General features: G+C 46.8%; 4 protein-coding genes and 1 pseudogene across 8 annotated transcripts; 2 read left to right on the top strand and 3 right to left on the bottom strand.

Moving 5' to 3' along the window:
* Positions 1-18,616: 18,616 nt before the first annotated feature.
* Positions 18,617-31,060, top strand: GRP (gastrin releasing peptide). Of its 3 annotated transcripts, XM_032310840.1 has the most exons (4): positions 18,617-18,864; positions 23,904-24,124; positions 24,223-24,225; positions 30,697-31,060. In XM_032310840.1, the coding sequence occupies exons 1-4, from the start codon at positions 18,726-18,728 to the stop codon at positions 30,748-30,750; spliced, it is 417 nt and encodes a 138-aa protein (XP_032166731.1). In that variant the 5' UTR covers positions 18,617-18,725; the 3' UTR covers positions 30,751-31,060. The 3 variants fall into 3 exon arrangements, with proteins under 3 accessions (XP_032166731.1, XP_032166730.1, XP_032166729.1); XM_032310839.1 differs by lacking the exon at positions 24,223-24,225 and having other exon boundaries at positions 23,904-24,146; positions 30,718-31,060; XM_032310838.1 differs by lacking the exon at positions 24,223-24,225 and having other exon boundaries at positions 23,904-24,146.
* An 18,846-nt stretch (positions 31,061-49,906) lies between these two features.
* LOC116572580 lies at positions 49,907-50,114 on the top strand (annotated as a pseudogene).
* Positions 50,115-57,172: 7,058 nt separating this feature from the next.
* RAX (retina and anterior neural fold homeobox) lies at positions 57,173-62,582 on the bottom strand. The gene is made up of 3 exons (XM_032311268.1): positions 62,186-62,582; positions 61,623-61,876; positions 57,173-58,091 (listed from the first exon to the last, which is right to left on the bottom strand). The coding sequence occupies exons 1-3, from the start codon at positions 62,472-62,474 to the stop codon at positions 57,594-57,596; spliced, it is 1,041 nt and encodes a 346-aa protein (XP_032167159.1). The 5' UTR covers positions 62,475-62,582; the 3' UTR covers positions 57,173-57,593.
* Positions 62,583-77,248: 14,666 nt separating this feature from the next.
* Positions 77,249-100,509, bottom strand: CPLX4 (complexin 4). Of its 2 annotated transcripts, XM_032311473.1 has the most exons (4): positions 100,260-100,509; positions 98,700-98,837; positions 92,365-92,452; positions 77,249-77,740 (listed from the first exon to the last, which is right to left on the bottom strand). In XM_032311473.1, the coding sequence occupies exons 1-4, from the start codon at positions 100,337-100,339 to the stop codon at positions 77,513-77,515; spliced, it is 534 nt and encodes a 177-aa protein (XP_032167364.1). In that variant the 5' UTR covers positions 100,340-100,509; the 3' UTR covers positions 77,249-77,512. The 2 variants fall into 2 exon arrangements, with proteins under 2 accessions (XP_032167364.1, XP_032167365.1); XM_032311474.1 differs by lacking the exon at positions 100,260-100,509 and having other exon boundaries at positions 98,700-99,151.
* Positions 100,510-101,973: 1,464 nt separating this feature from the next.
* LMAN1 (lectin, mannose binding 1) lies at positions 101,974-127,809 on the bottom strand. 2 transcript variants are annotated; one of them, XM_032310216.1, is made up of 14 exons: positions 127,526-127,809; positions 123,878-124,032; positions 123,647-123,754; positions 122,569-122,630; positions 121,457-121,556; positions 119,164-119,287; positions 117,539-117,597; positions 116,960-117,092; positions 115,370-115,563; positions 115,176-115,246; positions 109,794-109,947; positions 105,578-105,699; positions 105,231-105,293; positions 102,781-103,647 (listed from the first exon to the last, which is right to left on the bottom strand). In XM_032310216.1, exons 1-13 carry the CDS (start codon positions 127,761-127,763, stop codon positions 105,257-105,259), a joined length of 1,557 nt encoding a protein of 518 aa, XP_032166107.1. In that variant the 5' UTR covers positions 127,764-127,809; the 3' UTR covers positions 102,781-103,647; positions 105,231-105,256. The 2 variants fall into 2 exon arrangements, with proteins under 2 accessions (XP_032166106.1, XP_032166107.1); XM_032310215.1 differs by having other exon boundaries at positions 101,974-105,293.
* Positions 127,810-141,607: the final 13,798 nt, after the last annotated feature.

Genomic DNA, 141,607 nt, shown 5'->3' with positions numbered 1-141,607 from the left:
TCACGTGCCACAGATCAGGAAACGGGCTCAGCAAATTGGAGAACTGAGGTGCAAACCCAGATCCTGAGATTCTGTGTCCGTCCTTTCCACTGTGCCGAGATGCCCCTCCACGATCCACAATCCCATCAACATCAAGAACAGGTCCCACCCTAATCAATCTGGACTTCAGTATCGTAATTGTTGATACATAGCCCCAAATGGCCTTAACTTTTTTTTTTTTTAAATTTGACAGAGATCGCAGAGAGGCAGGCAGAGAGAGAGGAGGAAGCAGGCTCCCCGCTGAGCAGAGAGCCCGATGTGGGGCTCAATCCCAGGACCCTGAGATCATGACCTGAGCCGAAGGCAGAGGCTTAACCCACTGAGCCACCCAGGTGCCCTGGCCTTAACTTCTTTAGCAGCCGCATGACACTCCTGTGGTGTCTGAGCTGGGTCCTGTCAGTGGCCCCCAAACCTCTGTCTGTTTGACAGATACACCCGTGACGTCATAGTCTCCCTGCACGAGTTTACACCGCTCCTTGTAAATTTTCTGCTTCCCTCCATCCCACTGAACCCCATCCCAAGCTCTCGCCTGGGGGGTGTTTTGAACTCCCGCCGCGTCGTCTCATACAGTGGCGACTTCTGTTAGCGCCAGGTGACGAGCACCTTGACAGCCCCTGTTGGCTCTCATCAGGGAGTCCTCGATGCCACTGGGGAAAACACAAGGCTGAGCATGGAGCCCAAGGAAAGATGATGGCAGGGGACGGAAGTCAGTGTGTGTCCAGATGTCTCCGCGGCACCATGACTGGGACAGCATGAGCCCCAGCCCCCTGGGGACAGAGCCCCTCTGTACAGGGGGGGAGGGGCAGAAATTGATGGGTTTCAGAGGAATGAGACACACAAAGACCCTCCTAACAGGAAACTGTTCTCCTAATTTATGACGGACCTGCTTGTCACCACAGTGAAGGTCACTCAGCGCCAATGTTTTCCCCCACCTTTGCCTCATTGGTGGGATTCCAGTTTGGAAAAACCCCTTGGTAGCTGCCTGTCTCTGGAGCATCCCCTCAACTGGGGGAGGCCCCCTCGCACCCCCGGCTTGCCTCTCCCTAACCGCTTAGCACCCTCTCCTTTTCTGGTACTGTTTCTCCCGAACAGATGGTGTTTATCGACAGGAAAGACATGGAAGTTACTGAGCTGAAAGGCGGGTAATCAGTACCCCCGAAACCCGCCCTCTGAAGACGCCCATCAGAAGAGGGGTTCTCACAGATGCAGCCACTGAAGGAGCTCAGAGCAGGCCACCCCTGCACTCACCGCCTGGCCCGGGCTGTGTTGGGGGATAGGCAGATGATTGATGGTGCATCCCTGACTTGGGGGCATAAGAAGGTGCATTTCCTCTGGGTTTTTGTCCTTCAGACTCCAGGGCTATGTGTGTGCAGGTCTTCTAGTCATGCGCAGAGCCCTGCTTTTCCCTGGGCTGTGCTCCGTCCCTCTGCTAGAGGCTATTTATTGAGCTCCTGCTTGTTTCCCGAACGCTCAGCTTGTTGTGGGGGCCCCAGAGAAATGCCAGAGTTCTTGGGCTGATGAGCAGGCTGGGCGGCCAGGGTGGCCTGCCCTTTGAGAAACATCCTGGGAGAAGGTGGAAATAAGATAGGAGGCAGAGAGGGAGTGGGGCGGGCAGTGAGTTTGTGTGTGTCCCGGGAACTGCAGGAAAGATCCGGAAACGTGGAATCACATGCCCATGCACTGACAAGTGTACATTGGGCAGCGGGGAATCTGGGGGTGCAAGGGAGGGAGGTTTGGGTTGAAGATGAGGGAAGAGTCTGATTTCTGAACCAGCTTGGGAGGGGTAGCCAGGATGGAGGGGTGTGGCCGTGAATAGGGAGTGTAGGGGGCAGGGGGCTCCCCCTGGCTGCTGACAGGGATCATGGAAAAGGCCACAGCCTCCTCCATATCTCAGGACAAGGGGTTCCTAGTCACAGGCAGGCCTCCTAGTGGGCCAGGGGCCTCTCTGTGGCCTGGCAAGGCACGGGACTTAGGGGCTCCGCCTCCAAAGCTTAGCCAGTAACAGGTTCGGAAACAAACCTCTCTCTACGCCCCCCTTTTCTTCCCCATGGAAAGGTAATGTCTCTTTCGGCCAATGCTTAAAATGTCTGTAGCAAAGATAACTAGTTTTAATACAATAATTTGGGGTAAGGCCTCAAATGTAGCAGGTGTTTCTGACAAGGACAACCTCACATGGCATCTAGAAGGACAGGCTGAAGGTTTCACGGAGGCCTGGGATCCCTCCCAGCTCTGCTGTTCGCTTCTTAGGTGATTTCTGTCACTCTCTGGACCTCCTCTTCTTCGTCTGCAAACTGGGGACTAGAGTTGACACTTTCCTCACAGGATTCTTGCAGGAATTCAAGGAGCCAGTGCACTTTTTGAGCGGTTATGTTTGTTAACCACCAACAAAGGGCCACTGTTGAGGCCACCCATGCAATTGCGTGGAAATTGATCAACAGGTAAGCGACAGGGTCTCTATTTATATAAAAGGACAAAGAGAACTCAGAGGACACCAAGGGACTTAGAGAGGAGGAAGGGGAAATTAGCAAAGACCGCCAAGGGGGGCAGCTGAAGGCAGAGGCATGCACGGGTCCCCCATCCTGCCCAGAGGCACTCGGGGTTCCCTTGAGCACACTCAGAGAGGGGTATAAACCTGTTGTCAGTTCCCGAAGCAGGTGGCCGGGCTTCTGATCATTTCTGTGGATATTTCACTTGGGTAAAGAAAACTCATTCCCAGGGCAACTGCTGATTAAATATGTTCCAGGTGGAGACTTGGTCTCTGCCCTCAAGCCATATACAGTCTGAGTGTGGAGGTCAAGCACCAGTGCAGCCAGGAGAAGCTTGGAGGGTTGAACTGGGGTGAAGGCAACAGCCCCAGGGCTGGGACAGCCAGGGACCACCAGGAGGAGAGGCATTTCCTGCTGAGCCTTGAAGAGTGGGGTCAGTGTAACCAGAGCAAATGGAAAGGGCATCCCTGCCGGGCAGGACAGCAAAACTAAGGGGGAGTCTGGGTAGCAGTGCAGAGACTTGCTTCCCTGGACGAAGGGCATATGTGCCGCCCCCACGGGGGATGCTAGGGACATGTGGGTCCCAGCTGAACCTGGGGAAGGTTCTGATGAGGTCAGGCTCTAAGGTGGGGGGAGACACACTGATTTTCTGAGGGGCGAGGAAAGGAATTGAGAGGGCAGAAGGCTGGGAAGATCGAAGCGCAGCCCCCCGGGGCTGAGATCCCGCCGCAAGGACAAGCAGGATGGGCTTGGGCAACAGGCAGGCTGTGGCAGGGGTCCTGCCAGGTGAAAGCCGGCGCTTGAGCTAGGGAAGGCGACACTGCGGAAGGGCCAAGTGGGGTGGGAGGGTTCCTGAGGGCTCTGTAAAGTAATAACAAATCCTACTGCTAAGAAAAAATATAATTGAATCAACTCCCTATAAAGGTTACAAACTTCCAGGAAATCCGAGAGCAAGTCTACACGTGGAAAAAAACCAAAACAAGGTTGGGAGCTGGTGTGTTGTCTGACTCTGTTTTCTAGCCGTCTTCCTTGCGTCGAGCACGTGTGGACCACTGTGTCGTTAGCGTGTGTTCAGTGCACACGGGTCCTGGCCTTTGGAAGTCACTGTTGCCACCAGGTTGTTAAGCAGAATCATGATAGATAAGTGGCAGTTTTTATTTTTGGTTTTTGTCATTTCCACACGGAACTATTTGAATGACAGAGCAATGAAATTGCCAGCATGAAACCCTTTAATGTCTTCCTGTCCCCAAGCTCATTCCTCCCGGTCATTTTGCCCGAGGCTGGAAAAAAACAGTAAAGCATCTTCCTTCTAACTCGAGGGGGACAGGCCCTGGTATTCATACTTTTAAGTCAATTAAAATCGGTTTATCTGGCTTCTTCAGACTATAGGAAAGCTAAAAGGTCATGATTTATCTTGGCTCCAATTAAAGAATTTCCCCATGACCAACTCTACTGCTAATTCAACCTGTTCCTTTAGGAAATTTAAGCCTCCAGTAAAAAATAAAAAGTCAACCGCAAGGAGACTTAGAGTCTGAGCTGTGATTAAATTTACGCCTCAATTCAAAAATTATGGAAGGTAACTGGGAGCCCCTCCAGCGAAGCTGAAGCCGGGTTTATACCCCCCCACTCCACTCATCAGGATTAACAGTTAATTTTAATTCAAACTCAGTGCAGTTGGGACCCTCGAGAGGGCCTCTCCCCGCACACTAATTTCGCAGCCGTCAGCCAGCTGTTTTACCCGAGAAGTTCGCAGATGGTGACGGGCCACATAGTTCAGGCAGAAGTGACAGAAGCGAAGGTCCCAGGGACACAACCCTATTTACAGATGTCCTCTGAGAATTTGGAAGTGACCAGAAAATTCTAGATGTGCGCATATTCAGAGAGGCCTGTTCCATTCTTAGGACTCTATCGCTGGGAAATACTCATACAGGCATTTGAAGATCGTGTATGGAGGTGTTTGTCGCAACGTTGTTCCCAACAGCAGGAAGTGGCCAGTAACATAACTGACCACCAACGGGAACAGGTTAAATATATGATAGATTCTTCACACGCAGGGCGAACCGTCTGGCCGAAGAAGAAGGTAGATTGATGTGTGGTGACAGGAAAACACCCTTGGCCAACTGTCCAGTGAATCAAAGCCAGCTTCAGAATGGAATGTGATCTCAGCCAGAAGAATAGTAACATCGACGTACCCCATGGCAGGTGGGAACATGCTGTCTGCAGTCCAAGCGGCCTCGGTTTGGATTCTAGCTCTGCTGTGTACCAGCCAGCCGCCATGCCGCGAGAAGGGGGCCTGGTTTTCCTTGTTGGCAGAAATGGGGATCTTTTTTCTATTTTTTAAGATTTTATTTATTTACTTGACAGAGAGATAGAGCAGAAGTAGGCAGAGCAGCAGACAGAGAGAGAGGGAGAAGCAGGCTCTCTGCTGAGCGAGAGCTCGACACAGGGCTCGATTCCAGGACCCTGGAATCATGACCTGAGCTGAAGGCAGCCACTTAACCAAATGAACCACCCAGATGCCCCCAAAATGGGGATCTTAAGAGTGCCTGCTTTGTGGACACTCAAAAGTCTTTCGGATATATTATCAAGCTCTTAGTAATGAACAGCTCTGGGGGGCTAGACTCAGAGAGAAGCGGGATTTGAATTTTTACTATAGGAACTTCTAGACCAATTTATATCTTTTGGAAGAATGTTGAAACAGACCTGTAAAGAAAATGTTCTCTCTGAACTACAGGCCGTCTGTCTGTTAACAGATGACAGCTCCTGCCACGCCCTCCGTAGACTGAGGATTAATGCGGAGTGGAGATATTTACCGACGCCAGATGTCTGAGATGCTCCACGTAGGGGACAGAGGCCTTGGTCCACAAGAAAGTCAGGCCCATGGAGAAGCACAAAATTCTCAGCACAGATGACTCTGTCCAGCCCCCCACACTATGAGGCTTGACCAAACTTCTAGCGTGGTTTCTATCAGCCCAGAACTGAGTCCTTAGGATGACCCTAGACTTCTTAAAATGCCTATCTAAGAAAGCTCGACACTGTCAAGAGAATTTACTGTTCGTTCCATCTAAAACCCCGACAACAGATCCTAGGCGTCTTTTTTCGTAGAGCAGTTACTTTAGAAAAATTGCAATTATAAATCTTTTCTTGGCGCCTTTAAAACGTACATCTTCTGCCACCCAGAAATGTTTCCTCGAGGATCTGGGAGCCACCTCGATGGAACGCAGACACTGAGGGTGATGGCTCTCTTGACTCCCAGTCTGGTGGGAAAGTAGGAGCCCCACTCTGGTGGGTGCCCTGTTCGAGTTTGCAGACTGTCTCCGGTCCTCACAATAGGAGAAGCCAGTCTCTCCTCTGCCTAAGAACCTCTACCTAGCAAACGCAGGTGGCCTGATCACCCTGACCCACACCCCCACACCTGGCATGTCTTGCGGTAATTTTCCTCGAGCACAAGCCAGTGTTTAAATGTTCTCCCACCTTCCATCTCAGTGGAGCAGAGCTCGGTTCTGTGGCAAAGGCTCTCCCCTACTGCTGTCCCTTTCACAGCTGCCTGCCTCGGTTTCTCTTTGACACCACTGGCGGGGGGGGGCTTGGTCCAGTGGAAAGCCCTGACCTTGGAGAAGGGAGGCTTTGGGATTTACCCTAATAGAATTTGCTAAATCTCTACCTCCCAGTAAACACAGGAGGAAGAAGGAGGTAACGGTGGCTCACTATGCAAAAGCCAACTGAACTGTGCAAAAGATTACTTTCCCCACGTGAGCATCGGAATAGCTCCTTTCCTGAGTACTCTGCAGAGTCCTGGGAAATGGGCTAAGTTCTCCACATACAGCCTTTCATAAATCCTTAGAGCACCTCTATGAGGTAGGTGCCATTATTTTCTTGGAATTGAACCCTCAGGAAGATTCTGGAATATGCTCAAGGTCACAGAGCTCATCAGTTGCAAACCCAGAGGCCAGACTCAGTGTCCCTGTCTCCACAGGCGTTTGCAGGGCTCAGATAAAAAGCCTGGTGGCACGCCCATGAAGTACAGCTGAAACTCACTCTTTATTCCGGGAAGTGTCCTCTCCATGGGGAGTAGCTCTGTCTTCCTATATGCAATCTCAAAATGGCCTTACTAGGAGCACCTGGGTGGCTCAGTGGGTTAAGCCTCTGCCTTCGGCTCAGGTCATGATCCCAGAGTCCTGGGATCGAGCCGCACATCGGGCTCTCTGCTCTGCAGGGAGCCTGCTTCCTCCTCTCTCTCTGCCTGCCTCTCTGCCTACTTGTGATCTCTGTCAGATAAATAAATTAAAAAAAAAATGGCCTTACTAAAATGATAGGCCACCATACACATCTCTGTGGTCAACGTTCAGCCTTATTCCCTCAAAACTGGGTTTCAGTTTTGAAATGAGGGGTCATCAGACAGAGCGTAGAAGCCTGCCTTCTTTTTCTCATAGAACCTACTCTTCTCCCAAGTGCCCTCTCTTGAGTCTCACTCCCCAGCTAGGACATCAGCAACCTGCGGGGAGGGGTTTTGTCTCTTCGATTAACTTCTATATCCACAGTGTCTATGAATGTGCTTGGCCCATAGTTGGCCCCCAGTATAAATATATGTCCAAAAAAGGGAAAAAGGAAGGGGGAGGGAGAAATAATGGAAGGGAACCGAAATGGGATTTAGAAATAGACTATCTCAAATTTAATACTCACCCCCACCTAAACTTAATGATGAGGGGCCGTGGTCCAGACAGGTAAGGGACTGGGCACAACGGGGAGCAGGTCTCTACTCCTCAGCCAGATCGGTGGTGGTGATGGCGGAAGACAGGACCAGCTTTAAGAATAGCCTAGGGACGCCTGGGTGGCTCAGTGGGTTAAGGCCTCTGCCTCCAGCTTGGGTCATGATCCTGGGCTCCTGGGATCGAGCCCTGCATCGGGCTCTTTGCTCAGTGGGGGGCCTGCTTGCTCCTCTCTCTCTACCTGCCTCTCTGCCTACTTGTGATCTGTCAAATAAATAAATAAAATCTTAAAAAAAAAAAAAAAAGAATAGCCTAGATGTTTGGATTTCTCACCCTCAGCACTGTTGACATTTTGGGCCAGAAACGTCTTTGTTGTGGACTGTCCTATGCATTGAAGATGATTAGCCACACCACTGGCCCCCTACCTACTTGATGGGGGTAACACTGCCCCCCACTCCCCACTTCTGAGTTGGGACAGCCACAAAGTCTCTAGGCTGTGCTAGATATCCTGGGGGCAGGGGTGAGGGAAGGCAGGAATGGGTGTGGGGGGCAAAACTGGCCCAGGTTAGGAACCACTGCATTAGAAGGTAATGGAATGATTGGCTGCTTAACTAGGTAAGAAGTGGTCATTAAACCTAGTGCTTCTGTTTAGGAAGTGGGGGACATTTCAGGCTTTTCAGGGGACTCAAAGCCATTGCATACTCACTGTGAAGAGAAGAGGAACCTTGGGATCTGGTCTGGTTCCAAACTCCAGCAGCAGAGGAATATTCGTCAACACGATGACTCAGGAGATGGATGCCTGCCATTCCAGGTAAGAATTAAGAAATTTAATAAGAAAATTGATCTGTCCGGTGAAGGAGAAGCTAATGAGCAACAAGCCAGGCAGACTCAAAAGCCTCAAATTCTTCTCCCTAATCCGGCACAGTCATTTCTGAACAAAATTAAGGACTTGAAACCCCACAGGGGAATTCAGTGGAAATCATTTAAATATTTATCTGATGTGGAACCTCTGACCCAGGCAATTCATAGAGCAATTAAAGAAGGAGGGCCTGGAAGATCTGACGGAACCCAGTTTTGAGTTTTGCTGAGAAACGGTCAGTACAAATAATAACGAGTGGCATCTTAAATTAGATCTAAGTGTGAGCCAGAATCAAGGATCCCATAGGCCTCGGTACAGGAAACTGTACTATCCAATATACAGCGCTCATTGACAGCCCAGAGGAGAAAGTAAATCTGACTTTAGATTTAGATTAAATTTGCAGATAATACAAAATGCGTGACAAGTGGCAAATGCCGCAGATAAATTAGAGTCAAAATTACCAAAGGAACTAGACATTTGAGAACCCTGCTCAGAGCTAAATAAGATGGCATTGCATGAGAAAAGGGAAAAGCATTTGACTGTTGGGTTTGATTACCTTTGACGGTCTGAGTAATCAGCAGGCACCGGGGAGGGGTAGGGGGCTGCTGGAGAAGCAGAAAGAAACTTGGCCTTCCTCCAACAAACCTTGGAAGGTTGGCTTAATAACTTAGCATATTGTGTTTGAAGGAGATTTATTTTGCTGCAGGGGAAGTGGGAAGTGGCAGATACAGACCTGCTGTCCCTGTGATCCTAGGTCAGGGGTACAGAGTTTTGCTAAAGACAAGTGGAACTCTGGGGTCCGGACCCTCATCTGTTAGATGGTGATTCAGTGCTTTGAAGCCATCATCCTGTCTCCAACATCATCTCCATCATCGTCTCCATCATCGTCAGCACCAGCACCAACAATGACACCTACTGAGATCCTACAGATAGCCCAGACTCTGTTAGAAGAAATTTATTTAGCTTAAAAAAAAAAAAATCTATGACAAAGGCTGGTGAACACCTATGGATACTAGAAAACATGTTTTCACACACTTATGCTGAAGAAAAAAGCAACAGAATATAGAACAGGAAGCTAAAGATCAGTATAATGGAAAAGATTTCTCTTTTCCTGATAACACAGAATAATATAAAAAGCTTATAGAGGACCCTTATCATGATGAACACTGAAAAATGTCTAGAATTGTTGACTCATTATACTGTTCACTTAGAGTGCTGCATGTTAGTTCGACTTCAGTAAAGAATGTAAAATGCTTAAGTCATTTTTTTTTTTTAGGTTTTTGTTTTTGTTTTTTAATCCTCACAGCAATCCTTCCGAATGGGGAAACCAAGATACAGAGAGATGAAATATTTTGGCCAAGGTCACACAGTGAATGGTGGGGAAGGTATTAGCAACCCATATTCCTTGCGGAACAAACTGCAGCAAGAAGAAATCAGGGAGAAAACCTAGAACATTTCCAGCAAATTTGAGAAAAGAATTCAATTCTGAATGTAGGCAAATTCTATTTGTTGGCACTAGTCCAAGAAACATGACATTTGCCCCTAGTACGGTCCTACCTCTTTTTTTCCAAATCTACCTGTATTGCTGACAGATTTATTGGTCTGTAAGAAAAAACTTACTCACAGTAGCTTAGACAAATGGGGGTTTATTTGTCACATGTAACAAGAAGACAGAGGTGGACAGATGCTAGCAATGATCTCCCATTTTGGCAACGTCAGGGCTGACGTGTCTGTATTTCTGCGCCTTTCTGTCATGGCTGCAAGATGGCTGCCAGAGCTGAGTGGAATGTCTATGTTCAAGGGAGGAGGAAGGTGGAAGGTGGGTGCCATCTGTTACCAGTTCCTCTATTAGGAGGGCAAAAGCTTTCCCATGGCCACAGGCTGACTTCTGCTTAGGTTCCATTGGCCAAAATGGGTCCCGTGCCCACTCCTGCCCCAAAGGAGACTGGGGAAGTGGGAAAGGACTGTTAGGATTGAGTTGAAAAAGCCGGGCTCCACTGAGGGAGGCTGGGCCCTGGGAGTAGCAAGCAAGAAAGAAGTGGCTACTGGGAAGTGACTCGATGTATCTACAACAGGCTCCTTCCCTCCTTCTCTCTTCCCTTCAGCCAAGGAACTGGGTTCGCACAGGGCCTTGATCTGAGTAGCTGACACGCTCTAGCTAAAGTGTGAGTCACTAGGGAGCTGAGATGCGCCTGTTCACAACAGTTCACAGTAGTTCATTTTCAATAGGGTGTCTTCAAAGGAACTCAAATCATAAATCTGTAGCAACAGATTCTGGAAAGCCATCCCTTTGCAGAGGCAAACATCGATGGAGGAGTTTAAATGTTCACTCGGGTGAAGTTCTGGTAGGCATTTTTTTCTGGGCAGTAAATAGAATCAGGGGTATACCAAACATGGAGTTAGGACTGATCGATCACCCAAACAGGGAGGATTGGCTTTTGAATCAGGAGAAGATGCTGGGCAGCTTTTTAGAGCGTTGAATTCATAGTTACCTTATGATTAAGCAATTCCACTCCCAGGTGCTTACCCCAGAAATGAAGACAAATGTTACACAAAGATATAAATGTGCATAGCGGCTTCATTTATTATAGCCAAAAACAAAGCACAAAGCAAAACAAAACAACTCCCTCACCCAGGAATTAGAAACAGACCAAATATCTGTCAACTGGTGAACAAGGAAACAAACTGAAACACAGTCACAAGATAGAAGACAATTTATCAGAAGAAGGGAGCAAACACTCCAAAGCATTACTATAAATGATAGACACCTGTCACAAAAGACTACAGATTGTGGAATGCCATTTATATGAAATCCTAGAAAAGACAAACTGATCTGTAGTAATAGAAAGCATATCAGTGATTTATCGAAGCTGGGAGTACGTTCAGGGGGGATGGGAAAGGTATTGATTGAGGTGGTTGCACACATTTGTCAAAATTCAACAAAGCATATCCTTAAAACAGGTGCCTTGTATGTCACTATGTCAATGATATGTCAATAAAGTTGGTTTGTGTTTTGAAAAATCCTATCCATGTCTCCATCTTCATGTTTTCTGTTTCTTTTTCTTTCCGTTGTTTCTAGCCAAGTTACTTTGGAAATTTCCAACTTTGATGGAACTCCAGGAAAAGCGGTATTTGCCCAATGCCTACAGGAGATGGAGAGCCTTCGAGATTGCTGTGACATTCAGGGTAGTTGCCCAAATTTCACAACAGAAAGAGACAGTATGATAGTTAATTTTATGTGTCAACTTGGCTGGGCCTCAATACTTAGATATTTGGTAAAATGTTTTAGGAGATATTTCTGTGAATGTACTTTTTAGATAAGATGAACATTTAAATCAGTAGCCTTGGGGGAAAACAGATTGCCCTCTATAATATGGATGGGTCTTACCTAACTTGTTGAAGGCCTTATAGAAAAAGACTGACCTCTCCCACGCGAGAAGGAATTCTGCCTACCGTCTACATTTGGATTCTGCAACTTGGCCCTGTCTCCAGCCTGCTGGCCTAGCCCATCAGATTTTAGACTTGGAAGTCTCCACTACTGTTTGAGTTCATTCTTTAAAACCTTTCAATAGATAGATGGATAGATAAGTGGGTCAATCTGTATGGATTCATACATACACACATTCTCTTGGTTTGTCTCCGGGGAGAACCATGACTAATGGAGACAGGTAAAAATTGGATGGGAATTATGTAAAGCTCTAGGCTCTTGGTATACAGGTTGGTGCACCAGGGTCAACCAATGAAGAGCTGTGATTGCCCCATACCGCCAGGGTTCTGATGCCAGCTGCTTGACCATGGGCACATGTCTACATTTTCTGAGATACTCCCTCCCCGAGAAAGGGAAAAATAAAATCATGTACTTATTAATAAGGGTGAAATGAGATATCGATACAAAGCAATTCTCACTTTGTCATAAATACTATGACTACAAGAGGGTCACATAGAGTTAAGCCTCCTGACTTCCGGGGCAGGCACTATTCTTTTCACTGCCTCTGGAAACCTATGGAAGTGTCCCCTCCTTTGTCTTAGATGACAGCCAAACTGACCCCACGTTGAACCTTAAGAGGATGAACACTTGTTTCTGAACTTGAATTAGAGTTCTGATTCTGGCGAAAAGGATTGTCACATTATTGTATTAGGTGCTACGATCGATCATTTTTAAGCAGCTGCCACCTAATTCATTTGAGCTGATGTTATTCTCCTCATCCCTGTGGTCAGGAGGCTTCAAGAAATGCCATGCATGCCGCAGGACACTACTCTTCCGAGGGACCCACACCTTCTCCTGCATTCCCAGGAGGCCATGCTGGGAGGCTCCATGTGTGCACTTGACCCAGCAGGCACCCTTGTTCCCATCGTAATGTGATATATTGGTCTGAATACCTGGGTGCTGCTGTGTTAGGCGCCATCCAGAAGGAGCATAAGAGAGATGAATTGATGTACCTTGATTTGATAAGCCAAATCAGATTAAACTAATAGCATTTCAGAGACAATCCTGAATAATATTTTCCTTAGGAACGCACTACCAAACTCAGTTGCAACTTTGTCTGGCTAGAGTTGAGAGGCCATGGCCGGGAGAAGAGGCGGGTGACGATTTAGAGATAATTGTACTTCTGCCAGAGTCTAGGAAGTGCTGGGCATCAGAGAAATCATTTAATTCTTCTGGGCCTCAGTGTTCACATTTATAAAATGGGATATCCTTGGGCATCTGGGAAGGTCACAGGAGTGAAGGTACAGACTACCAGGCACAATGCCCAGAGCATAATAGCTGCTCACTAAACGTTAGCTGTTAGGTACATTATTATCTCCTCAGGGGAGCTAAATAGCCTGGGGCATTAGGTTAGGCACTGAACAGGGAAATTATGCTATCTTGAAACTCACAATGTAAGATAAAAATTAGCCTGCCCTGGGGTCCCTGGGTGGCTCAGTCAGTTGGGCGTCTGCTTTTGGTTCAGGTCCTAATCATGGAGTCCTGGGATCCAGTCCCAACCTGGGCTCCCTGCTTGGTGGGGAGTCTGCTTCTCCCTCCCTCCCTCCCCGCAGCCCATGTGTATACACTCTCTCCTTCTCAAATAAATAGAATTTTTTAAAAAATCAGCTTGCCCTAATTATATTTCTCCATCATTAATTAAAATAAATAAGCTGTTGCCAGTTGATAAACACAACATGACCTCACTCAATCCTCTTAACACCAACTCAATTTATAGACGAAGAGATAAGGATGTGGCTGGCCTGAGGTCACATAGTTGCTCCCGCGTGGCCGAGGCCCGATTAGAACCCACGCACATGCGGCACACAAGTACGCTGTTCCCGGCCTTTTCCCTTCCAGGACATCTTCTTTTGCTCCGTCCCAGGCCTGGAAATCTCGGTGCATCTCAGTGCGGCAGGACCTGCCCTCCAGTCCTTCACAGACACCAACGTGTAAATGACCCGTCACAGCCAGCAGAGCCCCTCAGCCTGAAGCAGGGACTCCCAACCTGGGCAATGATGGGCCACGATAGAGATGGGCCCTGTGTCTTAAAAATGTACATTTACACTTGAAGAAGCTGAGAAGATTAACAGGAAGTCAATGTTCCACTGATTTAAGCTGGCATTACATTGATCCTGTGTGGTAATACCACTTACTTCAACATGATTGGAAATTTCTCATGGACAGTTCCTTAGGTCTTTGATGAGTGAAAATGGGAAATCTAAGCAATATGGTGTTTTGCAATAAAAAGCCCACCAAAGCCTGAGTTCCATGGGAGAAATTAATTTTAAAATTGTCCACAGCAATGAAATGTCTGGAAGTCACTGATCTAAAAGGAAAAGCACAAATCATGGAATAGCAGGCACAAGACAGTGTATACCAGAGCATCTGGGGAGAAGGGTCATGGTGTAGGGGACATTAGGTGCCCATCTGCTCATGCCTTCTTTTCAAGGAACACTGCCCTGCCCCCAGCCCCATGGAGTGGACACTGCTACATACGTGCCCCTGTGTTCTTAACCCCTGATGAGGGTTGATGGCACATTCTGGACTCATTCTTCTATGAGCTGTGCGGCTGGGTAAACATAATGAGCTGAGTGGATCATGTTTCTCCCTTGGAAATCAGGAATTAGGAAACTGAGAGATGGAGGCAGTTTCCAGCAGACGTAGGACGCAGGAGGCCACATGAGAAGTAGTCTCCTATAGCAGGTGCTGGGGGAGACAACTCTCAGCACGTGGATGTTGTGTGGGAATGGAAACCCATGAGTGGGCAGGGAAGCCAGTCCAGAGTGTGGAGAATGGAGCAGGTGTGGACAAGAGGAAATAGTTCATGGGCAGTGACTCAAAGGGAGACCGAGGCCAATCCTAGCTCCTATAAGACTCGGATGTATACTTCATCCCCTGTGGAGTAGAGAACCTGCTGGGGGTAATAGCCATGGAATTTCCTGGAAAATGCCACATGGGAGTAGAGAGAATAAGGGCACGTGGAGGTGTGGCCCTGGAAGTCTCCCACAGGAATGCCAAGTTAAAAATGAATGAACGCCATTCTGTTGGCCAGATTATTTTGCTGGATATCACTTTTTGTCTCTCTTTTCCCTCTTTTCTCTGTACTGTGATGAACTGTGGAGGGCCGGTCTCATTACTGCTTCCTGCCTCCACCCTCCCACCACTGTCTCTTCTGGGAAAGAGCTCCCGTGCCCTAGACTTTGGGCATGGCCATGTGACTTGCTTTGGCCAATGGCATAAGAGGTAGGCAACAAGGGGTAAGTTCTAAGTCTAGGCATTAAGAGAGCTCGCATGTTATATCTCTGCCATCGTCAGGAGAAGAGAGAGCTCTGGCCAGCCCAGTGGTTTCAGCAGGGGGAGAGAAACCTGGAGCAGACTTCAACCCAACCTAGGTCAGGAGTCAAGAACCAGCAGAGCTGACATGAGAGCCGCTCATGTCAGAGCTGACATGAGGGCCACCCTAGCCCATCCTCACACACATGAAAAATTAATGTCACTGAAATGTGGTGCCCCTCTGTCACATAAAACTTTTGTGAACGTAGCAAAATGGTAAGATCCATTTAGAAAGATTAGATTAAGTGTTCCTAATTTCCCACAGTGATAATAGAGTCTAGCACCCCATGGAGCCTAAAGGGTGCTGGCTACAGGAGACCACAAGAGGCTCCCTAAGGGATATAGATCTTTGGGATAGAGGGACCTGGGCTACAGGTCCGGTCTTTCCTGTCTATGAAGAGATTTCCCTCTGTGCCAGCCTTGTAGAAGTCCATCTTACTTTATTAAATACAATTGGTAAGACTCTCCTTGTGCCTGAGGTACACTAGGCTGGTTTTGGTAGCTGTCCACAGAGGGATAATCTGAGCCAGACACCTGACTATCAAGGCCACAACTCCCAGTCTCTCTTACGCTTACCCGTGGCCTTGTGGCTGCCTTGCTTACTAATGAAATACGAGAGGAAGAGGTAAGTGCTACATTTGCCCGTGTATTAAGAGAGGCGGCATGCCTCCTCACTTTCCCCTTCTAAGTCCAGGACTAGAACAGTCCTAATGAAGTGTGGTCCCCCATCAGCTGCTCATCCTTGGACCTTTTTTTGCTCTTCTACACCGTGCTATAGAACTTGTGCCAGAATGCAAAACAGCTAGCTTAACAGACACTTTCTTTTTCCCATAGTAAGATGTTCTCGATGAGGGGAACAGGGCATTGATTTCCATTTTGGTACATGCCCCTTATCTCCTTGTGGAAGAGCCCTTTGAGGAGAGGCACATTAGGGAATGGCAGAGGCACAGGTTGGAATGAAGCTGGGTTCTGGAATATCCATGTGGCTGGAACAGCTACTTTCCGACTGAGAACATCTGCCCTGGACATTAACAAGCAAGAGACACAGATGGGTCTGTGTTTGAACGTGGCATCGCATCGTGAGACTTCTTTCTCAGAGGAGTTTAGCTTTCCCCTAAGTCAGTGGGGTTAATCATCTCTACCTGGCAGGGCTGTGCGAAGATTTTAAAAGGTATAGACAAGGGGCACCTGGGTGACTCAGACCATTAAGGGTCTGCCTCTGGCTCAGGCCATGATCTCAGGGTCTTGGGATCAAGTCCGGCCTTGGGCTCCATGCTCAGCGGGGAGCCTGCTTCTCCTCTCCTTCTGTCTGCTGTTCCTCCTCCTCTCCCTCTCTCTCTCTCTCTGTCTGACAAATAAAATTTTAAAAATCCTCAAAAATAAATAAAAAGTAAAAGGCATGGAAGAGTTTATTCGGGTACGATCTCTTTGGGCTCTTCAATACTGGCTGAATCAAACATGCTATGGTTTCTTTCTCTAGCTGGTAACCCTCTGTCGACCTTTCTGGTGGGGAGTTTGGACTCAGGCTCCTGTATCTGCAGGTCAACGCATCGATTCCCGTCTATGGAGTCTCTTCTCGGGGCCGAGGACTGGGCTAGGCACTGTGGACGCAGCCCTGAGCAAGACTGACACAGTCACTGCCCTTATGGGGTGCCAAAGCAAGTCACAGGTCCACCCCAAGACCGGGTACAGACAGCCGGTGTGCTGGGATGCTTACAGGAAGATCAGGAGTGGATACAGGGGCCCAGGTATTTCTCGACCTCCAAGAGACCCAAGCAACAGTGATTTGCCTGAATTAGCAGATGTGTTGCCCCTGTGGTACAACTCTTCCCACACTTTAATGTACTTATAGTGGTTTTTACAAGGTCTCACAGGGGCAAAGCATCCTTTAAAGATCCTAAAATAATCTTGATTAAACAAAGAGAAGGAACATTTTTCAACAACTTAATCTGTGAAGATGAAGGTTGAATGCTCCTCCAAAGACCCAAGATCATAGAAAGCATTGAGACCTGACCCTTTCTCAGGTCCATTGTTCAGGCATCAGATACATATTGAACATGACTGTGATCTAGGTTCTCTACAGGAACACAGCAGGACAAGACCAATAGAAGTTCATGGCCAGGGGCGCCTGGGTGGCTCAGTGGTTTAAGCCTCTGCCTTCAGCTCAGGGCATGATCTCAGGGTCCTGGGATCGAGCCCGGCGTTGGGCTCTCTGCTTGGCGGGGAGCCTGCTCCCCCTCCTCTCTCTCTGCCTGCTGCTCTGCCTACTTGTGATCTCTGTCTGACAAATAAATAAATAAAATCTTAAAAAAAAAAAAAAGTTCATGGCCAAGTGAGAAGCAGTAAATCTATGGACAATCCCCTGACAATGGAGCGTCTGCTTACTGACGGGATGGGTGCAGAGGCTGGAAACCCAGGCCACATGGAGTCAAGGCCAAGTGTGGACTTTTCTTCCTGATGGTCATTTGGGCGGTTCCCTCAGGAGATCAGTACTGCACTTCTGTGGCTAATAACGAGATCTTGAAATTAGCAATTTTTAGTACCTTAGAGCTAGACATACTCTTCCAAGCCCAAGGACAGTTACTCGTGCAATGTGCCCATGGAACCATCTCAGAATGGCACAAATGTAGTGAATCACCAGCTATGCAGGGAAAAATGTAGAATTTCAGCTTCTACAGTATCAACACCGGAGCTGACAAGGAACACCAGGGACCCATCAGGGACCTATCAGGGACCCGCCAGGGAGACAGGTCACCAGCCCTGTAGGAGCACGCAAACACGCCCCCAGCACTGCCTAAACGTGGGCAACAGCATCCCCCAGCTTGTTTATCGTTGTATTGCTATGATGCCCACCCCCTTCGTGTCCGCATTGGGAACCTCGGGAGTTGGGCCCTTGACCATTCTTCACACCTGAGAACAGACGGAGCAGAGGGAAGCTGAGCGGCTCTAGAGACGTGTGTGAGTAGCAGTTTAGGGACGGTGTGAGCTTTCTGGTAGACGCCGCCTAGGGAAATCTGCACAAAAGCAGCTTCTTCGTGGAAGCAATATGCTTAGGAAAGGGGCCAGGTGTATAATAAAATCCTTGTTAGTTCTGTTCACACAACATATCCTCCCCGCCACGACCAGCATCTCATCAGACCAGTGGCCAAGGGCATCTCCGAAGTGCCCTTTCAGGGGTGGGATGAGGGTATGAGTGGTGGTGGTGAGAAGGCGGGGCGGGGGGGGCGGTTCTGTGTGTAAGAGGGACCTGGGGGTCTGGACGTCTGTGGGCTGGGACCTTGGGGCCTTGAGGAGGGAGGTGGTCCACCGAGTGAGGAGGGTGTGAGAATGCCAAGTCCCTTGCTATCCTGGTTCCAACCGCCTCCAGCAAAGCCCAGCCTGAGGGCGTCCTTCCTCTGGGAAGGCGGCTCACCCGGCAGAACCCCGGGGTGCAATCGTGCTGGAGCGGAGGCGTCGAGGACCGGCAGAATTCATCCAGCGGGGCCCGGACGGACAGGATTACGAGGGCAGGTCGAGAGGGGCCGTGGGCGCAGCCTTTCCCCCTCCCTCGGTCGGAAGATGGATGATTTTCGGGGATTGCTGTCCCAGCGCCGCAGGGAGACGTCAGAGCGCTCCGGGCGGCGGGAGAAGAGCCCCCCGGCCCGTCCTCCGCCCCCCGCCCCGCCCCGCCCGGGCTGCCTTATAAAGTGCGGGGCTCGTGGAGGCGGCGGCGGCAGCGGCGCGGGCGCAGCGGCGGCGCTCTCCGAGTCCGGGTCCTCGCGCCACTGCTCCGCGGGGACAGCGCGCTCCGCCGGCCTCACCGCGCGCTCCAAGGGCTTCCCGCCGGGACCATGCGCGGCCGCGAGCTCCCTCTGGTCCTGCTGGCGCTGGTCCTCTGCCAGGCGCCCCGGGGGCCGGCCGCCCCGGTGCCGGCGGGCGCGGGGACCGTACTGGACAAGATGTACCCGCGTGGCAACCACTGGGCGGTGGGTGAGTGTCCCGCGCGCTCCAGTCCTCGGCGGGACCCCAGCCCTGGGCCGCCACCTCTGCACTCGGCTCTCCCCAAGCTCCACGCCGCCCCCCGCGCGCCCACCCCCTTGCCGATCCCGGGAGGCCGTCGGTCCCCGAGCAGCCTCAGCCTGCGTCGTGGTCCTTTCCCTCTCGCCTCCCTCTTCGCGCGGGCGCCCGGGCCGGCTCTCCCAACAGGCCGACCTGCCCTCTCAACTACCCCGCGCCTCCTCTTATCCTGAGGGTAGCCTTGTCTCGCACGGTTTTGTCCTTGAACGACGTAGGGAGCCAGGTCCCCGAGCGCGTCCCTGAGCCCCGGGATTCCGACCGCCAGGAGCCGGACGCGGGCTGCGCCCCGGGCGCCGCGCAAAGCCACAGGTGTGGGAGCGCGTCCTGGGGTCCCGGGTTTCTCGGCGAGCGCTCCCGGGATGCCGCCCCTTGTCTGCGGCTCTCCTGACTTCCCTCAGTCCTTCCGCCACGGTGGCGATTTCCTCTCCCCTGCCCTTTGGCCCAGCCCTCCCTCCTTCCCTCTCGCAGGCTCCGGGAGCGGGTCCCCACGCCGACCCCGGCCTCTCCGTCCCCGAGACCCCGCAGTCCTCCGTCTCTCTAGATTGCGGCTTCCCTCTGCCCACACGTGCCGGCCTCCAGGCCGGGCCCCGGAACCCCAGCGGCGGTGGGGAGGGCGGTGGGGCGGCCGGCGGGGCGCAACCCCACAGCTTTCCCGCACCTGGCGGGAGGGCAGCGCCCACCCATCGTCACCCCGGGGCTCTCCCCCGCGCCCAGCATGGCCTCTGTCTGGCGGATGCCAAGCTTCCAGCTGCCTCCGAAGCCTCCCCAGGTAGCCAGTTACCGCGGCCCCAACACTTCCCAGAAGCTGGTCGACCCCAAAGAGATTTAAGGGGTAGTGGTGCTGGTGCGGGTGGTGTTCCTTTCACTGTTCCCTTAGCCAGCTACTCAGAATGGGGGAGGGTGTGTTGGAAAGATCCTTGCTAATCCGAATACCAGCCGAGTCCAGATGGTGTGAGGACCGGGACGCATTCATGGGAAGAGGGGAGGCTGAACGGCCTCAGCTCCTCTGCGTTGCATATCCTCTGCGAGAGAAATCCAGAACTCGGGGTTGCGAACAGGATAGTCTCCATTGCCGCTGGAGGAATCCTTTGCCGAGTCCTGGCGGCCCCAGGGATGAAGGTATTTGTGATCTGTGAGGGGACACTGGGAACACCGAGAGAAGAGGCTCGGTGGTGTGAAGAGGAAAAACCCCGCCCTCAAAGGGAGAAGGATATTTACAAGACATTCCAAAGCCGAACCTGAAATTCATGCTTTGAAAGGACTTCTGGGAATTTAGACCAAGTGGCCATTGTCCACTCTGGCCACCAGCCAGTGGGCTGGAAAGGTGGAATGAAAGTCCCAGATTTCCAACCTCTTTTCTCTCATCCGTATTTTTGAATTAAAAAGGCTTATTAGTAGGCAACCCTTAGAGGCCAAAAGCAGGACCCCTAGAATCTGGGCCCTTAGAATCACGTTTCTGAGGCAACCCCACCCTGATTGCTCTAGTTTCCCAAAGCGCCTGTCCCGGGGTGTTCAGGGGGTCTGGCATTGAAACACCCAGCGTGGTGATGCTTGGGTATTCCTCATCCAAGAGCACACCAACCAGTGGCAACCTCCAATTTTCTTTTCCTATGTGTTCTCGAATACACTCTTTTCCCTTTTTCTCTCTTGGCCGGCTGTGCAGAGTTGATGGAGAACAAGAGGCCGAGGGAGGTGAAGTAGAAAATCACAGTTGGGTCTAAAATAACATGTGATTGAGAAAAAGTTTGCTTTGGAGAGACGTGCTCTCTGTAGGAATCGGAGCGCTCTTAAGCAGGAATGATGTTGTTAGATTTTAAATTTAGCCTTCCGCTCTCCTAAGTAAATGCCTGTCCTCCTCAATCACTGAAGACGTGCAGTTTAGTTTTAATTATATCAAACCAAAGCTACATATTGCTGTCCATGAGGAAGCTGTCAGCACAAATTTGCAGGTTTGTTAAGGGAATTGCTTCTTGCAGCTGAGAGAAGCATGGCGTGGCCGTGGAAAGCAAGTCAACAGATGGAAAACTTAAATTCTTGTCTGGCTTGACGTTTCTGGAAATGTTTTGTTTGTGCAAAATATAGGTATGAAAATACAGGTCAACGCTGCTACTGTTAACTTGCCTCTGCTCCCACGAAATGCTCCTGGTCATGGCTCTAACATTGATGTCACGAATGTCCTGGAAGGTTGAATTCTGGAACACTGATGTTCAGCTGTAGAATGGCTTTCCGTGGGAGTGCTGTCCCAGAAAGGGTGAAATGTGGTGTAGGGATCACTCTAGGAAAATTAGCTCTCAGAAGTGCTGGACACTCTATGTCTTAATGGAGATTTCCCCAAGTTGGGGTGATCTTCACATTTGGAGTTCAAGAAAATTCATTTATGTTTCAAGCCTGCTGTGGTAGTGGTATTTTTATATGATTAAAAGGGGCGGAAGCTTTTATTTCATTAATTAATTTTTTAAAAACTTCTGGGCAAGGTTTTATTTTTATCAAGGGCCTGTCTTTTGTCTATGCTGAGATCTCTATCACTATGATACGGACACATAACAAACGATGATGGGAGAAGTGGAAGTGGGCATCCGCGTTGCCATGGAAACGATTATTTGGTGGGTAGTGGCCAGCTCCAAAGTGAAAATGAAATAGGACCCAGGCAGTGTGTTTCTTGGGATGTTAGAGATGATGCACTTTCCTTAATGACCAGGGTTTGGACCTGGGGCTGGGGCGGACCACCACCCACCCACCCACCCAATATGCAGAACTGTATGCTGTCATGAGGAGCTATATTAAATCAATCACAGAATGGAGGGTTACTTCGTCTTCCCGTTTTACAAAAGTCCGCCAAATTATTCAGGCGTGACAAAAAATGGAGTTTTCATTTGTAAAAACATCTCCATTGTCCCTCTGCGTAATTGGCCATAGCATCTTTCTCATTTCTAGTATCCTAACTAGATGACAGCGGTGAGGGAGGGTAGGAGCGACTGAGGTCATTACTGGAGCATCAGGTTCTAATCCTACTTTCCCATTGTCATGATTCAGTTTCCTCGATACAAATAAATCCAAATCCCTCACTGCTTCCTGGAAAGGTGCACCTCATGATCATCACTATGACTAAAAGCCGGGGGATTTCTCAGATATCCGGACACCAACGTGACCAAGCAGATAACGAACGAGCCAGTCCTTCGTGAGTCCGATCCTTCATTTGGGACTGTGTCCTTAGTGAGGTCTTGGAATTGTATGAGATGTCATGTCATAAATGACTTGCCAGGTCCTCACTCACCCTGCAAGGCAGTAAAACCTCATGTTAGGCTCCCCAATGCCCACAGAATAAATTTTTCTGAGTCACATCATGAGTCAGGATACACTGGTATATGACCCCTACTTCTTTTGATAACATCAAGAGACGCTTTTGCAGACCTTACCCTTATTTCCAGATCCCAGAGTGATTCCTACCTGCCTTATATTTTTAGGAAGTTCCAAGACCCTTCCAAACGGTATAACCTAGTAGAGTCCAGTCTGTGAGCTCATTTTAATCCTAGAATCTTTGCTGACACGTGTGTGGCCTTTGGCAAGCCTCATTTGCATTGAACTCCTTGTGGAGTAGATCAAAGGAAACATCCTATAAACACACACCAACAATAAAGTCTCGGGGAAGGCTTCTCTGCCGTTTTAAGTGGTTGAGGTCTGGCAAACATTATCCCCACAAAGTTTGCCTTAAAGACTTCTAATGCCAGACAACATCGGAACCACAAAGAGCTTTCCTTATGAGCTTTAAATTGAACACATCATAGTTTTACTAGTATTAGGAGTCTAAAAATACTGTAAAATCCAATTGCTGAGAGATGGGGAAGAAAAATATGGAGGAAAGTAAATAAGATAACGTGGGTATTATTAGCAAGGGGCTAAGGTGTTAAGAATGCAGACCTTGGACTCCATACCGACTTCTGACCCTGTGGCTAGCCCCACTTGCATACATGGATTTCTCCATTTAATGGCCTGGCCTCCCAATTTTGTTTGTTTGTTTGTTTGTTTGTTTTTTAATTTATTTGACAGACAGAGATCACAAGTAGGCAGAAAGGCAGGCAGAGAGTGGGAGAAGCAGGGTCCCTGCTGAACAGAGAACCCGATGCGGGGCTCGATCCCAGGATCCTGAGATCATGACCTGAGCTGAAGGCAGAGAATTTATCCCACTGAGCCACCCAGGTGCCCCTCACATGGCAACTTTTGTTCATTTTTATGGCAAGTCCTCATCCCTGGAACCATTGGTAGTCTTTCACTGACCCTTTTAGATATCTAGGCGAAAATTCTGCATTTATGTGGCTGAGAAGGGCTGCTCAGAACTTGTTTTCACCTTTTTCTCATTATTTACTCAACAAACGAATTTCTAGGTGACAACTCCTAGATGCAGTCTCTGCCAAAATTCTAAGAAAGTTGAAATGAAAAATTCCATTGGTACATTTGTATTAGAGCCCAGAGGAAACCAACGCCTTTTTTAATCACAACGAAGAAAAGCACCAAAGCTCTTCTTTTCAACAACAATTGAGAAGTGACTCAGGGAGATGTTTAACCTCCATCAACTGGGAGTACAATTGGTGACAGCACTGTCCTTATGGAAGGCTCCTTAGGTTGCCTCTAGTCCGACCTGTTCATTGTAGAGTTGAGAAAACGTAGGACTGGGGATGCTCAGCCCTTGGCCGAGGTCACCAAGCTGGTTAACTGAAGTGCTGGGAGCAAACCTAGGGCTCTTGAGCTGTTGCTGTAGATTGTGTCCAGCTAGTTGCACAGGGAGCAAAAGATGTCCGTCATTTATGAACAAGCATCTGATCATAAAATGCTGCACTTTATTCTGCACTTCGGACGAAGTAATGGAAACCGAATTGGTGTCCTCTGAAACGTCTTGTTGGTTCGGTCCCCTGCGCTCCATGGGTGGTAGTCTGTTCTTGTGTTTGTTTTCACAGGGCACTTAATGGGGAAGAAGAGCACCAGAGAGTCCCCATCTGTTGATGAGGGAGGGAGCCTGGAGCAGCAGCTGCAGGAGCACCTTTGGTGGGAAGAAGCTGCGAGGAATTTGCTGAATCTCCTAGAGGCAAAGGGCACAGGAAGTCATCAGTCACCTCAAAGGGCATCCCTGGGCATTCGCCCGTTGGCTTGGGATTACCAGGATGACAGCAACTTTAACGTCCTAGGTTCAGAACCTAAAGGTATAAGGTACTGGGTGGGAGGGGGCGAAGGGGTGGGGTGGGGTGGGAGGTGGAGGTGTTGGGGGACAGTTGGAAGGAGGTTAATTTCGAACCCAGAAGAATAAAATTGTTTATGGTGCGAACTTTAGAACCATTTAATTAGGCTGACACCAATTCACGCTGAGAAATGAGTAGATACTTCCTGTGTAATTTCCCTTCAACAGAATAGATGGTTTTTCCTCTCAGAGAATCGAAGCGGTGTTGGTTCCAAACCCCAATTAGTTTTATCAGTCATCATGCTTATTAGCGATTATGCATTGGTGGGATTCTCCCAGAATATTTAAGGGAGGCGGGACATTATTTGAGTCAACCCTTATGTTTCATTGTTTGCTTTAAATTTTATTTAAATTTTAATTAGCAAACAGTGCAATATTGCTTTCAGGAGTAGTGATTCATCATTTACATAACACCCAGTGCTCGTCACAGCAAATGCCCTCCTTAATCCCATCCTCCGTCTAGCCTCTCCCCTACCCACCTCCCTTCATCAACCCTCGGTTTGTTCCCTATCATTAGGAGCCTTTTATGGTTGGTTTCTCTCTCTCCTTTCCCCCCATTCCCATATGTTCATCTCTGTGGTTTCTTAAATTCCCCATGTGAGTGAAATCATATGGTATTTGTCTCTGACTAACTTATCTCACTTAGCAGAATAGACTCTAGCTCCATCCACGTGGTTGCAAATAGCAAGATTTCATTCTTTTTGATGGCTGAATAACATTCCACTGTGTGTACCACATCTTCTTTATCTGTTCATCACTTGATGGATGTTTGGGCTCTTCCTGTAGTTGGCCGTTGTTGAGAAGGCTGCTACAAACATCGGGATGCATGTGCCCCTTCAAGTCTGTATTTTTGTATCCTTTAGATAAATACCTAGTAGAGCGATTGCTGGTGGTAGGGTAGCTCTATTTTTTAACTTTTTGAGGAAACTCCATATGGTTTTCCAGGGTGGTTACACCAGTTCACACTCCCACCAATAGTGCAAGAGGGTTCCCATTTCTCCATAGCCTTGCCAACACCTGTTGTTTCTTATGTTGTTAATTTTAACCATTGTGACAAGTGTGAGGTGATATCTCATCGTGGTTTGATTTGTATTTCCCTGCTGCTGAGTGATGTTGAACATCTTTTCATGTGTCTGTTGGCCATCTGGATGTCTTCTTTGGAAAAAGTATCTATTCGTGTCTTCTGTCCATTTCTTAATGGGATTATTTGGGTTTTGGGTGTTCCTTTTGATAAATTATTCATAGGTTTTGGATACTAGCTCTTTATCAGATATGTCATTTGGAAATACCATCTCCCATTCCTAGGCTGCCTTTTAGTTGTGTTGATTGTTTCCTTCACTGTGCAGAAGCTTTTTATCGTGATGACGTCCCAATAGTTCATTTTTGCTTTGCTTTCCCTCGTCTCCAGCAACTTGCCCTGCGTTTGTTTTTCATGAGTAAGGGGCTATTCACATATGCTTTTAGAAGAGAGCACTCTGGGGGTGCCTGGATGGCCCAGTCGGTTAAGCGTCTGCCTTCAGTTCAGGTCATGATCCCGGGTCCTGGGATTGAGTCCTGCCTCGGGCTCCTTGCTCAGTGAGGAGCCTGCTTCTCCCTCTCCCTCTGCTGCTCCCCCCACTTGTGCTCTCTCTCCATCAAATAAATAAATAAAACCTTTTTTTAGAGAGATTTGATTTATTTAATTGTCAGAGAGAGAGCACAAGCAGGGGGAGCAGCAGGCAGAGGGAGAAGCAGGCTCCCTGTTGAGCAAAGAGTCCGATGTAGAACTCGAACCCAGAACCCTGGGATCCTGACCTGAGCTGAAGGCTGACGTTTAACCGACTGAGCCACCAGGTGTCCCTAAATAAATAAAATCTTTAAAAAAATAAAAGAAAGAAAGAAAGAAAAAGAAAAAGCTTGGTGAACATAGCTAATCAACTGATTTGTCCTGTGTATGCTCTGGTAGAAGAGTTATTATGTAGAAGAGAGGAATTAAACTGAAAACGAAGTGATTCTCGTTAACCTTAAAGTATGAAGATGAAATTTATATAAAAAGCAAAAACAATCATCACAATTCTAGTAAGACTAAGGATAGCTACTTTTGTTGAGGGATGACCATAATCCAAGCACCGGGCAAAGCAGTTTACCTTCACCATCTCTGTGCATGCTCACAGCAGTCTTGGAGGAAGATTCAAGAAAATTCGATTACTCTCTCTCTCACACACATAGCTTTTCACTAGTGAGAGCAGAGCAGGAGCCCACGCCAGCTCCGTGGAGAGTCGGCTGCCACGTGAAGCATCTGCTGGGGAATGGAGGTCCTCATGGACAATAACAATACTCTGTTTCACTCACAGAGCTTGGGGAGCTGGCCCGTTCTCTCGTTCCTGGTGATCAGCTCTTCGATTGATGCCCCCTTTGCAGAGGTTCAGGGCTGGTTTTGCCAAGCCTCAGCCGGCTTCTCTGGAGGAGGCTCTGTGTTTCACAGTGCTTTGGTCTGCTGTGGATTGTCTCACGGCACTTTTGTTCTACTGTGGATTTTCGATGCTAAACACAAATGGAAAGTTCTCTTGTTGCATTAAGCCCCTAGGGAGAAGATCTCTAGTAGCCTTCATTCAGAAGGAAAATCTGGATTAAACCCTCCGATGCAGAAACAAGCAGCCACTTTGTACAAAGCCCCGAGCCATTCTCTTGCCCATGCCGGTACTACTGGGGTTACAACCAGCTCCCTTCTTTGTTGGTGGCTTCCTGGGCCCTGAGGGCTCTGGGAATTTGGGGTGGACTTCCCAGCCTCTGGCCTTTTCTTGGTCAGGTGACTTGCTGGCCTTGCTGTGGGGGGATGTCCAAGAGCAACGCCTTCTCCTTTGTCTGAGGGGTAACCCCGGTGGATCGCCACCACAAAATCCCTAACACGGTTTTACAAACACTGAAATGGACTTAGGCTCGCAGCTCATTGCCCTTTGGAGTGAAATTTCAGTATCCACTTTGAGTTGCTTTATTCCCCCAACCCTGGCTCTGCATAACCTTGGAATGTTTTTTTTTTTTTTTTTTTAAATTCAGCTCCTGCAGCACCTGAGTGGCTCAGTTGGTCAAGCAACTGACCCTTGATTTTGGCTCAGATCATGATCTCAGGGTCCTGGGATCGAGCTCCCCATCCAGCTCCCCTCGGGCTCTGTGTTCAGTGGGGGGTCTGTTGAGATTCTCTCTCCCTCTGCCTCTCTCGCTCTCTCAAATAAATAAATATTTTTAAGTTTTTATTTATTTATTTGAGAGAGAGTCAGCGAGCGAGAGAGAGCGCGAGCACACAAGCTAGGGGAGAGGCAGAGGGAGAGAGGGAGAAGCAGGTTCCCTGCTGAGCAGGGACCCACCGCCCCTCCATCCCCCACCCCCATCCCCCCGGTACCAAGGGGCTCAATCCCAGGACTCTGGGATCATAACCTGAGCTGAAGGTAGACCCTTAACTGACTGAGCCACCCGGGCACCCGTAAATCTTTTTGAAGAATAAAGATTCAGCTCCTTCCTTAAAACTCAGAGTGTTCCCGTCATATTCAGAAGACTATTCTGTAAGCTGCGAAGCCAATTATGAAAGGACAGCTCCGTCTGAGTGCTCGTAGCATGGGGTGGATGGAATGGGCAGTCACAGGCAGTGTGTCCTGGGGACAATCTTTATCAGTGTTCATGTGACTCGGCGGGAGAAATGAAGTCATCTTTTTATAATCAGGCCTCGATTCTCTACTGTATCTTTTTATGTTTTGTGTTTTTTCTTCTTATAAGTTTACGAGGCCTATCCCATTCCATTCCTTTTTCTTTTTTTTAAGACTTTATTTGAGAGAAGGCGTGTGAGGTGCGGAGGGACAGAAAGAGCCTGGGAAGGAGATGCCCCGCCGAGCAGGGAGCCCGGTGCGGGGCTCCATCCCACCACCCTGAGATCTTGACCCGAGCTGAAACCAAGAGTTGGATGCCCAACTGGCGGAGTCACCCGGGTACCCCGCATTTCGTTCCACCTTAGTCAAATAATGAACTATTCACTGCACACATTGGTACCATTCTTTAGGATATATTTCCCAGCAATACGAAAAAAGTCAACAGTGAGTGTAGTTGTTGCATAGACCAAGAGTGTATCCCTCTTCTTGCTATGGAAGTTCCGTCTTGGTGAAAGAAAGTTGATAGGCAAATTGAAAACATCTTACAGTTTCCTTATTCACAAAGAGGGAGTACCCGGAGAATGGTTCTATTAGAAACCCATATATCACTCGGCGTTAGAAAGAAGTTTAATAACTTAGCCGAGCATTGCCAGAAGTAGCAGCAGGAATTTTCAAAGGCTGAAGGACTTTTCTTAAAATTAAAAACTATCCACATATGCTCTCCTCTCCCATTTTAGTAATAAAACATGAAGTCCTGTTGCCAAATCTCCCAGAGCTGTAATCAGAAACTCTGAGCATTTTCCTATGTTTTGGTGGCAAAGATATTTACTTAAATTCAGAAAAGATTTGTGCAAATGTGCACTGAATCTGGACTACTGTATCATGGCAAACAAGCTCTGGAACATTATTAGCAATCACAGGCAATCATTTTCAAGGTTAACCTTCATCTTTTAACAGTACCCTTATCACACAAAATTAATGGAACTTTGACCCAATGGTTTCTTTCTTTCTTTCTTTCTTTTTTTAAAAAAAGATTCTATTTAGTTATTTGACAGGCAGAGATCACAAGTAGGCAGAGAGGCAGGCAGAGAGAGGAGAGGAAGCAGGCTCCCCGCGGAGCAGAGAGCCCGATGTGGGGCTCCATCCTGGAACACTGAGATCATGACCTGAGCCAAAGGCAGAGGCTTTAACCCACTGAGCCACCCAGGCGCCCCGACCCAATGGTTTATATCACACGAAATAGTGTTCAAACCAGCGCCAGGGCCTAATCTGTAATCCTAGATACGGCTGTGGATTGTCTTGAGTTTCAGTGAAGGTTGAAGTTGGCCTTCGGATTCCTTTTGTAATTTTGTTATAGACCATGGTTCTTTGCAGCCTTTTTTTTTTTTTTTTTTTTTTTACCGCGGTTACTTGGTGGACAGGAAGTAAGGGGCCCAGGGAGTGCACTGCAGAGGGTGTTATGGAAAGGAAGTAAGTGTGTGAGTTTGTCCTCAATTTTAAGGGATGGCTCCACTGTCCAATCAAATCAGTGCATAGAAAGGTTTTTTTATCTGAATATGTGAAGCTCTCCAAAGGAAGTTCCAAATATAAGAAAAGTAGCAACATATAATTGAGAATAACTAAAAATGCCCTTTTTACCCTAACAGTCACTATGAAGGACCAGAGTGAAGTCACCCCCACCTCAAATATAGCCCCCCCCATAACGGGTCCCTGCCTCCCACCTCTGTGTCCTCTATCTTTCTAGGTTACCAACCCCTTTTTTCCTTGTAGCTTTACTTCCATTCCCTTGAGCCAAACAGCTCAGATTCAGTATTTTGAGCCAATGTGGGGGCTTCACGGATCCTCACCCACCTCTCCCACTGCCCTCCCTTTATGACCAGTGGCTCGTATTGCAAGATGGGCGGAAGCATCTTCAGGCAGGCTGGTGACACTTTGTGGTGCAGCCCGGCACATGGAGGAAAGCAAAACTAATCACTCTGTGTGGGAATTGAACCCCAGGCCCTGGCCTCATTAACACCTGTTCAAAACAGTTGAGCAGGTAATAACTGGCCTGAGACTTTCAGTAATTCCTTTATTAGAAACAAGTGGCGGGTCTGGGCCACTGAGGCACCTGAAGGGGCAGAGAATCTTGGAAGGCATAATAAGGGTAATAAGCTTGAATCTGGTTGAATCTGGTTTTCTCATCTCAGCATATAAAGGGTGCTACATGGGAACAAAGACGTATTTTAACATTACAACTACTCATTCTTTCTTCAGTCCGAATGTGAACAGAAGCCACAGAGCAAGCCACAGTAAATTCAAAATTGGTGGAAATTCGGATTGGCCCCTGTTTCCGGGTTGCACACTACTACCTCTTGGCGTCATGGCTTCGTAATGTGCAATCGTGTGGTTCGTAAACTAGCTCTGATTTGTGCAATGGGGCATTGCCAATGTAAGTGAAGTAGGGATTGAGATTCCATACTCGCTAATAGTCCTCTTGCTCCGCTGACACTTTAGTAACAAATTCCTGACGATCATACATTTAATTTCCAACATTGGTCAAAATAGACCTGAATAGTCATATCAGGAAACAAGTTAAGTTAATATGAACGAAAAGAACCAAACATTCAGTGGCTCTGGAAAGAGAGGAAGTCAGTTTTTCCCTCCCTCCCTCTCTCTCAGGACAGCTGTGAGCTATGGACATGCTCAGAATCACCAAGAGGATTTCTGGAAGCCCAGATCGCTGGGCTCCATCCCCAGAGTTTCCAATTCACTACTCTGGGGTAGACCTAGGAATCTGCCTTTCTAATGAGCTCCCAGGTGATGCCGATGGTTTGTTAGGAATGTATTTGCCTCTAGCAGTAGACTTCAGGATCGCTAACTATGTTTGCTCCCGTCTTTTTAATATTTTTTAAGTTGGCGGACTCTCTGCTCCAGGTCCTCAACGTGCAGGAAGGAACCCCCAGCTGAACTAACCTGGACAGCAACGTCCTCTCTCAACGAAGCAAAGCAAAACCCTTAGGAGACTGTGCTCTACGGGCGTCAGTTCTACTGGATCTTCAACAAGATTTCCTTTGTGCAAAAACACTTAACTATTCTTGTATCCTTCAGCCTTCACTAAATTTATGATTTTAAAGCAGCATCTTCTGTTTTGAATTTGTTAGCTGTGATTAACTGTCTCTAAAGTGTCTTCCAATTAATGCTCTTTACATCCAAGCTCTTTGTCAATTAGATTCCAGTCCCCAACCTCTTACCATTTACAATAAAAAACTTAAGCACATTGTCCAAAGGGCAGGCAGTCCTCTTATTTCAATTCCAAATGAAAGGATGTGGCAGAGGTTAACAAATAGCTTGTAATGAACTTGAGTGCTCGATGATGAAGGCAGGCTGGGTTTTTAACTCTCCCTCCTGAAGGCCACTTACTAAATCCTTGTAGTGACTTGCAGGCTTTCTAGAGGCCTCAACTAGAAGCTCATAGTCCCTTACCTCTACCATCGCATGGGCTAGGCCAAAGAGAGAAGATCACTCGTCACTTAATAATTCCCATTTCTTTAGCCCTTACAATGACCAGGTATTTTGCCAATGTTATCAATGTTCTCCTCCTAATGGGTTTATAAGCCGAGAATGAGCCTTCCTACTTACGAGATGGGAAAGAGCGTTAGAGAGGTCAGTGACTCAGCCAAGGTCACATAGTAGTTGGAACTGGGATTCAAACATCCAAAGTCACCAGATGTTCTGTAACATTTAATATTGTCCATGTTACCTCGTTTTTAACCTCCTTTTCAGTATACTTAAGCCTAGCAAGTAGCGCTCTTTCTTCAAAATCTCACTGCCAGTCTGGGAGGAAAGCGGCCCCCACAGGCAGAGTTAGTCAGCTGCACAACAAAAGAAGATGAATTCAAGAGATTCCCTTCCATTTCCAGAGAACGTGGCCTGGCGGTTGGTATCACTCACTGGTTCCAAATTTATCATGACATTTACACATGAGCAGATTTTAAAGCTTCTCGCCATATGTTTAGATTTCCTTCATTTAGGGAAATCTCATTTGAAACAGTCAAGGGATTTGTCTTGCTCTTGTTTTGATTGTCAAAGAACCACGTAAGATGTCATGTTTTCTTTCTAACTTCTCTCAAAACCCTGTTGACTCACAACTTACACAGAACCAGCCTTGGGGAGATACACAAAATGTGTCAGCAGTGTCCTACCACGCCGACTTCTTCCCCGGGCTCTCCTAGTGTCTTTCCTAACCTGGTCCTGAGCTGTGTCAACTGCCGTGGGCCAGGCAGCTAAAGATCAAGGTGTAAGCCCCCCCCCCCCCGACCACCAGGATTCACCCCTGGTGCAGACGAAAACAGACCTCGAATGGTGACACTTCCGAATGGTGACACTTCCGGCAGGGAGAGTAAGGCAATACTCTCAGAACCGCCCCGCCTAGATGGTCACTCCTTTGCTGATGTCAGAAGAGCAGCAGTGATCTTGTGTTTTCGCTGCAATTATTTTCCCTCTGTGTGTTCGCCCACATCTCCTGACCCTTGCGAGGCTCTTCTGTGCCCAGGCCAAGCCAGCCGCAGAATCCGTTTATTTAAAAGCTAGACTGTTCCCTACTAGAAGAGTTTTCTTGAACCCTCCTCTGCAAGTGCAGGCTTATCACATATCGAAGTGTGTGACGCTTCGACAGGGCAATTTTTAGCTGCAGAGAACAGCAACCTCCTTGGTTTCTTTTAGCAGGAAAGGAAATTTTATGAGAAGGTAGTGGGCAGGGAAGACCAGAGAAATGGACCCGAGGCTAACCTAGCAGGTTGGGTGATCAAAGCCACGCCCCTGACCGGGGAGGAGGAGGTTAGCGCCTGCCCAGGGATTCCTAAAACATTCTGCAGAGCTGCGAGGGTTGGCAGGTTGGCACTCTCTTCTACTGCCTCTGCCGCCACTTGTGTCTGAAGAGCTGCGTCCCTCCTCCCCAGAGCTTCTTCAGCCTTAGCTTACTTCCAAAGTAAGCCAAGTAACATCAGCTCAAAGGAGCTGATGTTCAAATAATATGGTCAGAGACAGATAACATATCCCCTTCTTTTTTCTAAAAAAAAAAAAAAAAAAAAGAATTTTCTCTTTGATTTCTACCCATTCCTCTTGTAGAGGGTACTTAACATCCCGACTGGGATTTTCTGGGAAAGCAGGAGCCTGGTGGCGCTTCCCACAGCACGCAGGCCAGACTTGTGTGCCTAGAGCAAGAAGAGAAGATTGCTTTTAAGAGGTGACAATATTCCAAAGTCCTTGCAGTAAAGCAGGATAACCAGTAGGAAGAATCCAGAAGGAAGAAAGCAATAATCTTCAAATTTGTTCTTTTAAAAACAATCTCTCTGTCTCTTTTTGTTTTAAGTGCTACAGGGTGGATTGCTCAGGGCAATTTGGCAGTCTGTGCTTATGATCCGAGGTTCAGGAACACACGAAGCAGGCATTTCAAGCAGTGTTGTACAGTTTCTAGCCCCACAATGCCTACCTTCCAGTTCCTACGGGGGACATTTGTTCATCACAAAGCGTTTTAACCCAGCTCAGATGTGGAGGGAGGAATCTAAGCAAATTGTAGGATTTACATTATTCATTTCCTCAGCCACAGGCTGCTTCAATCAGACACTGGAAATAGCTCTTCAAGGGAAACCCACCACGGAAAATTATTGCCATTCCCAAAGCAGAAAGACTGTGGTCGTCACGTGCACTGGAAGGGCTCTTGGCTTCACCTCCTGGGGCTTTGTGTTTTCCACTTAATCATTTTCTTAATTAGATCCCGATAAAACACAGAAACATCTCTGTGTTTCTCCCCTGGTTTTCCTTCCATTCTCCTCGGCCCACGTAAGCTATAGAACACATCACCTGATTGACCACGGAGGTGGCTTTAACCACGGGTAGACTGAGAATCTCCAAGGAAAGAATGAGAATGTTCTTGGTCCTCCCACTCTGCCGCTGTAATCATGTCCTGCCCTTGCCCCCACTTCTTCACCAGAGAAGATTCTGGTGGCTCTCACCCAGCTCCACTCCACCCCCAGGGGTGGCCTCTCCTCTCTGGAGAGGGCTGGGCTCTCCCTTCTTGGGGGAACAGATGCCACTCTTCCACACTTCTGCCATGGCCGTGATATGAGGGCACAAAACACATACTGCCTGCTCATTGAAATCTTCTGCCTTTGTCTTTGGTCAGAACTGACCAGTTCTGGCTGCAAAGATATTGGGAAATGTAGTTTTTCCAGCACAGAACATGGCTACCACCTGCCCTTCCGCCACCCCCCACCCCCCACCTAATAGCCGTATTTCTTTCACTGCTAACAAGGAAAAGAAGAGGATATATGTTGGGTAGGCAGGGTTTACCATGTTGGCTATTACAAGATTGAATCCCGGGAAGAAACTGAGCTGGAAATAGTGGGTCTTGACACTGACATGACTGGACGAGTCCTGGACAACAGGTCTCTGGGTTTCACAGGAAGGTGCCCTGTCCCCTGTCTCTCCTGAACGTTGAGTGCCAGGAAACCATCATTTCCAGACAATGCGCTTTCTCTGGGGCCCCACCCGTCCCTCATCTTTGAAAACAAGGGACTGCAATAAACATCAAGTTTTATTGATTGCCTCCCATCTTTATTGCTAAAAGTAAACACAAGATGTGATCCTTGCCAAATACCCATTGGCACAGAAGAACCCCCTTTGTGCTGTTGTCACACCTGTCTTTATACATGGATGCGTGTGTTTGTGTGGATGTGTGGGAAGTGTATTTGCACTCTTCTGCCCACATTCCTTCAGGAACAGAGGGACTTGGTAAACAAACTGGGAAGAAGGGAACCTATAGCCTTGCTATTGTCCGCTCATTTTTGTTTTTTTCAGCTTTACAGAGGTATAATTGACAAATAAAAATTGTGTCTATTTAAGGTGCACAATATGATGTTTTGATATTCATATGCATAGTGAAATGCTTACCAGAGTCAAGCTAGTCAATAAATCCATCACTCTGCATGTTACCTTTTCTTTCTTTTCTTTTTTTTTTCCATACAAAGAGTTAAGATCTCCTCTTAGCAAGTTTCAAGTATACAATACAGTATTATTAGCTATAGTCACCATGCTTAGATCTCCAGCATTTATGCATCCTGCATAACTGAAACCTGGTGCCCTTTGACCAGTATCCCATCCCTCCCCCACCCCTGACAACCAGCATTCTGCTCTGCCTCTTTACAGTTCATTTTCTTTCGATTCTACTCATAAGTGACAGCGCGCAGTTTTTGCCTTTCTGTGTCTGGCTTATATCAATTAGCATGCAGACCTCCACTTTCATCTATGTCATCACCAATGACAGGGTTTCCTTCCTTATAAGCCTGAGTCATATTGGGGCACCTGGGTGGCTCCATTGTTAAGTGTCCACCCTGGACTCAGGTCATGATCCCAGGGTACTGGGATCCAGTCCCATATCTGGCTCCCTGCTCAGTGGAGAGTCTGCTTCTCCCTCTCATGTGCTCTCTCTCACTCTCTCTCACTCACTCTTTCTCAAATAAATAAATAAAATCTTCTTTTAAAAAAAGGCTGAGTAACATTCTACTTTCTCTGCACACTGCGTTTTCTTTCTCCACTCATTCCCCGACAGACATTTAAGTTGTTTGCATATCTTGGCTATCGTGAGCAATGCCACTACCAACATGGAAATGCAGATGATCTCTACAAGATACGGATTCTGTTTCCTTCGGGTGGCCAGAAGTGGGATTGCTGGGACACGCAGGAATTCTTCTGCCCTGTGAGCAGACTCATTAAGCTCATTAATGGTTGCTGAGTGAATGATTCCACCTGACTCCAGATGGAAAAGAGATTTACTGTAGACTTTCAGGAAGGAACATTGCACAGGTAGGATACTGTGGCTGTTAGGAACAGAAAACCCTGAATTCAAATTTGCATAAAAGATAAAAAGAATTCTTTTCTCACAGAGAGGTGGGATTTAAGGTTATTTAATTCAATTTAATTTAGTGACTCAAATATATTCCAAGGAGATGGATTTGTCCATCTCACCTCTCTGCCGCTAGCAGTTCCGATTTGTCCTTCAACTGCCTTCTCTCATGGTCACAGTATGGCTGCTGGTGTTCCGGGTGTCACATCCAGAGACATGATGACATTCAAAGGAAGAAGAGAGGCCATCTCCTTTTAGGCTTCACCTTATGAAAGTGAATCCTAAGGCAAATCCTTCCCCAGAGGTCTCTAATCCTTCGCCTCAGTGACCAGCCGAGTCACATGCTTGCCCTAACTCTGCCACTAGTGAAGGGAATCTGACCACCAGGACCGACTTCCTCTGAGGAGGATTTACCAATGAGTCATGTGGTGGGAGGGGCAGGAACCTAAACACAATCAAGACTCTCAGGGAGGAAGGAGGATGGAGGTTGACTTGGGATGGATTTCCAACAGCGTCTACAACAGGCACGAACTTCACTTCTCGTGACCTCATCCAACCCTGGTTTGATCGGCATGCCAATTTCAAAACTTAGCCACGGCTAGTACAGACGAACTTGCTGGGGTTTGGTCCTTTCTCAGATGCTCATGTAAAGACCTTCCAGTAGTTTTAAGACCATGAGCTCTTCAGAGCAAGCAATAGTCCGTTTCTCCTGCTCAGAGCTCTGATGCTCAGATCTCCGGTAACATGCTGCTCCTGGCTTTTGTCTGGGCCTCCCTCAGCCTTAACTGCTTTCTTCGCCTGGCAAGACAAATGGCCATCCCTGTAGCAACATAATTGCTCCCCTGACTCCACCGCTGAAATAAATAGAAATGAAAAAGGAAATCGGGAGCTTCAAATTGTGGTCCCTCTGCCGGGCGATTTCCCATGATGCCTGAGCTAGCAGCAGACTGAATGGGCAGGCTGGGGGTTGATCTTGAATTAAAAAAAGAAAAAAAAGAAAAATACCCAGACCAGATTGTAGAGAGGGCCCTTTTCTTCCCTTAACTCCTGGGGTTGACTGGAGAAAAAGAAAATGAATAATATAAAAAACAATTTATCTTAGTAGCAGTCAGGAACAGGCAGTCTGCTGGTCGGAGGCTACAGTAGACACACTGTTTGCCTGGACAGGGTCTCAAAAATTAGAATATGTCACACGTGTTTAAAAATCAAGGGATTTCAGGGACGCCTGGGTGGCTCAGTTGGTTAAGCGGCTGCCTTCGGCTCAGGTCATGATCCCAGAGTCCTGGGATCGAGTCCCACATCGGGTTCCTTGCTCGGCGGGGAGCCTGCTTCTCCCTCTGCTTCTGCCTGCCTCTCTGCCTGCCTCTCTGTCTGCCTGTGCTCGCTCGCTCTCTCTCCTTCTGTCTCTGACAAATAAATAAATAAAATAAAAAAAAAATAGATTTCCTTTAAAAAAAAAAAATCAAGGGATTTCACATATCAATCCAGGTTGTAAGCTCTTGCAAAACCTGCTCTCCCTGAAGACAGTCAGTGTCTGGCGCCGCCCCGTGGATGGGGCTCACCTTGTCCACTTTGCCACAGTCCCCATCACACCCTAGTGCCCACCCCTTCCTGCATATTTGTTTACATTACCTGCCTGTCACGGAAGGCACCCAGTTAATGCTCCTGGTTTAACTGTTAGGTGTGATGGGGATAAGGCAGATACTCTGCGCTTGTTCAACAATATTGGAAACAAACCCAAGAGCAGGTCTTCCATGGAATCTGGATGAAGACTGTGGGCTGTACTGCACATACCCCGCATGACCTCTCCCTAATCCTGGGGCACGTCTGTGCGTGTAGGAGAGAGCGAGGCCACGGCTCTCCCAGAGCTAACTAGTCATTACACAGAGATTTTAATGCCACCCATAGACCATTTCACTGTTCTCTGGATGATGAAATTGAGAGAGAGATTGAATTTGTACCTAGCCTTCTGGGGATTCCCGATGACGGAGACAGGTGAAACGTTAAAAGAGGGAAAGATTTGTATGAAGCAAGAAACTCTGTCATATCTTGAAGATGCCAGTGAACGTCTATGTCCAATCTTGACCCTGGTGGAGCAATGGGGGGGGGGGGCGCAACTGGATCCCAGGTGGGGCCCTGGGATCTAGTCCCGCATGGGCCTTCCCTACTTGGTGGCAAGTCTACTTCTGCCTCTGTCCCTCCTCCCCTGCTCGTGCTTGTCTCTTGCTTTCTCTCGATCTCATATAAATAAATAAATAAAATCTTGAAGAAGACGACAACACTTACTACTTTAAAGTTAAAGGACATGTGTTATAGGTATATGAGCCCCGTCAGGGGACAATAAGGTGCCCCTGGTGGCCCTGGCATGTCACCGGAGTGACCCTGAGCCTGCCTCATATCTGGTACTGCTGGGTAAGCATGTGATTTCCAGAGACAAATCAAGGGAAGGAAATCTATGGCATTAACGCGGCTGTTGAGGTGACTGATGGATTTAGTTGTTAGTAGACCTCAACAGGGATCCGACAGTTGGTTTTGCATTTCCTGATGAACCAGAAGGCTGACACCCAAAACGAGCCCTTCATTTTTTAAGAAGTCCAACTGTGAGGTGTAGTATTCCTCTGCTCGTGCCCTCTCGGTGGGTCCAAAATGAACTTCACCATCCTGAATCTCCTTCTGGATGGATGTTGAAATAGTTTTCCTGTGGCCACATGGCCTGAATGGTCTCTCTACGTGTATCCTTGCTGCCTTCCAGTACCCTGAGGGGTCTTTTCCCCCTTTTCATAAGAAATCACGGATTTCTCCCACTTGAAACATGGTCTCTGTTCTCAGGCAGATCAAATGTCTAGAATAATCTTTTTCTCTGCCTGGTCTGGTTACTGCCTCCAACCTCACTTCTCTCCACTTGGGTGTCACTGTCCATGGACTTAGTTCCATGGACTCACCAAGCTCTTTGCTGCTTCAGGGCCTTTGCACATTCGGCTGCCCTCTTGAATTTTCATGTCTTTGTTTAAATGTCATTTCCTCAGAGAACCCATCCCTTTCATCACTACCCCTCCCAAATACGTTAAACTCTTCCTTTTTTAAGTGAAAAACTTGAGATAATTACAGAATCACATGTAGTTGCAAGAATATAGAGCCCTGGGTGGCTCAGTCAGTTGGGTGTCTGCGTTTGGCTCAGGTTATGATCTCTGGGTTCTGGGATCAAGCCCCATGTCAGGCGTCCTGCTTAATAGGGAGTCTGCTTTTCTCTCTCTCTCTCTCCTTCTGCCCCTCCCCCCTGCTCCTTCTCTCTCTCTCAAATACATAAATACAATTTTTAAAAAAAAGAAAAGAAAAGAAAGGGGAACCCAGGGGGCTCAGTGGGTTAAAGCCTCTGCCTTTGGCTTAGGTCATGATCTCAGGGATCATCTCCTGATCATGTCAGGGATCGATCTCCTGGGATCGAGCCCCGCATCGAACTCTCTGCTTAGCGGGGAGCCTACTTCCTCCTCTCTCTCTGCCTGCCTCTCTGCCTACTTGTGATCTCTCTCTGTCAAATAAATAAATAAAATTTAAAAAAAGAAAAAAGTTAAGTGTTGCCTGGGTGGCTCAGTGGGTTAAGTTCTGCCTTCGGCTCAGGTCATGATCTCAGGGTCCTGGGATCAAGCCCTGCATTGGGCTCTCTGCTCAGCAGGGAGTCTACTCCCCCCTCCCCTCCCCCACCGCCTGCCTCTCTGCATCCTTGTGATCTCTCTTTCTGTCCAAAAAAAAAAAAAAATACAGAGATATTTTGTACACTTTGCCCAGTTTCTCTTAAAGGTAATATTTTGCAAAACTGTAGTTCAATATTATAACTAGGATATTTGCATTGAAATAACCCTCTGATTTTGTTCCAATTTCCCAGTTACACTCGTATTGGAATGCATTTGTGCACATGTGCATGCGAATGTGTGCGTGTTTTAGGTTCCATACACTTTTGTTACCCATGTAGGTTCGGGTATCCATTACCACAGTTGACGTAAGGAGCAGTTTCTTTTCTTTTCTTTTCTTTTTTTAGATTTATTTATTTATTTATTTGAGAGAGAGACAGAGCATGAGAGGGGAGAAGGTCAGAGGGAGAAGCAGACTCCCCACGGAGCAGGGAGCCCGATGTAGGATTTGACCCCAGGACTCTGGGATCATGATCTGACCTGAAGGCAGTTGCTTAACCGACCGAGCCCCCCCACCCCCCGCACCCTGGGAGCAGTGTCAACACTGCACAGCCCCTCCTGTTACCTTTCTATAACTCACTCTTCGCCCACCATCACCCCTCCCCTGGCAAGCACTAATCTGTCCTGCAGGTCTCCAATTCGTCATTTCAAAAGTGTTACATAAACGGAGCCATAGAGAACTCAAATCTTTTGGAATTAGCTTTCTTCCTCAGCAGGATTCCGTGGAAATGCACTCACACTGCTGCATCTCTCAGGAGTCCACTCTTTCTCGTGCTAAGTAGTCTTCTGTGGCTTGTGGACCCCAGTCCTGTTTAGCCGCTCACTGTGTCAGGACATCTGGGCAGACTCCACGTTTGAGCTGCTGTGTACTTTCTTGCGCAGGTTTTTGTGTGAATGTTAGTTTCCAAATTCAAGCCTCTCCACTCCCATGGCCGCCCTCAATGTTTTATCTCGTTCCTCAAGTACAACCCAGATTTTTGGGCTAGTGGATCGATCCTGTTCCGGGCCAGATCATCTTGGGGCAGTTATTAGATACTACGCAGCCTTACGTCTCCATACTGCTCCGTGTTCGCAGAGGTATGCATCTGTGCAACTGTAGCAAGTCCCCAGTGTTGTCACTGCTATAGCTTTCATATATTGAAGTTGCGACCCCCAGTGCCTCAGAATGTGACCCTGTTTGGAAATAATGTTAATTTTTAAAATATATTTATTTATTTATTTATTGACAGAGAGAGAGAGAGAGAGAGAGAGAGTGACAGAGAAAGCAGGAACACAAGCAGGGGGAGTGGGAGAGAGAGAAGCAGTCTCCCCACCCAGCAGGGAGCCTGATGCGGGGCTCAATCCCAGGACCCTGGGATCACGACCTGAGCTGAAGGCAGACGCTTAACCGACTGAGTCACCCAGGTGACCCTATTAATTTTTAATGAGTGAACTCAAGATGAAGTCTTACCAGAGTAGGGCTAGCCCATAATCCAATATAACTGTGATTTTATGAAAAGGGGAAATGTGGTTACACACACACACACACACACACACACATACACACGGAGAATGTCTTCTGAAGACTGGGGTTATGTTCTCACAAGCCAAGGAGTTTACCAGCAGCTAGAAAAGAAGCCTGGAAGGGATCCTTCCCTGGAGCCTTCAGAGAGCATCTTATCTCAGACTTTCAGCCTCCAGAAATGTGAGAGAATAAACTTCTGTAGCAACAGAAGCCACCCAGTTTCTGGTGCTAACTAATTCAGGTTGTCTCTCAGGGGAGAGTTGTACAAGTGAAAAGTCCCTAGAAAATCTGCTTTTAGCTATCATGGGGATAGCTAGTTGCATTTCAGAAAATAAAGAATTGTGCTTTAAAAAATCTTTTTGGGGGTGCCTGGATAGCTCTGTGGGTTAAAGCCTCTACCTTCGGCTCAGGTAATGATCCCAGGTCCTGGGATCGAGCCCCACATTGGGCCCTCTGCTCAACAGGGAGCCCGCTTCACACACCACCCCCCTCCCCCACCTGCCTTTCTGCCTACTTGTGATCTCTGTCTGTCAAATAAATAAATAAAATATATATTTTTTTAAGATTTTATTTTTTTGACAGAGATCACAAGTAGATGGAGAGGCAGAGAGAGAGAGAGAGAGAGAGAAAAGCAGGCTCCCTGCTGAGCAGAGAGCCCCATGCGGGACTCGATCCCAGGACCCTGAGATCATGACCTGAGCCGAAGGCAGCGACCCAACCCACTGAGCCACCCAGGTGCCCAATAAATAAAATATTTTTAAAATAAATAAATAAATCAGAAATCTTTTTACACATCAGTATTTAAAATTTGTGATTTTTAAAAAGATTTTTATTTATTTACTTGACAGAGAGAGAGAGAATGATTAGGCAGAGTGGCAGGCAGAGAGAGAGAGAGAGAGAAGCAGACTCTCTGTGAGCAGGGAGCCAGATGTGGGACTCCATCCTAGGACCCTGGGATCATGACCTGAGCTGAAAGCAGCTGCTTAACTGACTGAGCCACCCAGGTGCCCCGAACATTTGTAATTTTTTAAAAAAATATTTTATTTATTTATTTATTTGAGAGAGAGAGAGCAAGAGCCGGGAGAGGGGCAGAGGGAGAGGGAGAGAGAGACTCTCAAGCAGACTTTGTGTTGAGTGTGGAGCCTGACTCGGGGGTTGATTTCACGACGCTCAAGGTCATAACCTGAGCCCAAATCAAGAGTCGGTGGCTTAACAGGTGAGCCATCCACGCGCCCTGAAATGTGTAACTGGGACCCTGATGTGCAAATAACGAATAACCAGACGCCACCTGAAAGCGCTTCTGTTACTCGTAATGGTGTCAGGGGATCAAGACTGAATGACTTCCAAAGCGGTGTCCTTTTGAATTTTGAAGGAGGCAAACTCTTTTTTTTTTTTTTTAAATTTAGAAAATGTGATTGAGTGATACTATACAGCCAATAAAATGCCCAAATCTCAGGCATAGGGTCGGTGAGTGCTCACGGCTCCCCGGGTTGTGTAACCACCGCTCAGAAGGAGATCGCTGGGGTCGAGCTGACTCCTCAGGGCTTATTGTACGGTTCTCCTCAGCCTCCGGTGATCTCTGCTCTTCTCTGCAGTGTGCTGGTTCCTGTTCCGTTACACAGTCCATTACTATCAGAGCTCTCATCTTTATGGGGTGAATTTGTCTCTTTAGCATGATAAATCCCTCCTTTGCTTTTGTCTTTACAGTCTTGCTTCTGAAAGCTTCTCACTGCATGATCTGTTTTCTTTGTTACTTCCCCATGTGTATACAGTTTTCAGATACCTTTGTTTGGGGGGGGTCACTTTTATTTTTTTTTTAAAGATTTTATTTATTTGACAGACAGAGATCACAAGTAGGCAGAGAGGCAGGCAGAGAAGTGGCGGGGGGGGGCAGGCTCCCTGCTGAGCAGAGAGCCCCATGCGGGACCCGATCCCAGGACCCTGGGACCATGACCTGAGCCAAAGCCAGAGGCTTTAACCCACTGAGCCACCCAGGGGCCCACTGGGGGGTTACTTTTAAAAACTAGTCTTCTAGACCATATCCTTAGATATCTGTTTTTATAGGCTTTCCCTACTCAGAACAAGGATCATATTATTTCTTCTCCCTCCTTGCCTTTGCCCCGTCACCCAATGATAGTCAATAGAGTTACCTTTTTTTGTATTTAACTTTTACTATTAAATATACATACACTTCTTATATTTATCATTTTAAGTGATATTATTTGAATTCCAGCACTAGCAAATTTACTCTAGTTCTGATCTTTTTCTTTTTTTTTTTAATTTTTATTTTTTATGGAGATTTTTTTCTTTGTTGAGAAAGTTGAAACTCGGGTACATCAAATAAAACCAATTTCTGGGGGGAAAAAAAAACCCACAATAGAAAGAAAATTAACACTGTCTGGGCCATAGCAGAACCCAGAGAATATATTCTTTTAATTGAAAAATTCTAGGTGTTTCATAATTGAACTTTTGATACAAAAGGACCTATTAAACTTCCAATTCTGATCCTTTTCTTTTTTCCTTTTTTTTTTTTTTGGTCAGTTGCCTCAGTTCTATAATGTGAGTGCGGATAACCACACCACATCCTCCACTTGTTTTGCTGTAGTTCATATACTGCATTTATTTAGTTCTTATCCACGTTTCTTTGGCTGTGGGTTCCTTAGTTATCTCTTGATTACCTGAAATCCATCCTCTAATAGTTATTTTTTTAAGATTTTATTTTTTTTTTTTAAGATTTTATTTATTTGTTTGACAGAGATCACAGGTAGGCAGAGAGGCAGGCGGGGGGCGGGGTGGAAAAACAGGCTCCCCGCTGAGCAGAGAGCCCCATGCAGGGCTTGATCCCACTACCCTGGGATCATGACCTGAGCTGAAGGCAGACGCTTAACCCACTGAGCCACCCAGGCACCCTAAAGATTTTATTTTTAGTAATCTCTACATCCAACGTGGGGCTGGAACTTAGAATTCTGAGATCAAAAGTTGCGAATGCCATCAACTGAGCCAGCCAGGTGTCTCTCTAATAGTTATTTTAATTATTTTTTAAGATTTTATGTACTTACTTGAGGGAAAGAGAGAGCACAGAGGGAGAGGGAGAAGTAGACTCCCTGCTAAGTAGGGAGCCCTATGTGGGACTCAATCCTAGAACCCTGAGATCATGACGTGAGCCAAAGGCAGACACTTAACCAATTTGAGCCAACTATAGCCTCTATTCTCAAAGGAAACTCCATCTGGACACAAAACCCTTTCCTGACTATCTAAAAGGTACTGAATTGTTCTGCACAGCTTCTACGGCAATCTCAGCTACGTGGGGCAGCATTTACACATTTTCTTCTTCAAATCATAACTACCTTCTAGTTTCACTGACATTGGTGTTTGAAGGTCCTGCATCTTTTGCATAATATCCAGATTGAGGAAATGGGAAGATGCAGTTGAAAATACTGTGCTCATCCTGGAAACCTTTGCTATGTGACTCTTTAAAAAAAAAAAAAAAAAAAGATAGATGGGGCACCTGGGTGGCTCAGTCAGTTAAGCGTCTACCTTCGGCTCAGGTCATGATCTCAGGGTCCTGGGATTCTCCCTCTCCCTCTCCCTCTGCCCCTCTCCCCCTACCCCACGCTCATGCTCTCTGCCTCTCTCTTAATCCCACATATGAAACTTAAGAAGTGCCAAAATCTCGGTCACTGGAGGGTGGCCAGAAAGGTCCCTGAGCTTCCAAGTATCTCCCCACAGGATTTCTTATACAGCTGGAGGCACTTGAGTGGCTCAGTCATTAAACACCTGTCTTCAGGTAGGATCTTGTTCTCAGGGTCCTGGGATCAAGCCCTGTGCTGGGTTCCCTGCTGAGCAAGGAGCCTGCTTCTCCCTCTCCCACTCCCCCTGCTTGTGTTCCCTCTCCAACTGTGTGTGTCTCTTTCTGTCAAATAAATAAATAAAAATCTTTTTTTAAAAAAGGATTTCTTATACACCTAAATTCTACCATTAATTTTTTGCATTGGTCCTAGTACCCCCCAGAGGTTATCTCTTAAAATGTATGTATTTCTAAGTGGGATGGTATATTAGGATATTTATGTCACTAATACGTTGTCTAAAACCTAGTGTATCTTCTATAATATGTAATGTCTAGTGGTAGGACTGAATTTATTACCTATTTGCTGTGATTTGAAGAATATCAGGTTGAGGATACAATGTACCAAATATTTTTACTACATAGGCATCCAAAATTCTGCCCTTAGTATAATTCTTTACAGATTTTATTTATTTATTTATTTGACAGAGAGAGAGAGAGAGAGCGCACACATGTGCACAACAGGGGGAGGGGCAGAGGGAGAAGCAGACTCCCTCTGAGCAGGGAGCCTGATGTGAGGCTCAATCCCAGGACCCTGGGATCATGACCTGAGTCAGAGGCAGATGCTTAATGGACTGAGCCACCCAGGTACCCCTACCCTGAGTATAATTTTTAATTAATTAAATTTAAATTAAGAATTGTCTTACTTCAATACAGACAATATTGTTCTATGATCATCAAACTTACTAAGAGATGAAAATTTTATTATCACAACCACTAAAAAGAGAGGATGATTATGTAATGTGATAGAGATACAAAATATTGTGACAATGGAAATCATATTACAGTATAGAAACGTATCAAATTAACATGTTGTACACCTTTTTTTAAAAAATATTTTTTATTTATTTGACACTCAGAGACAGAGAGAGAGAGAGCATGAGCAGAGGGAGAGGGAGAAGCAGGCTCCTCTTGGAACAGGGAGCCCCAGACAGAACTTGACCCTAGGACCTGAGGGTCATGACCTGAGCAAAAGGCAGACGCTCACCAGACTGAGCTACCCAGGCACCCAACATGCTGTACACCTTAAATTTGCACAGTGCTTTATGTCAAATGCATTCAATTAAAAAAACAACAACAAAAAAGGTATTGCCCTACTTCAGGGCTCATTTTTTAAAAAAATGCAAGTATTTCCTCCTGAAAGTTTTAAGAAGTTAAGTCACTCCGGCTTTGAATGAAGTACCTTAGAACCAATTCATTGCTAACTCGAAGTACAGGGTGGTTGGGGTGCGGGGAGGGAGCACACGAGAACAAGAAATCATAGCTTTCCTGGCCTCCCGGTTCCTCTTACGGTGGCTTTAACGGTGTAAGAATCCCCGTGGCTGGGCTGACCTAGCCTGGGTGGGAATCTGAGTGGAGAAGGAGGGGCTCTCCACCCAAGGGGAAGCATGAAGCCATGGACTTGGGAGGAGTCAGAGAGGAAGGCCATTACCTGGCTGAGGACAGGAGCTTCGCATCGCTGGCCATACTGGGAAGTCAGCATTCTCGTAGGAAAGCTCCTAGCGCGCAATCAGCGAGTGAAGTTCTCAAAATGGCCATCAGATGGCAGCCTCGGCCAAATTACTGAAGTAAGTGTATTTGCCGGATGGAATCCTGGCGCCGGGAGGATGGGGGAGAAGTCCCCGGAGGTCTAGCCCTTTTGTGTCCCAGCCCAGGAACTCCAGCCACGCTGAGACCACTCTGCCTGAAGCCCAGATCAAGTCCGTGGCAGAACTAGGGTTCCTGTGACCTCCTAACAAGAAATCCAATCCTCTCTCTATAATGGTAATCTGGAAGGAGTGTTCCTCCCTTCCAAGCAAAATAAAGTATAAAAAAGACAGAGGAGGGCTGTTTGAATATTCACACGGTTCTGTGAGTTTGCGTACAAAGCCTTGCAGGCTAAACCTTGAGCCTCAAGCAAATTTTTGTTAAATGCTAGGGAGTCACATGTATCAAAGACCTGTTTGCTTAAAGAAGGGTGCGGGAGGATCCTGGCCCTTTACCTGATTAAGACATTTGCAAATATCTTCTCCCATTCAGTAGGTTGCCTTTATGTTTTGCTGTTTCCTTTGTTGTGCAAAAGAGTTTTTTAAAATCTCCTTGAAGTCCAATAGTTCATTTTTACTTTTGTTTGCACCCCAATGTTTATAGCAGCAATGCCCACAACAGCCAAAATATGGAAAGAGCCCAGATAGCTATTGACAGATGAATGGATAAAGGTGTGGTGTACACACACACACACACACATGCACACACATATGCACACTGTGGAATATTACTCAGCCATCAAAAATAAATATATCTTGCCATTTACAACGATGTGGTTGGAGTGCGAACCTATTATGGTAAGCAAAAGGGTGCCTGGGTGGCTCAGTCGATTGGGCATCTGTCTTCTGCTTGGGTCATGGTTCTAGAGTTCCAGGATCGAGCCTGTGGTTGGGCTTCCTGCTCAGTGGGGAGTCTGATTCTCCCTCTGACCCTCTGCAGAGGTTCATGCTCTCTCTCTTTCAAATAAATAAATAAAATCTTTTAAAAAATTATGCAAAGTGAAGTAAGTCAGTCAGAGAAAAACAAACACCATATGAGGGAAGGGAAAAAGCAATAAGGTGAAAACAGGGAGGCAAACCCTAAGAGATGCTGAACTCTAGGAAACAAAACTGAGGGTTGCTGGGGGTGGGTGGGTGGGTGCATGAGGGTTTGGCCATGAAGGAGGGCACGTGATGTAATGAGCCCCGCGTGTTCCAGGCAACTGATGAATCACTAAATTCTACTCCTGGAACGGATAACACAGTGTATGTCAACCAAGTTGAATTTAAATAAAGAATTTTTAAAATACAAATAAATATATAAATAAAAAATAAACAGGGATGGGGGAGGACAGAAGAGGGGAATTCACAGATACAAGACAGACTGATCCTAGGGAAGTAAGGCGACTGCGGCCACGGAAACTAAAGAGAGATCGCTGGAGGAGAGGAGCTTTGAATTAGGCTTAGACGCAAGGAGAGGAGAAAAGGCGACAGGCACAGGATGGTCAGTAGTAGGCACCCAGGTGAAAAAGAAGCAGGAATAATCCTACATCTCAGCGGGGCTGGCCCTATGCAAATAGCATGCAGTCTGGGTCCAGCTTCCCTGGGGCCTCTGTCCTTCCTCTTTTTCTGCCTGCTCCTTACAGGACCCCGGAGCCCCTGCCCCAGCTCTCTGAACAATCATTGGCAGAGGAAGTTCTCTCCAACCAAGCCTCCGCACCATACAGTGAATTTAAGCGATTGCTCTTTTCTGGGAGAACTGGCATTTTGGGCCCCTCTGTCATTTTGGATAAAAGGATATTGCCCACGCCGAGTAATAGTATGGAGGGGAACAAGATGCTGTCCGGGTCACTTGTTTAAAGCAGAGTCTCTAACACCAGGAAGGTCAATGGGAAAGGAAATGGGTGTGTGAGGCATGCAGGGTGAGCCTTGAAGGTCAGAAAGGGGAATTGAGATCTGAAACTCAAGCAGGTGGATGTATCACTGTGCCCAGGAGAGGAGGTGCTGAATGGATTCGCTGAATTGCTACCTCTTTATTGACCCTGAAAAGGCTCACCTGGCAAGGGAGTGGCAAACTGAAAATGGTATTTAGGAAAATTATTCCAACACAAGTACCTGAAAAGGATGGAAGGAGCAAGAGCTCAGTGGAAAGATCGTCTTTGGTTTTTTAAACAACTTTGAGAGATAATTCACTTACTCTATGATTCACCCACTTAAGGTGCTCCGTTCAATAGCGTTTAGTATAGTCAACGACATGCAATCACCCATAATCACAGCCCATCTTAGAACATTTTTGTCACCTCAAGAAGAAATCCCATATCCTTTATCTTTTACCCTTTATGTCCCCATCCCCCTGTCCCCCAGCACTAAGCAACTGTGAGTCAATTTTCTGTCTCTATAGATTTCCCTATTCCAGACTTTCATATGAATGTCCATGTATATGGTATGTCGTCTATTGTGACTCGCTTTTTTTACTTGGCAGAATGTCTTCAGAATCCACCCATGCTACAATGTTTATGCACACTTCGTTCCTTTTCATGGCTGAATAATCCCATCACTTGTATATGTCACACTTTATCAGCTCATCTGTTGAGGGACTATTGGGTTGTTTCCATCTGTTGGCCAGTATGAAGAATGCTGTTCCAAATATTCATGTACAAGTTTCTTTGTGGAAATATGTTTTCATTTCTCTTGACCAGAATTGATGGGTCATATGAAACTCCGTATTTTATTATCTGAAGGACCGCCAGATTGCTCTCCAAAGTGGCTGTACCATCTTACATTTCCACCAACACTGTACGAGGGCTCTCATTTCTCTACATTCTCACCAACACTTCTTGCTACTGATTTTTTTATTCTAGCCATCCTAATATGTATGCAGTGGTGTCTCACTGTGGTTTTGTCTCTCGTTTCTCTGATGACTCCTTATATCAAATATTTTTCATATGATTTTCTCTATTGCTTTTCTTTTCTCCATCACATTGATTTCCACTCTGATTTCTCTTTTTTTTTTTTTTAAGATTTATTTATTTATTTTAGAGTTGTTGGGGGCTGGGCAGAGGCAGAGGGAGAGAGAGAATCTGAAGCAGGCTGATGCAGGGCTCGAGCTCATTACCCTGAGATCATGACCTGAGCCAAAATCAAGAGGCAGACACTTAACTGACTGAGCTACCCAGGAGCCCCTTTCACTCTGATTTCAACTATTTTCTTCCTTCTGCTTCCTCCAGGTTTAGTCTAATCTTCTTTTCCTATGGTCTTAAGGTAGAAGGTGAGGTTGTAGATTTCAGATCTTTCTTCTTGTAGGCATTTGCTGTTAAAAATCCTTCTAAGCACTGCTTAAGCTGTATTTCAGAAGTCTGGGTATGTTGCATTTTCCTTCATCTTAAGGCATTTTCTGTGGCAAAAGACATTCCAGAGTTTGGGTAAAGCCATAGGGGTGGGAAAGCTCAGGGCAAGCGCACTAAATGGGGGTGTTTCTCAAGGTTCTGACGTTAGACACCCTCTTCTCCCTCCGCTCCCTCCCCCGAGGCAAACTCCTCTATGCCCACGACTTGTATTATCTTCTGTACACTGATCACACAGCTTGGGTCCTTTCCCTGAGCTCCAAACCCGTACTTGGAATTGTCTACTCAATATCTTCAAACTCATTTGATCAAAATTGAACATAAGAAAAGAAAAGTTGTTCCTCAGCCTTTTGGCTAAGATCAAGTGTAGTACCTGTTCCTATCAGTTTAATATCTGATGCGTCCTGTATCCAAAGACAGGATCTGGGGAGCAGAGAGGTGGAAAGTGACCTTGCTCCGTCCGCTCCACTCCACGCACTGACCTGGCATCGCTCCACGCACCGACCTGGCATTGCAGTCCTTCCAGGAAAGGTGCACCCCCCAAAATCTCCTCATTCAACCTCAAACACGGCCACCTCATCACTACATGAGGCCAGGCTTCCATTTCCCCTCCATTACTGTGATAGCTTTCGAACTGGTCTTCTAGAACCCTCTCTTACCTCCTTCCAAGCTCTTCTCCGTACGACAGGCAGGATGATCTACGAGAAATGATTACGTCACCACCTGTAGCGACACTAGTTAATTTTTGGCCGCCCGGCACCAGAACACTCTTCCCAGGCTGGAGACTTCTCCCCCTTACACGTCTTGCTTGGCTGCCGAGCCTAGCTCCTGATTGTTTGCAGCTACACACAGACTCTATTTCTTTAAATTGTCCTTTGGCTCCTGCCAGCCCAGCAGAGTCCGGGAGCCTCGGACAAGCCCTGCTCCCTCTTCCCTTACAGGCGTGGTGACCTCTCCTTTCCCTCAACTCTTCTCTCTTCTCTCCCATTTTCCCTTCATGGCTCATGAGTGTCACTTCCTCAGGGTGACTTCCGTGACTTCACAGGCTAAGGCAGGTTTCTTTGTTATAAGCTGTTATAGAATGTGGTGCTTTCTCCGGGAATCGCATACCCCTTGTGTTAGTTATTGTTCATCAGTTACTGGGTGCTTCCATGGGGTCAGACACTGAATATGCCAAGAAGGGTCAGACAGTTGCCTGAAAGGATCCTACAGTTTCACTGGGGACCACAGACAACCCTGCGGGTTACGCACTGGAGTAACCCTCAAGTGGACAACAGTGAAATGCTCTTGGGGGTTGGGTAAGGGGTGTCGGCGGCGGGGGCAAGGAACTGACTGCTACAGGAATACTGGCCAGCTGCACAGAGGGATGGTGGCACCTGGGCCAGGTCCTGAAGGAGTCTGTCAGGAGCAGGATGGTGGGAAGTCTTTCTAGGCAGAAGGAACATTTTTGCTCAAACTCACCAAGCAAAAAAGCACATGGCGGACCAGTGAGATGCAGAGTATGCTGGTGTCCATTGAACAGAGGGCGAGGAAAGAAAGAGAGAAGGAGGAAGGTAAGGAAAGAGCAAGAATGTCAGAGACAAGCCTGGGAAGCTGGGTCGGGTCAGGGTCAAAAGAGCCTCAGGTGCCATATTCACCAGGAGCTTGGCTTTGGTCCCATGAGACACAAAGAATTGTTTTAAGCAGAGGAACTGCTTGAGGTGGCTAATTCTCGCTAGAGTGTGAAGGATAGATTGAGGATCGAGTAACAAGCAGATCCACATAGAGGCCATATCTTCATAGCTGGAGAGAGAGAAAGAAAGAGAGAGAGAACTCAATACATGATTGTAAATGAATCAATGAAGAAACAACCATAAGGCAGGAACATATGTGGTAGGCACCATGTGAGAAGGTCTGCACGCCATGGGAAGCCAGGCAGCACTGGGGAGAGATCATAAAGATTTCCGGAACTAGAAAATCAAGAGAGAAAATCAAGGGCAGGTGAATTGAGAGGTGTTCTGAAGTGAAAATCAAGGGCAGGTGAACTGAGAGGTGTTCTGAAGTGAAATGCGGCTAAGTGATGAACTGGGATATAGGTGTTGAAAGAAATGACTGAATCGGGCCTGGGTTTGGCTGACAGCGACAACAGACAGATGTAAAACAGAGCCCAGATAGCAATCGGGAGCTAGTATGGTTCTCCCGTGTCAGGGACTTATCACATACGGTCCCTTTGATCCTGCTACTCAACATTCTCAACACACGGCTTCATGACAAGGTCCCAGATGGGTGCTCCGCCACCAACATCACACCCGCCTCGCAGGCAGTGGGTGGCAGAGAAGGGACAAGAGCAGAGCGAGCTGGGGACTTGTTACAGCTTGGCTTCCTAGAGGGGCTTGCCCATCTATGACATTAGGAAATATTTAATCATATCTAATTGAAAGGGAGGTTGGGAAGTGTCTTTACTCTGGGCAGATAAGATTTGGAAGCTCTATGGCAGAGAGAAGTAAGTGGCAGAAAGGAAATGGAAAAATAACTTGTCTGGGCTCCAAGAATGATTCTTTTACCCATTGGGTGGCTCTGAATGAGGAAAGAGGGAGGAGTTTTAAGGATGTTTATACAAAGCCACCGGGTAAAGATGAGTAAGTTTTGTTTTGAGCGTATCTGTTTTGGGTGGCCTGTGGAACACCAAGTGGAGAAAACCGGTAGGTATTTGAAAACATATATAGAAATGGCCCATTTCCTCTATTTAGGCCATGCACCTCAAGGGTGGAAATAGTTGTTTATCATCACATATTCACGATGCCTTAGAAATTTCCAGAACAGATAAAGGTTGCAGGAAAATTAAGAAGGTGGAAAAAAACCACAAAGGGCTAATTTTTTTTAAAGTACAAATGCACAGAGCATATATAGAACTCAGCTAGGGTCAGCCCTGGAAAGAACTTCCACAGGTGACTTTACAACTCATTCAGAATCTACTGTGAACACACACCCATGTTAAGTACAGAACAGAGGAAAGCTGCTTGGAAAATAGGGTGTTACATTTTGGGTGTATTTCCTGGGGTTGTGAGGGAGGGAAGAGATCTTGGGGATCCAGCTTTGCTGTGTGTGCTGGGGGGTAGGTGGGGCCGTTGGAGGTCAGGACCAGGCAATGGCATAGCTCAGCTGCCCCAAAGATCTCCCCACTCCCAGGCTAGGGGTCGCCGCTGCACCGGCTTTTAAGAAGCCTACCTGCCCAAAGTTGGGTGGAACGTGGCATTCCTCAAGTGTCTTCCAGGGCTGTGAGAAACGTGGCCAAGGATCTAGACGATTTAGTCCCGTTTTAGGAAAGGAGGTTTACAGTGAGCAATTAAGGCACAGTTAAAGAATTAATCACTAATGAGTCATTAGCTCTCCCCACTATTGTACAGTTAACAAGCTGAGGCCCGATTATTAGAGCCAGTTCCCAATTAAGGGGACGACATTGGCCACAAAGCACACCGTCCGCCTCTTGACGGGTTCAGCGCACCCGCGGGGAGCCTCAGGGCCACCCCTTTCCCAGGGGAGTTAGGCCGCGAGCGGAGCCCCGAGGGCGGATCGGTGCGGAGCTCGCGCTGGCTGTGCCGAGAGGAAGGGCCAACTTTTTCATTAATTTTATCTTCCCCAGAAATCTTTTCCTGCCAGCCTCCTGGAGGCTTCAGTTCTAATCGTGTAGTAGGGTTCTGTGGGACAAAAGGAGCACTTGGATGGAGACAGAGAAGGGCCCGCGGCGAGGCTGGGGGGCTGAGGGGCTGGGGAGAATGTGGGAAGGTGGCAGAACCGGGAGGCACGACTTCAAATGTTAAGGTCGCTGGGGCAGCTGAGTCCGGGCTCCTCCAGTCCTCACCATTCACCGCCTGCGGGGCTGACTCGTCCCCCGCAGCGGAGTCGGAGTCCTGGGCTGCCCCAGCTCCAAGAATCCCCTAGCAAAGACTTTCAATTAACCAATGAACTTGGCTGAGAGAGGAGAGAATTAGGATTCCCTATCTCTGCTCTTTGGATTCTGAATTAACTGACGACGGGAGTGGGGGACAGGCAGGGATTGTCTCCCCTGGTTTGACATTTCCTATCTCTCAAACAGGGACTCTCTGTTTAAAATAAGTAAAAACATAGTGGCCACCCTAGGCCAGTTGCTGACCTCTAGTCAAAGCCTGCCCCTCCCAAGGGGTCTCGCCCAGTCCTCCATGGGTCACCCACACCGGTCCCAGTCAACCTCCCGGGCGGCAGAGGGGGTAGCTCAGACCCGCAGAACTGGTTTCAAGAACTGGACACCCAGTCCGGATGAATAGCCTGGACGGGCCTGGGGCCACAGCGTGGGGCCCCAGGACACGGAGCAAGGAGGGTCCTGCGGGGGCTGCGGCCGCCTTGGACACCGTGGCTCCAGAAACGGGTGACCGGGAGAGGCGGGGCCCTCAGTCCCCCAGCGTCCCTGTGGGAGAGAAAAATCGCCACCATAAATCCGAGGGTGGCGCGCAGAGTGATCACGACACTCCCGTGGGCAAGAGACTCTTCCAAAATGGGGAAAACGCGAAAACTGAAACGCCCCCGAGGTTGGGGCCGTGGCCGGGGTGGCATGGCTCCGCGCCTTCGGGATCTCTGGATTAGTCCTTGGTCTCCACCGGGCACCGAACAGCGAGCATCTGCCAGCGTGCACCCGAGGTCCCAGGCCGCGCCCGACTCCGCCCCTCTCTCGGAGTGGCCCAATCCGAGGCGTCCTTTCACGCCCCGCCCCCTTCCCCCCTCCCCCGGCCTGGAGCCCTGCCCTGCGCTGTTCCCAGCCGGGCACCCGGGAGCCCAAACGGAGTGATGCGGCTACAGACTCACCTGCTTTCCTCCCGTGGCAGGCCAGAGCGTATGCCGTCTGCTGGGGTGGAGGCTCCGGAGGCCTCCCTCTTAGACTGACTGAGTCCAGTCAACCTGAATCAGCGCCCGCCAGGAGTCCTAGGGATCTGTGCTTGGACAACAATGTATCTCTTCCCCGAACCCTGTAGAACAATTCCCAACTGGTTCTTGTTCCCCTTCAGTGGACGCTGGAAGCGTCGCCTGAGCGAAGCCCTCAGTCTCATTATGGAAGACTCAAGAACCATTTTTCAAGTGATGCAGGCTTACAGGGGAGACTTCCCCAGAATCCCTGAAAAATTTGTACCTGCCCCAAATCACAACCAGCACAATCTAGTTTTGGAAGCGGGCGCCTCTGCAAACGGCTGAGCTTGGGCAGCATCCCCAAGTGTTTCAGGGTCCTCTGGGGCTTTAAGGTCCTTCAGCACAAGTCATTTTCACCTCCAGCCTGAGTTAACTCCTGGGGCTCTCAGAACTGCTCTTCAGGCAGCCCCTAGGAGTGAGGGGGGGGGGGGCTATGGGGCTGATGGGAGCCCAGGAAAGACCCTTCCACCCACCCCTCAGGATCTCAATTTCCAATGTGGTCTAAAGAGTAGTTCCTGGGAGTTGGAATAGGAGAACTTCTTCAGCAAGTGTTTCTGGAACACTTGCTATAGTGTTTCACAAGCATAGTGCTATGCTTGCGAAAGGGCCAGAGCTTCTGGTCAAAGCTTATTTAAGGCAACTTCCCTGTGCCTCACTTTCCTCATTTATAAAATGAGGCTGATCTTGTCTTCCTGGCATGGTCCTTGTGAGGTTTAAATGAATCAGTAGACATAAGCTGCTCGGAAGAGTGATAACACAGAATAAGCTCTCAGTGATCATTAGTTGTTAGTATTTTGATCATTTTCCAAAGATTTGTCCCTGAAATCCAGGTATGATTCACTCTGTTGGTGTCTAAAGAGATGGTTTAGAATATTCATTCTCAGACTAAGTAGTAAAAGAGGAAAAAGAAGTGATGGTTTGAAACCTGCAGGCAACCAATCATAGGAAGAAAAATGGCATAAAGAGGCAAATGAATAGTCACGGGAATGGAAGAGAAGAAGATGCTGGTGGGGGGCTGGGCAAGGTCACAGGTGGCCAGGACTGTGGAAAGGAGAGGGAAGGCAGAGCAAGTGCCCACCAGTGAACTTGGGAGTTCACTGAATAAATCGTTCCTAGTAAAAGGAGGGCATTAAAGGATGAAAGGATGGGTGAAAGAGGTTAGTCCAAACTGAAAGAAATGCACTTACACATTCATCTTGTTTATCTATTTTTTTCCCCATGCCAACGGCTGGGATCACTTGGCCAATACATCCATTTTCCAACGAACATCCTTGTGAAGGAAAGTACAGGTATTACTTCCTACCTCTTGAGGGTAATAACACATCCAATTAATCCTTACTGACCAGTCTGCTATATGCAGAGCACCACGTTGAGGGGCTAAGGGTACTAACCCCTGATTATAGGATAACCTCTCAGGACCCTCATGGCAAGGCCGGAATTCTGTGATGACACTTCCTCTACCCCAGCCTCAGGATTGTCATCCTTTGCCCAAGTAGGTTTTGGGAACCCAAGAGCAGGACTGGGATATCGTGGGATCGGAGAGGGGGGATCACAGTATGTACTGCCCGGCGTGGGGTCCTTGGTGGTACAGTCAAAGCCCTTACCGTTGACCTCACTGCATCTTTTCCACCTCCCAGGGACACAGGGTTCATATAGACAAGGAAAGGGGTGACTCACTAACACGCTAACGAACGACAGAACAGTGGGGCTGGGGGGATGATGCTAAGGCTCCTTGGCAGCGTCTTTTCCAGCGCACTCAAAGCAAGGAGGCCAGAGGACCTGCGCGGCGGGAATCCAGGTTATGCCAGGGTCTGCCCAGCTTCCAGGACCCGCTGCGGACACCGCGGCTGCTCAGGCTGGGAGTTCCGGGCTTTGCTTCACGGGTGACTCCCCGAGTGCTGCGGGAGCTTCGGAAGCCCGCGGAGACCTCTGGATTCCCTCCTGCCCCAGCGCCGGCGCCAAAGAACAGCCCGTATTGTCCAAGACGCGCCCGCAAGGATGTGCCCGCCGGGTCGCGACGCAGAGCGCTCCAGGACACTGTCCCCGAGCACGGCAGCTAATCTAACGGGCATTGAACAGAACCGCGGGGTTGGGGGGTTAAGGGACAAGTCAGGGAAACGGGAGAGAGGCCTGGGGATCAGAAGAGGAAAAGTCGCTCTGCCTGAGTCTTTGGAGGACTAATGTTACCAGTCCTTGGTAGCAGGGGCTGGCACCGAGCCCGCGACCTGGACAGTGATCCGAGAGGGCCCTTGGGCAGTGGTGGGCAGCAAACAGGGAGGCGGGGCCCCCAGGCTTTCCGGACTTTCAGCTCTCCCCCCGGGGAAGGTGGTATAGACGTTTTCTGTTGGGGTGGATCCTTCGAAGCAGCAGCCGCAGCTTGGCTATTGGGGTGCAGAGGGCCTGGGAACGCTCAGGCAGCTGAGCCTTAGGCGCCAAACACCCCGAACCCCACACGTTCGCTGCTCCCGCACGCGCCAGGGGAGGAGCGCTCGGGTGGAGGGCGCAGCAGCAAAGCGCCCCCCAGGAGGATACGCAAGAGGGGGTCCCAGGTCCTGCGCGGTCCTCTGCTTCCCCTGGCCCACCCCATCCGTCACCGCAGACCCTGGGGTACCCCCGTCCGCCTTCCTTCCCGCCACCGCAGTCCTCGGCGCCCTTCACCGGAGTCAAACAAAAACAAGGCAGTCTTTAATTCTCCTCCCCAACACTTCAACTACGCATACAAACAGTCCCTCAAACTATACTCCTCGGCCTCCCCTTCCTCCCAGTTGTCGTTTTCCGGGGTAGCCACGCCGTCCGGGAGCGGCCGAGGTCAGGCGCGTTGGGTCTCCTGAACCCCGAGGGGCCGGGCCGTCTCTCCCCCTCCAGCAGCAGGGCCGGGGGTCCGTGGAGGTGGAGGGATGGTGGCCAGAGGGTCTCGGCGGGCCGCAAGGTCAGTCCTCCGCGGCGAGCCAGGAGCAGACGCGCGTCCGAGACCCAGGCCTGGCCGCAGCTTCCGGCGGCTCCGGAGGGTGGCCGTGTGGGGAACGCAGGGGGAAAGGGCGCGCGCCTGCGGGTCTGGGTCGATCCCAGGACGGTCGTCGGGCCCGATCGGGTGTCGGGTGCCCCTACAGGGCCTGCCACGGCTTCCCGATGGCCTGGATGTGCTCCTTGGCCTTGAGGCGCAGAGCCGCGATGCTGCTGTTGCGCGGGTCCGCCTCGTCCAGCGGGAACTTGTCCCCGAAGCCGGGCGCGCACGGGTAGGCGGGCGGCGGCGGCCCGAGGGGCTGCAGGCCGGGGCCCAGCGGCGGGGAGTTCAGGAAGGGCGGCGGCGGCGGCGGCGGCGTGTAGCTGGCGGGCAGGCTCTGCGCCGGCGGCCCGAAGCCCGGCAGGCTCTGCAGCGCCGTGGCGCCCCCGCCGGGCAGCGGCGACCCCAGCCACGACTCGAGCGGCAGGGCGCCCCCCGCCGGCCCGCCGCCCCCGCCCGGGCTCGCCCCGAGGGGCGCCAGAGCCGCCGACGGCGGGGAGCGGCTGAACGAGAGGAGGGGCGAGTCTTGCAGCTTCATGGACGACACTTCGAGCTTCTCCTGCCGCCGCCACTTGGCCCGTCGGTTCTGGAACCACACCTGCGGAGGGCAGCACAGCGGCCGTCGGCTGCGGCGGAGGCTCGGGCCGCGCCCCCGCCCTGCTCTCCCCCGGGCAGCCCGGCCGGGACGACTCTGTCACCCCCAGAGAAAACTGGGGCTGGACTCCATCGCACCACCTCCCCACCCCGACGCTCTCCTTCCTTTTCCACCGGGTTTTCTCCTTGTTGCCTCTCCCCTCCTCCCCTCTCCTCTGAGTCTCTGTCTCTTGTCCCACCCCTGTCCCTGGTTACCTCACCCATAGTGTGGCTGCGTCTGTTTCCGACTCCCGACACGGAGTGCGTGCTCAGAAAAATAGGGAAGTTAACCTTGGGGATGGGACCTAGGATTTTGGAAAGCAGATCTCACCAAATTTCGGGGACCTGCTGCTTGGCAGCTCCTCCTGGAACTTCGGTTTAGAAGTTCCTTCCTCCCTGTATTACAGCCCTGCGCTCAGGGCTGGGAGCTTGGCTCAGACTCCCTTGTGCTTTTCTTTTTAAAATGTTTAAAAATACTTTATGGGGCGCCTGGGTGGCTCAGTGGGTTAAACGTCTGCTTTCGACTCAGGTCACGATCCCAGGGTGCTGGGATCTAGTCCCACATGGGGTTCCTTGCTCATGGGGGAGCCTGCTTCTCCCTCTCCTGCTGCTGCTCCCCCTGCTTGTGCTCTCGCTCTTGCTCTATCAAATAAATAAATAATCTTTAAAAAATATTACTTATTTCATAGAGAGTACAAGCAGGGAGAGAGGCGGGCAGCGCGAGAGCGAGAAGCAGACTCCCCACTGAGCAGGGAGCCCGACAGGGGGCTCCATCCAAGGACACTGGGATCGTGACTTGAGCCAAAGGCAGTGAGTGCTTAACCACCCTGAGCCACCCAGGCCTCGGGACTCCCTGAGCTTTACCCACATTTTGTCTGTATTATAAACATAGGTATAAGCAAATACTCTAAGTACCTTAACTAGCAGCACAGGATACTATAATACAGCTATTTCCAGGAATTACTGGTTATGATAACTAGTAGGAAAAAAGTGGGTTAATTTTATCCCAAGCTTTTTTAAGTTGCTACTTTAATAAGGTATCGATTCTTCTTTAATTGCTATCCCTTTAGTATTTCTCGTATTTCTTATAAATGGTTTTCAATGATTACAATAGTTCAATTTTATTATATTTACGTTGACTTTTTAGAGTCGATTATGACATTACTCTAAGACGAGTTCAATTAATTAAATTTTTCCTTTTGCTTTTTTTCCTTTACATATAGAAAGTCTGCACCAAGAATGAAGTCTGATCTCTTTCTTTTTTAAAAATTAAAAAAAAATTTTTTTAATGTATTTATTTGAGAGAGATCACAAGTTGGCAGAGAGTCAGGCAGGGTGGGGGGCAGTCTCCCCAATGAGCAGACAGCCTGATGCGACACTCGATCCCAGGACCCTGAGATCATACCTGGGCCGAAGGCAGAGGCTTAACCCACTGAGCCACCCAGGTGCCCCTCAAAGTCTGATCTCTTAATGATAAAACGTTCATTACTTATTTGGTAAAAGCACAAGAAAAGGTGTAATTAAGGCTTCACTACCAAGTTACTACCCCTGGAAACAGAACAGAGAGAACTGGGTTAGAAAGAACTTTGGCCAAATCGGTGGCTTCAGTGTTATATTAATGGAAAGAATAGAGGAATGGCTGAGACCTTAGAAGGGAGAAGGCAGTTTGGAGTCAGTGGGGGAGGGGACCTGTTAGAAGCACAGAGAAAACAGCCACTCAGCACCTGGGCAGGGCAGGGCAGGGCAAGTGTATATGTAAGGCTAGGATTTGGGGGGAAAAAAGAGAAATGACAGAAAAGTTAAGTACCCCTGTCCCCTGCCCAAGAAGATTCATCTCCATTCCGGAGGCCCTAATTTCCCCAGAAACGTTAGATATTTGGTGATAAAAGAGAAAAGAGAAACAACAGCTTGGGGAGGGCTCCCATCCACTGCTTCCTCCAATTCCCTGCATGTCCCACTCTGGCCCCCCAAATATTGGCTACAGTCTGCCACCCAGTATTCAAAGGCAGAGAGCTGAAGACTGGGACAGTTGGCTCTTAGAAGGCTGTACCAGTCCCCTCCACACAGCTGGAGGCCCATGGGAGACCGCCCCCTCCGGCGGATTACATCATAGCCATGTGTTAAGAACCGCCATATGCTGGGCACTGTGCTGGCCCTGTGGTCACAGAGAAGTCACAGACACTGTTTTCAAGAAGCTGACAACTTAGAGGAGGAGCCAAAATCTGTGAACAAATCAAGAGAGAGGAAGGAAGGTAGGACGAGGAGGTATCCAGTTTGAGGGTAGCCTCGTGCTGGCTGTGTCTGTGGTCTGTAGGGGCCCTGGGAGGTTTTGTCTCTTCCTTGATCCTTCACTCCTGTCCCTTTCTTCCCCCTACCCCAGCCTCTCCCTGAAACAAGCAGGTACTAAAATGTCCGCACCTTCAATGAAACCATCGCAGCTCGACTGCTCCAAATTAAGAGAAATTGAACTGTCCTTGCAAGTTAATCCTGAGTTACATTAGGGAATTATTTTTTTTTAAAACCATGACATTCACTCATTACTTTAAACTCCTAATATAATAAGCAGAAGAGACAAAAGGCAAAAGTTTGTCCTCTTTTAGCTTTAAGGTAAGGCTAAAAGCCCCCAAACATCGGAATATCTTCACTTCCTGGAAATCTAATTCATTAGACACAAAAACCCCACCTTAGTTCCATTGCCTTTCAGAGGCAGCGAAATTTGTTCCCAATGACTCCCTTTCAGGCCTCTGTAAACTCTCCTAATTTGGAAATCCTCCCAGATTTTTCACAGATGACTAGCAAATATTTAAGGCTTTCAAATATTTTAATGATCAGGGATTAAAGATAATTCAGCTTTAATTAAAGCGAAAACCCTTTTACCAAAAAAAAAAAAAAAAAAAAAAAAAGAAGAAGAAGAAGGAAAGAAGGAAGGAAGGAAAGAAAAGAGAAGTCAAGTCCTCTCTGCAGTAGTGAGAAGTTTGGATGGAGGTACACCAAAGAAGCAAAAGTCAGTTTCTTAAATCCACCAAAACCTTCAACCGCAGGCGCCGGCAGAGCCCTTGCAAAAGACTGGGTTTTCATATCTGGACAGGGTGAGTGCAGTTAGCGGCTAGGGTGGCATTTGGGGTCCCAATCCAGGAGGCTGCCTACATCCCCTCTGCACTCACCGCCTCTCGCCCCAATCCTTGGCAGCGGCGTGTAATGAGCTGTCGCCCTTCCTCTCGACAGCCATGCCCTAGTGCTCTCTTTAGGTTCGAAGAGGGAGACCCCCCCACCCCAAAAGAGAGATCCTACTACAAAAATGGAACAGACTGTCCAAAGGGCGGTGGTGGGACACCTGCAAGATCGGCGACGCTCATCTGAGGCTCTGGGTGAGCCCAGTCGAGGAAGACCAATGGGAACAGTGTCACAGTAAATGCGTGGACGTCCGGGGATTCGGCGGAGCACTGGCTGCAGGCTGGGCCTGGGGCCCTCCCGGGGACCGATCTGGGCGCTTTACCTGGACGCGGACTTCGGGTAGGTTGACCTTGCCGGCCAGCTCCTCGCGGCTGTACACGTCGGGGTAGTGAGACTTCTCGAACGCGCGTTCCAGCTCGTGCAGCTGATACGTGGTGAAGGTCGTGCGGTTCCGCCGGTGCTTCTTTTTGGGCTGCTCCTCCTCCGACAGCTTCGCGTCCCCGGTGGCGGGACCCACGGGCAGCCCGGGGCTCGGCCGTGCTTCTCCAGGCTCCTTGGGGCAGTAGGGTCGAGGGGCTGGGACGAAGAGGCCCCAGACGGTCAGAGACACTCGGGGAGTTCTCTCTGGGTCCACTCCGCCTACCCTTGGGCGCCCGCAGCTGGCCGCGGGCTGCTCCTGGGGGCTGGGCCTGGAGGTCGGGGTAAGGCCGTAGGGGCCCCTAAGGTTTCTCTGAACACAAATTGGAGTCTCCTGCCCTGCACACTAACTCAAACTCCGCGCCCAGACGCCTTAATAAAAGTCAAGGCACGGGATTATTCGTCTTGCAGAGCTCCTACGTTTGGGCACCCCTCAGGGCCCTGCAGCAGCCAGGGGTGCACACTCACCTTCGTACTCTGGAGCAGGCGCGGGGACAGGCTGCGGGGAGGGCTCGCCGCTTCCCCCGGGCGCCTTGGGGCAGGCGGCCCGCGCGCCCGGCCTCCTATCCCGCTCCTTCGCGCCCCGGGCGCCCGGCTCCGCAGAGAAGGAACCGAGGATCGCATCGTCCTTGGTAAATCCCAGGATAGCCTCGATGCTGTGCAGCCGGGAGGTGCTTCCTCCCGGGCTGCGGAGCAGGTGGCCGGCAAGCGAGAAGCTGCCGTCGGCCATGGCGGGGGCGCAGGCCGGCAGGTGCATGGGGAGCGCCAGGAGGCGGGAGGGCGCGGCCCGCGATCTCGCAGCGCCGCCCGCTTTGGAGACTCAGAGAAGAGACCCTAAAGTCGGTGCCTCCCGGGTACCGCCGTCCTACCCACTTGGTCCCGACCCAAGGTCAAGCTTGGCGGGTGACGCGGGCCCGGGCCGCACACGCCGAAGGTGGGCGAGCGCTCCGCCCGCCGCGGCCTGGGTCTCTGCAGGAGTCTGAAGTTCGGACTCCGGGTAGCTGGGGCTCCGGGGGCTAAAGGCTGCGAGCCCGCGAGCCCCGGCTCCTCCCCTCCAGCCCACGACCCAGCCTCTTCCCTCGGCCCCTCCCCCGGCAGCGGGGCGGGTCTTCCCCTCCGGTTCCCTGTGCGGCCACTCCGGGCGGGGCCGGCGTTCCGAACTTTCCACCTTCCAACTATCCATCCACTCCAAGCACGTCCCCGGGGAAACGGCGGTGGGATGTTTGACAGGCCTGGGGATCCGGCTCTGGGGCCCGCTTCGGGCCTCAATGAGGCCGACGCCCTTGGTCTCACCTTCCCCCAGTACCCCGGGGGCTTGCCTCCCTTCTTGGGCTTACCTCCCTCTTCGTTCCCCAGACCCCAGGCCCGCCTCTGCGCCGGGGGCGACCTTTGGAAAGGGGGGGGGGGGACGGACGGCTGCCAGGCTCTGCTGCGTAGGACGTCGGGCCACGCGCGCTTCTTCCCAGCTTAAAATTTCCCTTCTCTCTCCATCTTTCTACCCCCAAGGGCACTCCTCTTTCGGCTTCGTAGTCCGAAGCCTCGGACTTCGCGTTTATTTTGTTTTTCTACGTATGTTTAACTGCTCCTTCCTGTCCCCTCGGATTCGCGCGCGGGCAGGCTCACCCCAGGAGGCGGTGGGGCCATCTGTGCCTGCGCGCCTGTGACCTTGAGTGCCCGACAGCCCAGCAGGAGGCTGGGAGGCCCCAAGACGGACCTGCTCCCGGGCTTAGGCCGGGGGTGGGGTGACAGAGAGACCTGCCCAGGGCCCCTCACTCCCGTAGACTTCCGCGGGACCCCTCTCCCCACCAAATACTCTCCAGACCCAGGAGATGTTCCAGCCTCAGGCAGAAGAGGGGAAGGGCCTCTGTCTGGGGTGATTCCTCGCATTCTCGGGGTGGGGGGGTTCTAGGCATAATCTGCCAGCATTTCTTTCCACTTTGGCAGCCCTACGAGGCTTCCTTGGGGCAGAATGAGAGTCTCAGACCAGGTGGAATGATGGGTACCGTCCGCGAGTGATTTCCCCCCAGTCCGCCAGTGCTGCGATCCGCGCTGTGAAGGCTGACACTTCTCAAGTCTGATCCTGGACGCGAACCCACCACCCTCCGCCCCCGTCCCCCTTCTAAACTATTAGCAGGAAATGTGAACATAAATACTTTCCTAAAGGCCTAAGCACCTAGAGATTCCCTTCCTTTTCCCCACTGTTATTGCCATGTAACTGACATACAGTGCTGGGTGAGTTCAAGGTGTACAGTAGAATGACTTGGCTTACCTGTGTCGGGAAATGATTCCGACGATAAGTTTAGTTCACCTCTCATGATCTCATCCAGATACAAACTATAGAGATTCTGAAAATGTGCTCTGCAGTAGGAGCTCTGATCTCCACACAGGGATGTCTCTCCCCAACCCCATTAGTTTCTTTCTCCTTGCATTCAGACAAGGGTTTACTGCCTCCCTTCTGAGGGTCCTGCACTCACGAGGGGGGGTGGGGGGAGGGGCCCGCGGAGATGCCAGCCCCACAGAAGAAAAGAAAGGCTGGGCACTGGTCTTGAGAAGTTTAATGTCCAGCCTGGGAGACAAGACAAAGGAAGAAACAAGAGAAAAACATGTATCTCTCAACCCTCACTTTTATTTTATTTTTGAAAGTTTATTTATTTAAGTAATCTCTATACTCAAGGTGGGGCTGGGAACTCACAAGCCCTGTGCTCTTCTGACTGAGCTAGCCAGGAGCCCCCAATCCTCACCTTTAAATTGGTCTTAGAAGGGCACTCAAAAGGACATGTGACCACATTGAGGATCGTGGAATGATTAATTCTCCGTGGAGGGCATATGGGAATGGTCGTTACACAAATCCCTCCCGTTTTTAGTAGACCTAGAATAAGGTAAATTAAAATAGCAAGCAGGTGAGTCTGCAGTAGATAGAAATTGAGCTGTCGGTTCAAGTGAAACGTTGTATTTCATTTTAAAGACTTATTTATTTTTATTTGTGTGAGGGAGTGTGTGCAGAAGGGGCAGAAGGAGAGAGGGAAATCAAGCAGACTCCTTGCTGAGCGAGAAGCTGGTTGGAGGCTGAATCCCACGACCCTAATCAGAGTCATGAGATCAGGACCTGAGACACGATCAAGAGTCAGATGCTTAACTGACTGAGCCACCCAGGTGCCCCAGAGGTTGAGTTTTATTTGAAGAAAAAGCTACGTTAATGATAAACAGTATGCACCTTACAGCTTTCAGAATCCTTTCACACTCTTCCCTTCAGAAGATCCTCACAACCGTGTGAGGGGAGCAGGACAAATCCAGTTGTCCCCATTTTACAGAAGAGGACACTGAGGCTCACGGTGAGGCAGCTCGTCAGCACAAGGGTCAGAACTAGAACTCAGACCTTGTCCAGCATCTTCTGCTATGGCTCATTTGTAATAAATGTTGTGAGTGCGATGCTTTTGAAAAGAAAAGAGGCACATCTTAGCCTGCAGTCCATCCTTAATCCTTCCCGGAGACTTGAGCCGCATCTGAGAGGCTGAGGTAATGGTGGCTTTGCTTCCCCCAGAAGTGAAGTCAGAGCCCGGAACAGCGGCCTGTGAGGTACCGATGTCTGGGACCACTGAACAAATCCTTGGAAGTTCCCATCACAGTCCAGGCAAAGCCTGTCTCTGGGGCCCTCGGGCTTTCTAGGCTGTCGAAGACCCTGTCCTTGCAAAAGATCTGATGGCAACCCCACAATGTCCAAATGCCAGTTTCGTAGACCTGGTGGCTCAGGTGTTAATGTCTCTGGCTGCCAGAGGCTGACGGGTGTTTCCTGTTTCCCCTACGACCAAGGACGCTTTTCTTGTAAACTTCCCCAATATTAAATTGATCGCTATCATCCCTGCTCAACAAAGATTGGCAGTGTTTTCTTAAGCTTCTGCCCACACGCTAAGGGGCTTAGAGCCTTGTTTTCCAAAGTTAATTCCCTCTGGGACTGCCCAGCTCTCCCTAATAGGTCCAGGTGAGGTTAGCTTTTATTTACTGTTTATTTCAGAGTCTTGAGAGAATAGCAAAAAAGACTTCAACAGCCACTGGTGAGGGACTTTGGGGGGAAACAGGGCAAAGCAGGACAAGGGGAGGTTGGGGCTTCCTTTGTGTGCGACATAAAGAGCTAGTCAGTGCCATTGTGGGCACGGTGGAGGGTACTCCAAGCAATCAGCCGGGGGTCATTGTTAGGGGCTAATCTACATGTGTATTTCCCAAGAACTCGATTAGGGAAGATGAATGGACTCGGCCATGTCCCTAATTCTAGCCTGAAGCTGCATTTTTCCACCAGTTATTCCAGCTCATAATCAGCCCAACTTTGGTAAAAGTAAGGAGCCTGCCTTCTGAACTCCACCTCTGGTTAATTCATTAATTCATTAGGCAGATCAAAGAAAAATCCCTCCTCCTGGCCCCCACATGAGGGCTGAACCTAGACACAGCTGAAGCCCCTTTAAACTTGGCATGGCTCAGAGAAACATTTCCAGAAGTGAGGAGAGTGGGGGTGGTCAGGGCTTGGGGGGGGCGGTCTTCAGAGTGGGAGGTTCCGTGTCCTGTGGGAAGGACAATATGGAGTGGGGCGGGGCTTTACTGAGCCACCCAGTGTATTTTTAAGGATCAGCCCTGTGTCATTTATTTTGTCTGTCTTTGATGCTATGAATTCTCCCGTATACTATACTGTACATTGCACATCACGTCGTGGGCGCAATATACAAGCTGCTGACAATTGTTTTAAAAAAAACCAAAAACCACTTTGTGAAGTGATATCATATAGGCCCTTAAATAAACATTTTTGGGCAAAAACTCAAACACGGCTTCATGGTGAAATTACCAGAGGCTCCAGTCAAACGTCATTAGCGTGTCATGAACATGTCCTGTGCTCACCCAGTGCACAGGGAACCCGCTCTACAAATGCCCATTTCCCACCAAGAGTGCTCTGGGGGAAGCAGTCCACCTAGAATGCTTCCAGAAATGGGACCTCCCACATCCACACAAGACAAAAGAGCGCCTTTACACTACAGCTGCCCATAACCGCTAGCTACATTTCCCGATTTCATTTTCCTCGTGCTAGCCTGACCCAATGCCCTTTCTCCTCCAAATCCCCCCCTCCCACCCCGCCCCACTCCAAATGTTGTTCCATATTGTCCTTCTCACATGACAAAACAAAAAAACATCACTAAACTCTCTTTAATTCGGACGCACGGAGTCTAGAGATAAGACACACAGTGCTTGTTCGTTTCTCACTACCATCCCAAATCAGTGAAATATTTTCCTACTGGAAGCCCAGCAGAAAGAAAGTCAGGAACCTGTTCTTTTTTTTTTTTTTCTTGTTAAGTTTTATTTATTTTAGAGAGAGCAAAAGCAATTACAGAGGGAGAGGGATCACAGAGGCAGAGGGAGAAACAGATGCGCCACTGAGCGGACAGCCTGATGCAGAGCTCGATCCCAGGACCCTGAGATCATGACCTGAGCCAAAGGCAGAGGCTTAACCCATGGAGCCACCCAGGCGCCCCAGGAACATGTCCTTAGAGTTACTTATCAGAACACCCATTTTTACAAGGAGACAATGAATAATGAATATCGTTGACCACTTTCATCAAATTGGCACGAGTACTAAACACATTTCCTATACATCAGTTTACCATTCCATATGGCAACGTGAATGTTTTCTAGTATTTTCAGAATAAATTGGAGTCAGTGTTGATGAAAGTATACTGCAGTGAATTATTATTCACCTCATCACATAATTGTGGCTAAAACACACCAACCAATGAAGAGGTGGCCATCCATCCTATAGGCATTTCTGGCTGAACCAAGAGCCTCTCAAATGGGCAAATGGAAACAGACATTTTACCTAATCCTAAAATGAAACCAAGGGCATTTGGAGCTGCTGAGTTTCCCCAGCGGCAATACGCTTCTTGAAAGACTTCCTTTTGTGGAAGAACAGAAACCCAGCTCTCTGCACTTTATCCACGAATTGGCAAGAAGTCTGTCCTCCTTTGGCATTCTCGTTGTTTACGCATACAGTATTTTTAGGGATACCCTCACTTAAAACTAGCCTCTGATTTAGTTTTCTGGTATTTCAGAGGATCATATGTTTAAGACTTAGAAGGGAAAACTTGGTTATTATCTTGTCTGCTTTCTCACCACTAGCCCTCTTCTGTCCTTCAGCCACCTGGGAATCTGGGAAACTGGGGTCCAGAGAGAGGAAGTCATTTGCCCAACGATGAGACAGAATGGCTGTGGCAAGGCTTGGACCAGGGGCCAGTCTCCGGACTTCCTGACTCTTCCACAGGCCACTGTGGCTTTACCACTGCCATGCTGAGCTCTCAGGGGTTCCTACACTTGGAAGGCCCATGCTTGTAGTTAGAGTAAGTGTGTGCACAAATCATGGAGGAATACATTTATTGAACAAACACAATGAAGTTACTCTTCATACTACCCCCAATCATTTACCAACCCAGTTACCTTGGCCTTGGTCCTGAGCTTGCTTTTGCAGGATGCCAATCCAAGTAGCCTCTACATAACAGGAAAAATTCCCTTGGCAATAGATTTGCGGGGCATTTGGGCAAACAATCAGTGTGCTGGAATCAGCTCGTAATGGCTTATGAGAGCCGATGGTGAATATCCTTTCCCAGCTCTGAGTTCACCGATGCCACATTAGTGACTTGAAACAATTCATAGTCACCAATACTGGCAAATACTGAAAATCAGAGCATTTTCCCTCTTCTCTTCCCCCACCCCCCAATATTTTTAGCCGTCTAAAAATATTCATTAGCATACCAAAGTTCTTACTTCATTAAAGAGTGAAGAAATAAGAAAGCATTATTATTATGAAAGCTAAAATGTGATCTATTGGATAAGAGATGTCCACCTCTTTTGCCAAAAAAAGGAACAATTGCATCATTATCTCACAATATATAAATAAAAGAGGGGAACTTGGATTTTTGCCAAAGAAATGAGCTTGTGTGTGTGTGTGTGTTGTTAAGAGCAAAGCTATATTAAGATAATTCCTCTTTACTTGTTTTCTAATTAAACTAATTGAATTCAGAGTGTCTAAGGGAAGCACAAGAGACATTTATCTCAAGGGGATGATGGACTTGAAGCCCATCAATCCTCTTTAGAATGCTAAGAAGATAAATCCGAGGATGTCCATTCTGCTGCAGCCTTGACCCACCCCCCCAACTCAGAGCTGGGCCACCTCCAGCAGTCTCTTCCTCTCTTCTTTTAGAAAGGAGTCAATTCTCATTTCATTTTCACAGCACCCTCTGAGGTCAAAACTTACCTCTTCCCCACTACGTGGCTTCATTAAACACTCTGGCCATCCTCCTATCTGCTCCAACTTGCTCACAGAGCTACAGCCACACTGGTCTTTTTCTCTTGTTGAAATCCTCCAACCCCCTTTCGGCCTCAGGACACTTGCACTGACTAGTCTCACTGCCTGAAATTCTGCCCCCTCCCCAATTCCAAATGTCCACATAATCCTTCTCGCCATTTTATTTTTCTCATAGCACCTTCCGCTCTCCAAAACAATCTTATTTATTGTTTGTGTAATTGTTTGTTACCTGTCTCCCCACCTTAGACTCTAAGCTGTGTGAGAATAGGGACCTTGTCTATTGGATTCCTAGCATCGAGAACATGTGCTATCCACAGCGGTGGCTGATTTAATGAAAAACAGCAAGGAACGGTATTTTACAGATGAGGAAACAGGTTAAGAAACTTGTCTGATTTCACAGTGTTATTAATTATCACAAGTACATGTTTTTTCACATCCTTATCATCAGTCATCAGAAGTTTTTCTAAATATTAGTGCTCTCCCAGGTGTTTGGAAAATGTCAAACTGCTTGGCTTTCCTTCCGACGAAGTCGACAGAAACCATTTGATCACTTTCAAAAGTCAGTTCAGGCCATTCCAGTCTTGTTAGCATCAGCGCTCTCTGGGGTTTCCTTGCTGGTCTTTGATGTGAGCGTTCATCGCCCATCGAATGAGGAGTCAGGCCTTGTGCAATGTCCCAGCCACCGCACTCAGAGCCCACCCCGGTCAGCTCCTCTCTTGGTAGGGTGCACCGTCTGAGAAATGCCATTCTTTATCCGAAGGGGGTCCTGCAACTCCCCTGTGCACCATAAGCCGTAGCTTACTTTTACAGCTGACTGCAATTTCATAGACATTTGTTTGTCAATTTTTATTGTACTTTCTCCTTTGACCCCTTAAGCCCTAAAAATGCTGATCTCATATACCCCCCCTCGGCCAATCTAATTAGCCCCTTTTAATCACCAGATGCTTTCAATAGGGTTTTCAAGATGTTCCCCCAGAAGTGTCTTCATTCAGATGTCAGGAGCTTACCGCACTTACGCAGAGGGTGCGTGTATTGTGAGTCAAAAGGAATCAGCTTTAAAGAAATACAACTTGGAAATCTTCAGAGTTTTCTGAAACAACTCAAGAAAACCAGGAAGCATCACTTTGTGCATTTATGCTATTTTTCTCTAGCTCTAGGACTTAGACACCATCTAAGAGTGATGTCTTTAGTATATAGGTGGGGAGAGCAGCATTTTGGAGGAAGGTGAGGAAGCTGAACTTGGATACAAGTTCATTTGCTACACTTGCCGCACTACTTTTGGTTAGGTTTAAATTTTTTTCATAATAAAAGGTGTTTGTTTTTTTTTTTAAGGGGGAAAAAAAAAGGAAATCCTAGATTTCTAGATCTGAATTTAATTTGTATAACCCTAAATTTTATTGCATTCTTCCAGCATCATTTTTGTAGTTCTGCAAACCACTGTTTGTAATGTAGACAGAAATCTAAGGGCAATCTAGAAATTCTGTTTCTAGGTGGAACTGCATCCAATCTCATTGAAAAAAATGGAATGTAGGAGCGAGCAGGGAACCAAAAAGTAGAATCAACCTGTGTCCATGGACAGAAGAATGGATAAACAAAATGTGGTCTATACGTACAGTGGAATATTACTCTGCCTTAAAAAGGAAAGCAAATTCAGACACCTGCTGCAGCATGGGAGAAAACTGAGGACATTCTGCTGAGTGAAATAAGCCAGTCATGAAAGGAGGCATATTGTGTGATTCAATCTTACGAGGCCCCTAGAGTTGTCAAATGCACAGAGACTGAAAGTAGAAAGGTGGTTGCCAGGCTAGGGTAGGGGTGAGGAGAGCATGGGAAGGTCCTGTTTCATTCATGGATTCAGAGCTTCAACTGCGGAAGATGGAAAGGTTCCGGAGATGGGAGGTGGTAATCGTTGTTCTACATGAATGGACTTCATGTCACCGAACTGTGCTCTTAAAAATGGTGACAGTTGGGGTGTCTGGGTGGCTCAGTCACTTGAGCTTCCAACTGTTAGTTAGTGTTGGCTCAGGTCCTGATCTCCTGGGTTGTGAGGTGGAGTTCTGAATAGGCTTCTGTGCTCAGCGGGGAGTCTGCTTGAGGACTGTCTCCCTCTCCCTCTGCCCCTCCCCCCACTCCCATACTTTCTCTCTCAAATAAATAAGCAAATCTTGGGGCACCTGGGTGACTCAGTCAGTTAAGCGACTGCCTTCAGCTCAGGTCATGATCTCAGGGTCCTGGGATTGAGCCCTGCATCAGGCTCTCTGCTCAGTGGGGGACTCTGCTTATCCCTCTCTCCCTGCCCCTCCCCGGGCTTGGCTCATGCTCTCTCTCCCTCTCTCTCTCTCTCTCAAATAAATAAATAAATAAAATCTTTTTAAAAAAATTTTATTTATTTATTTGACAGAGAGAGAGAGAGAGAGATCACAAGTAGGCAGAGAGAGAGGAGGAAGCAGGCTCCCTGCTGAGCAGAGAGCCCAATGCCCCGCTCAATCCCAAGACCCTGGGATCATGACCTGAGCTGAAGGCAGAGGCTTTAACTCACTGAGCCACCCAGGCGCCCCAATAAATAAAATCTTTAAAAAAGAAAAAAGAAAAGAAATTCTTGAACAGGTAAACCATTCTATAGTGAAAAATACCAGAACTGCATTTGCTTGAGGGGAACAGTGTGACGCACTAGCCAGGAAGGGCGTGCATGAATTTTCTGAGATGATAGTAATGCCCCATGTCTTTTCTTTTTTTAAGGTTTTTATTTATTTATTTGAGAGAGAGAGAGAGTGAGAGAGCACAAGCAAGGAGGGAAGAGGCAGAAGGAAAGGGAAAAGCAGATTCCCGGCTGAGCAGGGAGCTCTGGTGGGGTGGGGGGGAGTCGTGGGCGGGGGGTGGGGGGGGGCTTGATCTCAACAGCCCAGGATCATGACCTGAGCAAAGGCAGACTTTTAACCAATTGAAACACCCAGGCACCACCGCTCCCCCGCCCCCATTCAAGAATTTCTTATGAATGGAATCATATGGCTACTTTGGGTCAGACTCCTTTCATTCAGTTTGATGCTTTCGAGATTCTCCCCTGTTGTTCTGCACTGCATTCACTTTTACTGTTAGTATTTCATTGAATGACTCATCCATCATTGTTTATCCATTCCCCTGTTGATGGACACCTGTACTGCTTCCAGTTCCTGGGTCTTACGATTAAAGCTGCTGGGAACATTCTTGGACTCATCTTTTTGAGGACATGTGCCTTCAAATCCTAAGCATGCAGTGGCCAAGTCAGAGGCTGGTGTGGTTTAGTCCGTTACTTTCATATGAAAGTGCCAGAACGTTTCCCCAAACTGGTGGTACCATTTCACACGCCCCCTCCGGTAGCACAGGAGAGTTCCCACTGCTCCACGGCCTTCCCAACCCTATAAAAACCTTGTCAGTTTTTATAATGTTAAACGTTCTAGTGGGTCTGTGATACGATGTCATTTTGTGATTTTTTAAAATAATTTTTTCATTAACATAGAATGTATTATTTGTTTCAGAGGAACAGGTCTGTGAAGCATCCATCTTACACACTTCACAGCACTCACCATAGCACACCCTCCCCAGGGCCCACCCCATCCCTCCCTGGCCCCTCCCCTCCAGCAACCCTCAATTTGTTTCCTGACATTAAGAGTCTCTTAGGGTTTGTCTCCCTCTCTGGTTTCCTCTGATTTTATTTTTCCCTCCCTTTCCCTATGATCCTGTCTTGTTTCTCAAATTCTACGTATCAGCAAGATCGTATGATAATTCCGGTTCTCTGATTGACTTACTTTTGCCATTCTTTTAACAATCACACTGGGCGCCTTTTCATATGCTTGGCTGCGTCTTCATCTCCCTTTGTTAAGGGTCTGCTCACACTTTTCCCTTTCTTTTTGCATTTGTTTTTAAAATATTTTATCATTGGGTTGTATTGATGTAAATTATAGATATATTTATATCTAACAAAAGATTGGAATTTGGAATATATGTAAGTATATATTTATATTTTATTCCTTGGGGATAAGAGTTTAAGAATTACTTCTATTTCTTCAATAAACATGGAGTTATTCTACCCTCGTATCAGGATTTGTAAGGTTTATTTTTTTCCAAAGAATTTGTCAAGTTCAAATTGAGACAACTAAGTTGTCAAATGCATTGGCATAAAGTTCTCTGTAATGTTCCTTACTGAGATGTTAATAACGTCTCTAGAATCTGCAGGGAATGCTGGCTTTGGTTTTTGATGTTGCCAGTTCATGTTCTTGTTCTTTTCTTTTCTGGACTGACTGATTGTTGCTTCTCTTAAAGAACTAACTTTTGGGCTTCTTAAAATGTATTAATTGCTTTCTTTTTCATTGATTGGTGCTCCTGTATTTAATGTTTCCTCCCTTCTCCTTAATTTGCTAAGTGTTATGTTTTTACCAAGAGTATTTTGGTTGGTTTGTTTAGCAGTCTGCAAACTTGGCTAGATAGAAACTCCCAACTCTTTCCCCTGGGTGGATGGGGGCTTGGTGTCTGTCTGAGGCACACACAGGTCAGGGACTAGCCAGTATCCGGAGCAGAATTAATACACAGAATTAGGACCATTCTCCCAGGGCTCTGTCCCTTCTGGAAATTGCTCTTTCATTTTATGGCTCCTGGGGTCACCGCGGTTCTTCGAGCAAGCCGAAAGGGCTGCAGGTTTCCTATCTGAGTTTTAGCGGTCTTACTTGGCTTGACTGGGGTCTGCCCTCAGATGAAACCGGTAAACAAAGGAAAATTCACTGGCCCTTCTTCCTTTTCCCAAGTGTAGATTCAATTCTGCTCCAGTGTGGACCTGCTTTTGGCTGCTGTCTGGTGCCTTTGGGCTATTGTTTCTTTGTATTTGGTCAAGAGTTTAAAGTTGTTATCTGCAGGCGGTGGATCCCCCGGGAGCTAATCCTCCGTTATCAGAAGCTGCAAACCACAGTCGGTTAGTTATAATCTCACTCCTCTCGCTGTCTCAGCCCGTTCTGTTTGTAGGAGGAGATTTGGCCAGATTTCTAGCGTCAGGATGGAAACTGGGGGGCTTCTGTAACTCACGAGCTGGATTACTTGGCCTCTGAATGACGGAGCTTTGCTATGTCAATATTCTTTTTTTTTTTTTTTTTTAAAGATTTTATTATTTGACAGAGAGAGACACAGCAAGAGAGGGAACACAAGCAGGGGCAGTGGGAGAGGGAGAAGCAGGCTTCCCCCCAGGCAGAAAGCCCTATGAGGGGCTCTATCCCAGGACCCGGGGATCATGACTGGAGCCAAAGGTAGATGCTTAATGACTGAGCCACTCAAGTGCCCCGTCAATATTCTTTCAAAAGAAGAACTCCTGTTTCCTTCTGCTATAGGAGCTCCTAGCTAATTGAGGACTGAGCACTTCAAGGCAAAATTGGAAAGTCCGTTTTTTTTTTTAAGATTCCATTTATTTACTTGAGAGATGGAGAGCAAATGAAAGGGGGGGCTGGTGGGACAGAGGGAAAGGGGGAAGCAGACTCCCTGCTGAACAGATAGTCCAACGAGGGGCTCGACCCCAGGATCCTGAGATCATGACCTGAACCAAAGGCAGATGCTTAACAGACTGAGCCACCCAGGCACCCCTATTTGTGGGAGTTTAGAACAGGCTCCCTCCTTGTGCTTGACAATGGTTGGATTCTCTGTTGTGGTTAAAGGAGACCCTTTGTGTCCACCACAGGGTACAGAGCCCACCTACCTAGAAGGAAAAAGGCTTTCTGGATGCCGGAACAGAGGCCCTCTCGGGCCCAACTCCACACATTCGCGGGATGTGGTGATATTTGGAGTGCTGCGATGGGCTTTGCTGGGGATACTAGGAACCAGGGTTGTGTGGTGTCACATGGTGTGATGTGTTGTGATATGAGGAATCTGACAACTGTGGCAGTCTTCTAGTAGTTAACGCCCAAAGGCCCTTGGAGCAATGTTGATTGTCAAGATGAATTGCTAGTGTGGTGGTTTCCTTATCTGTGTTGGTGGTATCTCCTAAGAAAGCAAGTCTTCTGGGCCGTTCTGCAGCTAGTCTGTGGGTGAACTTGACAACCACAATATTTTATGTCACAACAAAGTATATAAACCCAGGGCCCATGTGCACACCCATCCGTCCCATGCCTTCCATCCGTGGGGAAGAGGCAGAGGCAGGCACAGAAGGAAGATAAGTTTTATCCGTTATTTTACAGCTTTAATAATGTTGACTATTTTACATGTTCTACTATAAAACCAATCACCACTCTCATGCCAGTTCTGATAAAAGACGAGCATGATTTTAAAATATTCCCATGGTATCGGGGGTCTGTGGATGCTGTGTCCTGAGTTTGTGTCCCCTCAAGGTTCATATGCTGAATTCTCACCTTCAAGGTAATGTTGTTAGGTGGGGTCTTTAGGAAGTGATTAGGTGATGAGAGCGGAGCCCTGTGAATGGGGTAAGTGCTCTTACTAAAGGGACCCCCCCAGAGCTCCCTTGCCACTTCCATGGTGTGAGGATAAAATGAGAATGCTACAGCCCTGAAGAGGGTCCTCACCCAGCCATACTGGCACCCTGATCGCAGTCTTCCAGTTTCCCAAATTATGAGAAAGAAACATTTATTGTTTGTAAGTCACCCAGACTGTTGTATCTGATCATAGCAGCCGGGATGGAGTATGACAGTGAACTTCAAGACGGCTCCAATATTCTCCCAGGGACTTCCAAGAGGAGCTAAACTTTTCTGAGGATCGTAGGTCCTGGACCGCTGATGATTTGTTTCATTTACTTATTTTCCTAGCACGCAGCTTCCTCTTCTAGCGTACATTCAGGAACTCTGGTTAGAGAGCAGGTTAGCCCCTAGCTTTTTGGTCTTGGGTCTCCTTCCCTCCGATTCCCTCTCCTTCCCTCGGAACAAGCAGTTCCTCTTGTTAAAAGCTGTCTTTGGGGCTGCCTGGTTGCCTCAGCTGGTGAAGCATCCAACTCTTTGAGGTCAGCTCAGGTCATGATCTCAGGGTTGGGAGATGGAACCCTGGGGTGGGCTGCACCCTCGCGGAGCATCTGCTTGTCACTTTCTCTCTCCTTCTCCCTCTGCCCCTCCCACTCCTGCTCTGGTGAGCCCTCTCTCTCTCCAATCAACAAAAAAAAATTTCGGTCTTTGAGCATTATATATTCAATGAACAGATTCATTGAAAGGCGAGTCTTGGTTTGGTTTGGTTTTAGTTTGGCTTTAGTTAACCAGCTCTAGATGTGTCCGAGGTAAATAGTCTGTCTTTGGAGCAATTCCCCGAAAGCAAGTGTTAAGAGAAGGAAATGCGGCACCCGCGGAAGATCAGCTCAGAATGACAGCAAGATTTACTGGAATCTCGTCGGCAGCCAAGGGATGCAGAGGGATGGGAGAGAAAAACCAAGGAGAGGTAGGGGAGGCAAGCTGGGGAGAAGAAGAAGAGGAGAGACAGAGAGAGAGAGAGAGAGAGACACACACGCACACACACACACACACTCGAGTGAGACTGATTCAACTTCTCAATGCTCTTTATTTGTCCCCTGCTTTGTTGTGATTGCAGTCGGTGCCGACGCTGCTGTGCTGAACGTGGGAAGAGCCACAGCCTTCCTACTTGCCCCCTGCCTCTCCTGTCACCCGCCCCCTCCCACACACACACAATCCATTCTTCACATGGCCTCTAGAATGATGCAATGGCTGGTGAAGTCCATTCCCTGCCCTCATTTCTCACCTTCATTTCTCATCATATCCCCTCCACCGCCCCCTGGCCCTGTCCAAGAGCCACCCTTGATGGGGGAGGACCAGCCCTGTTGAGGTGCCTGGAAGAGAGAGTCAGAGTGATCTTTGCTTGCCATCGAACCTGCCTGGGTTCCCGGTGGGCTCCCTGACCTCCTACATCTTTTTCCAAGGGACTTGGAGTCATGCTAATGGTTGGAGAGGGTGAGACCCTGCCCTCTAAGAAAGGAAGCCAGAGAGGAAATGCCGTTTGCTTTCGGTTCTTCCAGGCTATCCTGAAGATCTCCAAGCAGATACGTGTTCTATGTCACTCACAGATGAAATTTCACAAGGAGCCACATTTATTTATTTAAGATTTTATTTATTTATTTGACAGAAATCACAAGTAGGCAGACAGGCAGGCAGAGAGAGAGACAGAGAGGGGGAAGCAGGCTCCCTGCTGAGCAGAGAGCCCAATGCAGGGCTCGATCCCAGGACCCTGGGATCATGACCTGAGCCAAAGGCAGAGACCCACTGAGCCACCCAGGCACCCCCGGAGCCACGTTTATAACTAAAAGGAGAGTCTGTTTCCTACTGCAAGGTGCTGGCTAAGAGCTCTACCAGGAACATTTAGATCATCAAGGTGTTGTCTACCAGTTTGTGGAGCTTTCTAACCACGGTTTCTCTGTGTCTGCTATGTGTGAGTATCCATTGCTGGTGGTGTTCCTCAGGAGAGCGGCCACCTTGCCCTTGACCCCGCGCCCTCCCTCACATCACGGAGCACTTCTGCCCCGCCGTCTGCTTCATTTCCGTGAAGGTGGCCTGGGCCTTTTCTTTGATGGTGTCCAAGTCCATGTTCTGGAGGTTCTGTAAATGCCCAAGAATGGAATCCTTGTCTTCCTCCTCGATTTGATCTTCATCCACCATTTTCCGGAGCTCTTCGGGCAGGTCCACGTCGTCTCCAGCCATCTGGATCTGGTTCTCGTCCATTTCACTCTGTGCCAAACACAAACACGGAGGAGATGAGCCACTGTCCCACACCAAGCCACCCACAGAGTCAGAGCAGCCGCCAGAGCACCGGTGGGGGCTGAATGACAGGGACGACGTCTCTCTCCGGCCGGCGGCGGGGGCTACCGGTCATGGTTCACATGCCCTCTTCCACTGCACCTCGGGCCGACCAGAACTTTCTACAACAGTGGTTCTCAAAGTGTGGTCCCCAGGCCCAGCAGCATTAGATACCGCGGAACGTGGTAGAAAGACGGATCCTCAGGTCCCACCCCAGACCGATGGAATCAGAAACTCCTGGGCGGTGCTCAGCCATACGGGTTATAAGAATCCATCCCCTTCTGCCTGCCAGCAAAGCTTGAGAAAACCCTGGACGCTCCACCTCAGGGCAGCTGTGCAAGCTTTGCAGTCTATTAGCCCCAGGCTGTGACTCAGTGGCTCCCGTGAGCGGGTCCTGCCCTGGAGGGTGGGGTCTGGCTCACAGAGGCCAGGCCAGACCACAGGCCAGACCACGCTCAGTCACCATGGCAACTTCTGCTTGACCTTTGCCCCTTCCCTCCCTCCGTTTAGACAGGGGGCCCCTTGTGGGGCACAGAATCCGGTCCAGTTCAACCCCACAGGCTCCGTACCTGGAAGCAAGTCTGGCACAGGTGCCTGTTTATTAAGGGACTCGCTGGGGCGTGTCTGTTCCCAGCATCCTTCCCTGCGCCTGCCCCCACCGCAGTCTGCCCCTCACATAGTTCATGCTGGGATCCCACCAGTGACTGCTCCACAATTTCATAGTGCACGCTGTCTGGTCTTAGACATTCCTTTACCCCTTTGGCTTCAAGCCTTTGTTTCTTAAGGAGAGAGGAGAATCTACAGAAGTTTCTCTGGGAGGGGCACCTGGGCAGCTCGCTGGTTAAGTATCCGACTCTCGATTTTTGGCTCAGGTCATGACCCGATGATCTCGGGGTTGTGAGATCGAGCCCCACACTAGGCTGCACACCCAGCTTAAGCTCTCTTGTCCCTCTTCCTTGGCTCCTCCCTCCCCACTCCCTTTCTGTAGGAAAAGGTTTCTCTGGGAAAGGTAGGGATAGTTTATATCCCCAGGTGGCCCTATCAGACGATTTCTGAGGTCTGGCTGTAACAGGAGGCACACAGGGCTCCAGGGGCCCAGAAGATTACAGAGCGTCAGAAAAGCAAAGGGTCCGGAAGATCTCAGCAGACTCTGGGGCTCGCCCACCTCCACATGCTGCAGCCAAAGCGTGTGAAAACTCGCATCAAGATAAAGCGATCACTTAGTCTTAATCAGACCCTCATTGATCTGATTTTAGAGAGATCTTAACGTCCCTTGGGTGCTAGAGTCAACACCTAGAAAAAAATATGAATTCCCCTTGCCCGGGTGCTGAGTAGAAAAGGCTATAAACAGGGGTGCCTGGGTGGCTCAGTTGTTAAATGTCTGCCTTCAGCTCAGGTCATGATCCCAGGGTCCTGGGATTGAGTCCCACATCAGGCTCCCTGCTCAGTGGGAAGCCTGCTTCTCCCTCTCCCAGCCCCCCTGCTTTCTCTCTTTCTGTGTCTTTCTCTGTCAAATAAATTAAAATCTTCAAAAAAAAAAAATGGCTTTAAACAGACATCAGTTGTCTCTGGGTCCAAAGAGCGAGTCAGGGTAAGGGAGACACTATTCTCCATCTGTAAAGTGGCTCTCCAGGGCCTTCTCCAGCCCTAGAACCCCGTGGTTCCCCCCAGAGCTCCCTCTTTCGGTTGGTTCTCTGGTTCTCTGGGCGGAGTGACAGCAAGCCTGTGTGGGAGGCAGGATTCCCAGGCGGGGGAGACATACCCCTTTGGGGGGTACGATCCTCCATCCTCGCACAGGCCCTCCACAGAGGCCCCTGGGAAGAGCCACCCTCCACTGCAGCCTGCCGAAGGAGAGAAACCTCTCCCTGCACTTGGCCAGGCCTCGGCCCCTCAAAGCGCTTAATGGATTAATTAGTTCCTCGTCAAACTGTTGTGGGGATTAATTAGTTAGTTAATCCTCAGGGCTCCCAGCCAACCTTCCATCTCTATTTATTTTTTATTTACCTAGCCTAGCGGTGGACTTTCTTGCTGATCATCCTCTGGGCAATTTTGCAGGGAGGGGAGAAAAGGCGGGACATCAGCCTGGCAATTCTCAGCTCCTGTCGGTGCAGGACGTCTCCCCTCTCTTACGCATCCCGGAATAAAATAAATACTGATTTGAAAAGGCATTCCTGGGAATTCTGGCACTGCCTCCCCTCCCCTCTGGTGGGGAATAAGATTTCTGTGGAGTCACCGAAGTCCAAACTGGAAGGAGTAGCCTGGCGGGACAGGCCGCTGGAAGGTCCGGAGCCAGCCGGCTGGTGCTCAGAGAGCTGGGCTGCTCCCCAAGACCGGGCTCCCCTGTCTCGCCTTTGCGGGGCCCTGCGGCTTGCTGCCTCTGGGGAAGCTTTGGAAAGGGCCCCTCCTTCAGGGAGGAGTTTCAGGTGTATTTTCTCCTCGTTCCCCTCGCCTGGGGAAGGGAGAGCGTTGGGTTCCATTTTGCCTTACAACTCACTGAGGGGCTCTTGATCGGGACTTTTACCAAACTGTGTCTCAAAGTAGGGCTCCCAGGCCAGCAGCATGGGCTGCTGGGACCTTGTTGCAAAGGCACGTCCTCACCCCGAACTGCTGACTCAGAAGCTGGAAGGGCAGGCCCAGCAATCTCGACTTCTCGAAACCTCCTGGTGATTCTGGTGCGTTTAAGAGGCCCTGCTCCCTTTTTCTTGAAGACAGGACCATAACTTACTTCTCTGCAAGGTTCCGAACCCAGCAGAGTGCCCGGCTTGCAGACAGAGACGGTAAACGTTTACTGAACGATTCCATGAGCCTGTCTTCTGAGACTGCAAAGGCCTTTATGATCCTTAAATGGGCAGGTCCGCTTTGCTGTAAAGAGCTACTGACTTACTGGCCACTGCCGCTGGGCCAGTGCCCTGGGAGGTCAGTGTTGGCTTGAGAATCAGATTGCCTGAGTGGAAAAGTTACCGCCACCACTTACATGCTGTGTGACCTTGGGCACCTTACATAACCTCTCTGAGCTTTATTTCCTATAAATTGGGTTTCTACTATTGGCCTTAGAGTTGTAGAGGATTAATTAGATGACATCTGCATTATTTGGAGTGCATGAAGCAGTCACCCCCAGGGGCTGCTCAGGAGTAGAATAACCCTCAGCGCTGGGCTGGGGATTCGTGGCAGACAACCGTGACTCCTCCACATGGCAGTCAGCCAGACCAGAGGCCTTGCTCTCTCGGTACCTTCACCTCTGGCCTAGAAATGCACCTCTTCGCCCCCTGCTTCTTTCACTCCACAGTCAAGTTCCTGGCAGGCTGGGCGGTTCATTTCCTTTTCAGCACTAGGTCCTCAATTCTGGGAGACATCTACCAGGACTCCCTTAGCCTTTGTCATCCCATATGCATGTTTGTGGGACCCAGAGGATGGCCCAGACTCACGACCAGCCCTCCTTCTCCCCCCACCGCTGGGTCTGTCCCTCCCTGGGAACTTTATGTATGCAGAGCCCCTGTCCACCCCTGGAGGCTTAGCAGGACAAGACTAGCAGCTCACTGAACTCTTCTGGCCCTGAAGAGGCCTGAAGTAGTCTCCAAATACATTGAGGCAGGGAATTTGGAGCTCTGGGAAGCTGGAGTTGTCTAAAATAAGGATGTGGGGGGCACCTGGGTGGCTCAGTGGGTTAAGCCTCTGCCTTTGGCCCAGGTCATGATCTCAGGTCCTGGGATCGAGCCCCGTATTGGGCTCTCTGCTCAGCAAGAAGCCTGCTTCCCCCCACCATCTCTGCCTGCCTCTCTGCCTACTTGTGATCTCTCTCTATCAAATAAATAAAATCTTAAAAAAAATAAAAAATAAAAATAAAATAGGGATGTCGGCTCTGGGCGGGCCTGTCCCTGTGGCCCTGTAGACTTTGCAACCCCATGTGAAGGAATGTGGCCCAAGGCACACATCTAAAGCGTGGGGCCCAAGGCAGGTGGCTCCAACTGTCCCGTCTAGAGGCAGTGTTCAGCATCGTCATTGGTTTGGGGCCAAGTCCTACAGTTCCCCTCCTAGAAGGACAACGCTACTGACCTCTATCAGCAGCACCATTGCTTCCGGCGATGACCCTATAGCCCTGGGACCCATTTCTCTGGGCTGTGGGTTCCTTACGACTGAGGGCAGGACAACCAGAAGGCACCAGTGAGCTAGTAATTAAGAGGACTAAATGAAACCCTTTGGGACCAAATCTGGGCCCCAGCCTCCTTAGCACTGGGGCCTAATGTGGGCTGGCCCCAGGTCCAGAACAGGCCAAGGGCGAGGGTCCTGTTTGTAAAAAGGGGTCTGGGCTTCTAACAGCCTCCTGCAGCAGACTGGGACCGCTCCCCCGCAGGGGTGGCATGTGGCCAAAGACCTGGGTTCGAGCCCCAGCTTTGTCACTCGCCCTCTGCGTGACCTTTGGCAAGTCACCTTACACTCCCCATGCCCGTGGATTCTCAGAGGGTTCCCCAGCAGATGGAGGGAGCTGGGATGTGAGATGGTCTTGTAAGCTTTTAAGCCCTGGACAAGCAGGACTGTGGTTACTCACATTTTTGAGAAGAAAGGGCAGCTCGCCGTCACCATCCCTGCGGAAAGGATCCCCGCGATTAAGAAGGCACAGATAGGGACACAGAGGGTGGAAGAGCATTGGCTCCTTGGGAGAAAGATCCAGAGCAGAGCAAGCCACGAAGAATAGAAGCAGCCTTGTCCCCTTGACCTCCCCAGCCTCCCTGCCCACGGGACCTTGTCTGCAGTCCACGCAGCGAACGTCTCGCGCACACTTTCTGCTGCCCACCGATGAGTCAGACGGGGGAGGCCAGGGAGTCTGGACACCGTCCACACGTCAAGGAAGGCAGTACTGCCTCCGCACCCCCCACCTCCCGATTCGAGTATAGTTACAGACGAGCCGGCACAGCTTCAGGGAGGCAGGGAGGCGTAGCTCCGGGTTGGGGAGCACGGTGTGAAAGAAGGGAGGTGATCCGGAGGGAAGGAGAGAGGCGAGTCCGCACACAGTTAGGGGCCCGACAAGCTGTCCTTTATTCCTGTCTTGGAGGTCTTCTCATTTCTAGAAATCTTATCCATTTGGGATATTGTTTAATGCAGTTAAGAGCTAATTATTTTTATGCCGGCTGACCAGAATCAGTTTTAATCTCTTGGTTTTTAACCAGATTTATAATCTTCCTGCCAGCGCTCAAGGCCCCATTATTTAAATCGCCCGGCGCCCTGCTCCGGCCATTCCCTGTGACTGATTTCTGACCTTTCCCTGAGGGGGAAGCACGACCCAGGATTCCCACGGTCTGAGCCCTAGATTTTGACAAACCAGCCTTCATCCCGTACCCACCTTGAGCCAGGTTGAAAAACAGTCCTATCTCAGACGGCTGTTTGGTCAAAAAGCTGAGCGTTCACCGCCGGTTAAGATCCTACCTAGACAACCAAACTGGGCACGTTGCAAATACCGGCGTATCGGCTTCTAGAAAGATTCTATTTGGGTTTCGGTTTGTTTATTTGGTGTTGGGCTACGTGATACCAAACAGCTAGATTGACGGATTTCTTCGACTTGGACGCGCTGATCTAACACCAGCTGTTTCTGTGTTTGTGAGGACCACTGGTCTTCACAACCACTTATGCAAGGGGGGGCTGCACTGGCTGCCAGGGAGGGTGACAGCCACCCCTGGCTCCTGTCCTGCAGGAACCTAGGAGATGTGGAAGGGGGAGGGGGAGAGATAAAAGAACACAGCCAGTCAGCAAACCCCTCCGCGGCAAGTCAAAGTGGGCATAGCCTGCTTTGCCAGAGGTAAAGGGGTCTTCAGGCCAGAGCAGGAGCGAGGCTCTGGGGCAGGGGCCTGGGCGATACGATTTTTAAAAAGTTTTCCAGGTGATTCTAGTGTCGAGCAGGACAAGGACCCTTGTCTGGGGCTTGGTGCCTGCATTGTCCCCTACACCATGCTGTCCTCTCCCCCATCAACTATGGGACAGAGGGTGTGGGTCTGACTTCTTCAGCTGAGAGCGTGCACACCGATAGGACTAGGGAGGAATGGGGTCTCTAGATACCGATTGTGTACATCTCCCACTTCTTTCCTTTGCAAAGGCTCTCGAGAAGCTCGTGGGGGTCACTATCCAAGCCTCTCTTTTTACAGAGGAAGAAGCTGAGGTCCCAAGACTTGCATAAGTATCACTCAGCTTGTTTGGGGTGTGCAGCCAGCCAAGCCCCCCCCCCTTCCATGGCCTCCAGCTCTGCCACCAGAAACAGCTAGCAGGAAAACATGCCCAGTGGGGTCAAATGGGCCTGGGGTCTCATCCTGCTTTGCCATTTACAGGTGGCGTGACCTTGGGAAGCCGCTCTTCCTCATCCCCTCCCAGCCCGTGTTCGTATCTGGGAAGAGGAAATAAGACCGACCTACCTCACCGCACAGCGGGGTGGTCGGGGTGGTCGAGAGGATTCAGTGAGATTGCCCACGTGGCCAAGGACCACCACACCAGTTCCCAGGGCGCTCTCGCCCCTTCCCCAAGTCCCCTCAGGACATTCAGTCCACAGCTCTTTCAGGGACAGGGGAGTAGAAGGAGCAAACTGAACGGGGACAGGATGGGGAAGTGAGGGGGAAGGGAAGGCCCCCCCCCCTTCCATGGCCTCCAGCTCTGCCACCAGAAACAGCTGTTCCCAGGGCGGGAGGATTCAGTGTCTGGGACCCTGCTGGGCAGCCCCAGAGCTCCGAATCTGAAGGAGGAGGCGAAGAAACGGCCACGGAGTCGTATCTTTAAGAGGCAACTTTTCAATCCTGTTCTAAGGGAGTTTTCAATGTGATACCTTCAACGTCGACCCCAGTGGTAGATTTTCTTCTACCTTCGTCTTGATTCAGCACGAACGATGCCCTTAATACAGCAGACAAACACCAGGTGTAACTAAATCATAGCGCAGCAGGGGGCACAACATTATTTTTCAATGACTAACCTAGATTGACAATTCCGTTAATAGGATTAGGGTTCATTGTGGAACTGTTTTCTCTTATTAATTTGGCTTGACTTACATATACATTTTGAATTGGCTAGGGAGAAAGGCACATTTGTTTTCAGAGAAACTTGGGGCTTGACTTAAAACACATTACTTCTTCTATTTGAAGAAATACGACATTTTAGCTATAATATAAAGTCACCTTTGGACCTTGTGTACACAGTTATGATGTCTAATCCAGACTTGTTCTCTTCACGAAAAGTTATTTTAATATAACTCTTACAGCAGATAAATTCTTTCTGCTGTTTTTGGTACTTTGCTCTTTGGGTGTATTTTTTTTCCCCTTTTTCCCAGTAACATCCAACATTCAGCAACCATTTCTCGTGTGTGTGTGTGAGTGTGTGTGTGTGTGTATGGGCACACACACATGCACACTTTCTACATGTTGGGCCCTGGGCAAGTCACTGAAGACAAAGACGAACAACTCAGCCCCTTTGTTAAAGAGTGCTGAGTCCAGCAGTCGAGAATATTCATGGGGGTGAGTGAGATGACATGAGACATGCACCCAGGATTATGGGAGCACGAGGGGCGGTGGGGAGGAGAGGGTCACAGAAGGTTCTGTAAGAAGTGGCACTGGGGGGTGCCTGGGTGACTCAGTGGGTTAAGCCTCTGCTTTGGGTTCAGGTCATGATCTCAGGGTCCTGGGATCAAGCCCCTCATCAGGCTCTCTGCTCAGTGGGGAGCCTGCTTCCTCCTCCCTCTCTGCCTGCCTCTCTGCCTACTTGTGATCTCTGTCCATCAAATAAATAAATAAAATCTTAAAAAAAAAAGAAGAAGAAGAAGAAATGGCACTGGCCGGGAAGTCTTCTGGGAAGAGAAGGGCCTTGGAGAGCAGAGTGTAGGGGACAAAGCAGGAGGACATTTCAGTCCAAGCAGGAAGTTAGCAAGAGCAGAGACTGGAAAGATCAGAGCCCCATCACCGCCTCCAGGCCAAGGGATTGGGACTTGATTCTCAGAAATTATGATAAGCCTTTTTTTTTTTTTTTTTTTTTTTTTTAAACAGGGGAGAAACAGGATCAGATTTGCATTTTGGAAACCTCGCACTGCCACTTTGAGAGGCGCAAGACTCCACATGGAAAAGCCGCTGATGAGCTGCTGTGGGGAGACAGACCTCAGGAGCCCTTGGGGATGCCGTGAGGGATGAATTGAGAATTATGTAGGAGGTGACGTGAGAGTCACCTGATTTATTGGATGTGAGGCTGGAGGAGGAGGGGAGAGTCAAGGGTGACTTCCGGTCACCGGCCTTGGGTGTGGGGAGGGTGGGCTGGGGTGGGGGTGGGCACCCCTGGCAATGGGGCCTACAGGAGGAGCAGGTTTGGGGGAAAACGAGCCAATCTGTTCTGGAGAAGAGCTAGGAGGTGCTGAAGCGGAGGCAGACGCAGCAGGAACCGTGGGGAGAAGGGGGGGCCTGCAGGTGGAGGTCCGAGAGTCACCCACATGTGGATAGCCGCTGAGAGCGACTGCAACATGTCCCCCCACTTCCCCTTGGGGGAGAGTGTGCAGGTTTAGTGGGAAAAAGAGTACACCTGCAATGTTCCAAAATCTGGGGGCAGCACACAGGGGGAGGGTAGGCCATGAAGAAGACACTCAGGGTGAATGAGTCCTGGAAACCGAGGACAGAGAGAGAGGGCTGCGGGAGGAGGTGACAGTCACGGTCATGGTGTTTAGCAGGACTACCCGGCATCAGAAGGAGGAAGGCGTCAGTGGGGCAGTGGGAGCCGGTCACTTCGGGAAGGTACCTGGAAAGGCCTGTCTTCTCCCAAAGTGCGATCTGCTTGTTTTCGTGGGGGAGAGATTTGACCTTTATAAAGGAGAGACGGCGGAGAGGGAACAGGGGAGACACAGGACAGGGGCAGATCAGCGGAGTGAGATCCCGGCCTAACACGAGCATCCAGGATTCCTTCAGTTGCCAGAAATCGACCGACTACCTGCGACCCCAAAGCGGGAGGAAAGCCACCCTGCGTGGACATGCGCACAGTTCCCTAGATCCTGTGGATGATGGCATTCGATCGCCACCCTTCGTGGACGCCTTACGTGATTACTGCTATTAAAAGGGGTCATCCAAAGACACGGGTACAATAAATTGTGTTGTCACGGACAGGGAAGGATGAGCTGGGAGAGGAGGCTTTTACTGTTCCCTAGGGGGCTGGGCCCAAATTGTTCCTTTCCCGAGTCCAAATTTCCTTCCCCCGGTCAGCAATCAGTGAAATGCTTTCACGGGGGACACCAGCCAAATAATTTCTTTAGAAAATACGGTTCTAATTCCAAAATGTGACATAGCTATCCTCATTAGACCTGACAGCTCCCGGGAAGACATTTTCCTCAAGTCTGCTCTCCGTTGGGCCTCGGTAAGGGGAAGGGCCCAGAACCGCCTCCTGCTGGTTGTGTGGCTGCTGGCCGGTGACCCCAGGGAATTGTGAATGAGGCACCCGGGGGGTCATCCCTCGTTAGCGGGAGGACACGGTGAATGTGTCCAACTCCCCGTGGACTGCTAATACCATTAATACGGCTGCTTACCCAATAGGCACTTGATAAGACAACAGAGGGCTTAGCGGTCTGCAGACCTTGAGGGGAGGGAACGGTGGTTATGAGGAGCCCAGGAAGGGCTTTGCTTTCTGCCCAGCACTGTTTTCTTGTTAGACAGTTGTGTTTGCTCTCGAGCCTACCAGCCTGGATGGAGATACAGTTGAGAGGGGGTGTAGGGACAGTGGAACCCAGAAAGTCCTAGGTGAAGAATCAGGAGGCTGGAGGCCCCATTGGCCTCAGTGAGTTTTGTGACCTTGGCCAGGTCCCTTGATTTCTGTGAGTTTTAGGATTATGCATTGGTGTACTTTTTTATATATATAAAAAATTAAGTTTAATAAAAGTTGAAAGACCATTCAGACCCAGGGAGCCAAAGTACTGGGACAGCCCCGGAACCCACACCTGCCCCAGGAGGAGAGCTTGGACAGGCAGGGGGAGGGGCCGTGGGCGTGCTCCTCGGATGGCCCCGCCCACCCCGAGGTTCTTGCTGCTTGTTAACGACTATACTATACGGTTTGCTCCTACCGATGTCTTCTGATGATCTTTTTTTAATAGTCGCCATGCCTTACATTATCCCCAGGAGTTATCTTTTTTTTTTTTTTAGGACTTACTTATCTTATATCTGGAAGTTTGTTCCCTTTGACCCCTTTCACCCATTTCATCTTCCCCACCCCCCACGCCCCACCCACCTCTGGCAACCACCCGGCTCTTCGCATCTGACTTCTTAAGATTCCACATACAAGTCAAATCATACACTATTGTCTTTCTCTGTCTGACCTATTTCACTTAGGATGATACCCTCAAGGTCTATCTATGTTGTTGCAAATGGCAAGATTTCCTCTTTTTATGGCATACAGACATATTTAAGGAATAACACACACACACACACACTCGCACATGCACACAGACACAGACACACACACACACACCATCCCCCCAGGATTGCCATTTTCAAAGGCAGTAATCAAATAAGTAATCAAATAAGCGAAGTCAAGACGCCGAGCCCCACGAAGAGGATATATGTCATAATTTGGGGATCTGTGGCCACATCTCTGGCTTTGCAGTTCCTGGCTGGCCTGGGCCTCTGTCAGCAGCCTCTGAACCCATCTCGCGCCACGGGTGTAGCACTGGCCCCAAACCCTTCATTCCCTTCCCGGGTTCACTGGACATATGGCCATGGCCTTGAGGCTTTTCCAGTCACAGCGAGGCCTCTAGGCCCGGCCTGACCCTCCAGGGCCTCCTTGCTCCTGAGGGGAGCATGGAGGAAATGAAGACCTACAGGCTCAAGTCCTATTGTGGTTTTCAGAAGGCCTTCTAGGGATTCGGCTGTGAGGAGTCCATCTGCATTATCAGAGAAACCCCTAAGAATTACATACACGTCTGTGTAGCCAGCAGCTCGGCCCCTCCGGGTAAGCTGGCTTCGTAGGAGAATCGAAGCATGGCTTTCAAAGCCCAGGGAATGACTGGCCCCATAGTGGCCATTTCCCCAAAGTCATCCCCTCTTGGGTCCTGCCCAATATTCCAGTGCTTTCATCTTCTCCTCAGTTACTGGGGGTTCAAAATCCCCCTCCATCCAGCGAGCTGGGGAGACAGCTCAGCTCACCCGGGTTGGTTTTCTAGCTCTCCATCTTGGCACAGCGTGAGAGGGTCCTGCTGCTCTGACGCTCCGCTCCCAGCCGGTCCCCACCCGGCCCGCCCCTCTCGGGCGGGCCACCTCCTGTTCTGTGACAGCTGCTCCTAGGAGGGCCCACCAGGCCCTTCCCGCTCGCCTGCACGAACACTGCTTTCCAGTACAATGCACAATCTGGTCCCTAGTAGCCAACGAATAGACTTCAAAAAAAAAAAAAAAAGTCTGGACATTTATTTCTGTTCCCACCATCACTGTCCCTGCTGCAACCCCCAGTCCCCACGGCGCTGAGAGCAGCGGCGCCCCCACTACTTCCCTGAGGCTGCGGTGCGCGCTGCGTCTAGGGACAGCAGGGGGCGCGAGGGAGCAGAGCTTATCCCCGGCCCGCACCGCCGCCCCCTACCCCGTCCCTCCTCTCCACTCCCCGGCCTGGCGACTGCGCTCAGAAGCCAGGACAAAAGTAGGGGCAGTTCTTGGCCTGGGAAATGGGCCTGTCTCCCAGCGCCCCCTTCTAGGCCTGAGCCTTCGGGAGGCCGACGGGGTGCCCAAGCGGGGAACTGGACTTCACCGGCAAGGAGCTGCGGTGAGGCTGGGCCAGAGCCACATCTGGCGACAGGAGGACAAGAGCAATGGGAGCCCGCTGGTTTTTTAGGATACACTTTCTATTAATAACCGTTTCGTGGATTGTGTAATTGAGTTAGAATCTCTCCAGTTCCTCCATGCTGTAGGCAGAGTGGGTAATGGTACTGTTAGTATTTTTGCTGTTCCCACCACAGGCCAATCCTGGAAGCATTGTGTAGAATCGATCCATTTTTACCAAATGCAGCCATAATATAAAAGAACGCCAGGGAGGCCTCTGCCTGAAAGCCAACTGCACTGAGGGGTCAAGGGCAGAATGCTTTCAAGTGATATTCTCATCTATTTCGCTTGTGTTTGGAAGGTCGCAGCGGCTCCCAGGGCTAGGAGTCACACTACCCCGGAGCGGGAGAAGCCGCGTGCACCTGCTGGGTTCCCGGGTGGGATTCCGCACATCACTGAAATCCCCAGCCTTGCGGGTTGTCCCCAAAGTCTACCTGCAGGTTGAAGCCGCAAAAAGCTCAAAGCTGCTCTCAGGCTTTGGGACACCTTAACACTGAGTAGAAATTGCGGAAGACCTCAGGGTCGGAAGGAGCAGCATTCAAACCCTTTTGTGAGGCAGTCAACGTGCTTTCACGATTGAGGAGCTTACATTCCCAGCCCGGTTCTATCAGTCAGTGGCTGTGAATGTTTGCAAAGGTCCCCAACCCTTCTGGCTGCAGTGCCCTCCTGTCTAAAAAGAGGCAGTGGAGTTCAGTTCTTAGATGAACTCAAAGTTCTTTTTCAGGGTCCAAGGAAAACTCAGGTGAGGTCTCACATGCCTTAGACAGGGGAAAGGGGCTGATGAGCACTGGGACATCACAATGGGGCTCCACTGTTGACAATCTGATGACTTTTTCACACTCCCCCCACTGCACCCCCCACTGGCTTTAGGGAGCCTTAACCTGTGCTGACATAGTCCCTGTCCCGACATTCTGAATGTGCACATTTCCTGGTGATAATTCTTTCCTCTTCTTAATAGCTTCTGTTGGAAACGCTCTAGTCTTAAAGGGTAGCTTGACTCAAAGATTTGGGGGTTCTTTTTTCTCTGAAGACCATCGAAGCCCCATTGCTGAGCCTTGAGGGGTTCACTGCTGAGGCTCTGGAAAGGAGCAAGACAGCGGGACCCTTATTAGGGAGAAAACCATCAGAACTTCAGTTGACACAGATTGATGTGTTTACCCAAGGTCTTTGAGACCCCTGGCTGTTATTATGAGGAAAGATTTCTGGGCACAGAGAGAATAACCATGGGAAAAATAAGAAGGGGTTATCTATTGAGTTTCTCCCATTGGTCAGGCACTGTACTAGGCTCTTTTCTTTTCTTTTTAAGATTTTATCTATTTATTTGACAGAGATCACAAGTGGGCAGAGAGGCAGGTGGCGGGGGTGGGGGGGAGCAGGCTCCCTGCTGAGCAGAGAACCCAACTCGGGACTCGATCCCAGGACCCTGGGATCATGACCTGAGCCAAAGGCAGAGGCTTTAACCCACTGAGCCACTCAGGCACCCCTGTATTAGATTCTTTACATCAGTTAAAGGTAACTAGGTTCTGTTACCTCAGACAAAGACACATGTGTCTTGGTGACGCAGGTGTCACTGTCTCCGTTTTACAGATGAGGAAACTGAGGCTCAGATATATTGAAGAGCCAGCTGAAGTAGCCCTGGAATTGAAACCCGTTTTCCTAAAGACAGCTGGACCCATCCCAGGCAGCTTCGGGGAATCCACCAGACCATGGGAGTGGAGGGGACCGTGTTGCAAGTGCCCAATGGGAAAAAGCATTAAACCAGAATAAGGGAGGCAAAAAGCAAAGCCCTTCTTTTCAAAATTCCTGGGTCACAATGAAAATGTTTAACCTTCTCTGTGAGTTTTCCCCTCCTCTCTGAATGCAGAACCCGCTTCCTGGGGCATCTTAGCGGGGAGTCTCTCCCACAAGTTGAGGTTCTTGAACTCTTTGGTGACTTCAGCATTGACCTTGCAGGGGACAGTGGGGCTGTCTCCCTTTGTTTAGGGCTGGTAGCTTCTGAAGTCCAGAAGCGGACCCACAGGAGCAGAGCTTCTGAGCCTGTTGTCACAGGTCAATACCTCCTTTTCCCATCGGTAAACCAGCTGCCCGGCCAGAGCCCACAGGTGCTCGTCCTGTCTGCCAGCACCAAGATGGACCGAGGGATGACGCCAGGGGATGGCCATCACCACAAAAGCGTCCCCACATTGAAGGAGTGGGTTGCTTCTTTGAAATACAGGCAGAGCATGGGGGGAGTTAAGACCTTGGACTCTGCCCTTCCTGGCCTTTGGCAGGAGGGAGTTACTTTCTTCTGCTTCCTCTACCACCAAGTGGAAGTCACCACATGATACCCCTCGGGAAGGATTCAATGAACTGCTACAACAGAAGCCCTCCGAACAGTGCCTGGGGTGTCCCACTAAAGGCCAGCTCTGATGACTTCCTCCTTGTGTAGTTACCCATGGAGGTTTTAGTGGCTTGACAGAAACTTACATTAAACTGTCACTTAGAGGTATTAGCTCCATTTTGTTGAGAGAAAATGGAAGTTTACAGAGGTTAAATGACCGGAATCTAGTTTTTATGAACTAGTTCAAGGGCCTTTTCACTACACCAATGCCTCAATTAGGATTAAGACACTTGTGTGTACGTGTGTGCATGTGTGTATGTGTGTGCATGTGGGGTGTGTGTGTATTCATGAGTGGGACCCTTTGCTGATCATCAAACATTCCCCATTTTCTATTATTTAAGAAATTAAATAGGATGTTTACTGTGTTAAGAGCGTCTCACCTTCGGGAGTCTGTACTTTTCTCTGAGATGAACTCTGAGGCACGCCCTCTCTGCTTTTTTTTGTGTAAATGCAGCATCTCTTTCCATCCTAAAAGGAAAAGAATAGAAACAAGGATGAAAGGACATAGAGGGCTGAGGACAGTCCCAACCCTGCACAGAGAAGCCAGACGCTGGGATAAACCTTCCTGTGTCCCAAACACCTGCCTCTCTTTCTGTCATTCTCGGGTCGTAACTCAAGGCAGACCCTTGAATACCAGAGACAGCTTGGTTCTGGGAATCTCCTTAAGATGCAGCCCAGGGGAGGGCACAGTGGTTTTTCCTAATATCTCGATGACCTTGCAGGGTTGCTCTAAATAGAACTTGGGACCACAAACACCAGAATCACCTGGGCTCCGGGTAAGAACGAAGCTTCCTGACGAAGCTTCTGACCTTGGACTGACTCATCAGAACCTCAGGAAGCTTCTGACCTTGGACTGACTCATCAGAACCCCTGGGGGCATGTGAACGGAAGCTCTGTTTTGAAGAAGCCTCCTGAGTGATTCTTAGTCAAGTGAAAATGCGGTCACAGCATCCAGGGCTGGGGGGTCTTTAGAGGCGCATGGTATTTAGGGATGTAGAGACAGCTGTTTCCCTTCATTGTCATCCCCTCTGGGCCCCAACTTGGGTACAGTGTTCCATTCCCTGTTGGGAAGGAGGCATCCCCAAACAAGGTACGGTTGATTCCCATAATGCTCTGGGATGATCTAATTGGCCTCAGGATTAGTCTGGGTTGAAACTGACTCCCTTGGCCACGCTGACTGAAGCAGGAGCAGACGATCTTTGGGGATGTCTGCGAAGCCCACAGGGACTGCCTCCCCTCCCAGCTGCCCACCAAGGTGCATTGCGAGGGGCTACGTTTATACACAGGGTCCTGCCCTCTAGTTCTATTGGACTGGCCCCAGCTGGGTAAGTGAAATCTTTCTTCTGGGAGGTTGGGACGGGGACCGAGAAAGACAGACATTTGCTGGAACAGGTGGACTTGGAGGCCGTGGGCTGCCATGTTCCCTGGGCCACGGGGTCTGGGTGGCACGGCAAGGTGAGGCGGATAGCTGACAGGCGGGAAAAAAGCAGCCATACTGGGGACAGAAGCGGTGGCAAGAGCCAAGAAGGAGCTCACGGCTGGCTTCCCACATGATTCCGGTTCCTAGGTTAGGCCCCTGTGAGTCCTTGTGGGGTTTCTTTTTTTATTTTTTAATACTTATTATTTATATTGAGAGAGAGTGAGAGCTGATGTGGAGGGGAGGGGCAGAGGGAGAGTGAGAGAGAATCTCAAGCAAGCTCTGTGCTGAGCACGGAGCCTGACACAGGGCTCGATCTCATGACCCTGAAATCAGGACCTGAGCTGAAATCAAGAGCCGGACCCTTAACGGACTGAGCCACCCCCAGGTGTCCGGCCTGGTGGGGTTTCTGCTGAGGGGTTTCATGAAGCATCATTGCATGAAGCATTATTTGCATTAAAATAAATTCCGTTTTCGTTTTCAGGGGGTTGATTGGTTTCTATTTCTTCACTTCACGTTTTGAAATCCTCTTCCCCAGCACGCAGAAGGCTGCCTGCAGGAGGGGCTGATCCGAAGAGATCAGATCAAACTACTGCCCATGAGGGCCCTGAGCACAGGCCCTCCCCGAGCACACTGCCCCCCACCCCCTGCAACCAAAGGTCGGGCCCAGAACGGGCACAAGACGATGCCGGTCCATCTTCCGGCTTTGGAGAGAGAAACAGAATAAGCGACTTGCCTAAGACATCAGTGACCCAGGGCTGGGGTAGAAGCAGATCTACCCTTCCCAATAATTTACTGTGAACATTTCTTAACGTGCAGAAAAGTTGGAAGAAATTTACAGTGAAACCCACATACTCACCATCTAGATTCTACAATCAGCATCTTACTATCCGTGTGTTACCACACACCTCTCTCTGCATTCATTTACCATCTGATCTTCTGAAGCATTTCAAAGTGGTAGACACCCGTCCTCCCTCCCCCAAACACTTCAACACAAATGCCATTTGCTATAGTGACACACTTGTTTGCAGTTTTTTTTTTTTTTTTTCTTTTGAAGTAAAATCCTGGGTACAATTCAGTGCACAGAGCTTCCAGGTACTGGGCTGGGTAACTTTACATGGTGATTTGACTGGGCTGAGGGGTGCCCAGATTTAAATATGATTTCCGGGTGTATCTCGGAGGGTGTTTCCAAATGAGATTAGCACTTGAATCAAAGGACTGAACAAAACAGATTTCCCTTCCCTGTGTGGGTGGACAGCACCCAATCCGTCAAGGGCTTGACTGAAAAGAAAAGGCCAAGAGGAAGGGGGAATTCTCTCTGCCTTTGCCCGTCGGCTAGAGCCAAGATCTCAGTCTTCTCCTGCCCTCAACTAGAACTTACACCATCAGCCTTCCAGCCGAGAAAGACCCAGCAATAATTTTCCTGGGCCTCCAGCTTGCAGACAGCAGATGGCAGGACTTCTCAGTCTCCATCATCACGTGAGCCAATCCTTACACTCAATCTCCCGCGCACATATTACACATTCACGTATGCGTAAGTCTGTTTCTCCTACTGGTTCTGTTTCTGTGTATAACCCGAACCCCTATTAAGATATGAAAAAGATTACCATCACCTGAGAAATTTCTCTCATTTCCGTGCCCAGTTAACACCTGTTTCCCAGTCACTGTCCTTTATCCACCATAGATTGGTTGTGCCTGTTCTAGAACTTTCTATAAATGGAACCATATACTATACATTCGTTTGTATAAGGCTTCTTTTACTCAGTATGACGAACCTCTGAGATTTATCCAGGTGGTGTTACTCATCCATGGTTTGTTCCTTTTTCCTACTGAGTGCCTTGTTCTGTATGAAGAAGTCATGCTTGTTTACTCCATTCTGCGGATAGACTCGGACTATTTCCCATTCAGGGCCACTCCTGATGAAGTTGCTATGAACACTTCTGTCCATGTCTTTTTGTGGACCTACATGTTCATTTCTCTGAGGTAAATAATCTAGGCATGCACCAGAGTGACAGGGTAACTTGGTTGAGTGAGTTTAGTTTTGTAAGAAAATGCCTGAGTTTTGCCCAAGTGGATGTACCATCTCACGTCTTGTGAAATGGAATAGAAGTTCTATGTTGTTCCACATTCTGGCCCACATTTGGTACGGTGTCTTTTTAATTTTAGCCATTCTGGAGTATGTAGTGGTAACTTAGTAGGATTTCAGTTTTCCTTTCCATGATGACTAATGAGAGCGGATGGGTTCTTTTCATGTACTGATTGGCCATTTGTGTAGCTTTAGGAAGTATTTGCTCAACTCTTTTTGCCCATTTGTTTATTTATTTTTGCTTTTATTATTGAGTTGTAGAAATTCTTTATATATTCTAGATTCCGGTTGTGTGTCAGGCATGTTTTGCAAAGATTTTCTCTCAGTCTGGGACTTGCCTATAAACATTCTCTTAATGGTGCCTTTGATGTACAAGAATTTTCAACGTTGATAAAGTCTACATTATTTAAAAATTTTATGGTTATTGCTTTCAGAGTCATGTTTAAGAACTCTTTGCCTTGGGGCGCCTGGGTGACTCAGTGGGTTCAAGCCTCTGCCTTCGGCTCAGGTCATGATCCCAGGGTCCTGGGGTCAAGCCCTGCATTGGGCTCTCTGCTCAGCAGGGAGTCTTCTCCCTCTCTCTCTGCCTGCCTCTCTGCCTACTTGTGATCTCTGTCAGATTAATAAATAAAATCTAAAAAAAAAAAAAAAAAACTCTTTGCCTTACTTTCAAGTTGCAGAGATACTGTTTTCTTCTAAATGCTTCATCATTTTTGCTTTTATGTTTGGTTCTCTGACGCATATCAAAGTTCAAGAAACAAATGGCATCCTAACAATTACCGCACTGTAAGTAAGGTAAAGGGACATTTTACTGTTATTGAGAGAAATGGAGGGTTAAACAGACTGTTTTGTTGCGTTCTGGGTGGTGAAGCTATTGGAAACCCAAGCAACAACCTGGAGGGCATGCCTCTTGCCGGAGGGAAGGAGCCTGGCCCCACAGCCCTGTTACTATTCCTTAAATTGGGTGACTACATAAATTGGTGTCACACACACACACACACACACACACAGCCAAGTAGCTGGCAAATAACCCAATTCACTGATTGACCACACCATTTGGGCCTTCTGGCCTTTGATCTATCTGGATACAAACTTAGGGAAAACTAGGACATTAGTTAATCAAACAGATGCCGAATCTGTGACCAGCTGTATTGCTTGGACCTCTTACGTGATGTTTTACACAATCAGATGGAGAGTCGAAATTTCTGGCCGGTTTCTTCTCTCACTGAGCTGAGAGCACTGGGTGCTCTCATTCTGCTTCTGTTACTTCATTATGCTTGTTTTTTTTTGTTGTTTGTTTGTTTGTTTACAAGCCGTAGGCGAAACTAGCCAAATGCAAGGAGTGTTGTTTCTTTTGCCTGAGCTTTGCTCGAGCACGGACATCATGTTTGCATTGGCGTTTACTTTTTTAACTGACTTTAATTGACTGCCCAGCCAAGCATAATACATTCTAGGTAGTTTATAAGCTACGATTTCTTTCAGAAAAAATACAATAGACAAAGTTTCCATTAAATGTAAGCCTTTGTACTTTCTTAGTTTCCTCCAGGTCATTAACCTTTCACCTATAATCATCTTAACGATAGGACTTCGGCCACTCTAGTGTAATTGATCATTAGCAAAAGAGCCATGATGGGAAAAGAAAAACTCTTATTAAATGAGACATACTTTTTTTTTTTTTTTTAAGTAGGCTCCATGCCCAAAGTGGGGCTTGAACTCAAAACGCCGAGATCAACAGTCACACACTCTACCAACTGAGTCATCCAGGTGCCCAGAGAAATACTTTTAATTAATACTTTAAAAAAAATGATGAACACTTAACCTCAAGATTGAGGCTTCAATTCTTCACTGTTATTAAAAGACTCTTAAGTTAGTCTACCTTAAAGTCTAAAAAATTATATACAGATTATACTTAAAGATCGGTCTGCCGCAGTGAAAAATTGAGGGTTCTATTCACATTCTATGATGCTCAACGAAAATGTTACTCATGTTTTATTTTTATTTCACACAGTCGGGAGAATGTCCTTATTTTTTGAAGGTGTTAGGGGTCACGTAACATGAGGTCTTTACTTTCACTTTACAATTTACTTTAAAAATCCTTCTATCTAGGGTGCCTGGGTGGCTCAGTGGTTAAGTGTCCGCCTTCAGCTCAGATCATGATTCCGGGGTCCTGGGATCTGGCCCTGCATCAGGCTCCCTGCTCGGTGGGAAGCCTGCTTCTCCCTCTCCCACTCCCCCTGCTTGTGTTCTTCTCTCATTGTCTCTCTTCCTGTCAAATAAATAAATAAATTCTTTTTTTTTTTAAAGCTTCTATCTATCTATCCAATCATCTATCCAACTAATCATCTATAAGCAATTATAACCAAATGTTAAACTGTGACTTTATTCATAAGTTTGTATGGGTGTTCATTATACTCTTTTACTTTTCTGTACCTTTAAAATTGCCATAATAGGGGTGCCTGGGTGACTCAATGAGTTAAAGTCTATGCCTTCTACTTGGGTCCTGGGATCGAGCCCCACATCGGGCTCTCTGCTCAGCGGGAAGCCTGCTTCCCTCTCTCTCTCTCTGCCTGCCTGTCTACTCGTGATCTCTCTCTCTGTGTCAAATAAATAAAAATCTTTAAAAAAAAAAAAGTGACCTGCCTATCTCTCCAGGCATTTAAAAAATATAAAATAAAATAAAATAAAATAGCCACAATAAACCTCCTACAAATTTATTGACAGTTTTTGCAAAGCTGAGTCTTATGACCTAATCCTCTTGTGCTTTCTAGGGTTTTTGCACACGTAAGGGAAAAAAGATGGGCTTCGAGGCCCTCTTCCAGGTGCAAAATCTGAATTCTTCGATCTGAAAGCTTTCGATGTGCTAGAAGGGCGGGTTTGGGGAAGGCCGGGGAGATAGGCTCACCATTGTCCATTTGAACATTCCAACTGGGGTTAATTGAAATGAACCTCGACCAGAAAAAGTGCTAAGCGGCTTTCAGAACGACAGACAGATTCGGCCTTCTGTGTGGCCGCCGTCCCTCCAGGCGGGACATGGTACCTGCTGCGGCGAGGAGAGGGTTCGAGGAGCAGGACTCTCTTCCCTAAGGTCAGAGGCAAACAGCACAAGAAGGCGCATCTAGAGAGCAAAGCCAAAGAGGTCGGGGAGCAGAAGCAGGTACGGCCAGAACTGGTTTCGTTGGGCTCTGGGAGGGAGGGGAGCCGCGGGTACTCACTTCTCCTCGATCACTTGCTTCTGATACTCCTCGTACTCCTCTCGAGTCATCCCTTGGGCTGCCGCGGGATCCGACGCTCCTCCTTCTTCTTTCTTTTCTTCTGACCCGCCACCGAACCCGAAGCTCTTGACCTGATTGCTAATCATAGTTTTCATAAAGAAAGCCATGGTTTCTGCCCCCAGAAAAATTAAACCAAAACTCAGACGAAACGTGAAGGACCGAAAAAAAAAAAAAAAAAAAAAAGACAAAATCTCCCCAAATCCTCAACGATAGCAACACGCTTAAGAGCCGAGGACTTTGCACGGCCTCATCTGCTCAAGGGCATGATGGTGGAGAAGAGTGGTTTGCGGGCTGTAAGCTGGATTAAAGAGACCAACTCCTTAATATAGGGAGGCAGATGGTTGTGATTACTAAGGCATACAATCAGATGCAAACGACTGCTCTCTGAATTAATACACTAAGCTAATTTCAGAGGCAAAAAAAAAAAAAAAAATCCCCTCACATTATCTACTCGTCTCCCTACCCATTTCTAAATTTGAAATTATAAGCGCAGCAGGGCTTCATCAAGAGCTCCGTTTCAATTAACCGGAGCCGACTGCCCACATGCCTGTCCCGGAATGTCCAAAGTGCAGCCCCTGGAGGACAAGATCCCGTTAAAAATGGAGTCCAACCAGACTCAAAACCCAGAATGCTTCATCAAGCAAAAATAATCCTTTGATCCGTCATTTTATCTGATTGGACCCTTAAGTACCGTGCGAGGATTTGCCTTATTGCGTGCTGGAGTTCTGCTCGGCTCCCGTGGCCCCCGTGGCCCATACATCAGTCGCCACCTGAGGCAAATCTAAAGGGCGAGCCATGCGGTCCCTCCGTTTAGATCCAGAAGATCACCTTGGGCTTGTCTCCCGCACTGACATGTTACATCTCTGCTTGGAAATGAAGCACCAGACACTTCAGTGCTCGAACCCACAAGGTAAGCCCGACCTGAGCTCAATCATCCACATGGAATGGGGTCATCTTTCCCCCTTACATGGGTCCATTTCCTGGGGGCTCTGTTCACCATCAGTGGCGTACTCCTACGATGTTTTCTAACGCGCAACACATTTCCAATGGCCACGTTTTTTTGCAGGTCAGGGGAGGAACTGAATATGGCTAAGACTTTAATCTGTTAGTATCTTTCCAATTAAAGCGCTCCAAGAGGGGGTGGGGCGGAGAAAGATGCACGCTGGTAACCTGCGCTTGTCATTTAGGCTGTAGGCGTGAGCCCTCTCAGGAAACGGGTCCCTCAGATCGCACATAACTGTGTAACGGTTAATAATTCCCTTTATTGGGCGCCTCGGTGGCTCAGTCGTTAAGTGTCCGCCTTGGGCTCAGGTCATGATCGTGGGGTGCTGGGATGGAGCCCCGCACTGGGCTCCCTGCTCAGCGGGAAGCCTGCTTCTCCCTCTCCCACTTCCCCTGCTTGTGTTCCCTCTCTCGCTCTCTTTGCCAAATAAATAAAATGTTTTTTTTAAAAATTCCCTTTATTAAACCTATCTAAGGATGTTGCTAAAATCATCTTACCGTGAAAGACTGCCGAGTTTCAGGAGGAGACAGGAGCCGAGCCGCGTGCTCCGACCGAGAGCGTGAGAGCGCGCGTTCATACGGGCTCCACTTTCACTTTCGGGGGCACTGCCTGGAACTCAATCCATCTGGACCATTGTCACTACACTGCCATTTCTAACCCACCGTGTCTCCTCGCATCGTACTGAGGGGTATTACAGAGCCCTTTAGCGGATGGGGTGAAAGCCACAGCCTGGGATTGTGTTGTCTGCTCAGGTCAGCCCGACTCTCCTTTAGAAAACACTACACTGTTTCATGAGATTAAAAACTTTTTTTTTTCTTTTTAAAGATTTTATTTGTCAGAGAGAGACAGAGCATAGGCAGAGGGAGCAGCAGGCAGAGGGACAAGCAGACTCCCTGGTGAGCAGGGAGCCCGATGGGGGGCTCCATCCCAGGCCCCTGGGATCATGACCGGAGCAGAAGGCAGACACTTAACTGACTGAGCCACCCAGGTGCCCTAAAAACCACTTTTATTTCCCAAAGAAAAAGAGGATGTGCTGAAGATCTGACCTATGTCATAGTGTTGGCCGGAAAATGAAACCCCTACACCTTTTGGTACCAGTGTCGGTGGGGAGGGGTAAGCTAGCATGCCAGAGATCCTGAGGGGGCGGCCACGTGGGTGTGGCAGCTGGATATCCCTGGGTATTGCTGTTTCATGAACCCAAATCTCTCACGGTCTCCCCAGTAGATAATTCCACTGAAAGTGGGATCATGTCTTTAAAATCTCTTTATTCCTCAATTTATTACAAGGGCCTTTCCCTTGGACATCCCATAAACTATCTGCTATGTATAGAATCTTGTATTCCTCCAGAAAAGGAAAATAAATATCCCATGACTTGTGACATGGGGCAAGCAGGTGTAACCCCTCCAAAGGCTTCTCGTCATACCTGAATAAAGTCCCCAGACTTTTTTTTGCTACGGCAAGGCAGGTGAGGCGTATCGGCAAAGCCCGAAGTGAACCGCACGACCTCTGACCAGTGTCTACAGTTCATCTACGCACAGTCTAGCGTCCGCCGCACCTCGCTCTCTCCCCAGGCTTGATCAGGCATTACAGCATTTCCTCTGAGTTCTTTCAAACCCATCTTATTTATTGAAATGTTTTCTTTTATTCTGTCTGGTTGTTCTCTGTGTTACAGCAGAAGAGAGCCCACTTTGAAAGACTCTTTGACCATGCTACCGAGCCTGGGAGAGAAATATTATAAAGAAACTCAAGATCATGTTTAGCAAGTGGCAGATCCAAGATTAAAACCCAGTTCTGTCTGACACCAAGCCCCCTTCTTTCCTTTTTATACTGCATGGACTCTCAAAATTGGAATTATTTGGTTAAATAAATGATGCTTGCCAAGAAGATTAAAGAACTTTTTAAAACTGCCATCAGCATGATGAAGAGTTCCTGCTGAACCACACTTTTACCAGCATTTGGTTTATCAGAGGTGAAAACATCAAATGCACCACCTTAATTAGTTGGTGTCTGTCATTACCAGCAAGGGTAAGCCGTACTCATTTATCATTCCAACTTCTCTTTTTCTGCTTCCACGTGTTCTGCTGCATGTGGGAGGCCACCCAGGGCACAGCATGTAGCAAATGACAAACCAAACAGGATCACAACCTGGGCCCACTTGGAAAATAAAGGACTACTTACTACCCGAGATCAATGAAGGAAAAAGTAAATTTACTAAAATATTTCTTTATTTGAATAAGGTCAATGTCATTTCTTGAATTCCAGCTAGCAACAAATAACAATCAGAAAAAAAACACTTGACAAAATGTTATCCAATTGAAATTAACAGTGGATAGAAAACCCTTAACTTTAAAAGAAATATATTAAATAGGCAACGTACAGATCTAAAAAGTTGCAAGTGGTGATTTTACATTAGATCTTATAAATAAAAAAATCCCCCGTGTAATTATTTATTCACGATCTCCCTGCAATAAGCACATGGACAGGAAATGATAATCACATCTTAATATTCACAACTGTTATTTAAGTTCTTTACAAAGATTGTATCTCTGCAACTCATTGGGTCAGGCGATCCCTTATTCAAGTAATTTGTTTTCCCTAAGTTATCAAAAAAGTACAATTGTCTGAGATAAAATGTCACAGAAATTGCAATCAAGAAAGCAAAAAGCTTTAGCAGGCAGACTTTGAGATGGGAGTTTTCTTGGCTTAGTCATGATCTGACGATGATTCTGTAAGTTTAAAAGCCATCAACCAAAGTACCAAGAGCTACAGGCAACAATCTGGGTTTAGTTTGTGGTTGGTTCTTGTTAAGAAACCAAGAATTTTAGGAGGAAGAACACTGCAAGAAGAAAAGGATCCGTGCACATGTGCTAACGTCACCGACAATGAAAATGATGTATTATGCTCTCTGCTCAGCTTTAAACCAACAGAACACAATACTTTTTTTCCACTCCCCATGTTAATGGTTCTGACACTACTGTGCTCAGAACCACCTGACGTGCTTGCTGAAAAGTGATATTCTGAAGCCCCGTCTCTGAATTTTGATTCAGGTGCTTTAGAACGGAGGCCTGGAATCCTAATCTTCACAAGCACAGTATGACCCACACGGTCCACGAACCACACTCTGAGAAACACTGATGTCCCTTTAATACAGAACAAAACATTGTTGATGGTTCGTGTCTTCTTAGTAAAGTTTGAAGCTGAATAAAACATTTAAACAATTAGAACACAAACAGGTACATTAAAAAAAAAGTATTAGCCATTATGGCATTGGATTTTTTTTAAAAGTGGCATCGCAGGCACGATGACTCAACACTAAAATTTTAAAATCAATTTTGTTTTAGTCCAAGGCACCTGTAAAATACTTGCTGGTGTGAGAGAAGGTAACAAATTTAATTATACAAAATAGTACAGAAATGAAAGAATCCTGGCAGTGATTGATTTTTCCACAGAGCAGACATTTTTCTTCAGAAATGAGCTACTTAAAGCGAATGATTTTGAGGAAAATAAACCGAATTTCAAACAATACAATGAACAGCCTGTGCGAACTGCTTTATGAGTGATCTTCTAGTAAATTAAATTACTAGGTAAAAAAAGATAAAGATTCATGCATTTTCCTAATAGCTCTCTCCGCTTGAATTAGTAACGGTCAGCACAATTCCTCTCCCAACCGTAGCCTGAACAATGTCCACCGCATTCATACGTCGGGTGTCCCCTTAGTCCGTTCAGGCACACATGACAGTGGATTTCGTAACACTGGATATTTTGCAGTCTTTTATCAAGAGGATTTCCCAACTTTCACAGCCCACAACTTAAATATTCTTCTGAAGGTTTTTTTGTTTTGTTTTGTTTTTCCACAGATTAAGAGCAAATTCTGTGATGGCGTCTCTGGAACATGAATTTCAAAATGTGAATACCACAAAGGAGAGAAACACCAGAGAAGCATTTTCTCTGTTAAAGTGACTGAAGCAGAGCGAGCAGTCTTAGAATAGTCTTACTCAGCATTCCGGGATCAACGCTAACACGAAAAGCAATGCTAGGGCTGTCTGCGTACATAGTACGGAGTAGGTACTGCTACAATGCAGAGTTCCTCAGAGTCTCTGTATAGATTTTAGGCGGTTAGCCCAGTCTGTAAATGATGTTTGAGAACAAATTTATGAAGGTTTAGAAGAATGAAATGGTATTGTTTTATACAACACTGTAACTTCTTACTCTGGGTTCTATGACAAATGAAAGATAACAACTTAGCTAAAAGAGATAAAGTATTTTGAAGTCAGCAAAAACATAGGTCTACATCAGGTGTGAAAACATGAAGTCTGCATGTTCAGATGTCCTTTCCGGACTGATTCTGTAACACTGAGGACCACTATGCACAAACACTACAGCGACCCCTTGCAGTCTGACATTTCAAAGTTAAGCTTCCTAACAAGTGCTTCACAATATCCTTAGTTCTGGCATTAAAAAAAAAAAAAGAAGAAGAAGAAGAAATCAGAAGTGTTAATTCTGTTTTTCAAATTTGGTCTTCAAACGTCTACACTGCTTCTACTCCAGTCTCATTGATTTAAATGACACCAGATTATATGAAGTGATGTAACCAAAACTTAGTGGTGGGTTTTTTTTTGGTGAACTTAAAACTCTCCCCAGGACGTGCAATCTGGGCTGCATTTACACGCTATACAAAATGGGAAATGCTCCTTAAGTTACAAACTTAAATCCCAAAATGATGTTCATACTGTTGAACTGATGCTGTTGGCATGGAGACGTTCACGAATATGAGTGGGCATGAGCTGAGCACATTACCACGCAAAACCATGAAAACCATGATCAGAGGAACATTTTCACCTAAATGGTTTTTCAGGCAAAGAGCAGCTATTAATTTTCCCCCAAAATTTCCTTTAAAAAGTGAAATGTATCATTGATAATCAGAGGGAAAGATACTTCAACATTCTGAAGCCTGTTACCTAGATCCTAAAGCTCTCAGACAAAATATTCTTTGATTTCAAAGGGAACTGTATTGGATAAAAGGACTGCTGGACTGGGTCTTAGAGCAGGAAACTCTGACCTCTAAAAAAGACTCTGGGTTATAAGATAAACGTGATGGGGAGCTCTAAGACGACGTAGTTTGGGGGTTAGGAAGGCAAGTGTATTTATGTTAAATAAAGAAACCTCCAACGCTGGAGACTAAGGGGTAAATTTCACATCTTGGGGCTGCCCCTAGTTTCTATTATTTACCATCTTATTTATCAATATTCTGTTCAGTGGCTGTATTCTACTGGCCAGAAATTCACTGAAATTTAAATAGATTTATGTACTATGCACAAATTTACATGTGGTTGTCTTTGTTTTAAGGTTTATTCTTACTGCAAATCAATGTTTAAACAGTCATTTTATACAAAATTTAATAATTTAGACTATGAAGCAATTTAAATACTTCAATTCCCTCAAAAAGACAACATTTTGTATATACATACATGATGTACACATATGAAAAAGGTGGTCAAAAGAATTTTTTGGCAGCGGCTTCTTGCTGAGTCCTAAGGAAAAAGAAGAAAAAACCCTGAAAGTTCTATACATTTTACTTCGGTAAGACTCAGGATTGCTTAGAATTGAAATACACATTGCCTTATGAAGTACACATCCCATTAAGATAAGCATACTTCTACAGATGCACTCCCACATGACTGAAATAGACTAGAAATTCTACTTGCTTTGTGTTAAACTGAATTTTACAAGTAGTGGAAGTTGTTACACATGTAGGTTACTTGAAGTGTTTAAAATTAAATACAGAAAGATATCGAGTCAAATTTCAGAGACTTACCTATACATGATGTAACCAATGAATAACACCGTTTGTACCACTACAAATATAACGAAGTGCATCGTAGATAAACATGATGGAAAGGGTGGCAGCTCTGGGCATTTTGGTCTTTCATTTGATGGCTATAAGGCAAAAAACTATTACAATTAGTCAAACCGGTATTTTAGAAAAAGAGATAAATGTGAAACCTTCATAAAATTCATGGTTAACTACATATACTCAAGATTTTTTATTTATTCGTCCCATAAATATCTTCCATCCCCTTAACTTTTACCACTTTTTTTTCTTAAAATAAAGCTTACTTGTTTACTTTTTAAGTAATATCTGTGTCCACCATGGGACTCAAACTCATGACCCTGAGATCAAGAACCACATGTTGTGCTGACTGAGCCCACCAGGCGCCCCTGCCACCAAACTTTCTGGAAGAGTAGCTGACACAGGAAGGCCTCCGCCTTCACGGCCCAGTCACTAACACACTGCTGTCTGGCTCGAATCTTCGGCACAGTGATAAGGACTGTTTGTGTTCTTGATGGTCACAGACCACAAATTCCCTGGACACACTCAGTTTATCCTTGCTGTCCTACACTGACTATTAATTATTAATTATTATTATTAATAGTATCCCCTTTATTCTCAAGGAACTGCCTGACAAATACAATGGCTTTTTCTTAGCCCCCATCCTCCCCAACCTCCCAGCAGTCAACATTACTAATCAGAATTTTGAAAAATATTTCTTTTGGAGTGCCTGGATAGCTCAGTTAGTTAAGCATCTGCCTTCCGCTCAGGTCATAATCCCAGGGTCCTAGGGATGGAGCCCCACATTGCGCTCCCTGCTCAGTGGGGAGCCTGTTTCTCCCTCTCCCTCTGCCTGCTGCTCCCCCTGCTTGTGCTTGCTGTCAATTAATAAAATCTTAAAAGAAAAAAAAGTTTCTTTTCCTATTTCCATGGGTATTCTTTCTGTTTTAAGGGGGCAATTAAATACCGGGGCAAAGACTCAATCACGGTATCCCGACAGAACGGCTTGTCGGGTCAGTTGTTCCCGGCATGTCGGCACCTGCGGGGCAGCGCTCCGCGCTGCACGTGCGTCTGCCCCAGAACCAGCCTGCGCCCTGCTGCGCACGCTGGGGGAAACGGGCCTCAAACAGAACTCAGGGAAGAGACCACGACACTCTGGATGACAGGTAATGGTCATTAAGAAAACTCTTAACTCCTATTTGAAAAATAGGAATATCCAAAACATACATAAAAATATAGGTAAGAAAGGCAGTATCCAAAAATATAAAGGAAACAAGATTGCATGTTAAAGACCTAAGTTCTTCCTACTGAATAGTTAAGGACCTCAGGAAAGTTAGTTAACAACACATTAACTTTCTTTCCTGAAGGATAATAGTTATTTTTTAAAAACTTTTGAAGATAGAAATCTCCACATAACATATAAGGTATTAGGGCTTCCGGGAAGGTACACTGGGTAATACGGACCAGCCTCCTAGTAGAAGACAACTAGCAGAGCTAGAAACAAATCCAATCTAAAACAACACCCGTCTGAAGGCAAAGGCAATGAACAAGATGGCAAGAAGTGATGGGATCAGCATTTTTTTGGGCGGTGGGGGGCAGGGGGAAGGCCAAAGAAAGACAACTTCAAATCCATGGATCAGAGAAGAAACTGAAACGGAAATTAGAAAGAGCGCCTGGGTGGTTCAGTCAGTTGAGCGTGGGACTCTTGGTTTTGGCTCAGGTCATGATCTCAGGGTTGTGGGATCAAGCCCTGCGGAAGGCTGTGCTCAGGCTGGCTAAAGATTTCCCAAATTTAATGACAACTATAAACTCACAGAACCAAGATATTAAACCCCAAGCAGAGGAGAAAGAAAACAAAACCAAAGCATATAATTATCAAACTGTTTAAAATCAGTATCAGGGAGAAAATCTTAAAAGCAGAGAAAAAAAGAGTACAGAGAAACAAAAGACTGACTTCTTATGAGAAATAATAAAACCATGATACAGTCACATAATGGGGTTCATGCAGCTGTAAGAGGAATGAGGAGTATCTGTGCCCCACTAGGACCACATGGGTAGGTGAAAGAAAGCAGGGAGAAGATAAATGTGTACAGTCTGCCACTATAAAAAAGGGGAAGATTTCATCAGTTTCGGTTTATATTAAGAAAAGCAAGAAACAGTGGACGAGAAACTACAGTCCCCCCAAACTGCTCCCTAATAAGGTAGAAATAAAAAGCACAAGTGTAAAAGTTAGCCTTCTTGGAATCATCTGAGCTTTAATCTAGATACAAATTTATAGGAAATTTACGTTGAGTGTAATTATGCAAACGGCCGGCTTCAGAATTACCAATCCAATCTGTGCCCAGTCTTAGAGCTATTCCCTAGGGTCCTGCAAGAACAGCCTTGAGCACACCAGTATGTATGTTTACCAGTATGTATGTTTACCAGTATGTATGCTGGTTTTTAAAGATGTATTTATTTGAGAGGGACAGAGAGAGTGCACACGTTGGAGTCAGGAGAGGAACAGAGGGAGAGAATCCCTAGCAGACTCCCCGCTGAGAATGGAGCCAAATTAGGGGCTCGATCCCATGACCCCGAGATCATGATGTGAGGCGAAATCAAGAGTTGGATGCTTAACCAACTGAACCACCCAGGCGCCTGTAGGTATGGTGTTTTTTTTTTTGGCTAGTGTATCTGTGAAAAATGCTAGGTTAAATAGGCAAACGAATGTGTATTTCTTATACATTATTAAATTCTCCTTCCTAAGGGTTAGGCCAGCTTGTACTCCCTCCAGCCATGTGCTTACTGAGTTCTTCTCAAGCCTTGGCAATGGAGTGTGTTGTCAGACTTTGGCTTTTTGTCAAACAGGTGTGGTATCACAGGCGAGTTTTATTTTTTATTTCTCTTATTATTTAAGCTGCTCAGCATCTTTTCATACATGGTACAAGCTTTTCTCATGAACATTCCATTCATTTCTCTAGCACTTTTTTCTTTTTTTTTTTTTTTTAAGATTTTTATTTATTTGACAGAGCACAAGCAGGGGGAGGCAGGCAGAAGGACAGAGGGAGAAGCAGGCTCCTTCCTGAGCAGGGAATCTGATGCAGGGTTCGATCGCAGGACCCTGAGATCAGGACCTGAGCCGAAGGAAGACGCTTAACCAATTGAGCCACCCAGGCGCCCTCTCTCGCATTTCCGATTGGGTTGTTCCACATCAGATTTTTAGCGTTGGCCATTTCAAGGAGATTGGACTGGAAGGGGAAGAGGCAAATGCTACAAGCATTTGTGAATTTTGTAAGGGTTTTAGAAACCAGTAAGTAAGTTAAGAAAAACTTAAAACTGAAAAACTTACATGTACCAAAGGTCTATTGTCTAATATTGTCTCTTATGCATAATTAAACTCTGAGAACACGTCATCTATCTTTAATATTTATGGCCAATCTCTAAAAATGTAGATGGAGCTTTTACTTAAAAAAAAAAAAAAGGCCTGAAAAAGTAAACCAAAACCCAAACCAACCAAACATAAAAACTTAAAAAAAGTGAACCAAGTAAGAGAGGAAGAGCTGCTGGAAAAAAGATGAATCTTGCTTAAAGAAAGAGGCTACCAGTCAGCCAGTGTCAGACCTGCACGTCCTCACAGCCCAGAGAAGTGGAGCTACCCAGCGCCTGTCTCAGTGAAGCGTCAAGAGACGTTCACCTTTCTAAAGCTCTTTAAAGACATCACTACTGATAACAAGAGCCATTTTTAAAAAAAGAAAATTTACAGAAAAAACCTAGAAAACAAAAGTCTGGGACTGACAGCTCCAATGAGAGGAACAGCAATTTATTTTTAAAAGATTTTATTCAGCAAGGTATGGAGGGGCGCCTGGGTGGCTCAGTCTGTTAAGCATCTGCCTCTTCGGCTCACGTCATGATTCCACAGTCCTGGGATCGAGCCCCACATCGGGCTCCCTGCTCAGCGGGGAATCGACTTCTCCCTCTTCCTCTGCCCCTCCCCCCGCCACTCACTCACTCGCTCAAATAAATAAACTCCTTAAAAAAGTTCTATTCAATAGGGTATGGAAACAAGGAATATAAAGACGTCAGGATCACATGGAATAATTCTACCTTGAGTATGAAAAATGAACATTAGTATTAAGTAAAAAGTATTTTCCAGTAAATATGTGTTCATTCTTTTCTGACCAAGGGAGACTGATGGTGACAGCAGCAGAAGTCAAGAGCTTACCATGTTTCGCTGCACCAAGTTGTCTATGTCCCGCTTCACGATGTGCAGGTGCTCTTTGATGTCGTTGAAGTGCTGGGTTGACTCATAAACGCCCCCGGCGGACCCGGGATGCTGGATGCCGCTGACCAGTCTGACGGTTTCACTCATGGAATTCCTGAAACAGAAAATCCCTTTAGACAAGGGAGTTGCTAGAAAAATGATTTTTTTAGTCACATTTTTCAAAAGGTTAGATACACTTCAAAGCCCAATGTTAGATTATTTTTAAAAAATCAGTATTTAGAAATATTGAATCATATTCAGGATTGGAAAATAATATTTTAAAAGATTTTATTTATTTAGGGAAGCCTGGGTGGCTCAGTGGGTTAAGCCTCTGCTTTCGGCTCAGATCATGATGTCAGGGTCCTGGGATCGAGCCCCAAATCAGGCTCTCTGCTCAGCAGGGAGCCTGCTTCCCCCTCTCTCTCTACCTGCTACTCTGCCTACTTGTGATCTCTCTCTCTCTGTCAAATAAATAAATAAAATCCTTTAAAAAAAAGATTTTTTAAAGAAAGATTTTATTTATTTATGTGAGAGACAGAGACAACAAGAGAGAGAGACAGCGAGCGAGCACAAGTTGGGGCGAGGGGCAGAGGGAGAAGCAGACCCCCCACCACTGAGCAGATGAGGGACTCATTCCTGCGACTCCAGGATCAGGACCTGATAAGGCAGACACTCAACTGACGAGCCACCCAGGTGCCTCTGGAAAATAATTTATAAAACTACAGCTTCAGGGGCACCTGGGTGGCTCAGTCAGTTAAGCGTCTGCCTCCTGCTCAGATCATGATCCCAGAGTCTTGGGATAGAGCCCCACATTGGGCTCCCCACTCAGTGGGGAGCCTGCTTTTCCCTCTGCCCATTACCCTGCCTGTGCTTTCTCTCTCTCAAATAAATAAAATCTTCAAACAAACAAACAACAGAGATGGAAGTTCAGAGTAAGAGTACCACCCATTACTCTCTCTGGAAATGAGGGATTCTGGCTGACTGCCACTAAAATTTTGGAGGGGCTAATGCGGGTACTTCATCCTGAACAGTGCAGGCCGACAACATCCAGTTATTAATAACTGTTGCACCTGGGGGATAGGGGATGAGGATGGCTTTTATGCTCAACGTCTTCGTATGTCTGAAAATGTCTAAAATAAAAATAAAAACTGGTAAGACCTTCTTTCTGGTCTGCTACAAACTGCAGCTGAAAGTGAGCAGATGATGAAACTACTTCTGTTTTTATTTTGGAACCTTTTACCAGTCAGGGCCTTTTTATCTCTCTCTGTAAACTGAAGGGGGTTGTACTACATGCTTCTGGTTTAAAAAAAAACAAAAAGAAAAAAAAAAAACTCTACGATTCTCTAAGAATATGAATATCCACAGAAACAAACCAACCACTCCAAAGACAAATAATTCCTTTCTTTACAGTTTTTTTCCTAAAGCCTAATCCAGAAGGAAAAAAGTTCTAGAAGACAAATTTAGACATCGGCGCTCAGTTTTCACCTTCACGTACAGTGCATGCGACATTCATTCTCAGTTAGCAAGTGGGAGCTTATGAGGACTGCTAACTACTCTAAGTAAGTGTTTTCACGCATTACACAGCCAGATGGCTAGGGTTTACTAACCACTCACTGACTCTTCAGACGTTCTGTACCACTGGTATGTGAAAATAGCAAAGAACACAGGAGTATCTGGAATACAGTAATATTCATGTAAGAAAGAAGGGGATCTAAGAAAACACACACGTGCAGACAAAGCACAGGAAGAACATACCAGAAATGAATGGGATAGGTTAGTGGGGGGAGGGTGGGAACAGGCTAGAAAGGGGGGAGATGGGAATGGTGTGGTAGGTAGTGTTGAGGAGGGAGTGACAGACACTTTAGTGAACACATACATTTCGACTCCGAACTCCTCAGAACCATCGCGTTCATAAAACCTTCATATATCCCAAATATACACAATTAAAAGCGGCCAGGATATAGGAAAAATACAAATGCTAACAAAGAACCGAGCTGTACTATAAATGCAGATCATAACCGTACTGAACAGAGTGGGGAGAGAACTGAACTTAGCACCTGCCTGGAAGACAGGTGACTGAACTTAGCACCTGCCTGGAAGACAGCGTCTGCGTCACAAACTGTAAGGTTAGATGCAAAAGGACCTTTATGGAAGCCCATCAGTGAGTATGTTTCTCAGAGGGATGTGAGTTAACAATTCGAAGCCACTTCATGGGTATATTATGTGCACACTAAAGTAAGCAAACGGGGGCGCTTGGGTGGCTCAGTCAGTTTTAAGTGTCTGCCTTTGGCTCAGGTCATGATCCCAGAGACCTGGGATTGAGTCCCATATTGGGCTCCCTGCTCAGCGGGTAGCCTGCTTCTCCCTCTGCCTCTGCCTGCTGCTCCCCGTGCTTGTGCTGTCAAATAAATAAATAAAATCTTTTTTTTTTTTTTCCTTAAAGATTTTATTTATTTATTTGACAGAGAGAGATCACAAGTAGGCATAGAGGCAGGAAGAGAGAGAGAGAGAGGAGGAAGCAGGATCCCTGCTGAGCAGAGAGCCCGATGCGGGACTCAATCCCAGGACCTTGAGATCATGACCTGAGCCGAAGGCAGCGAGCGGCTCAACCCACTGAGCCACCCAGGCGCCCCAATAAATAAAATCTTAAAAAAATAAACAAGTAAATATATTTTTAGAGAATAAAGAATAGGTTTCTCCCTCCTGGAGAAAGAATTTTCAAAGAAGTAAAGAAGAAGGTGAAAATCAACCTATAATGTTCAGCCTAGTCTAGTCCAACCAGAATCCAAAGTGCCTGGATAATCTCAGGGTCTTTTTAATACAAATAAGAGTAATGGGCACAAAAATAAAGATACGCGCGTCGGAGTGGGTTAGTAGACATTCACATATTCCCCAGCTCTGTCCACTGAGAGGGCCTAGGAGCAGTGGCACCGCAGGGACAGTGAGCACACCTACTGTCCAGATCTTGGGTTTCTAAATACTTTTCTTTAATAAAAGGATCCAGGGCTCACCAGAGAAGTGACTGATTCTAGAGCTGGGGCAGAGAAAACACAAAATGAGCCTGAAACACAGTGCAGCACCAGAAAGTTAAGAAATACTTTAAAAAAAGAGGGGACCTTTTTGAAAGAACACAGAAGTCAAGCTGGAGGAGCTCTTAATCACCAGAGCAGAACCGTCTGCGCAGTAAATAATGACAGTATGGGACTACAGTCCACAGAATACATACCCATGAGCCCATACGACATAAATAATTGACTAAAATAAGGAAATGGGGCAGAAGATACCCAGTCCTTGCAGAATTCCAATGAACGCATGGGAAGGAATGATGAAAATAGAAAAAAAAAAAAAAAATTCAGCACTTGGGAAACACCTCATTCTTGTTTCAGACAAAACATCAATGGATGCTACAATTAGCACACAAAAGTTTAAATTGAAACAGGATATTTACATTATTTACATAGTCCCAAAGTTCCTTTTCCAAAATGTATTTAAGCAGTAAGGGAAGGACAGTAACTTTAAAGTACAGAAAGCAGAAAGGAACCACCTTAACCAAGTGACACCAGCCAGTGTTAACAGCAGTAAGACATACTGACATCGTGAACATGACACAGTGTTGTATTCTTGCCAAGAACACAGAACTTCCATCCAATCATGAGTCAGCACCAGCCAAACCCCAAATCAGGAGCCAGTGGACCAAAGAACTGACAGAAACTGTCAGGGTCGTGAAAGACAAGAGGAGATGAACTACTTCAGACTGCAGAAATTTGAAGAGATAGAACTAGATGCAATGCGTGTTGCTGGACACGATCCTGGAACAGAAAAAAGGGCATGCATGGAAAACCGGTGAAATTTGGGTAAGATCATTAGTTTAGTTAATAGTACTGTACCGCTCTTCATTTCCTGGCTCTGACAACTTGTGCTACAGTTACGTAAATTGTGAACATCAGGGGAAGGTGGTGAGGAATATATGAAAATTGTACTATTTTTGCAATGTCTAAAGTTTAAAATTAGATCAAAATAAAGATTTCAAAAAATAATATCAAATGATCCATTTATGAAATTTATGAAAAAAATTTTTTTAAAAGACTTTATTTATTTGACAGAGAAAGCAAGACAGCACGAGCAGGGGGAGCAGCAGGTGGAGGGAGGGGAGAAGCGGACTCCCCGGTCAGCGGAGTCCAACGTGGGGCTCGATCCCAGCGTCCTGGGATCATGACCTGAGCCGAAGGCAGACCCTTAACTGACTGAGCCACCAAGTGCCCCTATTTCTGAAAGAATTCATTCATTTAGGATTGTAAGTATTTTAATCATGAGTTTACAACTTAAAGATTTTTTAAAATGTCAGATAGTACAACTGAAAAGAAGTCCAAATTTGCAGTTACAAGTGGGGCTGCCTTTAATCTCTAGGTGCGGATATTATCACCTTCTGTTTAACCCCATACTCTTTAATTTTCTAGTGCTAAAGAACTCACCTTGACATTCTTGTTTGTCAAGGGTTGTACTGGTTGGTGCAATGTTCTAAAAAGTGAGCTTATAAAATGTAACACTTTGGCTGTTTCTCTACTCTAGGCATTGAAAGCTGTTAATTATCTGTGTAAGTGAATACTTTTTAGCAACTTCTTCAAAGTTCCAAGGACACAGTAACTCCTCTCTGTTCCAACTCGTCCAGTCTCTTAGGGTACAAGATGGAATGGAAGAGAGGCAGTCACACATGGCACGTTTACTTGGAAATGGTTCCATTCCATCACAAAGAAGTTCCTGTGCTTGTATCACAGTTCTACAATGCTATGCATGCTTACCCTTCTAGAATTTTTCACAGATACTACTACGCATATTCTTTTCTTTTTTTTTTTTCTGACAGAGAGAGAGAGATCACAAGTAGGCAGAGAGGCAGGCAGAGAGAGGGGGGATGCAGGATCCCCGCTGAGCAGAGAGCCCGATGCAGGGCTCGATCCCAGGACCCCGAGATCATGACCTGAGCCGAAGGCAGAGGATTTAACCCACTGAGCCACCCAGGTGCCCCTACACATACTCTTTTTATTTTAGAAATGCATGAATACTCATCTCAAGTAGCTATGATAAATGTCTTTTTTTTAAAGACGCTAAAGCATTTTTTCTCTTCTGATCTAGAACAACTCAAACATTTAGGCCTACTGGCAGTTTCTGAACATCAAAAGTTCCCGTACTTTCCACTCCCTGATTTATAAACTGAATCTAGAATGTGATTCTTACCCTTTTGTGGAATTCTTACAATAATAATGTGCTTGTACAGAGGAAGAGAGAAGTCATGAATTTCAGGTAAATGTATCACCTAACACTCAGACATGATTTCTGCACACTTACTTCATTTCGTTTACTTGTCTCAGGATCTCGTGCTGAGTGTTCACAACGGTATCCAGCTCTTGCTGGGTGATCTAGAGGGAAAACAGAAGAACCCAGTTCCGTAGGAGCACAAGGCAGAGTACCCTTTCTTTCCTCTGTGCCTCCTCCTCCATCAGAGGCTACCTAAGGCACACACGCCTGTCTGGAAAGCTCACCTGTCCCTGCTGGGCTGGGATTCCTGCTCCTCTTTTAGCGATCTCCTCTGTCAACGAAGAGACGTATCTTCTCTGTTCATCAAGAATCATATCTAACTGTCGGTTCAGCTGCTTGATCTCAAGATGGATACGATTCTGTCCTTCGAAGATCTGTCTCAGCTCGCGGTCTCCTACACTCTCAAATATTTCATCCGCTGAAATGGAAATTGCAAATTAAAATGATCAAAATCACTGACACGTGTGGTTTTTGCAATACCGTAAGTGACTGAAGTATCAGTATATACTAAAATTGGGACATCACCAATATGATCTACTCCAGTGGTATGAACTCCTCAGTAGTAAACATGCAGGTAGTCAATTCAATCATGACAAAATTACTATAAGCTTTTTGCCACGTCTGGTGGCTGAACACCTATTATAAATTAAAAAAAACGTTTTTCACCTAAAAATAATTTTCTTTCAAATCTATGATTCTATTTATATGAAAAGGCAAAAACTAATCTAAGCCACTAGAATCAGGAATAGTGGTTGTCCCTGTGGAGCGGGACTGACTTGGAAGACGCATGAGTGAACACCCTGGGGTGGTAAAAATATTCTGTGTGTTGACTGAGTGACAATTAAGTGGGTATACAAGTATGTCATAACTCATCAAACTATACTTTTAAAATCTGTGCCTTTCACTTAGGTAATAAATTTAATAATGGAGTTGAGAACAGCGGATTTCCCTTGTAAAACTGACTGTGCTGAAAATCATTTCATTCAAACATTTACTACAATAAGCTTCAGGATATACTCACGAATCATGTGTGATATTTAAAACAAATCCAAGAAGAGAATTAAATTCATTTTTCATTTTTATCGTCATTAAGTCTGATTTATATTATTGATCATTCAGAGAACCACATACTATAGGGACTACAAAAGCTAGCTATGGCTTTATTACATACAGCTTCGATCATCTGTGCTGGTGGAACAATCCAGATAAAACTTAGCAGGTAATATAAAGCCATTCTACTTGGACCTCTCATGTTTTATTTTTGACCCACAGCACACTTTTAAGTTCAACAATGGCTTAGACTAATTATTTTAAAATTTGCAAAATCTTCAAATCCAGAGTTCTGCTGAGCAGTAAGGGGAGGAGAACTAGAGATCATTTCATACTACTTTCACAAGATTTTTGTTATTTTCCCAGTATTATCTCTATATTAATAAGCTAACATGTGCCACTCAAAGGAAAGACATAAACTTTACATGATTTCATTCCACAAATATTTAGAGTCTCAACTACTAGGTCACATTTTTGGGGGGGGGGTCAGGGTAGTCAACAGAAAAACAAAATCCCTGTTCTCACAGAGCCTACACTTGGGAGGGATCACTGTTCATCCATTTTACCCAGTACTGCCCACCAAAGGCTTTCCTAAGCCACACCCTTACTGATAGAAGTATCAATCTCCAAGCCTTATGACAGAAGATTTGCTCACAGATTGCTTCTGGAAACTGCCTGGATGTGCCAGACAAGAGCTCAAGGATGGGATGAATGTGTGTGCCGCGACCCCCATGTGGCTCTGAGCACAACTTTCTCCAACTCACCAGGATGCCCCTGAAGGTCAGGGTGGCCCTTCTGGAATTCCTCCTTTTTTTTATCCAGTTCTTGTTGAAAGTGCTCAAATTCCTCCTGATACTTTTCTTTTTCTTTTTCTGAGATTTCTTTATCTGGCGTAGGCTTTTTTTGGAATTTAGGGATAGATCATTAAAAAAAAATTTAAAAGGTAAGAAAGTATTAAACCTCAGTATACTTTTTTTTTCCTCCTTCATTTTAACTACTCAACCACTAGTTGAAAGGTTAACATAAAAATATTAACCATTTCACTCTTGCTACTAATAATTACAACAAAACAGTAGCACTAGCCATGATCACTTACTGAGTTCGCGGTCTTATTTAATGCCCATGACACCGCGAGGTGGCCGGTACCAATGTCTCAGTTTTACCAGTGAAGGAACAGAGCGGTACAGAGGTTAAGCCACTTTTCTAAGATTAAACAGCAATAACAGGCAGAAACAAGACCCAAATCTAAGTTGGGCCTCCCAAGTTTTCAGCTATAGGGAGATACCAATAAACTGGAAATAAACTTTTTTGGGGGAAAAAAAAAAAAATATGTGTATACTTACCAGCTCTTTCCCAGGCTCGGTCAGCTGGAAGGTCAGAAAAGAAAGGACATCATGGTCATCTACAAATTAAAAAAAAAAAAAATCTGAAAAAGTTACACAATAGATTATTTTTATGGTTGTGAAGTTACTTTAGAGAGATCCAGTGCTTTAAAAATAATCTGTGAAAAATAACAAAAATCAGCTCTCATCCGGTAAAGGCAACGGAGCTCTGTGAGCTTAGAGATGAAAATTCACCAGAAAGGTTTACATCAGAAATAAACTAAAATTCACTTTCTTTTATCTTAAACCAGAATATTAATAGTGATTAATAAGTAAGGGTAAAAGGTTAATAATAAATAAGGGATAAAGGAATAAACAAACAAATGAGGAATCAAAAGAAAGCCTAAATCCCTAAACCTGACACCAAGATCTTCCCATATCTTCCCACAAATCTCCTTAATAGGCAGTGTCCCAGCCAAATGAGACAAAATCCTGTTCTTCATGTATTTCTGGACCTCTCAGCCTTTCTTACAGTACTTAGCACTACTTGCCTTACTTTCTTGTTATAAACGTGACATTGCTTTGTCCTGGCTTACTGGGACAGTCCTGATTTATCCATGCTGCCCTGGCATTCCTAACAGCATCCTCTTTTATTCTCCAAGCATTCCAATTAGATAATACAATGATTCTCTCTATACAACATTCATCTCTGTTTCCCTCACAGAGCAGATATTAACAATTTTACTTAATCTAAAATCATATTTTAAAAATCAAATTAATTTCAGGCTGCTTAAGCTGGAAACACACTTAGCAGATCAAACCTCATAATGCTGACCTAAAATACCAATCCTGGTGAGTCCCGTCTGCAAAGCAAGCGCAATTAATTCCAACCGGCGATCTCTATGCTTTCTGTCACTGTTATGAAGACTGAGATATGCAACCAGATGAAAGAGAAAACCCTAACACTCTAGGGGTGTAAGCTATCTAACCTCAGGAGAAGATGTTCAGTGTGATAGAGCACTGGACTCAGGAGTCAAAAATTCAAACTAAGTCCTGCCTTGGTCTGACCATTACTGGCTATGTAATATTTATAACGTACTTTAATGTAAGATTTGGCAAACTTAACTAAAAATAGGATAAATACCATCTATCATCTCTCTCCCTCCTTGTGATGTTGTAAGGAACAATTACATATTTGAAAATAATAAATAATTATACCATGTACCATGTAAATACATGATATATATACTTTTTAAACACAAGATGGTACTAATGTGAGAAGTTCATTTATAACCAAATGTGGGGCAAAATGGTAAATATGTCTTGTTTAAGCTTTAGTCCCAGTAATATTTCCTTAGGCTACCAAATTCACTTAAATGTGCTGTGACAACTTTCGGGATCCTAAACCACTTGGCAATTAACCTATTTCAGCCTTGACTTTAAGTATCAGCCATCAGTTGTCTACAGCCCCAGCCAACTGTATACCTACGGATTATCAGCAGAAAACGAGCAGATTCAAGATACCAAAAGACTGGCTCTACAGTACGGCTCGTCTTGAAAGGCTGAGAGGAGACAAGTCTAGAAATCTCCCAGTAGACTGTTCCCACGGAGACCCAATTGTAACATTAAAAGATGTCAAGATTTACCTGCAAGACCTCCAGTTGCAGCAGATACTCCAAAATGCCCTTGAGAAGGGAGAGCCAGGTTGTCCGCTCTGGCGCAAAATTCATAGTCATTTTTATCTGGTGTGAAGCCATTATTGATCATTACCTAAAAAAGACATACTACAGCTATAGCTTTTACAACAGGCATTATCAAATGAATTTCAAATAGTCAATTTATGACTAACTGATCTTTATATTTGGTCTCCTAACCAACCGTCAAAAAAGGATCAGTTTTCTCTATTATAAAGGGTAATCCCCTGTCCATGAATAATCTCACTTATTTAGCATCATTATGTGAGATATTTCACTTCGAAGTTTTTAATACTACAATGTGTCAAAGGCTTAAAGAGAAATATTTGATAATGTTCCATGAAAATCTTTCTAAAATAGAAGATTCAGGAAACCATGATGACTTCCTTTGAATGGTTCATACAGAAGAGGGACCAGATTTGGTCAAAAACCCCAGTGTCAGAGCTCAAATAGGATGAATTTATAATTTTTAGCACAGCTAGTTGGGAATTAAATATAATTATATTAAATTAAATAGACTGCCATGCAAGGAGTGAGCTTCTCTTCATTCATTTGGGGAGGGGGTGTGACTGCTTGTGTTCCCTCTCTCGTTGTGTCTCTCTGTCAAATAAATAAGTAAAATCTTAAAAAAAAAAAAAAAAAAGACTGAGCCAATATAAAGTCTTCCAAAAAATTGAGAAAAGAGAAAGAAAAATTTAAACAAGATGTTTCTTATTTATTAGTATGATGGCACTGATGGTACCTTTAAAAAGCAAAGTTGCCATGATATTAGAAGAACTGCTAGCTGGATATACCCACTTTATTTATTTTTAAAGAGATTTAATCAATTTATTTATTTATTTATTTATTTATTTATTTAATTTGAGACAGAGTGAGAGAGCACAAGTAGGGGAAGCAGCAAAAGGAGAAGGAGAGGCAGACTCCCCGCTGAGGGGCTCAATTCTAGGACCCTGGGATCAGGACCTGAGACAAAGACAGCCGCTTAACTGACTGAGCCACCCAGGTGCCGCAGGATATACCCACTTTACATAAATATTGCCCTGAATTCAATCTGTCTACAACTAAACTCATTACCAACCTTCTGCCCTCCCACTCCTCACTCAAACTCCGATGTGCCGCTTCCTGGCTTAGTCGCACACCTGGTCCGAAACCCAGGAGCGATCTCCGAGCCCCCACTGCACACCCCCGCACACCCCAGCACAGTCTCTCCCTCCTGCACTCTCCCCTCTCCTTCCCTTTCCCCTGCCTCAGACAGCAAGTGGGGTCTCGCAGGCAAGAAGGCACTCGGTTCAAACCACAGTTGTGTTACTTACATGGTACATTACTTAATATGGTATGTTAAGTAACAATAAGTTACTTAAAATGTTCCATATCCCATTTCCCTGTGTATAAGATGGGGATGCCTGCCCCATAGGGATGTCGGAAAAAAGAAGTTAGACACTGCACTTAAAAGGGCAGAGCACGGGGTGTGGCCCACTAAGTGTAGCGCCTCCTTTCACAAATGCCATTTTAAGAACACTGCTGCCCAAGTCACAAATTGGATCATTTCACTTTCCTGCTTAAAACTTTCAGCAGTTCCTTACAGGATAAACTACCCAAGGCCTGCGTGACTTGCCACCATGGACCTTTCAACCCCACTCCCCAGAGTCTCCTCCATCCCCCGCTGTTCCAAATCACGTGCCTTTCCCCAATCTTTCACCAGTCCCTGTACCTGTTTTCTCTGCCTGGAACACGCACCCCATCTCAGAAATCTCCCCTTCCCCTTCCTCTTCCCAGTGCAGCTCAACGCTGAGAAACAGTTCCTGATCTTCTCCGCTCCCGGCCGCGGTTACAAGATGCTAACCCCTTGACTCCTGAATGGTAAGTGTGCTGTGACACACCTCCCATCTAGCACAGTGATGTTACACAAGTGTCTTTCCTCCACTAGACTACAAGCTCTTTGGAGAGAATGACCTTTCTCTTAGTCAGATCCGTATTTGGATGGCTCAGATGTGTGTGTAATGTGTGGCATCTATCAAGTTCGATGCTTAAACATGTACTGATGAATGCAAACCTATGGGCAAGTTTTAACACCACATGACTACTTAGGCCAACCTCTGAAGACACTTCTGTTCTCTCATAGTAACACCGAGTACATAAACCGATACCCAAATTTACATGCCTTTAATTTTTATCAAAGATTCAGAATGAAAAGTCCTACTAGAATGTTGTTCATTTGAGCATCTCTTAAGTGCGTCTTACTTACCATCAGTGTTTTCTGGTAATATGTAATCTTTGCCCGGACAGGATAGGGTTTATTACGAAAGTCCCTCTGGCAACTTGCTAAAGCTTGACTAGCACCATCGCTAGAGTATGAAGAAAGGGAAAACAAACAAAAAATGTCAGAAAGCTTCCCAGTACTTAAAAATTCACTACTTAAAATGATCAGTGTCCAGAAAGATAATATATTATTAAGTTATGACAGTCTTAGGACATTTGAAGTTACTTACTCAGAAGACACAAAGTTAATGCATAAGTTTTTCCCTATAGATTCCTGTCAGAACTACGGATAATATCAGAAGCCAATGTGCTGACAGCAAGAAGAAAGTTTTACTCTTCTGAGATGAGGGCAAAATCCTCCTTTATGTCAGGGCAGAATCGAAATACACTGGAGCTTTTATTTATTTATTTATTTTACATTAGAGCTTTCAATATGCCTAGATTCTACCCCAAGTCAAGGGAAGGAGACTCAGGAGGAGGTGGCCTTGGCACCTCTGGTTTAAATAGCTCCACAGTGGGTCTTGATAAACTAGGAGGAAACAGTAAATGGAAATGCAGATGAGTAACTTTTCTTATAGTTCCTGACTGGCTCAAAGGTAATTCCTGCCACAACAAACATGTAAAAATTAAAAACATACATACCTAATTCATATACATTATAAATATACCAAACACTTAGAAATTTTGTAGCCTACTGGGACTCTTTAAATAAATCAACATGTAGGAAGTATGAGGTGGTATAAATTGCTCAGCCATTAGTTTGGTCAAGGGTTTCAACTTTATTTTTGAAAGATGAAAGAAACATGACTAAGGGCATCACTAAGAACCAGGAACATCTTATAAATCTTTCAAAATATTACATAGTTTTCGGTTCAACAAAACAAGTCTTTTTTATGTTTGAAATCTGAGGTGGTCCATAGAATGAACTTTCATCCAGGACCAAATCTAAAAAAGACCTTTCTACCAAGTTACAAAATACATCTCAAGAAAAAGAATAATCTTATTTCATCTGAAAAATATTCAGACTTGAAATAATCTCTTTTTACAAGGGTTCTAAAAAGTTGTTACAACCAAGTAATATAAAAAGCACACACTTACTTTTGATGGTCATACTGGATTTGTCCATTGTTGCCTATAATTACTATAGCAGGATTATTTTTCTAAAAATAAAAAGAATGTATTTCGTTTTAAAGTCCTTAGGTCAAAGAATTCTAGATCATTCTAGAAGTGCTGTAAAGTCTCTTATTTCTCTAAAATTCTAGGACTAAAAATTTTTAAGTAATTAATAGAAAAGATTCTATTTATTTAGAAAAAATTTAGTAAACTCTATTATAATCATTCAAAAACAGTCTTTAGACACCTCAATAAAGACGTGTGTGTGTGTGTGTGTGTGTGTGTGAGAGAGAGAGAGAGAGAGAGAGAATGATCAACTACAACACATATTTGAGGACTATGTGGGACAAGTGTGAGACCCAAGGGAACTTAGTAACAGGAGCACTAGTATGCGTCAGCATTTAAGAAGTTATTAAAGTTCTCTTTTAACCAACTGAGCAACCCAGGCGTCCCTGAAGTTCTCTTTTAAATTGCTAATAATAACCCATGACAATCAACAGAGAAACTACCAGCTGAAACAAAGATCATCAATACTAAGGCTAACACAGCACAAGTTAATGTCACTAAATCGCAAGTACATTTTGTTTGGAACTGTTTTAGGCTCTCCTAAAGACATCATCAGAGAAACTGGTGGATCAAAAGAGTGATTAACATATAAAAAGGTATTAATATGTGAACTAGTAATAGTAATGCACAGGGTATTTTCATGAAAACAGACTATAATCCTGAACACTGCTGGTTTCACTGCCTCCCTCTAAATGACTCAGGCTTGTGCATCAAAATTACTACACACATACAGGTGCTGCGGAGGGAGGTCACTACAAAGTTCTCAGAGTTAGAACTCCATTCCGACCTCAGTTGGTGCATGACAAATCAGGAACAAAGAGCTTTAAAATTTCCAAAGTCCCGGTTATATACAAGACTAATCATCATACTTAAAATAGAGTTTGGAGATTTCTCAAACTACTAACCAGACAAAAGTGTTAAATAAGCTGTATTTCTCGCAGCCTAACTTTGTTAGCAGATGTATTCAAGTAGGTAATAGTTCTGACAACAAATATACCTTTCCATCATTGTCGAAAGAATCAAAAAATATTCCAACACCATTCCACATATCAGCTGATCCAAACACAGGACCCTCCAAGCCTTGATTTTCTGTATACCAAATTGCCTGTAAATATATAACAAGGGACTTTCAGAGGCTAGTGGTATATGCACTGATGCACATGTGCACTGATACACATATGCATCGATATATGTATGCACTGATACACAGGTAAAGAAATGATCGTACCAGGCCATCAGCTCCAATTCGACCTCTTCCAGTCACTCGAAATGTCACCTCAACTTCCCAGTTCTCAAAGGCTGCTTTCGTCTTTGTCCACACTGATCCTCTTTGGCTTTTTAAAGATGGTGCTATTCGAATTTGATCTGAACTTGGAATAGCATCTGGAACAAAAATCAGGAAGAAGAGCTTTAAGTTATAATTAGGTAAAACTCAACGAACCATCACCAAACTGTTCCATATGCCTAGAGAGATCTAATTTTAACTTGGTAACCTGTACAATAATTTTGGTAGGAAAAAATTACACATTGGTAGTTTCAACTTTAAAACTTTAGAGCTTTTGGGGCACCTGGATGGCTCAGTTGGTTAAGTGTCTGCCTTCAGCTCAGGTCATGATCCCAGAGTCTTAGGAGAGTCTCGGCCTTGTGGCCGGGTCCCTTATCAGCAGAGAGACTGCTTCTCTCTCTGTCCCTTACCCAGCTTGTGCTTTTGCGCGTGCGCTCTCTCTCTCTCAAATAAATAAATAAATAAATAAAAATTTTTAAGACATAAAAAAAATTTTTAAAATAATAATAAAATAAAATAAAATTTTAGAGCTTTCTAACAGCCTTCCCACCCCCATCTTTTGAATAGTGAAATACTTCTGGGGGAAAAAATTAATACTGCAATACATTAAAAATTCAAGGAGCAGGAGGAAGGAAATTATAACATAAAAAGCAAATCAACTATTTGATTCCCATTATATTCTTTTTCAAGTATCTCAAAAACTTGCATATTTTTTTTTTTAAACTGTGAACTATTTTAGCAGTTTACAAATGTCAGAAAGCTCAAACAGTGTGAAAAGAACATACCACTAGGAATCAAGAGACTTATTCCTAGTCTCAGTTCAGCTGTGTGACTCTGAGCAAATAATTCTTACTGTCTTGGGTTCACCATATGTTCACCTGTAAAATGAAGGGGCTGGGCTCAATCACTTCCATGAAAATCCCAAAAGTTATATGCAAAATTTTGTGCATATATGCATTCTTCTAGGGAGAGGGTCAACTGAATTTCAAGTCAATAAACAGTTCTTCAGTGTTAGCAGATTCTCAAAGAGAACTGTGATCCCCAAAATGGTGGTTTGCATCTCCAAGCTAGGTTCAAATCCCAGCTCCACCACTTACTAGCTGTTTGATTACAGGCAAGGGATTCTGTTTCTCTAATAACCTCACAGGCATATAATGTACAGAAATATTTCAGAAAATGTTAGCTAGTCCTGTTACAGAACTATATACTATTACAGCACCTATCAGGCCTAAGTTTGAACAATTCTAACACATCCTCTCAGATTATTATATTATTATATTAACGAGTTCTGACATCCATTCTGGGAAATAACTGTATTATGTCTTTATAGCTAGGAAAAACTAACAAAAGACAAGCTGAGGTACTTTATTAAGATCAGCCACTGTCACTAACACTTTCAAGCACTTAAACACTGGGGCAAGCCTCATGGGAAGAGTAGCAGACACAGATTCAGAAGACCTGGATAGAGGTTCTAGTCTACTGACACCAGTTATGTACCTTCCAAGAACCTTACTTTTCTGAGCAGCAGTTTTTTCATCTCTAAGACAGAGAACACTTGCCTTGCCTACAAATGATCAAATCAGAAAATGAAGGTGAAAGAGCTCTGAGAGCTACCAAGGGTTACAAACTGCTGTGATCAGTTTTGTGCCCTTATGAACCCAGGATGTGTACTAACAGTACAAAAGGCCATTAGAGTTAAGAAACGAAACACCATCGATTTGGTCTTCATTTAGGGATGAATGTAATGGGCCATGTTTAAACTGAATCTCAAATTTCTCTATTTATAAAAACTGCTGTAAATAGTGGATCTCAGGGTAAAATGAGAAGGGAAAAAATGATCAATGGAGTTAAGAAAACAGTGAGACTGTAAAAGTTACAGCGATAATGAAAGCAAGGGGTATTCACAGCAGAGATTCCCAGAGTCAGTATCCAGAAAAGTCAGGACTAAAACACGAATCCCTTTATTTCAAGTTCTGTCTAGCCATACAACTTTAATTCACCCAGGGATACTACCTGACATTTTTGCAGCAGACAAGCTTAGTTGGGTATAGGCTCTGTAGAGAAAGTCAAGTTAGCTAATTTGAGTAGTTAACATTATTAATTGGCTAATGTACATGGCGTAAGTGTGAAAGAAGAAAAAGCAGGCAAGGGAGAGATGCAGAAGTGAAAAAAAGTGTGAGCAAATTCATCACCACTATTGAAAACTTCAGCATCATTCCAGAACAAAACCCAAAAACCCCCAAAACTTGTGTTTGGTACACCTGCAGCATCTTTGTTACCTTGATAACAAAAGCCCAGCAATATATCCTTAATGAGCAGACACACAGAAAATGCCTGCTGAGAAACAAAATAATTGTACTCTACTTCGAATACTTAATGACTTGGTCATTAAGTCAAATTGAAATTTTTACCTTCAAATTATATATTAATTTCAGTGAAATGGTCCTTCCTTAGAGTGTGTTTCCTATTCAGTAATTACTACTCAGTAAATACTTAATGGAATATTTTGTTTCAAGCACCTGACATTCTAAAAGGAGGTATACAAACCTTTTATAAATGACTGTTAATTACACATAATGAATGGAACTCAAAATGAGAACTTCTCACCCCATTAAAAGGCATTTGCCACTTGTTTCAAAGGATGCATCTGATGGTCACTGAACAGAGCTTACAGCATGCCAAGTGTGAAGGTTGATTCCTTAGTCAGCAGTGACACATCAGCACTAGAAAGTACAGATACGTTTTCTTTCACGTATGTAAATGGCTAGCAAGACTCTCTTATCTACTAACAGGGACAAATACACAAAGGGAATAAAACAAGGAGCACAGATTACTTTCAATAAAAAAAAAAACAACTATACCTCTGAAGAGGCTGTATATGTAATGTTATTTTCATGTATTAAGTGCAGAAACAATACCAAAAAATATATCCCTTCTTCTAAATAAACGGATGAGTGCGACTCATGTTCCATAACGTGTTAATACAACTGAAAAGATCAAAGACCACACCAAGCCCCTGAAAGAGGCAAATTCAAGGTGTAGTAGTTCCAGTAGTGTAACAATGTCCTCGGACATAAGAAGACTTAAAAACTACTTTAAAACCAACATATGCCACCTCTAGAGTCATCGGGGGTACACCCTGGCGCATTAGCCATTGCTAGCACCGGAGACGAGACAGCAGGGGAGGACCGAGCGGGAAAGAAGGTAGGGAAGCTCCGCGAACAGGTCTCCGGTTGGGATGGCCGGGGGTGGGGCTGCGGGGTGCTCGCGTTGAGACGTGGCGTTTAGGGTGAAACGTGATGCTTAGAAGAGAGTCTGAATGCCTGAAGTAGAGGAAAGTAACAAAACACCTCGTGACCGAACGGAAAGAAGGGGCGAGATCCAAGAAAGGAGGACAGGAGGACGAGGGGTGAGCAGAACGGGGGGAAGAGCCGGGCGCAGGCGGAGAGCCCTGCGGACCAGAGCCGACCTGCAGGAGGGGCTGCTGAGAAGGGTCCGCCGCGCCAGTGCCGTGCAGCAGGGAGAGGGGAGAGAAGAGGAGACCCAAGGCGGGGAAGGGACCCTGGCCCCCCGCCCTCCTTCCCGGCTTACTCCCCGCGTGGGCCCAGAAGGGCACTGTCCCGTCGCTCTGCACCAGGTGCGGTCCCTTGAAGCTGTATTTGTACTCGAAACGCCGGTGTGGCGACCCGGCTGCGGTGCCCGCGGCACCAGTAGCCGCAGGGTCGCCTCCCATGCCGTCGCTCCCGGCGAAGCGACTAAGCGACAGCAGTAGGGCGCAGAAAAGAGGCCGAACTCTGGCCTGGGGACCCCTTTGCCTGGATCCCGCCATCTTGGATTCGAGGAAGCGGAGGCCGGCGGGAGGAGGAGGGGCGCGGGAGCTGCGGACGGCCAACAGGGCGCTCGCTGATTGGCGGAGCTCGAGAGACCCCGGGGGCAAGGGTGAGCCCCGCCCCCGGACTCGGCTAGCCCACGGCGGACTCGGAGCATCAGTGGGCGGAGCCCCAAGGGAGGGGGCGGGACCTGGAGGCGGTGCTGTCCGCGAGCTCCTCCCGTCCTCTTTGGGGCGGGAAAGGGTCTCCAATATTGCAACATTCCCTTCCCACGTGATTGGGAGTGTAGGAAGAGTGGACCACGTTCCTACCTGCAGGAATCTTTAAAAAAAAAAAAAAAAAGTAACAATCTTTTTTCCTGCCTCATGACATGCCTTAGAGGTGGAATTCTGGAGAGTGCCCGGATGGCTCAGTGGGTTAAGCATCTGCGTTCAGGGTCCTGCCATAGAGTCCCTCATAGGACTCCCTTGGTCCCTGCGGTGCCTGCTTCTCTCTCTCTGTCGCTCATGAATTAAAAAAAAAAAAGAGAGAGAGATGGAATCCCTGAGCCCTAACACCTGTGGACCTATTCACCACATCTGTCCTGTCTGGCTATAATAAACCATTCCAGTATTAGAAAAAAGTCTGATGTGATAACGATTGTTCAGTAGCTGGTTTTCTTGTCGAAACAAGTCTTTCCAGAAACAAGGCATAGTTTGGTGATAGGATGGTCCCACCCTACTAAGTTCCATCAACCTGTGTTCAGGCATTTCAAACAAAGAGCCAGGAATATCAAGCTAGGGAGTTTGCCTATTCCCCCTTGAAAATGGGAAGTATCTGTAGTGGTCTTAAAGGAGAAGAAAAACAGGGGCAGGTTCTTGTTGAGAGAGAACCCCTAGAGGAAAGATGACTAGTGTCTGAGACCAGAGTAGGGCAATCAAAACAAAAGACACAAGAGAACTTGCCACAGTGAATAAATTCAAAACAGAAGACTTTACCTATTTCTCTCCTAATTCCACGTCATCACACCGGCCACTTTGTATTTCCTTAGGTTTGCCTTTCAGTTGAAGTCATGATTGCCTAGGTGGATATTACTAAACACCCACACACTATCCATTCCTCCTTTCGTTCAGGGTGGCAAGGTGTACAGCCGAAATGCTCGTTTCTCCAGGCTGCAGGACATTTAATGAGAGGTCAGCAGAAATGCCTGAGGAGAGAGTCAGATACCAAATAGGTAAAACCTCACTGGGTGAAGACTTTTCCTTTTCCCTCTTTGTAGGGCTTCCTGCCTGAAAGTGTATGCAATGCCTAGAGAACAGCAGCCATCTTGTGACCAAGAAGCCAGAGGAGCCCCGATCTTTAATGATTCCCTTGAGCTCTCTGGCAGGCCAAGTCTGCCTATCTCCAGACTTCTGTTTTCTGAGATAAGACTCTCACTCATTTAAGCTATTATTTCCAGGTATTGTTACCCTGCAATCCTAACCGATATCATAGCTCCCATGTATTGAGAGCTACTATATATCAGGCCCCATTCAGGGTGATTCACATACATTTATTCATTTAGGAGGAAATTAACCCAGTATTTTCATTTGACATCAAGGCTTTGCCCTAGCTATTTCATTTATAAGAAACAGTCCTCTTTCTCAAACTATATGTCTATCTTACCTAAAATAACACATTGAACATCTTAAAAGCCCTTCTCCAAGTTTTTCCCAATTATAAATCAGTCATGAATGGCTTCCCTTCGCTTCTTTACAACAGGATGACGTTTTACCTTTGGGTCAATACCATAAGGTTGGTCTTTTTGTTTGTTTGTCTTTTGTCTTTAATATCTAAGTTTTGTAAAATACAGCAAGAAGGGATTTTCTACCACCCTCTAGTGCCTGAGGCAATTTTCCAAAAAATTAAGCTCCAATTTTTAAGCCAGAAATTCCAAATAAATTATGGAAGTCTCTCCCCATCCTACTGAGCCCAGCACAGAGATAAGACATGAAGTAGCAGCACCGTAGCTCACTTTGGTAACTGATTCCTTGTGACTCCTTCTTGGTAAGAGCAGTGACTCATTGTGTGCCTCTCCTGGTTTTAGTGTCTTAGATGCCAGAAGACTGACTGGACTATCCCACTCAACAAATCTATGATGTTGCTTTGCTCTTAAATGAGTAAAAAGACCAGGAGCAGAGTGGGAGGCATCTTTTCTGTGGGTCAATGTCTTGTTTTTCCATAATTGGTGATCAATTAAAAAAAAAATTTTTTTTAACCCATCTACATTACCCTTACCAGTGGTACTCATTCTTGTTGGCTAGAGTCAGGGATAAAACTCTGTGGTCCATGAGACACTTCAGCAACCTTATAATAGACCCTCATTTTCATTTAAATTGGCTGGAAAAAATTTCACTTAGTTGCAGCAAATATTGCATTAAAGCTAAGGCAACAGGGGCACCTGGGTGGCTCAGTCGTTAAACGTCTGCCTTCAACTCGGGTCATGATCCCAGGGTCCTGGGATCCAGCCCCAGGTCGGACTCCCTGCTCAGGGAGAAACCTGCTTCTCACTCCCCCTGCTTGTGTTCCCTCTCTCTGTCAAATGAATATACAAAATCTTTTTAAAAAAAATAAATAAAACTAAGGCTACATGAATGTTCATTATTTGCATTAATGGATTAACTATTTCAGGGACCTCCTCATGACTCTAAATCTATCATATTTAATAAGAGAAATGACAATGATGATGTTATCTGCTTGATCCTTCAGCGCTTGATCATTCATTCATGCGTGTGTCCGCTTGTATCACTCCTTAAGCATAATTGAATACTGCACTTGCCAATTACTAGAGGCAAGAATTCTCTGTACAGAGAATTCACATTTAATCTTAAACAATGAGAAAATTGGTATAAATAAATGGGATGCTTGGGGCTACAAAAACAAAACAACAACAAAAAACACCAACTCAATTTAAAGTGTCTGAAACAAGAACATAAACTGTAAGCTTTCCCCAGAACTGTAAATTACAGATAGGACTGGGTACAAGGCTCTGCTGTACCTCTTTGAAATTTCCTTGGCTCTAACTTGTATTCACTTTGTCCTCAGTCTTCTCTCCAACCTCTAAGATGGGAGTTCCTTCTTCATATTCCCTGGGAGAGAGAAAAAAAATCTCTTCCAACCTTGGAATTTGTTCTTCTATTCTTTTTTGGGAGGAGGGGGGTAAAGATTTTATTTATTTATTTGCAAGAGAGAGAGAGAAAGAGAGAGAGCTTGCACAGCAGGGGAAGGGGCAGAGCGGGAGGGAGAGGGAGAGAATCCCAAGCAGATATTGCACTGAATGTGGAGCGTGATGCTGGGCTGATCCCAGGACCCCGAGATCATGACCTGAGCTGAAATCAAGAGTCGGGCACTTAAACAACTGAGCCACCCAGGTGCCCCAAAGCTTCTGTTCTTTATTCAGCTTAGGTTATATGCCCATCTTTGGAACATTAACAGCAGCCAAAGGAAGACCACACACTGAATCAATTACCAATAAGAGCATGGGATTACTAGATTTGGTTAAGAACGGTGGTCCTCATATCTTAGCGTGGTTCAGAATTATCTGTGGAACTCCACCTGCAACGTTCCTAATTGAGTAGGTTGAGGATGGGGCTTACGGATTTGCATTGCTGGCAAGTTCCAGTGATGCTAATGCTACTTGTTTGGAGATCACACTTTGAGAATCACTGGTTTAGGCAAATCATGATCTAACTCAGGAACTGGGGATGGAGTTGGCTCCCTTGAGCCACATGGGCTATGTGAGTATCTGACCAAAGTTGAGGTCCAGTTTAGAAAGAAGAGGGTTGAAATGGAAGATCAGAAGACCACGAACAGCATCTCCTACACTTGTTTAAGCAAGAACATGATAATGTCATAGATTTTATACGCTATTAAGGATGCAAAATCAAAGAGTGATCTAAATTAGGAGGACATGGTAACATGATTATAAGGACAAAGAATTTTCCGTTCAAGATTACACCATAGTTCAAATGATCAGATCTTTTTAATCAACAGGGATACCAGATGTAAAATTTCTAAGGAAGGCGAGCACGGAATTGGACCGAGTCTCTAGACAGAACAGTCATGTTCCCTCTCTGGATGGCCTCTCCTGGCTTTTGGAGTCATTATTGTCTCTGCAAACCTGGTGTGTAACTGCTAGGGCAGAGCCATAAGCAATTTGCTTAAATCCTTGTCAGGATGGTTTTTAACTAGGGTACCTTTTATAGGTGAAGCTGTAAAAAAGATTGATTGGTCAATCTTTGTATCATTTGTATCTGCCCCCATTCGTCCAATCACAGTAAGAGAAACAAATAAGTGTTTCCCAGAGTGTGCTGCTTAAAACTCCCCAGTGCCAGGAGATGCTATGAGATACTATGAGGATAGAAGTTTTATAAACGAATGAGTGTAGGAGACTTGAGGTTGCCTATGCACATTGAAATGTTAAAAGCTCATAGAAATTCCCTAGTGGTGAAGCCCAAATGATTTTGTTTTAATACATTTCCCAAAGCTATTTGGTCACAGGAGCCTTTTGCTGTTCACATACGGCAGGACTCCTGTCTTGTGGAATACGCTTTTGGAAATGGTGAACGAAACTACTTAAAAACGTTATCAAAGAAATTCTCTTCCCATTAGGAACCACTCCAAGATTTGCCAAACTTCTCTCTAAAAACAAATTCATTGGGGCGCCTGGGTGGCTCAGTGGGTTAAAGCCTCTGTCTTCGGCTCAGGTCATGATCCCAGGGTCCTGGGATCGAGCCCCGCATCAGGCTCTCTGCGGAGAGCCTGCTTCCTCCCCTCTCTCTCTGCCTGCCTCTCTGCCTGTTTGTGATCTCTGTCTGTCAAATAAATAAATAAAATCTTTTAAAAAAAATAATAAAAAAAATAAAAACAAATTCATTGATGCCTAATCTGAATGTACCATCGTCAATTTCTGGGTATTTCACCCATGCTGTGATTAAGCTATGATCAAATCTAATAAAATGATTTTCATAGGACTTCGCTGCCAATTCCTTCTTTGACCATTACATACAGACAAAATGAGGGCTGCTGATGCCTTATACATAACAGATACTTAAATATTTTTAAAGGTGTCATACCGCTGAGGAATGTAATCATGAACACACAAAGCCTTATATGTCATCAGTGAACATTCTGGTTGAATAGGACTTTAGCAATTTGACAACTTCAAAATCTGCATGAATAATATGAAGTGTCCATTCGCCAATGGTCTTTCTTTCTTTCTTTCCTTCCTTCTTTCTTTCTTAATGTGTTTATTTCTAACACATTCAATTCAGTTGTTTCCCAAACACTTCCAGAATGAATGCCTATGAGATTCTAGGGTCTCCACTATTTCTAGTTTGTTACTTTTATGTTGAGAACTACTTATAATATTTTAAATGTTAAGACAGTTTCTTTTTTTAACTTCGAGAACTACACTCGATGGTTTCGGTATAGTCTAGAAGAATAAACCAGCAGTAATGCTAAACGGCATGCTGTCATGATATTCTCATTCAATACCTGCATTTACTCATATTTTACTTCCAAAACCCATCTGAAGAGGCATCTTATTAGGTGCGTTCTGAAGGTCCCTCCTTCCACTAATCTCCCTTTGAGGCCTGCATAATATAAGGGAGCACACGCTAGTACCCCAACTTTTTTCCCCAAAGTGTTCACTTCTGTTTTTAAAAATAGTTTCTCCTGTTCCCTTGCTCGTCCCAAATTGGTACATGAAGCTTGATGATTGCACAGATGAAATGCATAGAGTAAAACCCTGCAATTATGGTAAAAATACGTACTTAAATTTAAAGCAGTTAGTTATCAGAGATAAATGGAGGCAGGATCCTGCACCAGAATGAGTCTGCTCAATATTGACATAGTGAATTGTCCCGAGGAGATTAAACCGCAACTAGAAAAGCAGGCGGAGGAACCGTGAGTGACAGGGGCTTTATGGGGGGGCGATGCCTCCCAGGGGGAGAGTTCATCTTCTTACTCAAAGAGACGCCTTCAGGGATCACGTAACTTGAATTCCCTGTGAATTCAGTGTCATCTTAGCTCGACCAGCTCTGGAAGAACATATTAACCTCCGCTTGTGATTTTCAGAAAACCGTTCTAATTTAGCAAGTAATTAAGGGTCACATGCAGGATAAAGAGCTAGATAATCTTGGATTACCCACAGGAAGCTTTGTCTCCAAGGCAACCCCCGGTGGAGGGGCTGCTAATGCAAAGGCCAGTCGGTTAATGAACTGGGAATGGTAACTGGCTCCCAGACCCGTTAGAGCCCGGGAAATAGAAATAACAATTATTTGCTACTGAATGATTCGGTGATAGAAAATAAATGCTTCAAAAGCCATAGCAGGCTACACCTTTAGAGAAAGGATGTAATTGCCACTATTCTGCTAGATCCAGTCTACAGATGTAAAATTAGCTTCTCTTGAATCCAGGCTACGCCAATCTTTATTTATGAATTTTAGACTTGTCTCCAGCTGAATCCTCTGGGTCCAGGGCTTCCTATGACCTAATTACCCCACAGCCTAGTTTCTCCAGAGGGGCAGCCTCAGTAACTATACCAGGCTGTGAGATTGGCCCAAGGGACCTTTGGAAGAGGAGACAAAGGTAGCATTGTGCATCAGAGGCTTTGAAATCTCTTGCTGAGCTAAAAAAATAAGATAAGGTTGCACAGATAAGCACTGTAAGAGGATTTCTGACCAGGTTGGTAAAGGTGGAAGGGAAGGGTGCCGAGGACCTAATGAGGAAGTGCTTTGGGACGGTGGGGACAAAGAGGCAGCCCCAGGAGGAAACCTAAGTGGGACAAGTTGGAGACCTACGGCACCTCGAGGACTCCTTACGGAGCCTCATTTTCCCCAGCCGCCGAGCTTGGGTCTTGTGTTCATTTCACAAAGCTTTCTACAACTCCGTGAACCCTGTTCACTTCGCTCTTTTAGAAGCTTATTGAAACGCATGTCACACTCAACTGTATGCTCTGTCTTGCCTGCCCTTGGTTTTGGGACTCTTTGCTTGTGATCATGCATATTTTATCCATATTCTATGAACAGTTACAAAGAATCAGTCGCGAGGTGTGCACTGTGTTCTGTGCTGGAGGTAGCAAGATAAATGAGATACGGTCTCTGACAGCGGGAATCCCCACCAGACCGTTGAGCAAGCAGGAATACACCATAAACCCCAAAGAGGGAAAAGCACCCGGATGCTGCTTTTACAGGGTATGCCGAACGTTCTTGGATATTTAGTAATAAGAAAGAAAGCTAGTAGCATGTAAGATAGTTTATCGCGAAGGCCAATGGCATGGTAGGCTAAAACACAGCACTCAGGGAAACCTTGGCATCAAAAATTTCAGCTCGTAATCACTAAATGAAGAGACAGACGAGAAGCAGAGGGTGATGAACTTCTGGGTTAAGGCAGAAAAGAGTAAAGAGCAAGGAAGATATTTTAGCAAAGATTTACTACAACCTCCTTCCCAGGAACATCAGCCTAGTATGCTGTGTTTTCCCCATCCGCCGAGGTAGACTACCACATTTTCGAGCATTTCAGGACAGATTTGAGTATGTGAGAGATGAAAATGATCCAAAAATGATCTGAAACTTACCAGGTTTAGATGACAGGAACTGGAAAGAGACAGTTCACTTTAAGGTGACACCAAATTGGAAACGGACAGATTTCACGGTTTGGGGGATCAAGTCTTATGATTCCACAAAACAGAGATATACAAGCTGATGGGATTTATGAACATTGTGTGTTTCTCTAGGAAGCTGTTTTCAGGATAAAGGAATGAATGCCCAGTGTTTGGGGGGGGGGGAGGGGGGAACAACCCAGAAAGACAAAAGGAAACCTGATACAGCAAAACTTACAAGGCTCTGGGGAGTTGAGACCCAGATAAGATTGCTGAGAGAGAAGCAGGGCCCCAAGGAAGGGCCAAAGAAATTCAGTCTTTAGCCTAAAGGCAAAGGAGAAGAAAGAGATACCAGCTCCACGGAGGGAAACTGAAAACATTTCGTGGTATAGTGAAGATACTCAAGTGGGGAAAACCTGCTGCTGTGTCAGATGGGGCTGGGGAAGGCCCTTAGTAGGGGTCGAGGACACCAGGGTGAGATGCTCACTCTACCCACCCATGTGCACTGTAAAGAGAAATGGGACATGGAGGTAAGGGGGCTTCCCACTTTCCCTTCCGTATTTATAAACAGCTGCAAAAAGCACTGGGGTAGGGAGGGGAGGGGAGTAGATCTGGGAGCAGATACAACACACAAGCCAGTTGGGAGGTAGAAGTAAACGGAAGCCTTTTGTCCGATGACTATTTAAATGGTCTGGAAGTATGCAGGAAGGTGCTCTGCACCTATAATTATGGTCATGATTTATAACCTTCTCTGGGTTAAATTTCAGATATGCGTCACCACATCTAAAAACCATAACCAGGGCCTAAAACTGCAATCAACTGATTAACTCAGCTGATTACCATTTATTATATTCCTCTGTGTGTCGAGTGCTGCTCCAAGCCTTAGGGGTATAGCAATGAGCCAGACAGAGGAGACCTTGTTCTCATGGTGTGTTACATGCTCCAAACAGGAGATAGACAGTAAAACTATCAACAGATTTTTTTAAAAGAAAATTTCAAACTGTGGTATCGATAAATGCTGTAAAACCCAACAACAATACCAAAAGCCAACAGAAATGGGATTGAGAGTGACTGGTGGGGCTGGGTGGGCAGCTGGAGGGCTCTGGGAAGGCCTCACAATGGGGAGACATTTGATCTGAGGACTGAAGCATATACAGGCAGCCAAGTGAGGATCAGGGGACAGAGTGTCCCAGGCAGAAGGGACAGAAAGTGCAAAGTCCCTGGGGCAGGAAAGCTGTAGCTTGTGGCAAAACAGAAACCCAGAATGACTGGAGTGTGGTCCAAAGTTGGAAAGGGGTTGGAGACAATGCTGGGAGATGGCTGGTTCATTCTGAACATGGTGAGGAGTTTGAATCTTATTCGAATTACAGATGAAGAGTGTTGGAGTGTTTTCAGCAAGTGACTACTATAATCTTCCTCTGTGATCTGTGCTGCATTAAATGAATCTCATGAGGGGCACCTGGGTGGCTCAGTGGGTTAAAGCCTCTGCCTTCAGCTCGGGTCATGATCTCGGGGTCCTGGGATCGAGTCCCGCATCGGGCTCTCTGCTCATCGGGGAGCCTGCTTCCCTCTCTCTCGCTGCCTGCCTCTCTGCCTACTTATGATCTCTCTCTGTCAAATAAACCTTTAAAAAAAAAAATGAATCTCATGAACCAGTGGTCCCAGTATCATCCAGAAGTTTGTTAGAAATGCAGTTCTCAGGGCGCCTGGGTGGCTCAGTGGGTTAGGCCTCTGCCTTTAGCTCAGGTCATGATCTCAGGGTCCTGGGATTAAGCCCTGCATGGGCCTCTCTGCTCAGCAGGGAGCCTGCTTCCTCCTCTTTCTCTCTGCCTGCCTCTCTGCCTACTTGTGATCTCTCTTTGTCGAATAAATAAATAAAATCTTTAAAAAGAAAAGAGAGAAATGCCGATCTCAAGGCGCCTGGGTGGCTCAGTTGGTTAGATGTCTGCCTTTGGCTCAGGTAATGATCCCAGGGTCCCCGGATCGAGTCCCACTTTGGGCTCCCTGCTCAGCGGGGCGTCTGCTTCTCCCTCTGCACGGCCCCCCACGCACTCATGTGCTCGTATTCTCTTTCCCTCTTCCTCTCTTATACATGCATGGGTGCAAAAATAAATAAATAAAATCTCTAAAAAGAAAGAAATGTAGATCTCAGATCCCACCCCAGACCAAGGGAATCAGAATCTGTATTGTAACAAGATCACCAGGTCTGTGCATGTACATAAAACGTGGAGAACCACTGCTATCAACATATTCATGCTTTAAAAGGACTCTAAGCACACCTAGTAAGATGGCTACAATTTAAAAAAAAAAGAAAAGAAAGGAAAAGAAGAAAGGTATTGGTAAGGTTGTGGAGAAGCCGGAATGCTCATACATTGCTGATAAGAATGTGAAACAGTGTGGTGTTTTGGGAACCAGCCTGCCTATTGCTCAACCGGGACAACGTAAGTTATCACGTGACCCCGCAATCCCACTCCCGAGGTTACGAGGTTACGTCTCCAAAAAAGTTGCAAACAGGTGTTCAAAGAGAAACTTGTCAGTGCATGTTCATAACAGCACTATTTGCAATAGCTGAAAGTTGGAGACCGCTCAAAGGTCCATTAGCGGCTGCAGGTAAACAAATGGTGAAGTGTTGGGCTAATGGTGTATTATTCAGCCCCAAATGGCACACAGAGCGCATGTGTGTTACAATACACATGACCCTTGAAAACATGTATGCTAAGTGAAAGAAGCCAGACACCATAGGTCACTTACTACATGGTTCTGTTTATAAGAAGTATTCAAAATAGGCAAATCTATGAGGACAAAAAGCAGATTGGTGGTTCCCGGGGGCACGGGGGAAGGAGGATGGAGAGGGTCTGCTTCCAGAGTATAGGAGTCCCGCTGAGGGTGATGAAAAATGTTCAGGAGCTAGACAGTGGTGGTGGTTGGACAACTCTGGAAGTGCACTAAATGTCACTAACGGTAAATTTTATGTTATGTGTATTGTACTGTCATTTAAAAAATGGACTGTAAAGAACAAAAGTGGGGGGCACCTCGTGGCTCAATGGGTTAAGCAACTGCCTTTGGTTTGGGTTGTCATCCGGGGGTCTTGGGATTGAGCCCCACATCGGGCTCTTTGCTCAACAGGGAGCCTACACATGCCTCTGCCTGCTGCTCCCCTTGCTTGTGCTTGCTCCCCCCTCCACTGTTTCAAATAAATAAATTTTTAAAAAAAGAACAAGAGTGGAAAACACATCAGATGGTACTTCTTCTAGGCCACTTGTGGGTGTGGCCTCTGGTTGCTAAGTGGTATTTTAATTTTGTAGCATTTCATTGATGAGCCTCATAGTAAAACCTTGAAATGCACCTACATTGTTTTGAGAAAACAAGCTCATGGACCTCTGTAGTACCTCGTTGAAAGCTAAAATTAGAATGTGCTTGGCTAACTGAGATATGAACCAAGTCAAATGCGGTTCAGCAAGGTCAAGCAAGGGAAGGTAGAGTCGATGAGGGTAGAAAAGCCACAATAGGTACGAGAGAGAAAAGAAATCAAGGAGTTAGAGGCCATGGCCAGAGGGAGCTCTGTGGACAGAAAGTCAATTTCCACAACTGGGTTCACGTATGGATGAACTGCAGATCACGCAGAAACCACCGGGTTCCCTTTGCCGTGCCATATGCAACGTCATCCAGACACATTCTCAAATTGTGCTTCCAACCCACAGCAGGGCCTGATCCATTAGACCAGGGGAGAGACGCACATAAATACATATTTTACCTGGATTGTTCTGGGGCTTTGAGATGAGGCGTCTGGAGGACCACAAGATGCTAGAGGACCAGTTAGGGATATTGTTATTGCAAAACAGTGAGCACCTCTGAGCCCTGGACAAAGGTTATCTTGGAGAACGGGGAGCCATCAGAAGCACGACCAACCTTGTTAGGATTTTTGACAAGAATAGTTCATAGGCAGTGAGGAAAGTGTACGTCTATGAAGAGACACATCATGTCTGGTTTGGAGCAGCCACTGATGATTCTTTCCTCCATCCATTATTTCACTGGGTTTGATAAGATGATGACATTCTTTTTTTTTTTTTTTTGGCAAATGAAATATGTTTAATAAATATTCGGATCAAAATTAAACTAAGGTAAAAACCAAATATATGGTAAGTAAATGCTACCAAAATAATCTAGAAACAAAATAAAATATGACAAGCTAAAATAAAGAACAACAAAACCATGTCTAGGTAAGAGGGTCATGTCACGGAGGACCCTCTGTCTATCTGAACTTACCAATTAATCTGAATTTACAGATTAACCTTTAGAACTCAGTCAAGTTCTGTCTTCTCCAGGAAGCGGTCCCCATTACTCCCAGTGTGCACCAGGATCACTTCTGAACTCCCGAATTCTGCCCTCTGCCCTTAAAGCTTCTCTTCTCCAGAACAGCTTTAGTCCCTTCTACAGCTGCCCACAGACCATCCTGTGGAGCCTTTGGCATTGAGGTCCTCTTCCTTCGGCTAAATTCCCGTTGAGCATTAGAATCCTTTTGGCGGAAAGCGCCCTCCCAGCCATTCCAGATGGGAGGCCTCGTGCTCCTTCCTCCCTTCCATTCCCACTGCTGTGTTACCTCCAGGCTGTCATTACCTCTCTGATACCTGTCACCTGCCACCTGCCAGACTTTGCCCTTCAAACGTGTACCCCCCCCAAACCCCCTTCAGAACCTGCTGAACACGAGCTGGTCAGATCACATCTTTCTCCTCCTCTGACATCAGAGAGCACAGCCCACACTCCAAAGAGGCTTGAAATGCAGGGATAATACAGTTAAACGGTTCCAAACCAAAGAGTTAGTTTCCAGGCATCATCCGGAAGTGACCTCTCTGTTTCTGTTGCTTGCTTTCATTGTTTTTCTGTTTGGTGGTATCATTTTGAACTCATGGTTTTTGATGTATTTGATGCATTTTAATCCATTGCATTTATGATCCAGGAGCCCCATTCTCTAATCTTGCCATTGGCATGATCTGCGAGGAAGTCACCTACCTTTCCGGATCTTCCACTCTTCCTTGTCCAATTGGGAGATGTGTCTCTGCGATCTTCAAATTCTCCTCTCACACTAAAATGCTGAGATCTTGGGGGCGCCTGGGTGGCTCAGTCAGTTAGGCGTCTGCCTTCAGCTCAGGCCATGATCCCAGGGTCTGGGATCAAGCCCCGAGTTGGACTCCCTGCTCAGTGGGGAGCCTGCGTCCCCCTCTCCCTCTGCTTGCTGCTCCCCCTGCTAGTGCTCTCTCTCTCTCTCTCTCCCTAATTAAAAAAAAAGAAAATCTTTTAAAAAATGTGGAGATCTTAATTTCTGGCTCTCATGTGTCTCAGTTCATAGAAAGGTATTTTCCCATAGACGTCAATTGAATCATTGTCGAAGTTCAGTTCACTTTCTATCTGTGCAAATTATTTTATCAAATTAATCTATAAAACAAAAACATTGTCAGATGACTTGTTCTTTTTGTTTTAATATTAAAAAACACAGCCACTGAACCGATAGAGGCCACATTGATGGACCCCGCTGCTTGCTCTTTCAGAAGCTGCCTGTCAGCTGGCCAACAGCTTCCCCAGCCTCCTGCTAAAGCACCTGCTGAGGATCTGCAGACCCTGGTGTGTACTTCCTCCCTCTCCCTCCCCACCTCCCTCTGCACCCCCTCCCCCACCTCGTCATTTCCCATCCTCCGGCTGCTCCTTAACTCATTAGAAGCTGCTTTAATAGCACCTGAGGGGAGGCTTTGCTGTCTGCTGGTTGGAGCTCAAAGCACCTGCCTCCATGTCACCCGGAAGCCTCGGTGAACGTGTCCTCAACGCCCACACTCTGGCCTCACACGCTGCTTTTCCCCCATAGCATTTATGACAGCATCAGGAATCAGAGCATCTCTTGTGTAAATCTGTGTGTGACGCCTGACTCCCGCCCTGGACAAGAAGTTCCGTGAGGGCAGGTTATGTGGGATTTTGCACACCTTCATGTCCCCCACACTCAGCTCGGGTGGCCCTTGGCAGGCATCCCAGGACTTGTTGGCTTCGTGAGCGACCGAATGCGTCAATCTGATGGAGATCCACTGGGACACACAGAGATCTTCCTCTTGATTTTCAAACTGTCCATGTGACATTAGAGCACAATGTCCCCTCAGTTAGCGCTGACATCAGAGGTCTAGGTGTCAAAATATGCGTGCAGATGTGTGCGTGTGTATTCAAGGGACAGCGGGGTTC

This window comes from Mustela erminea, chromosome 13 (assembly GCF_009829155.1).
Source record: "Mustela erminea isolate mMusErm1 chromosome 13, mMusErm1.Pri, whole genome shotgun sequence".
Classification (NCBI taxonomy): domain Eukaryota; kingdom Metazoa; phylum Chordata; class Mammalia; order Carnivora; family Mustelidae; genus Mustela; species Mustela erminea.
The sequence above is the reverse complement of the archived record's forward strand: the minus strand, read 5'-3'. Positions and strand labels throughout refer to the sequence as shown.

What these genes read in the sequence shown, in the direction of transcription:
- GRP (XM_032310838.1), top strand. Translation starts at nt 18,726, where the DNA reads ATGCGCGGCCGCGAGCTCCCTCTGGTCCTGCTGGCGCTGGTCCTCTGC. An exon ending in TGGCAACCACTGGGCGGTGG is followed by an intron (nt 18,865 to 23,903) that starts GTGAGTGTCCCG and finishes TTGTTTTCACAG; the next exon opens with GGCACTTAATGGGGAAGAAG. An exon ending in CCTAGGTTCAGAACCTAAAG is followed by an intron (nt 24,147 to 30,696) that starts GTATAAGGTACT and finishes ATATTTTTTAAG; the next exon opens with TTGGCGGACTCTCTGCTCCA.
- RAX (XM_032311268.1), bottom strand. Translation starts at nt 62,474, where the DNA reads ATGCACCTGCCGGCCTGCGCCCCCGCCATGGCCGACGGCAGCTTCTCG. An exon ending in GCCTGCTCCAGAGTACGAAG is followed by an intron (nt 61,877 to 62,185) that starts GTGAGTGTGCAC and finishes TCTTCGTCCCAG; the next exon opens with CCCCTCGACCCTACTGCCCC. An exon ending in TACCCGAAGTCCGCGTCCAG is followed by an intron (nt 58,092 to 61,622) that starts GTAAAGCGCCCA and finishes TGCCCTCCGCAG; the next exon opens with GTGTGGTTCCAGAACCGACG.
- CPLX4 (XM_032311473.1), bottom strand. Translation starts at nt 100,339, where the DNA reads ATGAACGCGCGCTCTCACGCTCTCGGTCGGAGCACGCGGCTCGGCTCC. An exon ending in AAACTCGGCAGTCTTTCACG is followed by an intron (nt 98,838 to 100,259) that starts GTAAGATGATTT and finishes AACTATGATTAG; the next exon opens with CAATCAGGTCAAGAGCTTCG. An exon ending in AAGCAAGTGATCGAGGAGAA is followed by an intron (nt 92,453 to 98,699) that starts GTGAGTACCCGC and finishes TTTTCCTTTTAG; the next exon opens with GATGGAAAGAGATGCTGCAT.
- LMAN1 (XM_032310215.1), bottom strand. Translation starts at nt 127,763, where the DNA reads ATGGCGGGATCCAGGCAAAGGGGTCCCCAGGCCAGAGTTCGGCCTCTT. An exon ending in ATTACCAGAAAACACTGATG is followed by an intron (nt 119,288 to 121,456) that starts GTAAGTAAGACG and finishes TGTCTTTTTTAG; the next exon opens with GTAATGATCAATAATGGCTT. An exon ending in ATTGGTTACATCATGTATAG is followed by an intron (nt 105,294 to 105,577) that starts GTAAGTCTCTGA and finishes CTTTTTCCTTAG; the next exon opens with GACTCAGCAAGAAGCCGCTG.